Source organism: Hevea brasiliensis, chromosome 18 (assembly GCF_030052815.1).
Source record: "Hevea brasiliensis isolate MT/VB/25A 57/8 chromosome 18, ASM3005281v1, whole genome shotgun sequence".
NCBI lineage: Eukaryota > Viridiplantae > Streptophyta > Magnoliopsida > Malpighiales > Euphorbiaceae > Hevea > Hevea brasiliensis.
In genome coordinates this window covers 50794544-50936255 of record NC_079510.1, presented here as the reverse complement: position 1 = coordinate 50936255, position 141712 = coordinate 50794544, and the positions used below count along the sequence as shown (strand labels likewise).

Genomic DNA, 141712 nt, shown 5'->3' with positions numbered 1-141712 from the left:
TTCCGGATTATCCTCTTTAGATTTTTGTTTGCGGCTTCCACCACTCCATTCATCTGGGGACGGTATGGGGAGGAATTGAGATGTCGGATTTTGTATTGATCACACAATTTTTGAATCTTTGGACCATTGAGATTCTTGGCGTTGTCAGTGACGATTTCATTGGGGAGACCATGCCGGCAGATGATATTGCTTCTGAGGAATTTGAGAAACGTGTTCTATGTAATATGGGCGTATGAAGTAGCTTCGACCCATTTGGAGAAGTAATCGATTGCTACTAAGATAAATCTGTGCCCATTGGATGCTTTAGGGTTGATGGGACCAATCGCATCGATGCCCCACATTGCGAAAGGCCACGGTGAGACAAGGTTGAACAACTTGTGAGGTGGCACATTTATCGGATCCGCATAAATCTGACACTTATGGCACTTTCGGAAATACTCGATGCAATCCTTTTCCATTGTGGTCCAAAAATACCCACGTCGCATGATTTGCTTAGCCATCATGTGCCCATTGGCATGGGTTGCACAATTTCCCTCATGAGTCTCAAAAAGGATTCTCTTCGCCTCTTTTGCATCCACACATCTCAACAATTCGCTGTTGGAGCTCCTCTTGTATAGGGTTTCTCCACTGGGGAAGTATCCCAATGCTAATCTCCGAATCATCCTCTTTTCGTTTTTGCTTGCCCCCGAAGGGAATTCTGCAGTTACGATGAACCAGGATGTCATGATACCAAGGTTTACCATCAGGTTCTCCTTCAATCATGAAGCAATAAGCTGGTTCATTCCTTACCTTAATCTTCAATATCTGAGTCATCTGCCTTTCTTTGATTTGAGCCATAACAGCTAGAGTAGCTAAGGCATCAGCAAATTGATTCTTGTCTCTACTAAGATGAGTGAAAGAGATTTCTTCGAATTTCTTAATCAGCTCCAGTAAGTACTTCTGATATGGGATCAGCTTCGGATCCTTAGTTTGCCATTCTCCTTTGACTTGATAAATAATCAGGGCTGAGTCTCCATATACCTCCAACTTCCTGATTTTCATTTCGATGGCAGCCTGTAGACCCATCACACAAGCTTCGTATTCAGCGATGTTTTTGGTGCAGTCAAATCTCAACTTGACAGCTATCGGAAAGTGTTTTCCATCCGGGGATATCAATACAGCTCCAATTCCATTACCGGACAAATTGACAGCTCCGTCGAAATACATTTCCCATACATCGGCTGGCCCCTCTTCTTCGCAGTCTACTTCATTAATATGCTCATCCGGGAACTCAAAATCCAGAGCTTCATAATCTTGGATAGGGTTTTCTGCTAGGAGGTTGGCGATTACACTACCCTTCACCGCTTTCCGGGTCATATAGACTATGTCATATTGGGAGAGTATGACCTGCCATTTAGCTATCCTTCCTGGCACGAATGGGCTTTCGAATACATACTTGATAGGGTCCATCCTGGAGATGAGCCATGTCTTGCGGTTCAACATGTAGTGTTTGAGGCGATTTGCTGTCCAGGTTAGTGCGCAGCAAGTTTTCTCTAGGAAGGAGTACCTTGACTCACAATCATTGAACTTTTTGCTCAGGTAATAAATAGCCCTCTCTTTTCGGCCAGCATCATCATGTTGTCCCAAAACACATCCCATCGAGTTCGTTGGGTGCCATATCTGAGGATCGAGGCCTCCCCGCCACGAGTGGAACCAATACTGGTGGGCTTGACAGATACTGCTTGATTGTCTCGAAAGCCTCTTAACAAACTGAATCCCATTGAGTGGTGTTGTTCTTTCGGAGCAGTCTAAAAATAGGCTCGGCCTTAGCGGTGAGATTGGAAATAAACCTTGATATGTAGTTCAATTTTCCCAGGAAACTGCGCACCTCCCTTTCTGTTCTTGGGGATGGCATCTCTTGAATAGCTCGAACCTTGTCTGGATCTACCTCTATTCCCTTCTCGCTCACTATGAATCCCAACAATTTCCCTGACCTAGCTCCGAATATGCATTTGGCAGGGTTCAGTTTCAACTGATATTTCTTGAGTCTCTCAGATACCTTCCTCATCACCTGCACATGGCTCTCTTCTCCCCTAGATTTGATGATCATATCATCCACGTACACCTCCACTTCTTTATGCATCATATCGTGGAATAATGTGACCATAGCGCGTTGATAGGTAGCCCCGGCATTCTTCAACCCGAAAGGCATGACCCGATAGCAAAATACTCCCCATTGAGTGATAAAAGAGGTTTTCTCTTTGTCTTCCTCGTCCATTGGGATCTGATTGTACCCTGATACCCCATCAATACATGAACACCTGCCCAATCCCGCAGCATTGTCAACTAACACATCAATGTGAGGGAGAGGGAAATCGTCTTTCAAGCTTGCTCTATTAAGATCCCTGTAATCAACGCACACCCTAACTCTCCCGTCCTTCTTCATTACCGGGACAACGTTAGCTACCCATTGGGGATATTTGACTACTTCCAGGAACCCAGCGTCATACTGTTTCTTGACTTCATCCCGAACTTTGAGCAGTGTGTCGGGATTCATTCTTCTTAACTTCTGCTTTACTGGAATTGTCCCTGGAATAAGGGGAATCTTGTGCGCCACTATCTAGGGGTCCAAACCAACCATATCATCATAGCTCCAGGAAAATACGTCCAGGAATTCTCTAAGCAAACTGATCATATCCCCCAATTCTTCACTCTCCACTACCTTAAGTTCCCTTTTTACTTCTTCAGTGCCTAAGTTTATGGTGCGTGTTTTGTCTCCGCAAGGCACTAGGGAGGGTTCATCCTTTTCATTGCTTTCTTTTGTAAGATCTTCCTCAGATTCACTTGAAGTAATGGCAGTTACGGGAATTTCAAAATTAACCAGAGGAATTTCTGAGTCTATTGAATTATTAGGTGTTAATTGACGAATGGTCCTGAATGAAAATATAACATATTATAAGAATAGAATTCAAAAGGAAAGAAAGAGAGAATTGGATTTAAAATGCGCTATTAATTCATTAATATTTATGCCATAAGAAAAAGGTCCATTTACAGTATTACACTTGCCACCATGGATAAAATGATCAAGTGTAGATAACCAAAGGTACTTTACTCGAAATTGAGTACAGGAATGTCCTCTGCTGTCCAGTTGTCCAGTTCTTGCCCCTCAGCTATTGGCGAGACTAGAGCTTCATACAAGGAATCCAGGTGGATGACATCAATGGATGGTTCATCAGGTGATTCTTCCACATCTGCTAGATTTTCAATGACCGGTTTGGTGAAGATCTCCGCGATTCTAGGGACTACCTTCCCTTTTCCCATTTTTCTGGTCAAACCTTTGATCCCGGAGCATTTTCCTCATCCAGAATCGCCCATCCATAAGGGCATCTTCCTCATAACCCAAACCACAGCGGCCTATCTTCTGGACAGCCGGTATGGGTTCAACAATTCCTTGCAATGCGGTGCCCAAGCCTTTGCCCTCTTGATATCCATTCCTTGACATCACTTTGGCTACCATAGCCATAGCCCCCTCATTTCCGGTTTCTTGTAATTCGAGGGCCTGGAAAGAACTTTCCAACGACTCCTCGGCCGCTTCCACATAAGGGAGTGATTGTGGCTTGGTGACCAAAATGGCTTCTTCTCCTCTTACAGTGATGATTTTGCCGTCCATAATGTATTTTATCTTTTGGTGCAGAGTTGAGGGAACGACGTTCGCAGAATGGATCCAAGGCCTCCCCAACAACATAGTGTAGGCCGACTCAATATTCATCACTTGGAATGTGATGTTGAAGGTGCATGCGCCAATTTGGAGTGGTAAATCAATATCTCCCAATACTTCTCTTCTGGTACCGTCAAAGGCTCTTACCACTATAGCACTTTGACGTATATCTGATTGGTCAACTGGCAACCTAGCCAAGGTAGCACTAGGGAGCACATTGAGAGCTGATCCGTTATCAATAAGTACCTTGGCTACTATACAACCCTTACATTTCACTGTTACATGCAGAGCTTTAGTGTGTCTTAAACCCGCTAGGTCTATCTCGTCTTCCGAGAAAGTAACAAAACTGGATGCCTGGATTTGTCCCACTATCTTCTCAAACTGCCCCGGAGTGATGTCGGGGTTTACAAAGGCCTGATCCAGGATTCTCTGCAAGGCTTGTCGGTGCACTTCTGAGCTCAAGATCAGCGATAACAGTGAAATTCGGGCAGGTGTCTTTCTTAACTGCTCCACCACATCATACTCACTCTGTTTCATTATTTGGAGCAGCAGCTCCTCCTCTTCTTTATGTCCGGCAGGCTCTAGTTCCTCTGTCTTTTCAACCTCCTCTTCAGTATTCTTCAGTGACTCTCCCATCTTTACTTTCCCTTTTCTCTTTTCTTTCTCTTCGTTCCCGTAACACCTCCCACTTCGAGTTACGAACTCGACTTCTTGCTCAAGCGAGGAGGATTTTGTGGCAGCAACGGGCTGAAGATTAACCTGGGGAGTAGTACTGGTGGTAGGTCCGGCATAAGTCATTTTAAAATGCTCATGAGGAGTAAAATATGGTTTTGGTGGTGCCGGAGGTGAGGCAAGATTAGGAGCTGATGTACTGCTTGATGCTCCTTGAGTGAAAACTTGGAAATTATAGTTCCAAGGGACAGCGTGAGTACTGGTGACAGGGAGCTAAGGTGGAGTTCGGATAACCGTTACTAGCGGTGAGGCTACTGGGGGTGAGAAGGTGATTCTGGGTTTAGGGGTAGAAGCATTCTGGCTGTATCTAGTTGTGTTCACTCCCCCTTCCGTCTTCAACCTTGTTTGGCATCTTAGAGCTTTGAGGAATAACAAGTTCTGAACCTCTTGCTTGAATCCCTCACAGTCCCGCAGCTCATGATCAGCTGCCCCTCCATGGTAAGGACATCCCGTATCCTTTACTGACCCTGATACTTGAGGGCAAAGATAGCCTTCCTTCACGGCTACGGCAAAAATTTCCTCAAAGTGAGGAATCAGCTTGTCTACCTCCGGTGTCGACCTTTCTCTGTCAGACTCTATCATATTTACACCATTGCCTGCATTATGGTTGGGCAATGGGTTTGAGGTAACATTGGGGAGGGAACTATTTTCCTCAATTTTCAGCCACCCGTTCCGGATTAAAGCGTGCACTCTTCCCCTGAGTGCTCCGCAGTTGTCAGTTGAGTGCCCTTGTGCCCCTCTATGATACTCACAACGGGCAGTGGCATCATACCACCTGGGGTATGGAGGCTGAATTGGGTCTAGAGGAACTGGTACTATCTGGTTTATACCGACAAAGTATCGGTATATTTCACTGAGCGGGAGGGGAAGAGGTGGATCAGGGTTTCTTAGGGGTCTTGGATTGTTTTGTGGTGGTCTCGGTTGAGCAAGAGGAGGAGGTGGTCTAGGTTGGTAATTTGTAGGTGGGGGATACTGTGGGTGCGGGTGTGGATAATTCGGGAAAGGAGGCGGAATGTTTGCGATGGTTTGGCCATGAGGGGAAGGATATGGCCGGTAGTTATTTTGGGGAAGTGGGGAATAATTGTTTTGCCGGGTGATGGAATGCACATCACCCTCCTTTTTCTTGCCAAAATTGGCAGTTTTCTTCGCAGGATTCTCATTCACGTCCTGCAGTCGTCCCATCCTGAGGTTGGCCTCTATTCTTTTACCGGCTTGGATGATATCCGAGAAGCTATTGGAAGTATTCCCAATCATCAAATTGAAATAGGGAGCCTTCAATGTCTCAATGAACAGGGAACAAAGTTCATTGTCGGTCACTGGAGGATATACTTCTGCAGCATTTTCTCTCCATCTTTGGGCATACTCCTTGAAGCTTTCCCTGTCTCTCTGCACTAGGTTCTGAAGGTCCCTCCTTGTGGGGGCCACATCACAGTTGAATTTGTACTGCTTTAAGAAGGCGTCAGCTAAATCCTTCCAGGAGCGCAGTTTGCTCCTATCCAACTGAATGCACCATCTCAGGGCTGCTCCGGAGAGGCTTTCGTGAAAGAAATGGACGAGAAGTCTGTCATCTTCTGTCAAGGCAGACATTTTGGCAATGTAAGTTGCCAGGTGGATTCGGGGGTCTGAGTTCCCGGTGTACTTGTCGGGACTTTAAACTTATGCGGCACCACTACATCAGGCACAAGTCTAAGCGATGCCACATCGACTGAACCATACATATTTTGTCCTTCGATTGCTCTCAATCTCTCCTCTAGAGCAGATAGTTTCTCGCTTTCTTTCGTCTTATTTTCTCCTCCCACTGCATGAAATACTCCCCCAGTTGGGAGATGAGGGGCGGAGTGTACTGGTGGGATTAGGATTGAAGGGTATGGGTCGGTGTTTGAAACAGCTGAGTAATGAGAGTAAGGTAGGTCATTATTCGTGGTAGCCGGATTGACAGTGATTGTCGGGTCTGGAATAGGTGACTGAAAGGTAAAAGAAGTTGAAGCTTGGTGCGGATCATTTTTTGTAGGTGGTGGAGGAGGTAATGGCAAGTTTGGTTCTGAAGCAGGTTTATTCTGGGACATCTCCCTCATTAGTCTCATAAGTTCTGAGACCTGATCCTTCAACTCGGAGACTTGCCCTTGTAGGTTCTGTACTTGTTCCTGGTCTTCCATTATCTTTTTTGTTCGAGATCTTGTTAAGTACACTCGTTTGGGTTGAACCGTGTGCTTGGTCAGACTTGCCTTGTTTAAAGTAATGTTGATTTCCTGTAGGGAATAAAAGAAATTTTTAGCGAATCTTGATGAAAATTAAATAGGGTCCTGACGTGGACAAAGGATACGGTGGCATCTGAGAGCCAGAAATGAAATCTGCAGAAGGATAATTGCATCACTTTTATCATGGCATCATTCGATAGTCTAGCGGTAAATGACTGGACTGAACACGCCTCTATGGTACTTGTCCATATGGCGCTTTCAATTTTCCGCATAACTCTAGCAAGGGAGTCCCTACGGGAGTTACACTATTCATTCACAATTTTGCTAAACCATGGCCCAAACTGCCTCATAGGTTCAACAATGGTTTAGCATTCTGTTCTAGTCTAAGAACTTCTTCTGCTGACTGACTCGAGGATGCCATGTAAAAAATGATGCTTATCCTTTTACAGACTTTTGGTTTGATGATGCTTGCGGGAAAAACTCGTTAGCAGGATAAATTTGGATAATTTTGAATTATACTGTTGACAGGGTGACACATACACATTTATCAAAGTAGGAAAATGTGTAGGTGTTTCAGTAGAATTCAAGATTACCCTCACAAAAACGAACAAAAGAAAACTGAGGCAGAATAGGGTAAGAGTAAGCGTGCCCCTTTTGTCCTAGAATAGGGAGACTCCTGATACCGGATGGGTGCTACCTAATTGGATAGTTCTATCTTACAAGGTAGCTTACTACGGCTTCCAGCTATCGTGATAGTTTAGCTCAAGGTCTAATTTTCTAAAAGTCACAAGTTCCCAAATTGCCCCTACTGTAAACAGTAGAGCCTCATTCTATCCCCATGATACTGTCGGGAAAATTCCACGGGTATCACAGTAAATAGAACGAGTTTCAATCTGAGCAGAAGCCTTCACGGATACTAACGGGGTAAAACCCACGGGTATCGCTACATGACCCCCTCATATTTTCCTAAAAGGGTAAGAAAGCCCGGGTATAGGGCTGAAGTGTGTGAGGACTTCGTGTGAGTGTTCAGTGTGTGAAGGGACACCTTTACCTCTTCCCAGTATGGGGGAATTTTCTCTTTTTTCTTTTCTTTTCTTTTTTTTTTAAACAAAGAGCGCTGCGAGAAATAAAACAAACAAGACAAACAAAACGGTTAGCAGGAATAACAATAATTAACATATAAAATATTACCGAGTGAGCCCACCTAACTATGATTTGATCGAAAAATTAAATCTACTTTTGGACCTCTGGACCAGGGTTAAGTTGTTCGAAAATTTATCCCCAGTGGAGTTGCCAAGCTGTCGCAAGGAGTTTTGCGGTCGCCTGAACGAACCCTCACCGAAGTGGGAAAGAGTGAGGAGTCGTCACCTTAGTTTTGAGGGAAACTAAAGAAAACCATTTGTGAAAATAAATTGAAATGAAACCACTTCAAGAAAGAGATTCTAGGTTCGGGGTCCGTAAACGGGTGGGGAAAGTGTTAGGCACCCCACCTCGTCCCTCAATAAGGGTAAGTAGATTTAACTTCGCGTTCTTCATAAATTAGTTAGGAGGGCTTGAATGGAAATGTTAATCCTTTTAACAAAAAGGAATATTTGATTTTTCACTAAATTCGGATTACCCAGATACATAAGTAAATGAGACAACCTTAGTGAGTTACTGTTGTATGTTAATTTTGTCTGAAGGGGTTATTTGGTTAAAATTCAATTTGAGAATCGGATAAGAACTCTCCTCCGATCTCTTTTAGATTAAGATTCGAATTTTGGATCGAATAAGAACTCTTCTCTGATCACTTTTAAAATTTTGGATTGAGAATCGGATAAGAACTCTCCTCCGATCTCTTTTAATTAAAATTTTGGCTTGAGGATCAGATAAGAACTCTCCTCCGACCTCTTTTAAATATTTATTAAAAATTTTTAGTTTGAGAACCGGATAAGAACTCTCCTCCGATCTCCTTTTAAATATTTATTAAAATTTTTAGTTTGAGAACCGGATAAGAACTCTCCTCCGACCTCTTTTAAATATTTATTAAAAATTTTTAGTTTGAGAACCGGATAAGAACTCTCCTCCGATCTCCTTTTTAAATATTTATTAAAATTTTTAGTTTGAGAACTGGATAAGAACTCTCCTCCAATCTCTTTTATTTTAATGGGACTCGGATAAAGACTCTTTCGATCTCTTCGAAATTTGATCACAGCTATATATCATAAGAGCCTAAGTTTAAGAGTTCTAGTATTCAAAGATGCCAAGGGTCGTAATAAGGCTTCTTTTAACTCATTGGTACTTTGTGACTAAATAAGGGACGCCGGACTGAATTTTACCGACCTCCCATGTGGTCGCCTTGCCAGTATCCTATCTGTTCCATTTTTCCTATCTGAGATTTGGTTTTTATTCCGCCTTATGGCATTATGCCGGATCACCTTCTACGTCAGCCTAGTAATTCAATTTTGCTATTTCCCTGACGTGTTATTTAGACCCTCTCTTTTAAAGAGACCCTCAAAATACAGTTACCTATGTTTTATCCAACCACTTATGCGCTACTAGGGACTAGAAGACTTGCATTTAGGAATAACAAAGATTAACGAAAAGAATGGACTGATCACTAAAGAAGTAAACTCGGGAATAACATTTTTTGGTTTTTTTTAGCACAATATGAACTTGGAGAACGTTACATACATAAAAAGAACAATGGAAATGCGTAAAATAAAAACAAACTCTTAAAAAATGGCAATATGAGCACTTACCTGTAAGGAGCCAAATCTATTGAAATAACTACGAGATCACGAATAGCAATAAGATTGCGAGTTGATAGCCGGGAGGCTAAGGTTCGCCTTGGAACAAAGAGTGCTTCTCTAAATGCAATTGAGTCAGAATTGTACCCGAGTTTAAATGAGATTGAGCATGGACGATGGAAGAGAAAATGAAAATAACAAGGAAATGAAAATGTGAGCGTTACGGGATAATGAACGAGCCGAAAATGGAGAGTTTCGGTATTCAAAATCTTTTTAAGAAAACACTTCAGAAAACTGGTTCCAAAAGTTCTTCTTATGAAAGCGGAGTAACGATCTGAATTAAATTTCAGAGTTCTTCCGCTATAGTAACAACCTTCTTTTTTTTTTTCTCCCCCTTTGAACAGTTTTCATGCAGGTATTTATAGGAACCGGGTGCTCTCCATGAAGGGTCAAGATCTATTTTGAGGGAGATGGAGGGTCAGGATTTCAAAGGACATGATCGGATGCTTGAGAATTAAAGAGAATCAAAATGAACGGCCGAGATCATTCTCAGGATACTTGTCCTTTTCTTCTTCTAATCGTGATGCAAACCCGTTAACCTGGGCGATCCAAGGGCTGGGAATAAAAGGCGCTGGTCTTGTCGTCTTCTCCTTTGATCTAAAGGCTCTGGACTCGTCCTTGCAAGTGAGATCAACGGTGGAGATTGGGATGTACAGGACTGTCATGACATACTCTGGCACCTGTCAGCATTGTGGGCGATTCTCAGGCGTGCGGTAGAGATCTCGTCTGCAACGCTTTAACTACCTCGGCTCTGATTCTGGTGACAGTTATTGGGATTTGTCTTATTCTCTTTGCCTTCCGATCTCTTTTCTTCCTATCTCTATCATTCCGATCCTTTCCTTAATCAGGCCCGGTTCGGTCAAAGCATTAATTTCCCTTCGATTCCCGAAGCGTCCGCTTCGTTTTCTGCTTCGTAATAAATGCCTGATTTTCTCCCTATATATATACCCCTGACAGAAGAGACTTCCCTCATTCGATTTTCCTCTCTCCCTTCTTACTTTCCTGTTCTAGCTGCTCCGGCAGTAGTTCCGGCCACGTTTGTAGCTTTTGATCCCTTTCCGATGAACCACTTTATTCCCCGACTGAAAATTTACGATCCCGGTGATCGAATAATCGTGATAACCTTATCGGATGATGGTGAGAGAACTGGACCAATTGACCGATCTGGATCGCGGACCTCGATCGTGCCGATCTCGAGTCGTTCGACCGGTATAATCGGCGAATCGATTTCGACCGAGAAAACTGCTAATGTTCCGCCGACCCTTGGCGGTTGCTCTTCCAAGTTTATTCGGCTTCTCACCACATTGGGTGTTCCGACAGCGGCTTTCCTCCACATTGGGTGTTCCGACAGCGGCTCGGTTCTGGTCGATGACACCCTTTGGATCAGTCACAATCTAGGCTTTGACATAGGCCCTTTAGATAGGATGTTCGGCTGATCTTTAGAGATCGGCCTTTTGATGTAATCAGATCTTTAATGTAATCCGATCTTGAGGTCGCCCAAATGATGTAATCTGACTTTTTGAAAATGTAATCCGATCTATTGAGATCGCCCATGTAACACCCTAGGCAAATCCCACATCGACAAAACACGGGAGAGATGCTGGGTTCATAAGTTGATAGTTCGTAACCCCTATTGACGCGTTTTAAAACCGTGAGGGCTTTGGCCCAGAGCGGACAATATCACTAGTGGGTCGGGCCATTACATTTGTAACAAATGTAATGGCCCGACCCACTAGTGATATTTTCCGCCTGGCCAAAGCCTCACGGTTTTAAAACGCCAATAGGGTTACGAACTATCAACTTATGAACCCAAAGATCTCCCGTGTTTTGTCGATGTGGATTTGCCTAGGTGTTACAATCCACCCCTTATGGGACTCGGCGTCCTCGAGGTTTGCCCCACCATCGTTCAAGGTTGCACGCGAGCGCTCGATACCACAAATGTAATGGCCCGGCCCACTAGTGATATTGTCCGCTCTGGGCCGAAGCCCTCACGGTTTTAAAACGCGTCAATAGGGGTTACGAACTATCAACTTATGAACCCAGCATCTCTCCCGTGTTTTGTCGATGTGGGATTTGCCTAGGGTGTTACAGCCCAAATGATGTAATCCGATTTTTGGAAATAAAGATTTTATTTTTTCGATTATCATCTTATTATTATTGCATTGATTATTTTCCGATCTCTGATGTGCTTATCCGATCTGATTCCTAACTGACCAACCCTTAACTGATCCGCTCTCCCCAAACATTCACCTTAATTAACCGATCCCTAACCAGCCGATCTCTCCTTATGGAATTTTGGAATATTCGTGAGACGTGTCGGAACAGCTGGCAAGTCCCGCTAACCGATGCACTGCCTGGAACCTCGTGAGCATTAAATGCTCGGACGAGTATAAATAGGGGTGGGATTAGCCAGTTGCTCTCTTGTGTCATTTTCAGTTTTTCGCGAACGACTTCAAAATTCTCTCGTTTTCTCAAGTTCTTCCGACTACGATCAAGCTCCGGTAAGGGTTTTGATCCTTCTTTTACTTTAAATTCTTTACTTCCTTTGAAAATGAGTGGCGCCGAAGGTCAGAGAGCGGCAAGCCCCCTTTCCGTTCACGTTTCATGGTCATCGGATGAAGTAGAGGTGGTTGGGCCAAGCGTGCGACCCGAACCTCCTAGGGTCTCGGTTCCAGCTCAGGGGCAAGCATCATCATCAAGGCATGCGCCTTCTTCAGGGAGAGAGAACCTTCCTATGGACGAGCTGCCGTCAATTTTGCAAAAAACCGACCTACAATCGTTCAGCCAGGAGTACAACATCCGGCCCGATTCATATGAACTCATCCGGTGTCACGGCGATCACCGAGCCGATCACTTCTTTGAAGAGAACGATATGATCATGATATACGAGGAACAACTAAAAGCCGGACTGCGGTTCCCTCTCGATGACTTCTTCAAAGAAGTTCTAAAATTTTTCCAAGTGTGCATCGCCCAAGTTCATCCGAACTCGTGGCGGATCTTAGTAGCCTTCCGAGGCCTCTGCCGAGCTAAAGGATTCCGTACTATGCCTAAAGTGTTCGCCGAACTGCATAGATTAACCCGTCGAAAGGAGGACGAGTACTGGTTCTTCCAGGCGAAGCCACATTGCGGGCTTTTCACCGACCTGCCTTCTTCCCTGAAAATTTGGAAGAACCGCTTCTTTATCTTGAGGAGCAAAATACCGAACGGCTTTGAGGGTTTCCCTCGTAGTTGGCTACACCAAGGCCCCTTAATTCTGAAGCGTCTCATATTGAATAGGGAGGAAGGCCTGATGGTGATGGAGCTGAAAGAACAGGCGAGCAGGGAGAAGTTCTCTTGCCTGGATGCAGTGACTGCCGAACTTCATCACTGGACAATGGAGTTGATCACCGGCCAAGATCGCAAGCTTCAACTCTCTGACCTCGGCATCGGTATTTTCTACATCTTAGATCTCAGGACCTTAGCGATCTCACTGACCTCTTCTTTGTGCAGGTATGGCGAGAGACGAAGCTTCCAAGGAGAGCCAGAAGCGAAAGAGAGAGATCTCTCGGAAAGTACGGGAGATGAAGCGATCTGAACTGCTCCAGACCCCCGGTCATGAAGCTGAGGAGATGCAAGGGGGTTCATCTCAACCTTCAGTGCAGCCGATCCCTGATGTTGAAGCGATCCGATCTCCTCCTCACCAAGAAGAGCCGCCTCCACCTCCCCCAGCTGCTCCGAGAACGAAAAGGGGCCCTTCCCAATTTGGTGTGAGAAACCTTTCCAGGGGCACCCAAGTGCTGATCCATTCCTTGGAAAAGAACAGAACCGTCCGGGAGAATCCGAATTTAGCTAAGGTTCTGGGAGCTTCTATTTGTCTTCGGGAGGATCGGGATAGGCTATCCCCGGACCATCTTGATGACATCCTAACCTGGTCCATGAGTCTGAACGTGAAGTGCCTGGTGAATCAGCACATAGTGCGAGAAAAGGCTCACTGCCTGAGCAAGGAGGTCGAGCAGAAGAGTCATGAAGTGTCTTCCCTCCGATCCCAGATTTCATCCACTCAGAACTATATATTCGATATTGAGGGGCAGATGAAACTTTACGAGGATAAGCTAGCCGAGCAGACTCGTGTTCTGGCTGAGCGAACCCGTATTCTGGAAGAAGTTCAGGCGCTTCGGACCAATGAAGTTGCTCGCCTCGCTCTCCTTACTGAGGAGCTCAAGGCGAAAGAAGAAGAGATGGTGACAGGGGTGGCTGGTGCTTATGTAAATGCCCACAGAGATCTCCTGGCGGAGCTCAAGAAGCGTTATCCTGAGGAGGACTTCTCCTGGATAGCCGACCTGGCTCCCCAAGACGAAGGCGAGGATAGTGAGGAGGAGGCCGAGGGTGAGGGACAAGGCGAGCAAAATGTAGATCAGGCTGGGGGTGATCCTCCAGCCGAATGACTTGTACAATCTTTAATATGAAATGAAGTCTTCCTTTTGTCCAGTGAATGAATGTGATCGGAAAATCTCTAAATTATTAAACACTTGATTGTCTGAGTATGTTGAAATAACTGAAAGTGATTATTAACCTAAGTGTAAGAGGTCGAAAAACACAATGAGCATGAGATCGGCAGGGAACCAACGCTAAACGGGACTTGATTAAAAATAGGAAGTTTGGCTTGAACATTTAAGATCGGGATCATTATTAAACCGGATCGACACTTTAACTTGATTATTCCTAAACTTTGAAAAGGGAGGTCGGCAATAAAACTGGTGACATAAAGATCTAGTGTTGGTTCAATTTTGTTTGACAAAAGAGATCGGGAATGTAGTTGACTGGTCAGGAAATTTGACAATTGGCTCGAGAGATCGTTGAGGCTTTAACTGATATGAGGACTTAGCATTGATTCAATTCTTTGTGAAGATAGATCGGAAATGTAATCGGCTGGTACAGGGAGATTTAGTGATGGGGGTCGGTTTCGAAGTTTATTGATTCTAGGGATCGGCCAAAATATGGTGTCGACAGTTCCAATGGGTGTCTTGTAAGCTGTTCTGTACGCCCATAATGCATCATCTAGCCTCAATGACCAATCTTTCCTTAAATGATTAACAATTTTTTCCAGGATTCTCTTTAATTCCCTATTAAATACTTTAACTTGCCCACTAGTCTGGGGATGATAAGGCGTAGCTACCTTATGAGTAACCCAATATTTCTTCAAAAGATTTTTAAACTGTTTATTGCAGAAATGAGATCCACCATCACTGATTATAGCTATTGGAGCTCCAAATCTAGTGAACATAAACTTTTTCAAAAATTTCACTACTACCCTTGTATCATTTGTAGGGGAAGCAATGGCCTCAACCCATTTAGACACATAATCCACACCTAACAAAATGTACCTATTCCCAAAAGATGATGGGAATGGTCTCATAAAATCTATGCCCCAAACATCAAATAACTCAATCTCCAAAATTCCTTGTTGCGGCATTTCATTTTTCGTTGAAATATTCCCCACTCTTTGACATCTATCATATCTCAAAATAAATTCTCTCACAATTTTAAACATGTGTGGCTGATAAAATCCAGCTTGAAGTATTTTACCCACTATTTTATCCACACTAAAATGACCTCCATAGTCAGAAGAATGATAATGTTCTAAAATGTTTCCTATTTCCTCTTCAAGCACGCACCTTCTAACTAGGCCATCATTACATCTCTTGAATAATAATGGATCCTCCCATGTATAAAATTTCACATCATGCAAAAATTTCTTTTTCAGTTGATAGCTCAAATCTGGTGGAAGAACTCCACAAGACAGGTAATTGACAAAATCTGCAAACCATGGCAATGCAGCAACAATGACTAGCAATTGCTTAGTTGAGAAAAAGTCATCAATTGGCAATTCCTCTTCATTTCCATCCTTACTTTCATACTTAATTCTTGATAGATGGTTTGCCACAATATTTTTAGCTCCCTTTTTATCTTTAATTTATAAATCAAACTCCTGTAGCAATAGAACCCATCTTATCAGTCTTGGCTTTGTTTCTTTTTTATTCATCAAATATCTTATGGCTGCATGGTCTGTATAGACAATCACTTTCGATCCAACCAAATATGCTCTGAACTTTTCCACAGCAAATACCACAGCTAAAAATTCTTTCTCAGTGATGGCATAATTTACTTGAGCATCATCTAAAGTTTTGTTGGCATAATAAATTGCATAAGACCTCTTCTCTTTCTTCTGACCAAGTACAGCTCCCACAGTAAAGTCACTAGCATCACACATAATTTCAAATGGCAATGACCAATCCGGAGGTTGCATGATAGGGGCTATTGTTAGAGCTTCCTTCAACCTATTATAAGAATCAAAACAAGCGTGGTCAAAATTAAAAGGAACATCATGATTTAACAAATTAGTAAGAGGTTTAGCAATTTTTGAAAAATCCTTTATAAATCGCCGGTAGAACCCAGCATGCCCAAGAAAACTTCTAATTCCTTTCACTGAAGTTGGTAGAGGCATCTTCTCAATCACTTCTACTTTGGCCTTGTCCACTTCAATTCCTCTATGTGATACCAAATGTCTAAGCACAATGCCTTCTTACACCATAAAATGACATTTCTCCCAATTTAGCACAAAATCAGTTTCTTCACATCTTGTAAGCACTTTAGAGAGGTTAGATAGACAATTATCAAAAGAAAAACCATATACAGAAAAATCGTCCATGAAAACTTTCATAATTTCCTCAATAAAATCAGAGAAAATGGCCATCATACACCGCTGAAAAGTAGCTGTTGCATTACATAAGCCAAAGACATCCTTCTATATGCAAATATGCCATATGGACATGTGAATGTGCTTTTCTCTTGATCACTAGGATGTATTGGGATTTGGAAAAAACCAGAATACCCATCCAAATAACAAAAATATGAATATTTTGCTAACCTCTCTAACATTTGATCAATAAAAGGCAAGGGAAAATGGTCTTTCCTAGTAGCACTATTGAGCTTCCTGTAATCTATACACATCCTCCACCCTGTGACAATTCTAGTAGGTATCAATTCATTATTTTCATTTTTTACAACGGTCACACCTCCTTTCTTAGGAACCACATGAACTGGGCTTACCCAACTACTATCAGAAATATGATAAATGATCCCAGCTTCAAGCAGTTTCAAGACTTCTTTCTTCACCACCTCTTTCATATTAGGATTTAACCTTCTTTGATGTTCTACGGTAGGCTTAAAATTATCTTCTAAAAGAATCCTATGCATGCACAAGATAGGGTTTATACCTTTTATGTCATCAATGGTGTAACCAATGACTTTCCTATGTGCTCTTAACTCTCTCAGCAATTTTTCAACTTGTACATCACTCAAATTTGCATTAATAATGACAGGATAAGTTGAATTAGGTCCAAGAAAAGTATACCTTAATGTAGATGGAAGTGGTTTGAGGTCTACCTTTGGTGCGTCCTTCTCATCTAGTAAAGATGGTTGTGCAACTTCATATTTCAATTCTTCAACTTGCAAAACTTGATCTCCTACAACTTCTTGAGTAGCTTCCAAGATTTGAGCAAAAGCTTCAACTTTAGGATTTTCATCCTTTGTTGTTCTACTATGTACCAAACAATTCTCCAAAGGGTCCTCAGGATATTTTTCCTTAAATTCTGCTTCCACAATCTCATCAATAACATCCACCCTTAAACAAGGATCAACTCCATGATGTTTCTTTAAATTCTGATTCAAATTAAATTCCACCTCCTCTTCTCCAACTTTTAATGTCAATCTGTCGTTCTTTACATCAATTATAGGCCCTGCTGTGGGTAAAAATGGCCTTCCCAACATGATAGATATGTGAATATCCTCTTCCATTTCAAGAACCACAAAATCCACAGGAATAAAAAATTTTCCAACCTTCAATTGTACATTCTCCAAAATTCCCACTGGATATTTGATAGATTTATCAGCTAGTGGCAAAGAAATGGTGGTGGGCTTCAAATCTCCTACCTTTAGCTTTTCACAGATGGAGAGTGGCATCAAGCTTACACTAGCTCCAAGATCACACAATGTTTTTTCAATACTAGTATCCCCAATGTGACAAGGAATAGAGAAACTTCCTGGATCCTTCAATTTTAGTGGAAGTTTATTCTGTAAGAAAGCACTACACTCCTCTGTTAATGCCACAGTTTCATAATCTTCTAATCTCCTCTTGTTTGACAAAATTTCTTTTAGGAATTTAGTATATGAGGGCATTTGAGAAATTGCATCTGTAAATGGAATGTTGATGTATAACTTCTTCAAAACTTCCAAAAAATTTTCAAACTGCTTATCTAGCTTTGCTTTCTGAAACCTTTGAGGATATGGTAATGGTGGCTTATATGGTGTTGGAGGCACATACTTTTCCTCTTCCTCTTTTTCAATTTCCTTTTTCTTGTTTGCTTCCTCATTAACTTCATCATGATTCGAAGTGAATTCATTCTTGTCTTTATCTTCTTTCTTCTTTTCCTCTCCCACAATTTTCCCACTCCTTAGGATCACTGCCTTGCAATGTTCTCTAGGATTCTCTGGTTGACTTGGAAGTTTCTTTGTGCTTTGCTGGAGAGCTTGCTTGTTGAGTTATTTGGTTTTCCAACATCCTGTTATGAGTGGCAAGCTGATCTATTCTTGAAGTTAATTGTTGAATCATTTCTCCTTGTTTCTGTTGAGCAGTTAAGAAATTCTCCATCATAGACTTGAAAATTGAATCTTGGTCTGAAGACTGAATTGGTGGTTATGGAATAGGTGCATTTTGATTCCTTTGTGGTGTAAATCCAGGTGGTACTCTATTTTGCTGAAAATTCTGCTGTTGTTGCTGAAAATTAGGAGGTTGTTAACAATTCTATTGCTGTTCTTGTCGACCTCGCCAAGAAAAGTTAGGGTGGTTCCTCCATGCTAGATTATATGTAGCAGAAAAAGGATTACCAACTGATTTCTGATTGTAATTCCCAACAAAATCAACTTGCTCATTTCCAAACTCTTGCCCATAGGAAGGAAAACCATTGATACAATGTATATTTCCTGTACCAACATCTTCTGTATGACTAGATCCTCCAATTGATGAGTCAACCTTCATGCTTAACTTATCCATTTTTCTCGTCAAAGCATCAAATTTGGCATTGAACATACTCATGGCATCTAATTCATATACACCAACTAGTGGTTTCTTCATTTCATTTCTTTCACAGCTCCATTGATAATTGTTGTAAGCAATTTTATCCAATGCTGAATAAGCTTCATCTTCTGACTTTTCCATAAGATCACCTCCTGAAGATGCATCAATTATACTTCTAATTACTAGAGAAACACCATTGTAGAAAAGTTGAACTAGCATCCATCTAGGGATTCCATGATCTGGACATCTCCTTTGAAGATCCTTATATCTCTCTCAAGCTTCATAGAGACTCTCATCATCCCTTGGTCTAAAAGAAGTTAATTCATTTCTCAATTTTGTAGTCTTGCTAGGAGGAAAGTATTGAGTCAAGAAAGCTTGTGACAACTCATCCCAAGTAGTTATTGAACCCGGAGGTAATGAATGTAACCACTCCCTAGCACGATCCTTCAAAGAAAAAGGAAATAATCTCAGTTGGATGGCATCATCCAACACTCCATTTATCTTTAGCATGTCACTAATTTCAAGAAAATGTGCAAGGTGCACATGTGAACTCTCAGTAGGACCTCCGCCAAATTGTGATTGTTGAACCATTTGACAAAGTGAGGGCTTCAACTCAAAGTTGTTTGCTTCCACTTTAGGCCTTGTAATACTCGGTCTAAAATCTCCAAAATTAGGAAAAGCATGATCCTTAATTGATCGATTGTTGTTTGCCATAGTTTTTATCACTTGTTGCTCTTGATGTTGCTCTTGCTGTCTTTGAATTCTGAGTTCAGTTTTTCTTCTTTTAGATTCTGCTCTTAAAGCTTTAGCTGTCTTCTGAATCTCAGGATCAAAAATTAAATCAATTTCTGCACTCTTTGTTCTTTTCATATAAAAGATATGTACCTGAAAAATCAAAATAAGAAAATCTCAAAGTAAAATGATAAAAAAGAGAAATTAAAATAAAAAATAAAATGCCCAAATTAACCAAACAATCAATCGTCTAATATCAAACAAAACAAATCCCTGGCAACGGCGCCAAAAAGTTGGTTGCGTATTCCGCAAGTATACGAGTCTTTCAAGTAGTAAAGTAAAGATATCGTCCCACAGAGATTTATTGTTTAAGTACCAAACTATAAAAGTCACGATTATTTGAGCTATCGATAATTTGTGCCAAAAATAGAGTAAGAGATGCAGTAAATTAAATTGGAAAAATAAGGAAATTATAATGAATTAAGCAATTAAAATTCTAAATACTATACTAATTTACAAAAAATTGATTCCAGAGTTGAGGTTCATGAAGTAAATTTTATTGGGATTTGGATAGGCAAAGCCAAGATTAAGGGAAATATAAGTTTGAAGGAAGTTGATTCTGATTTCCTTTAATTTCTCTTTCAAGCAAACTAAAGAGTGTTTTAAATGAGACTAAACCCCATTCTCATGCGATGTTTAATTACCCAAAACCCTTTAAGCATTTTAATCAACTTGAAATTCCTCTTAACCTACTTGTTTATTTCTAACACTAGGTGATTAAGTTAATTATCTTAATTATCTATCATAGATTTTCACCTCTCGGTCCATCAATCTAAGATTAAAAATAAAACCCAAAGGGGTATCAACAATTGGTATGTAAATAAGCACATAAGATAAGAATCAAAACTTATATATACTAAAATCTGGTTAAAACTAGTCCAAATCCACAAATAAAACTTAAATCATTACACCCAACTCTGAAATCTTAAGTATCTACTCATTCATGCTTGTATTTACAAGTAGAAAATATGAAATAGAGCAAGAAAACATGAAAATAAGACTAAAAATAAAAGAACCCAGAAGAAGAAGATCCAAATCTCTGAAAATGTAAGCTGAAAAATGTCACTCTGTAGATGTTCTCCTCCAAAAATAGCGTGATTTCCTCTTTCCTCTCTCTTTTTGATTTTTCTCTCTCTTTCTCCTTATGGTAAAAATGAGAATATGATGCTTTTATATCCCCTCAAGGGTTGCCCTAAAAATAGTCTCTAAAGGGATAAGGACAAAAGATGTAAAAGGTGTGAAAAGAGAAAATTTTTCCATGTTAGCAAATCTGCCAGCACCATCCCACATGCCTCATGTTGATTGAAGTTGTTTTTTCACATGCCTCATGTTGATTCAGAGGAGGAGTCTTTAGATCTGCATGACCAGCTACACGGGGCATGTGGGAGTCCCTGAAAGTCTCGGCGTGTTTTTTCCAAAATCTCTATTTACACGACCCGTCACACGGGGCATGTGGAAGCTCATGAAACTTTCGGCGTGTTTTGTTCCAAAGTCTCTGTTTACACGACCCAGTGTGAATTTACATGCCTCATGTTGATTTATGTTGGGTAACTCTTATCTTCACATGACCTTCAACATGGGGCATGTGGAGGTCCTTGAAAGTCTCGGCTAGTCTTCTCCTTTAAGCAAATTTTCTTCACTTTTCACTCTACTTTAAGCTTCCAAATCACTTTGAATTTCTTCTATATGGACCTTTTTGCCTTTAAACCTTGTTAAAACCTATAAAAAACATTAAAATTCCGAAAATCAAATATAATGAAATTAAAATTAACAAATTAACTAAAATAAGCATTAAAAACATAAAATTACTAAACTAGAAAGGCAAAATAAATGCAAAATTATCCTAAAATATCTATATAAAATGGGTTTATCACTAATGGTTCCTCAGCACCTGTCATTGGAGAAGGGTCCTTGTCTCTCATGAATAATTTGAACTTAGACTTTGTACTAGTTGTCCCATTTTTGGATTATAATCTTTTGTCTGTTTCTCAAATCACCACTGTTTTATCTTGTGTTGTGATTTTTTTGGCCTGAATGTTGTGTGTTTAAGGACATCCAAACAAGGTGGACGATTGGTTATGGTACTAGACGAGGGAAGTTGTATTACATGGACTTGGGAATCACAAAGCTCAAATCAATTTCGTCAAGCATTATCGGTGGACAGTTCTGAGGATCAAACAAGGAAATTTGATATTTGGCTATGGCATCGACAGCTGGGACATGTGTTGGAATCTCACATTGAAATAATATGAAGTAAAAGGGTAATATATAAGTGGTTGGGTTACAATATTGACTTGGCTAGTCATTTTGATATGTAAAGCAATCTAATCACTTATATAAGCTCGAATTAAAATGAATTAAATTATAATTTTACCAGCACTCTCCCTGAATTTAACATGATATCAGAGCCCGGACTGGATTGTGAGTTTTAGCCACCCATAAGAGTGTATAATTGAGCCCGTATTGGGTTAAAAATAAAAATACAAACTAATTATCAAGTGACAACCATGTGGTTGTACTTGAGGGGGGAGTGTTGGAATTCCACTTTGAAATAATATGAAGTAAAAGGGCAATATACAAGTGGTTGATTGCAATATTGACTTGGCTAATCATTTTGATGTGTGAAGCAATCTAATCACTTATATAAACCCGAATTAAAATGAATTAAATTGTAATTTCACCAGCACTCTCTACAAATTTAATAGGTTCAACACAAGCTTATTTGTGGAAAGTTCCATCACCATTACCCCATCTTGAAAATTCATGGTGATTTGTTCGAGCACCATCGCCAATCTTAAAATCACGCACAGCAAGCGAGAGCTAGTGTCAATAGGCTCTATCTCAAACACATTTTGATGAACACCTTTCCCGAATGAGAGTGAGGACCTCAAGCCTCAAGGAAAAACATTCATTCACAGACTTACCATTTTGAGTAACCGAAGGCACCAAGCACTGGTAACGGATAGCGCCGATCAATACACATGAACCGCGAACATGTTCGACAAATGGGTTCACTGGAGTGAGATAGGAAATGAGATTGGAGGTGACGATAGAGGAATTCTGTTGGCAGAAACAGCCATTGCCAACGTGATTAGCAGAAGCCGGAGTAGGGCTTTGAAGGGAGTATCCTCGTTTCCTTTGTTTTGAACGGACAGAATCTATACAATATACAATGGCCAACAAACAACATACAAGGAGGATTGAAGAAATCAGCCTGCAGACAGTGGCGATCGAAACTTTAAATTATTTAACATAATAATAATATTAAATCATGCTTATTTAACATAATAATATTTTTATTTTCTTTTTTAATTAAAAAAACTAATAATCTTTCAAAGGAATAATATGAAATTTAAATTTAATAAATTATATAATATATATTTATATATTTAATATATTATTAAATTAAAATTTTAAATTAATTACGTGATACTTTCATATATGAGATTAATTTAATTATAATCAAAAGTAATGTATATAAATATATGTATATATATATATATTTTGATAAATTATAAAAAGTAAATTTTATATTTATGAGAATGAAAAAAATAATATTATTTTCAAATATCTAATCATTTTCAATTTTTTCCTAGTTGCTTAGAAATTTCAATTAGAGGTAGATCCCACAATTTGGAAAATTTTTGCTACGTTTAATGGTCTTCCTTCTCGACTGCCACACCCATATTTCTCTCCATTGACTTGGTCCTTTGCATTTTAATTTATTTTTTCCCTGATTTTCGAAGAATGCTGATACGATATCGTACTCAATTTTCCAACCTTCATATTTTTCTATGAGGTTTTATTAGGTGATTTAAAGAGCATTTGCTCCTTTTTTTTTATATATAAAACTCATATTTCATAATTTATGAAATAATTAAATTTTTGTAAGAGTATGATATGTTATAAATTAGTATACTGAAAATATTTTATAATTTTTTTAATATTTTAAATTTTTATGATTTGATAGATTACTCATTATTTTCTTTTTTAATAAATTATAATTTTGATATTTATTATCAAGATTTCTCACAATTCATAATGAATACGATGGTGTCTCATTATTTTTTAATAAATTATCAATCTTATTATTGATTATACATCTCATTTAATTATTTAATACCAAATAAATTAATATGTCTAAAAATTTAAATTAATTAATATGACATAAAAAATTGGCAATGAATATTTCTCGTTGATTTGTTGTTAATCATTTGTTAATATCTTTTAACAATAAGAGTTTATGCTAAAAACTAAATTTGTCGCAAAATGAATTTAATTTCTAATTAAGATTAATTAAATATTTTTATACTAAAATTGTCGCTAATTGTGATATGACATGTGAAGATTAGCGACCAATCTTTGCTGCTGATTTATTGCTAATTTGTAGCTGATATCTTTGAACAACAATAGTTTATGATATAAACCAAAATCTATGGCTTAATAAATTCATTTCGTAATCAAGATAAATTAAAAATTTTATATTATTTTAATAATAATTTTAATTACATTAAAAATTCTATTATAATTTCTAATTTTGAAATTTTATAATTTTAATAATGTAAATATTCTAAATTCATTAAAAATTATTTAGGCTATTATAATAAAATTAATAAAAAAAAAACCCTTTTTTCTGCTCAACCAATTTAATTATTTCAATGTTTATTTATAATACTAGAAATTTAATATTATTAAAAAATAAAAGATCATGTTAGTTTTTGTAATATTACTGAGTTACTGGATACAAATAAAACATCGAGAATGAAATCATATTACTATTAATGGAAGTTTTGTAAATAATAATTATTTTAATATATTAGAAATAAAAATTAAAACTATATAAAGTTTATGTGTATTATGAATTATAAATTTAATAATTTTATAAAATAACTATAAATGAAATAATTAAGAAATAAAAATAATTATACATGCTTCAAAAATTAGTCTAAAATATAAATTATAATTCTACAATTTATATCTATAATAATATATAATACATATATGAATGGAGCAAACTTTTGAAGTAATAAAAATATTGTTAATATATCATATTACTTATATAAAAAGAAAGGCCGCCATAATTTAATTTAAAAAAAAAAAGCCTTTCTCTATAAATTACGATATTTCAAAAAACTTGTACAAAACCTTATATCAATGATAATGGACGACAAAGTTCATCCATAATGAGATAGTATTTTGGATCATGAATATATTTAACCTAATAATATTTTTATTTTCTTTTTTAACCTAAAAACTAATAATCTTTCAAAAGAGTAATATGAATTTTAAATTCAATAAATTATTCCTTAACGTTATTGACCTATTCAAGCAAATTATACATTTCAAATTAAGAATAAATTTGAAATTTTATTTAATCATAATATGTATAAAAAAAAGAGTAAAAATTGTTTAAGATTATATAATGAGTCGCAAATTTGGCTAGATATTTTAATTCTCGCATTAATTTTTTTTTTCAAGAGATTTTTATGTGGATCCATTATATAAAATTTTAATTTTCTTTATACTCATATGTACTCATGTATATTTTTTAATAAATTATAAAAAAATATATTATTACTGAATTATCTAATAAAATTTCAAATTTTTTTCTAGTTGCTTAGAAATTTCAATAAGAGGGAGGTTCCCCAAGTTTGGAAAAGATTTGCTATGTTTCATTGTCCTCTTTCTATCACTCTCATATTTCTTTCCATTGATTTGGACCTTTTTGCCTGATGAATAATAAAGAAATGATGATGGGATGCCATAGTCAATTTTCCAACTTGGAAAATTACTTTCCTCAACTAGGTTGCGTGGTGGAGAGTATTAGTTCATATATATATATATATATATATATATATATATATATATATATATATATATATATGTAAAACTTTCTTCTTCTCAATCAATTCAAGTATTTCAATGTTTATTTATAATATAGAAATTTAATATTATTAAAAAAAAATCATGTTAAATTTTCTAATACTACAGAGTTAATATATACAAATAAAACATCGAGAAAATCAAAGTTTTGTAAATAATAATTATTTTATTATATTAAAAATAAAAAATATTTAAAATTATGTGTATTATAAATTATTAATTTAAGATTCTTACCAAAAAATTATAAATAAAATAATAAAAATAAAAATAACAATACATTCTTCAAAAATAGGTCTAAAATATAAATTATAACTCCATAATTTATATCTATAATAATGTATAATTAATAATATATATATAGCATCATGAATGAAGCAAACTTGTGAAAGTAATAAAAATATTTTTAAAATATCCATAAATTAATTTAAAAAGGCTTTGCTCTATAAATTATGATATTTCCAAAAATTTATATAAAACCTTATGTTAATGACAAAAAAGTTCATCTATAATGAGATAAAAAAAAAATATAATTTAATTTAGAATTTAAAATTTTGTATGGGTATATTTTCTTGACATCTTTTTAATATTTTTTAGGAAATCAAAGAATTAGTTATAATGTTTAATGTTATAGTGAAAAATTTTGAATTTTTAAAGAAAAGAAAAATATATAATATCATTATTGATATGTCTAATCAAATTATTTCATGATAAATATATTAATATGTATCGAAATTTGAATTAATATACAAATTTTAAAGATATGTAATTATCATATTTAAGGCTCTGTTTATTTCATAAAATATAATTTATATGTGAAAAATATTTTTATAAATAATATTTTTTAAGATAAAAATATTTTCTATTGTTTGACGTATGCCTAATGCTTTATGTCATTATTTACAAAATCTATCAAGTCAAGTATTGTGAAAATTAGAAGTCATTTTCCTTTATTTTTAAGTTATGTTTCTTTATTCAATAATTTATTTTCTTTCGACTAATAACTTATTTTTCTTTGATTAAATTTCTTAAACGTTCCCAAACACAAAAAAATAAGGAAACTATGTTTCTTCAAATAAAAAGAGCTTAAGAAAAAAAAAATCAACTTTCTCCTTCTCAAAAGAAAATTTTAGAATAAAATTGAAATTCTTAATCATATATATAATTAAAGCCAATAATTGATTTATTGAAAATTAAATAATAAAAAAAAGTAAAAATTGTTTAAGATTATATAAAAAATTGTTTAAGATTATATAATTTATACATGTTGCTGGTGAGCTGCTGCTGCCAGAGAGAATATGATGACTTGAAAATTAATTTAGTAAGAGAGTAGATATTTTACTTCTTGCATTAAATTTCCTTTGTATGTCCATTATATAAAATTTTAATATTTTTTACACTCATATATACACAGGTATATTTTTTAATAAATTATAAAAAATAAAATTTCTATTTATGTGAATGAAAAAAAAAATTATTTCCGAATATGTAATAATATTTCAATTTTTTCTAGTTGCTTAGAAATTTCAATTAGAAAGAGAAAAGATTTGCTATGTCATTGTATTCTTTCTCGAATCCTAACAACTATCACGCTCATATTTCTTTCCATTGATTATTCAGAGGTTACATTTTTTTTCCCGTTGATTTGGACTTTTGCCTGATGAATGAAGAGTGATGATGGGATATCTTAGTCAATTTTCCAATTTGGAAACTTTCCTCTACTAGGTTACGTGGTGTAGAATCTTAGTTATAAAATGATATGGCAACTGCAAGAAGAGAATTCATTGCAGCCCTCACTCGTAAGACGTTGGAAAACATTCATTATTGAAAGAGCAATAATAGGCGATTTGTTCACCAGAATAAATGCAATCTTTCGCATTATCCATGACTATAATTCTGCTCGTCTTGCTAAACATTATAATTAACATCGAGGCACAGATCACTTCCCTCTATCATTGGTGCCCAAACACATCCACTTTCACCAAAAGTAGCATCTACCGGTCCAATCTAGAGCAACTCCTCTCTTCTCTTTCTTCAAACGCGATCCGCAGCAATGGCTTCTATAACGCTTCTATTGGGCAGGACCCCAATGACGTCTATGGCCTCTTTCTTTGCCGAGGTGATTTAAGCTCTGACGTCTGTCAAAATTGTGTGACTTTTGCAGTTCAAGAGATCATTCAACTTTGTCCCACCAACAAAGTGGCGGTAGTATGGTACGACGAATGTTTCCTACGTTACTCAAACCAGTCCATCTTCTCTATTCTGGCTACAACACCTATTATATTCATGTGGAATTCGCAGAATACAACAGATCGTTTATACAATGATAGCCGATTGGTGGCCACTATTAGTGACACAGCTTCTAAGGCCGCATTTGCCTCGCCAAGTTCTAAACTAAAGTATGCAATCGGAGAATATCAAGCCAGTCCATCTTCTGAAATACTTTACAGTCTTTCACAATGCACACCAGATCTCTCTAGCTATGATTGTTATCAATGTCTTCAACAAGGCATCGGGCGATTGCCGGGTTTTAGCACTGGAAGGAGAGGAGCAAGAGTCCTCTTTCCAAGCTGTAATATTCGTTATGAATTTTACCAATTCTATAATAAGACGCCTGTAATTCCTTCTCCAAAAGGCAAGTATATTTGTACAACTTGGTCACGAGTCAATACAGAAAATAGGATTAGTTGTTCGATATCTTATGCCTATGTTGCTTTCTATTTTCTTATTTAATTGTTGATTCAATAAAGTTTATACTTCTAATACACAAGCCAAAGTGTATCTAAGCACTAAGAATCTCAATTGCTAGCTCACTTATATAACTCTTCCCATTTTATGCAGACCCTAGAGCTCCAAGACAGTCACCTTCACCATCCAAAGACAACAAGACAGGAGGGGCTGATGGTTAGTATCTGAATTTGACACTCAATGGCAGGGCAAGGAAATTATAAGATGCAACCGAAATACTCATTCACTTATAATTGTGGATCCATTCCTCATGATTGGTGGAAGGCTCCACATTTATGTGAATATATGAATCATTAACCGTTATTTCAGAAAGAATACTAAATTTTGAGAAATTATTTAGTGCACTACATGCATATGCACTATAACCCACAATAACATGAGTGGCACATTTTATAATTCATGGAAAAATTATTTTTTCTAGGAGTATGTGATACACCATATTTTAATACACTGGCTATATATTATAATTTGCCCCGAATTTTTCATTTTTCGATTGTAAAGAACTTGACAAAACCATAAGCTTTCATGTTTCTATGCAAATTAAAAAAAAAAAAAGACTTTTTGCATTTTTACATAAAAACAAATTCAATATTGTGTTTGAGGAGCAGGGGGAAGAAAGAAAGCAACGTTGATTAAAGTCGGGTCAAGTCTATCTGCAATTTTAGGGATATTGCTGTTCAGTTGTTGCACTTATACGCTGTGGAAAAGGAAGAGTAAGAAAAAAGGTGCATATATAATTCCTGATATTGCAACTAATCAATAATTATAATGCATGTTCTGAGGTCTGTTGAAAAATGTACTAGAGTGGAAGGAAAATATCCAAGAGCTTCAATCACTTGTCTTTGGTCGAGAAACCATTGGAGATGATGACCAGAAGGTTCAATCAAATGATTTCCATTTGATCCGCTTAGATATCTTGCATAAAGCTACAGAACATTTTTCTGAAGAAAATAAACTTGGACAAGGCGGGTATGGCCCAGTCTACAAGGTAATCATAGTTTTGAGCTTAATACCTCCAATGATGCAGAGACCATGTGATTGCTAGCTACAATAATAGGAAAATTAAACAATTCTCAAAGGATAAATAACCATTCAATACATATTTTGTTTTCTGTACTTGTATATTTCATAACTTTAGAGATACTTCCAGGGTACATTAGAAGATGGCAAAGAAATTGCAGTCAAAAGGCTCTCAAGAACTTCTGGTCAGGGACTTCAGGAATTCATGAATGAAGTTACTTTAATTGCAAAATTGCAACATAGAAATCTTGTTAGACTCGTAGGATGCTGCCTGGAAAAATGTGAGAAGTTACTCGTCTATGAGTACATGCCCAACAAAAGCCTTGATTTCTTTCTCTTTGGTAGCACTCTTAGACTCAAACTACCTACTAATTTATATTGAGGTGAGGGGGCAAAAAATGGAACTAGTTTGAACCTTTTCTTATTGATCTTTTGCAGATTCAAACAAGGATGTTCAACTTGATTGGCAAAGACGTCTTAGCACTATTAATGGAGTTGCCAGAGGCCTCTTGTATCTACACGAAGATTCTCGTCTTAGGATTATTCACAGAGACCTAAAAACCAGCAATATTTTGCTCGACTATGATATGAATCCAAAGATTTCAGACTTTGGAATGGCAAGGATTTTTGGTGAAAATCAAAGTGAAGCTAATACAAATAGAGTTGTTGGAACATAGTAAGTGTGATTACCTATCTTACTGCTGCAATCATAAACACTATTCTTTAAATATATTCCATTCTACATTACCCATTAGATGTTATCCTTCTCTCCTATCCAATGACCTCTTTTGATACAGGATGTTGGGCTTGGACTAATTATCCTCCTTATCCCATTGATGTGGGACAAGGTGTTAAATTATATCCATATGATAACACTGCCATTTTTTTATATATATAAATTTAAACAGTGGATATATGGCTCCAGAGTACGCAATGGAATGATTATTTTCTATAAAATCTGATGTTTTCAGTTTTGAAGTCATCCTATTAGAGATAATCAGTGGAAAAAAGAACAACGGCTTTCATTTTTCAGAAAAGGGTGAAAGCCTCCTAACTTTTGTACGTATTTTGTCCCTTCACTTATATGTTTTTGAAGGTAGAGTTGGAGCAAAGAATTGTCTGATTCTAATTTAGGACTTATATATCATTTCAGGCATGGAAACTTTGGTCCAAGAATCAAGGATTGGAGCTGATGGACCCATTAATTGAGGGGTCAAGTGTTGCGTCCGAGGTGCTGAAATGCATTCACATTGGATTGTTGTGTGTGCAAGAAGATCCAGCAGACAGACCCACTATGTCATCTGTTGTTGTTATGTTGGCAAGTGATCATATTACGCTTCCTCAACCCACACAACCTGCATTTTCTGTAGGTCGAATTGCGGCAAGATTAGCTTCCTCAAATCAGAAAGTTTGCTCTGTTAATCAAGTAACTCTTTCAAATATATCCCCACGATGATGGTGTGATTGTGATGTAATTCTATAGATGCTATTAAATTTTTATCCCAGTTCTGTTTCTCAGTTATCAATAATAAGAACATATAGATTTCCTTTGGTTCATGGAACACATGATCCATGATCTCTCTTCTCACAAGCAAGCAGGGGCTTGTGGACTTGAAATTTTACATGATCCATCCTAAGAGCACTTTTACAAACGAGGGGTTTCATTTGAAGTTGGATTATTCATGAACTATGCTTTGGTTGGGCTTACTGTACGGCTCATACTTTGGAGTCCTAGCGGGACGAAAAGGTCAAATTCAAAGATAGGAACGGCAATGGAGCGGATTAGGGGCGAGGATCGCTCCTTCCATCTCCGCCTCACAGGAATTCAGGATTGGGACAGGCATTTTCGGCCGGGGTGCAGTGCGAGGCGAGGTGGATTTCTAAGTGGAGAATTTTTTCTTTTTATTTTTTTGTTTTAATTTATTAGTATGTAATATAAATTTATTTATTAAAAAATAAAATATAATTAGAAATGTAAATTTTAATAATATATTTATATATTTTGTGAAAATTATAATATTTAAATATATAAAATATAAAAATAAATTATTTTTTAATAAAAAATAATAATATATCATCGTGCAGACGAGTTATGGAGTTTTGGGGCAAGGAAAAGGTCTTTCCATTCTCACTTCCCACAAATCAGTGTCAGGGTGGAATTGAAAAAAATTAATCGAATTCAATTTCGAGCTATTGAAAGACAATGATCTTTGGATCCTAATAGAAGTGTATTGACTACATATTTCTCAAATCACACATAAAACTACATCATCCTGTTTGAAATTGGACCGCTTATAGTTCAACATTAAAATCTAATCGAAATTAATTAAATTTAAAATAATTAAAATTAAATTGGAATTGGACTGCAGAAGCAAACGTTTCTTTTCTTTTCTCCTCCTAAACAACTCGAAACAGTGAAAAGAAAGTTGCACAAGGTCCAAAAAAGCGAAATTGTGATCCGTTTAACCTTGGCGCAGCAAGCAAGTGGCCTTTCTTAGAAATTCTGCAAAGCTGAACTTCAAACTTCACCATAATCGATGACTTTATGACATTATTAATTAGAAAAAGCAAAGGATTATTATCCATTTGTTTGTGTTTAACAGGAATCCTGGCAATCCACCTGCAATGTATATTGTATTGTCTAATTTTCTCCCAACACAGGTTCAGTTCTTGCAGAACTTTAAGAACTTCTTTCATTACTTCATCAGGGTTGGCTTCAGATTGAAATTTCACGCCGCATTTATTCCTATCTGGAGCCAGTAACTTTAAACCCAATCCTGGAAAATTGGTTATCCAAGAGCAAGTGGTACGCAAAGTAGCATCGTTTTCTATCTTGCTGCAAAGAGATTCAATTAGCTGATTCCGCTCGAATCCCATTATGACCACCTTATTAAGAATTTCTTCATCAATGTTTCCAGCTCCAGGCATAGTAAACGGAACGGATGCAGCTATATAACATGGGATACATGCTTGGAACCATAAGTGCTGACGAATTTCAGGAGTGGTGATTCTCTTTGTTGGATCAACCACAATTATCTTTGAGATCAGATCTCTTGGTCCAGGTGATAAATTGCTTGGAAGGACGTATTTCCCAATTTTAACTTTCCTGCGAAGATCGCCAAAGTCACCTTCAAAAGGAAGTCTGCAACAGAGAATAGCATACAATACAATACCACAGCTCTATACATCCACTTCAAGGCCATACGGTTTCCCAGAATCAACCTCAGGAGCAGCATAGCTCGGGCTACCACAACTTGTCTTTAGTAACTGACCATGTTCAGTTATATTGCTCAATCCAAAATCAGCAATCTTCACATTGCACTCAGAATCCAAAAGCAGATTGTCAGGCTTAAGTTCTCTATGAACAATGTTGTTCTGGTGACAGTACCCAACGGCAGAAATAATCTATTGAAAAAATTTACGTGCCTCGCCTTCTTCTAGCTTAACCTTCTGCACAATATGTTTAAAAAGATCCCCAGATTTTGCAAACTTCATGACAACATATATAGAAGTTGGCGTTTCCATGACCTTGTAAAGTCGTATAGTGTGAGGATGCACAAGCAATCTCATGATATTAATTACTCTTGTTACTTTTTCTTCCATACCCATTTCTTTTATCTTGTCACGCTTAAATATTTTGATGGCAACTTCTTGACGAGTCGGTACATGCTCTGCAAGTTTCACCTTGCCGAAGGACCCAATTCCAAGAGTCTTACTAATCTTGTAATTCGTAAGAAACATATCATCACTGCTATTTCCTCGCGAAGAACCATCCATTCTTTGGAGATTTTGAGTTTTACACCCCAGAGAAAGTACCCTATTTTTAAAAAACTAGAGACAAATTGATGTGCAACCAAACATGGAAGAAAATTTTACAAGGAAGCAAAACCTTTACAAAAATAGGAAAATCTTGAAGAATTGAAAGGATTGACAAGAAAATACGTGGAACTGACTGTATTTGCGAAGCAAAACAGATATGGCAAGTGGGGAAACCAGACCTACTTGAAAAAGGAAAATAAACAAAACCTGCCCAGCCTGGACCCGCATTGACCAACGGTGACCTTAACTTGGAAGCTCCCTTAGTTAACAGGCTCTCTCTTTACTTTCGATGGGCTGTTTTATGAGTCAACAAATCAAGCAGACAGGCCCACCATACCCATAAACTGTTGCACTAAGCTACGCCGATTAGTAAATGAGCCACCCGGTAGACCCTGCCATCCGCCAGATAAGAATTTTCCACCCATGAATCAAGAATTTTAAATTATTTCTCTTTTTTTTATCTGACTTGGATTGACTATTTAGCCAAAAGCTTGACTTTAACTCTCAACATTCGCTTTTTTTTTTTTTTTTTTGGTATTAATCGGATAATTTTATTCTTTATTACAAAATATTTTAAGTATTATATATTTGATTAATGAATATTTATAATGTACTACAGGTATTATAATTTTTTTTTTAAACCGAAACAGAGGTTATGTAATTGAAATAAACAAGGACAATTCCACGGTTCAAAGCTCACTACACAGAGAAAGTTTCAAAGTTTAGACCAATGCAAACCAAGGCCCAAACTAAGACAAAGTAAAGCCAAACCCAAACCACCGTGAACCCTAAGCCAACTGGGTAAAGGATTAAAAGTATATTCTGGATTCAGTGTATTTAATATAAATAATTTTAAAAATATTATTCAATAAAATCAAATCTTAATTAATACAATAAGAAAATTCTCATTCTTATCAACTCAAAGTAAATCTGTTGAATTATGACTCATCTATGCATACTTTAATATCTGATTAGTGTCATAACTTAATCTTTATTTTCTATAAAGCATGGTAGCCTGGTGGTTAATCAAGTAGGATAATCTTGTTCTAATTCTGATTTGAAGTCTTGTACTAGTATGATGACTAAATATTATCTCTGTTTAGAATTGTAATGAGAGGCGACAATGAATTGTCCTATTATTCAGCCTATTAGATATCATTTCGAACTCAATAATAAGTCTCTTCTTATAAAGTTAGATTAAATCGAGGACGATCAACCTGTAACTTTGGACCTCGAACCTAAAGAAGCTATAACCGTTATATTCGGAAGGCCCTCATTTTTTCTTGACAAAACTTAATCCTTCTTTCACGTCTTTTTCTTTTTGCCTGCCTTAATTTTCTACCCATGCTTATGGAATTATAATTTTATTTAGAAATTTTGAATACTTCATTAAAAAGGATTCAGAGGTCAGAACGGTCATCAATACAAAGACTATGCATTCTCACGACTACAACTAAATTGAAGTGGCTTCACTTGCTTTATTCAATTATTTCTAGAAAATTTCTTAAAATTTAAAAATATATAAATACAATTTTATACAATTATTATTATTCATATAATATAAATTGGCACTTTGACCCTTGGTCAAAAGAGGGATTTAAAAAAAAAAAGAAAAACTCTTTCTATTATTACCTTTGCACGAAGGAAAGCAAAATTGGAAGTATCCTTTATTTAGCTCAAGTCTTGCACGTAGCAGAGTGACGGACGTTGTTGGCGTTATTACTTCCATTCCATACGCAACAATGCCAACAATAAATTGTTGGGTGCACCTAGGGACGCTGTCAGATTAAGCGTTAATTGAAACCAAACGGACAGTTTTGATCTTAGAAGTTGGAGATTTGGGATCCAATAGAAAGGTTTTCTCGGTTCTGATCTTGATTTTAATATTGATTCAGTTTTACTTCATTTAATCAATTTTGATCAGATTTTTTTTTTTAACAAATTACTTTTAAAAAATGGAAATTTTATTTTTTGATTTGAGATCAAATCAAACCAATCAAAATCAATCCAATTTGTTCTCAATCCAATTCAAAATGATTTTGATTAAGTAAGAATTTTGATCGATTCTATTGATTCAATTTTGTTACAATTTGATTTCAAGCATTAACTATAACTATGCTTAAGAGGGTGTTCATCCTAGTATAGAAACTAATCAAATTAACATATAAATTAAAAAAAAAATTAAATTAACTTATTTATTTATAACAATTTTTAATTATACATAAAAGTTAGAAAAACCAACTTCTCATTTTAATATTTATAATTACTATAATTATAAATAAGTATATCAAACATATCAACCACTTATTAATCACTTATGTGTAAGTATTTTTATTAAATAAGTAATTTCTTTAAATATTAAATATTTATAAATTTAAATTAATTTAAACACTAAACTAATTTTAATAAGGTAAGTTAAACATCTTATAAGTACATCTACTAATAAGATTATAGTGAGGTCTTTTACAAATTATAAAGATAAATAAATTTTGTATTTATGTAAATAAAATAATATCACTTTAAGTGTATCAAATAATTTATAGTAATTAATCAATTAGTATATTCTAATTAACCAATATCTTGACCTTAAGTAAATAATGAGGAAAGTGTGAAGTTGGAATTCAATATCTTAAAAAAAAAAAAAAATGTTTATAAACTCACAATTCATCCACGATAATACCCTGATGCGTCCCAACCGCAAGTGCACGGGTCGTACAAGTAGTATAGAAAAATATCGATCCCACGAGGAGTTGTGTTAATGATTGAATTTTCGATATAAAAGTTGACTAAATTGAAGTATTTATGAGATTAAAATGATGAATTAATGGGTAATGGAGTATGAAATCTAAATGTGCAAAATTAATATTCTATTCAAAAATGTATTAATTAAACTAAAATTGCATCAAATAGAAATAAGCAAGTTCAGATATGGCAATATTTAAATTGGCAAATGATTAAATTCGATTAGAAATTAACAATGGTAAAAAGATGATTCCGGAGTTCGGGGTTTCATATTCGAGCTATTTTGGGATTTTAAATTGGTTGTCCAATCTTATGAAACTTATGAGTTTTAAGGAGATTAATTCTTAAATCCTTTGAATTCCCTTTCGAGTGAGACAAAGAGTGCCTTAATCAAACTAATCCTACTTTCGTGGAGTTAGAATTAATTAAGACCCATTAAGTTCCTTAATTAATCTGTGAATCCTCTTAATCCTTAGCCTATTTCTAGGTCTAAGTTACTTATGTTCATTTTCATGATTATCTATCACAAGGCCTTCTCCTTTCGGTGCTTCAACCATGGATTAAGAACATTACTCAATGGGATCCTACATTAAGCATGTCATTAAGCATACAAGAAATGAATAAAACTCATTAAGACCACAAAATATGGATTACCCAATCAAAATCCACAAAATATCTCAAATATTACAACCCTTACTCCAGAATCAAAAGTAAACTACTCACTATCCATAATGCTTACAAGCTATGATGAGTTTAAATGGAAATAAAGCTTTAATCTAAGCTAAGAAGTAAGAAATTAAACACTAGAAATGTGGAAAAATGTAAAGGAAGGAAGAAATCTGCAAATCTTGGTTAAAAATGGTGTGGAAGGTGAAAATGACTCCTCAAATTCTGCTTAGCCTCCTCCTTTCTTTCTTTGCTCCTTGCCTTTTTTCTAAAATGAGAAAATGGGACTATATATAGCATTTTTCTGACATGGAGCCCTAAAATAGTATGTTCTAGGAGGAATACATTAAGGGAATCTTCTGACTCATTAATGAACTCTTTATGGGATCGCATAAGTGGGTGCATAAGTTATCGATCCCTTATGCGATTTTACTGTTCTGGGTCACTTATGCGAAGCTGCATGACTTGGTGCATAGGTTATGCACAATTTCGTGAATCTGCATAAGGGAGGTGAGAATGTGCATAAGCTATGCAGTCTCCTTATGCACATTTCGGCTGGTTCTGGAACAGTGTTCTTCCTCCTTATGCAGAACTGCATAGCTTATGCGGCAAGTTATGCACAGTTTGGTCTATGCATATTTTAGCTTGAAAACTTGCTTTTGGCATCTTTTTGCTGTAGAAGACACTCCTCAATGGCAAAATTCTCTTTAGTCCTTCAAAAACACCATTTTTCCTACAAAACAAAGCAAAAATTACAAATTAATCCAAAGTTGACAATTATGGAAAACTAACTAAATAACTAATGAAATTAGCTAAAAATGACTAATAACCAAATAAAATGATTGTGAAATTAGACCTAAATGACTATGCAAAATATGTGCATCAAATACCCCCAAACTCAAGCTTTTGCTTGTCCTCAAGCAAACTTTAAAATGTGATGCAAAGTTTTTAGGGGTGCCTTATCCAAAGAGTTATGAAAATTACCAATTAAAGTAACTTAACACACCTTTAGCCATACCAACAATCCATATACCCATCCCTCAAAATGCAAAGAATCTAATGCTTATCCAAGCTTTCACCGCTTAGCCATCAAGTCAATTATCATTCAAAATCCCCAAACCAACTAATCAAAATAGAGAGTCATGCTCAAAAGGAATTCTAGAACAATCAATAGTCAAAGTGTCTCCATATGGAATGATGGAATTGAATGAATGAATGACTAATTTCCCAATCCCATAGGCAAATTCCCTACTCCTATCTCCACTAATGTGGCTAGTACCATCAAGAGATCAAAGGTCTTTTTAGGGATGTAATGGGGCCATGGGGTTCTGATATGGTGTGTCCGCAAGTGCACGGGTCACAGTAGTATAGTTTTAAAAATTGATATCGATCCCACAGGGAATTGTGCTTAAATTGAAAATAAAAGTATAAGCAAATTAGAATGACAAAAATTAAAAGATATTAAAAATAAAATCTAAAAATTAAAATTAAGACAAAAATTAAAGATGTAAAATGAAATTTGGAATTAAAATTGGTATTTGAGGAATTAAAACTAGATCAATCAATTAACTAAAATTAATTAAACTAGATTACCCAAAAATTAATTTGAAATATCTATTTATGAAATTGAGAGGAATTAAATCTAAATTCAATAAAAATAAAAATAAAGTGATTATAGAAATTGGATTTAAATTGGATTTAAATTTAAATTGCTATTTATGAGGTTTGGAGGATTTATATCTAATTTCAATGAAAAATAAATTGATTCTAGAGATTGGATTTTCAATATTGTTTGCATGTGATTTTTCCCTAATTTAGCCAAACACATGAGAATTGCAATTTTGAGGGAAATCAATTCTTAAATTTTTGAAACCTTTTTCAAGCATCTCAAAATTGGTTTTCATTAAATCAAACCCTGTTTTCACGGTATTTCAAATCTAACAAAAACCCAATTAATGCTCTAATTGATTTTTGGAAAGTTCCCCTTAATCTTCTTAGCTTATTTCTAACACCAAGAAAATAAAGTTTATTGCAAGATTATCCATCCCCAATATTCACTTTTCAGTCCATCTATTAAGGATTAAAACTTAACTTAATGAGGGCCCATTCATCAAGCAAGGAAATAAGCACACAAGCAATAAATCAAAATATAACAATCTTCATTTAAATGGCTAAATCAGTTCAAAACCACAAAACAAATCAATATTTACAAACCCATCTCTAGAATCTCAATAAACTACTCACAAATCATTGTTTAAAGACAAATCCAAATGAAGAAATGAATAAATAATGGAAATGTAAACTAAAGGGTAGAAAACCCAAGAAATCTGCAGGATCTCTGCGAGAAAAGTGCGTAAACTTGATCCTTGTCTTTGGAAGAAGATGCAGAAAGTGCTCCCTTCTCTCTTTCTAATCTTGCCAAAAATGCCTCCCTTGCTCTCTATGGAAAGAAAGTGATAAAGGGCACTGTATATAGGCAAGGGGACTGTTCTAGAATGGGTAAAAGGGGGACGGATCCAGAGAAAGTGAGGTAAAAGGTCGAGTAACGGAAATGCCACGTCAAAAATTTTCCAGTAAAAACGACATAAGCCGAGTCAGTTGTGTCGCGGGTTGTGTCGCTCTCGGCGTGAATATCTGACGATCGACACAACCTGCGACATGAGCTAATTCGGTTGTGCTGCAGGTTGTGTCGCTCTCGGCCATTTTTTTTTTTTTTTTTTCAACTTCAAAATTTTTGCAATTCGATTTTAATCTCCTCCAAATGGCTACTCTGATCAAAATACATCAAATTTCTCCAGATTTAACCTACAAAACAAATAAATTCCAAAAATTAAACTAAGAAATGTGAAAATTGTAAAATTGACTAAATATATACTAATATCTAAAATAATAGCTATGAATAAGGGTAAATTATGTGCAAAAATTACTCCTAAATGATGATATAAAATGCATGCATCAAATTCCCCCATACTCAAACTCTTGCTTGTCCTCAAGCAAAATTTCATTAAAACTCATTTGGAAGGGAATAGAATCAGTCTTTGAAAACACAAAAATCACAAATCCAAACTACCAACTTACCTCTAGCCACCAACATTCCAAATTCCCACCAGCAAAAGCACAAAGAATGAAGCAAGCACTCTCAACTATTACAGAATAGCTAAGAATTAACCAATCAACCCAAGCAACAAATACCAACCAGCTACAAGAGTCAATTGTGCCAAAACAAACCTAAATGAAATAAATAGCCAATGTGTCTCAAATAGATAGTGAGTAATGTATGGAAGATTATATTGCCAAACCCATATGCAAGCATAAAAGATCTAACTCTACTAATGTAACAAGCATTTTTCAAAGAATCATTAGGTCTTTTTAAGGGTTGTAATGGGGTCTAATAGGGTAAGATTGTGGTTAACAAAGAAAGGGAATAAGGTAAACAAAATATGAGAATAATATTAATCATGAAACTCAAAGTGCATCCATTTTTTTTTTTTTTTTTTATTTTTTATTTTTTTTATGAAGTCAAGAGGAAAGAAATTCACAATGAATCTCAAGTGCTTATCACAATGATTATACAAAGGGACTACTTTTGATGCTTATTTATTTTATTTTATTTTGATTTTGTATGTGTCCCTGTTTCATGTCACACCCAAAATTATCTTTGGGATATTTTGGTGACCTTTTCAACTTTTCACAATTACTCTAGCACTTTTCAAGATGTTTCAATCCTCCGAATTTTTTTTTTTTTTATTTTTTTTTTATTTTTTATTTTATGCACTTAATTGCTAAAATATTATTCTCATAGATAGGTGGTAGTGTTTAGGTTTTATGGCTAGGTAAATGATTTGGGTTCCAAAGAAATTAGGGAATTAAGGTTCAAGGGGGTTTGCAAGGGTTAAAATGAAATTAAGGTAGGTTAAGGCTAAATGCGAGGTTTAAAATATGAAGAAATGCCTAAATCATATTCTTATCAAATGCAAGTTAAAAATTTCGCTTTGAAAGATCTAAGATGCTTGTTCTAGGAATGGTGAGACGACAAGGACCATTTTCTTCCTTAAAGGCTTATCCAGACACTCAAAATTCAAAATAACTAATCAGAATCTGCATACCTAGATGAATGTATTAATTTTCAGCTATTAAGTAAGAGAAAGAATAATGCTTAAGACTTTGTACCCAGCTGGAACTTTCATTCCACTAACCATCTAAAGGCAAGTTGGATTGCTTGAATAAGTGGCTTATGGAATTCAAAGACTGGTTTAAAAATCCAAAAATTGTGAATGAATGAATGAAATGCATGAGTGTATAAATGTATAGTCAACCTATATGCAACTAAGTACTAAGTATATATGAAGCTATATGCAGTGTATATATGTGAATATGTACAAGTATGAAGTAATGAGTGTGTCACTATATGCAAATGAAAAAGGAAAAATAATTTTTGCAAGAAAAAATAATTTTTGCAAAAAATTTACCCTCTCCCCCATACTCAGAATGAACATTGTCCTCAATGTTAAAAGATTGCAAGGAATGAGATAATTTGGCTATATGTGCATAAAGAATTATTACCCTGTTGCATAAGCGATAGCACAACTTGTGTTGAAAGTGACACAAGCTGAGATAAGAAGTGTTACCTCATTGAAGTGCAGCCAATTTAATTAGATAAAATTTGGACAGCTGCTGCACTCATTGCAAAAGAAACAGTGCAATGGAATCCATTAAATCAATTAAACTCAAAAAGTTGAAATAGGAAGTTAAGCGCAAAAATATAGCCATCAAGTGTAAATTCCGAAGGAGCATATCAAAGCAAGTGAGCAATGTACTAAAGACATAAAAGAAAAATGTATTTTATGAGGAAAAAAAAACTGAATAAGTAAATGGTTCAAGTAAAGGAAAAACAACACAAGCAGAATATTAACTAAACAAGTTAAAAACACTAATGAATTAAGCAACTAAAATAAAGACATGAAATGTTTTTTTTTTTTTTTTTTTTTTTTTTTAATGCTCATTTGCTTGCAATGCATTGTATCCCATCTGCACAAGGAAATTAGAACAATGTTAAACTCTGAATAAGGAGTATAGAAAAAAAACTTAAAACAAATGAAAGAAAAATTGGGAGTTATGCACAAAAATGCTAAGTTTAGGTCTTTAGCTTGACCATACTTACTCAAAATTTTATGGAGAATGAGAAAGATAGCAAGTTGCTATTTTCTCAATTGGCTCACCAGCTAAATAATGCCTCAACCTTTGTCCATTTACCTTGAAATTACCAGATTTTTCACCAAAAATTTCCACAGCACCATGAGGTAAAACTTTCACAATTTTGAATGGACCTGACCACCTTGATTTTAATTTTCCTGGAAAAAATTTTAACCTTGAATTGAATAAGAGAACCAAATCTCCTTCTTTAAAGTCCTTTTTCTTGATATGCTTATCATGCCATTTTTTAGTTCTTTCTTTATAGATCCTAGCATTTTCATAAGCATCAAGTCTCAATTCTTCTAACTCATCAAGTTGCAAAAGTCTTTTATGTCCAGCAGCTTGTAAATCAAAATTGATTGCTCTAATGGCCCAATAAGCTTTGTGTTCTAACTCTACGGGCAAATGGCATGATTTCCCAAAAACTAACCTATAAGGTGTAGTTCCTATGGGGGTTTTAAATGCTGTTCTATATGCCCAAAGAGTGTCATCTAATTTAAGGGACCAATCTATTCTGGACTTATTGTGATTTTCTCCAAGATTTGCTTGATTTCTCTATTTGTGATTTCTACTTGGCCATTTGTTTGAGGGTGATATGGTGTGGCAATCCTATGCTTTACCCCATATTTTCTCATCAATTTTTCAAATTGGTGGTTACAAAAATGGCTACCACCATCACTAATTATGGCACGTGGGGCACCAAACCTGGTTAAAACAAATTTTTTTAGAAATTTCACCACAACTTTTGCATCATTGGTAGGTGTAGCAATAGCTTCTACCCATTTAGATACATAGTCCACCCCTACCAAGATATATTTATTTCCATAAGAAGATGGAAATGGCCCCATAAAATCAATTCCCCACACATCAAACAATTCAACTTCTAATATGGATTGTTGGGGCATCTCATCTCTCTTGGAAATGTTGCCTACCCTTTGGCACCTATCACACCTGCTTACAAAGTTTCTCACATGTTTAAACATATTAAGCCAATAGAAACCTGATGTCAAGACCTTTTCAACAGTTTTTGAGATACTAAAATGACCACCATATTCAGAGGAATGACAATGGTAAATAACATCATTTATTTCTTCCTCTGGTATACATCTCCTAATTATTCCATCATTACATCTCCTAAACAAAAGAGGTTCTTCCCAAGAATAAAATTTAACATCATGCAAGAATCTTTTCTTTTGCTGCCAAGACAAATCAGGTGGCAAGACACCACAAGACAAGAAATTCACAATATCAGCAAACCATGGAAGTGCAGAATTCAACATATACAACTGCTCATTCATGAAAAATTCATCAATTGGCACAATTTCATCATCTTTATTTTCAGTTTTTATCCTAGAAAGGTGATCAGCCACCACATTCTCAACACCCTTTTTATCTCTTATTTCCAAATCAAATTCTTGAAGTAACAATATCCATCTAATCAACCTAGATTTAGCTTCTTTCTTGCTCATTAAATACTTTATTGCTGCATGATCAGTGAAAACAATTACCTTTGAGTTGACCAAATAAGAACGAAATTTATTGAGTGCAAATACTACCGCAAGGAACTCCTTTTCAGTTGTGGCATAATTAACTTGGGCTTCATCAAGGGTTCGGCTTGCATAGTAAATGGCATAAGATTTTCTATCTTTTCGCCAAGGCGGCTCAACAAGAAACTCGCTTGCATCACACATGATTTCGAATGGCAAAGTCCAATCGGGGTTGCATGATAGAGCCTTGTTAATGCCGTCTTTAACCTGCAAAAAGCAACCATACAATCTTGATTAAAATCAAATTTAACATTATGATTCAAAAGATTTGTTAAGGGTTTAGCAAGTTTAGAAAAATCCTGAATAAATCGCCGGTAAAACCCGGCATGTCCAAGAAAACTCCGCACTCCTTTAACAGTAGTTGGAGGGGGCATTTTTTCAATAATTTCTATTTTGGCTCTATCCACTTCAATTCCCCTTTTTGAGATCAAATGCCCTAAAACGATTCCTTCTTGGACCATAAAGTGGCATTTCTCCCAATTCAATACCAAATCATTATCAGCACACCTCTGCAAAATTTTAGACAAATTAGTCAAGCATGAATCAAAATTAGTACCATAAACTGAAAAGTCATCCATGAAGACCTCCATAATTTCTTCAATAAAATCAGAAAAAATGGCCATCATGCACCTTTGAAATGTGCCAGGCGCATTACACAATCCGAATGGCATCCTTCGATAGGCAAAGGTGCCATAGGGACAGGTAAAGGTAGTTTTTTCTTGGTCATCAGGATGTATTGGAATTTGAAAGAAACCAGAATATCCATCTAAGTAACAAAAGAATGAATGCTTGGCTAATCTCTCTAACATTTGATCCATAAAAGGAAGGGGAAAATGGTCTTTTCTTGTGGCATTGTTCAACTTCCTATAGTCTATGCACATTCTCCAACTCGTAATGATTCTAGTGGGTATCAATTCATTATTCTCATTTTTAACAACTGTCACCCCACCTTTTTTTGGTACAACATGCACAGGACTAACCCACTCACTGTCAGAAATAGGGTAAATAATTCCAGCAGCTAGTAATTTTAGGATTTCCTTTTTCACAACATCCTTCATTGTAGGATTCAATCTTCTTTGGTGTTCAATGGAAGGTTTACTATTTGGCTCAAGAAAAATCCTATGCATACAAACTGTTGGACTAATTCCCTTTATATCATCAATTGCATAACCCAAAACTCTTCTATATTCTCTCAAAACTCTCAACAATTTGTCAATCTCAATATCAGTCAAACATGCATTAATTATAACAGGATATGTTTCATTGGGTCCAAGAAAAGCATACCTGAGGTTGGAAGGAAGAGGTTTAAGATCTACCTTTGGGGCATCCTCTACCTTTAATGATGGTGGTTTGATCTCCAAATTTTGCACTCCTTCAAGTTGAAAAATTGTGGCTTCAGGATGTGGTGGAGAGCTCTCCAAGTGTTGTGCAAAAATAGCCATGTTGTGATTATCATCATCAATGCTCCCACCATGGACTAAGCAATTTTCAAGTGGGTCTTGTGGATAGCTTTGTCTGAAATGCTCTTGAACAATCTCATCAATAATGTCTACCCGCAAACAAGACTCAACTTCTTCATGTTTCCTTTTCATGGCTGGATTGATGTTGAATATCATTTGATCATCTCCCACTCTAAGTGTCAATTGCTCACCCTTTACATCAATTAATGCACCAGCTGTTGCCAAAAAGGGTCTTCCCAATAAGATAGGAACTTTTGTGTCTTCTTCCATATCTAAAATGATAAAATCCACCGGAATGTAGAATTTCCCAACCTTGATAGGCACATTTTCAAGAATGCCTTCCGGATACTTAATTGAACGGTCAGCTAATGAAAGATACATGTTTGTGGGCTTCAATTCTCCCATATTCAACTTCTCATATATTGAAAGAGGCATTAGGCTGACGCTAGCTCCAAGGTCACATAAGGCATTTGCCACACAATTATCACCAATATGACAAGGAATGGAAAACACACCCGGATCTTTGAGTTTGGGAGGTAACTTCTTCTGGATTATAGCACTGCATTGCTCTCCCAAGTTGATGGTGTCATAATCTTCTAGCCTTCTCTTGTTGGAAAGAATCTCCTTCAAAAACTTGGCATAACTTGGCATTTGGGATAGTGCCTCAGTGAATGGCACATTGATATACAACTTCTTTAGCACTTCAAGGAATTTGCCAAATTGTTTGTCTAGTTTATGCTTGATGAATCTTTGAGGGTAGGGAAGGGTGGGTTTGTAAGGTTCAGGTGGGATGTATGATTTCTCTCCTTCATCTTGCTCACTTTTGCTTTCTTCTTCTTTTTCATTTTTCTTGCTCTCAACTGAATTTTCTTCTTTTGTGCTCTCTTTTTCTTCTCTCTTGTTTTCACTTTCTTGACCAACTTTTTTACCACTTCTCAAGGTCACCAACTTACATTGTTCATGAGGGTTTTGTGGTTGGCTAGGTAGTTTCCCATAGGAATTGCTTCCTGATGAGCTTGCTTGTTGCGCCAATTGAGTCTCCAACATGCGGTTGTGGACTTGTAATTGATCCATGGTTTGTCTCATGTGTTGCATTTCTTCCTCCAATTTGCTATTCATCTTGCTTTGTTCAGCAAAAAATTTCTCCATCATGTTCTCCAAAGATGGCTTCGGTTCATGGGATGGAAGGGATTGTTGTGCTCTTGCTTGATATCCAGGTGGTGGTTGTCTTGTGGGCTGAAATTGAGGCTGAAATTGAGGCTTGTTCTGCTGCATAAACTGCTGGTTATGAGCATGATTTGAGCTTTGGCCTTGTTGAGCAAAAGTTGCTTGTGGTCTCCATGTTGAGTTGTTCATATTAAAATAAGAATTTCCCATAGGTTTTTGTTGATAACCTCCTGCATAAGCAGCTTGCTCTTGCAAATAATCATCACCATAAGAAGAATAATCAACTCCACAACTTTGAGTTCCATTTGTGAAGGCAACTTGTTGCATAGTTGTAGGAGTTGAGGTTGTTGCCTTTGTGCAAAAATCACTAAGAAGCTGAGTCAACTGATCAAATTTTGCATTCATGTAGTTAACTGAGTCAAGTTCATAGATCCCAGCTTTCTTTGGCTCAAGTGCTCTAGGATTTCCCCATAAATGGGTATTATGAGCAATCTTCTCTAATAGATCATAGCATTCTTCACTTGTCATTCTCATGAAATCTCCTCCTGCTTGTGAATCAATTGTGTTTCTTATGGCTGGAGTAACTCTGGTGTAGAAATTTTGAACAATCATCCATTTCGGTATTTCATGATGAGGACATTGCCTTTCAAGCTCCTTAAATCTCATCCAAGATTCATACAAAGTTTCATCATCTCTTGGTTTAAAAGCTACCATCAAATTCCTCAAATGAGTAGTTTTCCCAGGTGGGAAAAATTGAGATAGAAAAGCTTGAGATAGCTGCTCCCAAGTAGCTATAATAGCTTGTGGGAGTGAGTCATACCACTCCAATCTTTGAATCAGAAGAGAAAATGGAAATAAAGTGAGTCGAATCACTTCATCAGAAACTCCAGGCTGCCTTTGTGTGCCACATATCATTAAAAATTTCTTCAAATGAGAATGAGGATTTTCAAGTGGGGTACCTCCAAATTGTGAATTCTGAACCATTTGAATAAGACCAGTTTTTAATTCAAATTGATTAGCTCCAATAATAGGTCTGTTATCTCTCACATCAGTACATCTAGGAAAAGCATAGTCTAACATGGATCTTCTTTGAGGATCATTTTGATTAACCACAGCATTTTGCCCATTTTGCTCATTTCCTCCATTATCTCCTCCAATAGCTCTATTTTGATTCTCCATATTTTCTATTGTCTCCTCTTGCTCAAATATTTGTTGTTCTTCTTTTTCTGCTTCTTTTCTTCTCTTGAATTCCTTTTTGTTGGCTCGACAGAATTTTTCAATTTCTGGGTTGAACAACAATTCAGTGTCACTTGTGCTTTTCGATCGTCTCATAAACAAGAAAAGTACCTGAAAAACACAAGGAACAATAGTGAAAATAAAAGAAAATAAAAATTCTAATTAGCTTAAAACAATTAAAATCCAACTTAAAAACAAACAATTCCCCGGCCCCGGCGCCAAAAACTTGATACGGTGTCCGCAAGTGCACGGGTCACAGTAGTATAGTTTTAAAAATTGATATCGATCCCACAGGGAATTGTGCTTAAATTGAAAATAAAAGTATAAGCAAATTAGAATGACAAAAATTAAAAGATATTAAAAATAAAATCTAAAAATTAAAATTAAGACAAAAATTAAAGATGTAAAATGAAATTTGGAATTAAAATTGGTATTTGAGGAATTAAAACTAGATCAATCAATTAACTAAAATTAATTAAACTAGATTACCCAAAAATTAATTTGAAATATCTATTTATGAAATTGAGAGGAATTAAATCTAAATTCAATAAAAATAAAAATAAAGTGATTATAGAAATTGGATTTAAATTGGATTTAAATTTAAATTGCTATTTATGAGGTTTGGAGGATTTATATCTAATTTCAATGAAAAATAAATTGATTCTAGAGATTGGATTTTCAATATTGTTTGCATGTGATTTTTCCCTAATTTAGCCAAACACATGAGAATTGCAATTTTGAGGGAAATCAATTCTTAAATTTTTGAAACCTTTTTCAAGCATCTCAAAATTGGTTTTCATTAAATCAAACCCTGTTTTCACGGTATTTCAAATCTAACAAAAACCCAATTAATGCTCTAATTGATTTTTGGAAAGTTCCCCTTAATCTTCTTAGCTTATTTCTAACACCAAGAAAATAAAGTTTATTGCAAGATTATCCATCCCCAATATTCACTTTTCAGTCCATCTATTAAGGATTAAAACTTAACTTAATGAGGGCCCATTCATCAAGCAAGGAAATAAGCACACAAGCAATAAATCAAAATATAACAATCTTCATTTAAATGGCTAAATCAGTTCAAAACCACAAAACAAATCAATATTTACAAACCCATCTCTAGAATCTCAATAAACTACTCACAAATCATTGTTTAAAGACAAATCCAAATGAAGAAATGAATAAATAATGGAAATGTAAACTAAAAGGGGTAGAAAAACCCAGCAAATCTGCAGCAGGATCTCTGCAGAAAAGTGCAGAAACTTGATCCTTGCTGCTGCTGGAAGAAGATGCAGAAAGTGCTCCCTTCTCTCTTTCTAATCTTGCCAAAAATGCCTCCCTTGCTCTCTATGGAAAGAAAGTGATAAAGGGCACTGTATATAGGCAAGGGGACTGTTCTAGAATGGGTAAAGGGGAAGGATCCGAGAAAGTGAGGTAAAAGGTGGAGTAACGGAAATGCCACGTCAAAAATTTTCCAGTAAAAACGACATAAGCCGAGTCAGTTGTGTCGCGGGTTGTGTGTCGCTCGGCGCGAATATATGACGATCGACACAACCTGCGACATGAGCTAATTCGGTTGTGCTGCAGGTTGTGTCGCTCTCGGCCTTTTTGTTTTTTTTTTTTCAACTTCAAAATTTTTGCAATTCGATTTTAATCTCCTCCAAATGGCTACTCTGATCAAAATACATCAAATTTCTCCAGATTTAACCTACAAAACAAATAAATTCCAAAAATTAAACTAAGAAATGTGAAAATTGTAAAATTGACTAAATATATACTAATATCTAAAATAATAGCTATGAATAAGGGTAAATTATGTGCAAAAATTACTCCTAAATGATGATATAAAATGCATGCATCAGGTTCAAAATGAGGCTAAGAAGAAAGATGGGTAAAAGGATTCAAAGCATGAGAATATTTTCAATTTTGAAACATAAGGTACACTTTATTATATATTTTTTTCTTTTTCTCTTTTTTTTTTATATGTGGGAGAGAAGAATACACAATGAGGATTGTCAAGTGCTAGCATAGTTTACAAAACACATAAAAAATAGAGGGACATTTTTGATACTTTAACTTGTATTTTGCATTTTCTTTTGATGATTGTCCCTAAAATTGCCACCCCCAAACTCATTTCTTTTAATACTTTGGGTGGATTTCTTTCATTTTGAATGGCAATAGTGAAAAGCACATATACTAGCACTTTTACAAGATGACAAGCATTTCTTCTCCCTTTTATTGTATATATTTTTTTCTTTTTCTTTTTCTCTTTTTTTTTATGTACCTAATATTGTAAATAATTATTCTCATGAAAAGGGTTGTAGTGTTTGGTTCATTAGCTAGGTAGCAATAAGGGATTCAAGAAAAATTAGGGATAAAAAGGCTCAAAAGGGGTTTGCAAGGGTAATTTTAATTAGGAAAAGGGCCAAAGGTTTAAAATGAGAAGGTTTAAATCAAAGAATGCCTAATCATCTCTCTTTTCAAGTACAAGCTGGTATTTCGCCTTGAAAGGTTTAGAAAATTTGTTCTAGGATTGGTGAGACATCATTTGACTACCTTATATCCAATAATTCCCTCTAACACTTCCATCTCCAAATGACTAGTTGGGTGGCTTTTTGGCTAAGAAGATATAGGCAAGGGATAGACACTTCAAAACCTTGCACCTTTTAGGAACTTTCAATCCACAAACCCAACTAAAAGGTGAGTCAAATCACTCTCATAGGCACATTTTCAATACTCAAGGGATTTGGCAAAAGATTTTAATGCATGGTGTATGATTCCTAAAATGAGTAATGCATGAACTAAATGGAGTAAGCCTATTTGTATGCAATTTGTACAATTTCTAAGTGATGTATAATGTGTGTGTAAATGTGTAATGAATATGTATGTATGGATGTATATGTAAAATATTTACAATATATGTAAATGAAATGGGATGAGATGCTCTTATACTCAAAATGTGAAAAATAAAGCTAAAAATCAAAATGTGCACCCCCAAACTCAAAATTAGACATTGTCCTCAATGTCTCAAACAGTAGATATCCAAAACTCAAAGCAAATAATATTGACCAGGAATTGTAAAAATAAGAACAAAAAGAAAGAGTTACCTGGTATGAGAATTCAAGTTAAAGGGATGCATAAAAAGCTGCACAGGTTATGCAGAGTTAAGTGCTGTCCAGAACATGTGCATAGGTAAGGTGCATAAGCCATGCGGTGCTGCATAAGAGGCAATAGATGTTGCATAGGCTATGCAGGACAGTTGCATAAGGGAAATACAACCTGTGCAGTTCTGCAGAAATAGCAGAAAGGGTTGCACAGGCTATGCAAAGGTTATGCATGAGGAAATTCATAGCTGTGCAGTGTATACAAAAGTCATTGCATGGGAATTTGCAAGGTGAAATGTACAACCAGTAAAAGTATGGAAATATAGACAGAGTATGGGCAAATATGTACAAAAAGGCAATAAGTGCAATAAAAATCAAAGAAGACTAATGTAATAGCTATTCAATAAAACTTCAAAAGAAACAGGATTTAAAAGAAACTAATTTAGAACAAATCAACAAAATCCAAAACAAACTATAAATGTTTGAACATATTTACAAAGAAAAGGTCCTACAAGATTGAACAAAAGTAAACTAAACACTAATCTATGTCTATTGTTTTTCCTTTGTCCAAGGATGTTGCTAAGGAAGTGGTGGTCTTCAATCGAAATGATGGTGCAGGAGGAGGTGATGGAGGTGGGGGTGGCATGCCCAGAAAGATCATGAGTTGCTTCACCATCTCCTTCAGTTCTTTCTGTTTGTCCCTGGTTTCCATGACAAGGTCAAATAGTTGATCATGACGATCCTTTAGTGTATCAAGACCACTGTCAAGCTTCCTATCCACAAAGTAGATATCATCACTAAGCCTGTCAAGGTAGGTGAATAAGGCTTTAGTGTTGAATGGAGGAGGTGCTGTGGATGAGGTAGGTTCAGCTGTAGGAGGAATGGGCTGAGCAGAGGTAGCTGGAGTGTCCTGAGTAGGCTGAGGGGGTGGGGTAGGTGTAGTAGGGTGCTGTGGGACTGGTGTGAAAGGTTGGGTTTCTGGTTGTGCAATAGGCTCAGTTTCTGCTGCAGGGTGGCCAGTATCAAAATATGATAAATGGAACCCTGTTTTGGTTAAGTGTGCAGCATCAAAATAGGAAGTGTCCTCAAGTGCTGGGATTGAGTGCTCTGCAGGATTAAAGCCAAAATGCTTGGCTATGACAGTAATGAGTCCACCCAAAACAATGTCACCAATGGATTTGGTGGCAATATGCAGCACATGTTCGCAAAAGAAGTAACCTGGAGACACCCTAACTTTGTGAAATGCACACCATAACATAAATAGTTGATTTGCCTGACACCAGAACTAGTCCCTCTGCCCAATATGGTGCTAGCCATCAGCCTATGAATAAACCTAAGTGCAGGGTCAAGGATTTGGGATGTTTTGGACCTACCAGCAGAGAAGGTTTGAGGTTGGTTTGTTATGATTCTCCAAAATTGGGCAGGATTCCAGATGCCCTTATTGGCTACCTCTACTCCAGTGTGTGGTACTCTAAAGAACCCATCAATTGCAAAACCAAAAATGCCATGAAATTGGTCTAATGATAGTTCTCTATTTTGCCCCAAGCATCTAAATGTCATAATTGGCTTATGGTCTACATCATGCAAGTTGAGGGTAGCAGAGAATGAAGAAATAAACTCCAAGACTAGAATCGGATAAACTACCTCTTGCTTATACACAAATTCTGTCCAACCCATACCGTCAAGAAATGCAACTACATTGTCAAATAAACCCAAAGATTGTAGAGCATCAGCAGATATATACCTAGTAGGTTGTACCCTTCTATCTTTGAGTCTTTTGAAAGCAGCTTTTTGAATAGTATCAGGGAGAGGCCAGGGTAGCTTTGATACAAATGGGGTTGCTGAAATTGGCTTTTTGCTGGAAGAAGGTGTAGAGGCTGGAGCTTTTGGCTTTTTAGGAGGTGGTTCCGAAAATGGGGTGGGTGGTTCTTTGCGTTTGGACAGAGGAGGAGCAGAGGACATGGGTCGCACGGATTTGGATCGGATTTTGCGTCTGTATGTGGTTGGTGGAGGTGTCGTTTGTGGTGTAGGATTGGAGGGGGGGTGTATCTAAGACAATTGATAGACTTCGAGAGGAGATGCGGTGCGGGAATGTGGATTGGAATCCAGGGTCGATTTGAGAAGAGATAGGGGAAATGGAAATGTAGGGGATTTAGGGTTTTCGTGATGAGAGCTGGTGGAGAAGATGGGAGAGAGGCGGCGGGAATGCCGAAAGAATGAAGGTTGAAGGCGGTCGTGGGGTTCAAGAGTCGGGAAGTGGAGATGGTGGGAATGTTCTTTCTGAAAATGAATTTGAATCGGGTTGTAGGAGCGCATAAGGGGAAAATGATTTATGCATAACCTGTGCACTCTTTTGTACATGTTTCAAAAGGATTTAAATTTCAGAGAAATGCTTATGCACAAGTGCATAGGTTATGCACTGTCCTTATGCATGTTTCGGTGACCCTGAAATGGTGAAGAGCGAAGTCATGCGGGAGTGCATAAGTTATGCACTCCCCTTATGCATCTCTCGGCAAAAATGGTTTTTTCAGAAAATTGGGTCATGCAGATGTGCATAAGCTATGCACTCTGCTTATGCACTCTGCGGCAGGTTTTGAAATTCAGAATTTTGGTTATGCAGAAGTGCATAGGCTATGCACATTGCTTATGCAGGTCTCGGCAACTTTTGGGATTTTCTGATTTCTGGTTATGCAGATGTGCATAGGTTATGCACATTGCTTATGCAGGTCTCGGCAAGGTTGTATTTTTGGAGTTCTTGGTTATGCGGAAGTGCATAACTTATGCACCTTCCTTATGCACCCCTCGGCAAGAATGATTTTTCTGGGTTTCTGGTCATGCAGAAGTGCATAGGTTATGCACTCTGCTTATGCACCCTTCGGCAGAATTGGAGTTTTGGATTTTTGGTTATGCAGAAGTGCATAAGTCATGCACTCACCTTATGCAAGTTTCGGCAGAGAGAGAAAATGAAGGATTTGAAGTTATGCAGAAGTGCATAAGTCATGCACTCACCTTATGCAAGTTTTAACAGATATGAAATTTGACAAAATGAGGTTATGCAGAGTTGCATAAGCTATGCACTCTCCTTATGCACTTGCAATAAAGGTGAAAAATGGCAAGAATTTTGGTTATGCAGGATTGCATAAGCTATGCAGTTGCTTATGCGCAATTCAACAAAATCAAGAATGCAATAGAACATGAATTGCAAGTGTGAAAAATACCCGAGAATGATGAAATATAATTCTAGGAAACACATACCATGAGAAATTTTCATCAAAAACACATCAATATATTCAAAGTTCATCAAAAGTGCATCACACAAGCATGTAAAAATGGATTTTACGTAAAAGACCTTTGAGAGCTATGCCATTTTGACTCAAATTCTGCAAATCAACATTCAGTACATAAAACTCCATAAAAAAAATCTGTATGAAGTTGCATCTAACCACACATGATGAAATGAAGTCTCCAAGATTTGCCAAGAAAAATGCAACATTTCTACCTTGAATCCTACAACCCCAAAGGAGCTCGAAACTGCAAAAAATGACTCACTTACCACCATAATATCATTTGAAGCACAAATATTAGAAAATTATTCACCCAACCTCACCAAAAACACAAGTGATCTGCTGCAGATTCTATTTTTCTGCTCTGCAGAATGTACTTAGTTTTCCTTTGCAATAACCAGATTGCAGCTTTCAGCAGTTCACCAACCTTCCTCCATTTAAATACATCCAGCCTCATCAAAAACATAAGCCATTTTGCTGCAGACACCCTTTTTGCTGCAGAATGTACATTCCTCTGCATAAACCAGACTGCAGCTCCTGCACAGGTTATGCAGCAAAAACTTATCAGTTCTTTTGAAGGACAAAATTTTTTTCAAGTTAAGAATTACTTTCCCAACAGTTCACCAGCCTTTCTTCAGTGAATTACATCTACAAGAGACAAAATTTAACAATGTCAAAAATTGAATTTGGGGAGATTTAAGATAAAAACAAAATTAATGAAAATGAAAGTAAATCAACAAAAGCAAAATAAAAGGACTTGGGATGCCTCCCAAGAGAGCTAATTTATAGTCCTTAGCTGGACTCTTCATGAATTTTACTGAAAAGAGGTGAGGGATTGGAGAGCTTGTAACAGCTTGCTCCTAGTATTGGGTCTCCAGTTATGTAATGTTTCAATCTATGCCCATTGACCTTAAAATTCCCAGATTTTTCACTCCAAATTTCTATTGCTCCATAAGGGAAAACCTTAGAAACTCTATATGGACCAGTCCACCTTGACTTGAGTTTTCCAGGGAACAATTTCAATCTTGAGTTGAACAACAAAACTGAATCACCTTCTTTGAATTCCTTTTTCCTCAGATGCTTATCATGCCAAACTTTAGTTCTTTCTTTATAAATACTGCACTTTCATAAGCATCCATCCTCAATTCCTCAAGCTCATTAAGTTGTAACAACCTTTTCTCACCAAATTGCTTAAGATCAAAATTCAAGGTTTGAATGGCCCAATATGCTCTGTGTTCTAGCTCCACGGGTAAATGACAAGACTTACCATACACCAACCTAAAGGAGTAGTTCCTATAGGGTTTTGTAGGCGATCCTATATGCCCATAAAGCATCATCTAGTTTGATAGACCAATCTTTCCTAGAATTGTTCCTTTGCTTTCTCCAAAATATGCTTGATCTCTCTGTTAGAAAATTCAACTTGTCCTGAAGTTTGAGGATGGTATGGAGTAGCTATCTTGTGCACTACACCATACTTCCTCATTAAGCTCTCAAATTGCTTATTACAAAAATGGGAACCCCCATCACTAATTATAGCCCTAGGAGCTCCAAATCTGCTCAAGACAAATTTTTTCAAAAACTTTACTACCACTCTAGCATCATTAGTTGGAGTTGCAATAGCTTCCACCCACTTTGACACATAGTCAACCCCAACTAAGATGTATCTATTACTATATGAAGGAGGGAATGGCACCATAAAATCTATTCCCAAACATCAAATAATTCCACTTCAAGAATATTATTCAGGGCATTTGATCTCTTTTGACAAATTTCCACTCCTTTGACATTTATCACAATCCAACACAAATTTCCTCACATCCTTAAAAGATTTGGCCAAAAGAAACCAGCTTGCAAAATTTTACTAGCTGTCTTAGAGATGCCAAAATGTCCTCCATAATCGAAGCATGACAATGATGCAAAATACTGGATTTCCTCTTCAGGAATACATCTTCTAATTAGACCATCACAACATCTCCTAAAGAGTAAAGGGTCATCCCATCTATAAAACTTCACCTCATGCAAGAACTTTTTCTTTTGTTGCCATGTCATACCTAGAGGTAAAACTCCACAAGATAGATAATTCACAAAGTCTGCATACCAAGGTAGTTTAGCAACAAGAGAGAAAAGTTGGTCATCCAAGAAAAACTCATCAATAGGGATTTCATCCAATTCTTCACCATCCAATTTCAACCTACTAAGATTATCAAGAATTACATTTTCAGCTCCTTCTTATCTCTAATCTCCAAATCAAACTCTTGTAGCATCGAATCCACCTAATGAGCCTCGGTTTGGCCTCCTTTTCTGAGCAAATACACGATGGCTGCATGATCTGAAAATATAACTACCTTTGAGTCAATAATGTAAGGTCGAACTTTTCCAATGCAAAGACAATTGCCAAAAATTCCTTTTCGGTTGTTGCATAATTTATTTGAGCCTCATCCGTTGTTCTACTAGCATAATAAATAGCATAAGCCTTTTGTCCTTTCTTTGACCAAGAAACGCCCCAATTGCATAGTTGCTAGCATCACACATAATTTCAAAAGGTAGGCTCCAATCGGTGGTTGCATGATTGGTGCAAGATGATGAGCTTGCTTCAACTCGCAAAAGGCATCCAAACACTCTTGGTCAAATTCAAATGGTGTGTCATTACTTAACAAATTAGACAAAGGTTTAGCTATTTTAGAAAAATCCTTAATAAAGCGTCAGAGAACCCGGCATGTCCTAGGAAACTTGAATTCCCTTGACATTGGTAGGAGGAGCCATCTTCTCTATCACTTCAACTTTGGCTTTATCAACCTCTATTCCTCTGTTAGACACCAAATGTCCAAGCACTATCCCTTCTGAACCATGAAATGACACTTTTCCCAGATTTAACACAAGGTCGATTCGCACATCATTGCAAAATTTTAGAAAGGTTAGCCAAGCATATATCAAATGAAGATCCATAAATGAAAAATCGTCCATAAAAACCTCCATTATGTCTTCAATGAAATCGAGAAGATTGCCATCATGCACCTCTGAAAAGTGGTGGTGCATTACACAACCCAAATGGCATCCTTCTATAAGCAAAGGTTCCATATGGACAAGTAAAAGTGGTTTCTCTTGATCATTTGGATGGATAGGGATTTGAAAAAAACTGAATATCCATCTAAATAGCAAAAGTAAGAATGCCTAGCTAGTCTTTCCAACATTTGATCAATGAAGGAAGTGGAAAATGATCTTTTCTAGTGGCAACATTTAATTTTCTGTAATCTATGCACATTCGCCAACTAGTCACCGTTCTAGTGGGAATTAATTCATTATTTTCATTTTTACCACCGTCATTCCACCCTTTTTGGGACAACATGTACCTGGCTCACCCAAGTCTTATGCGAGATGGGATATATGATCCTGCATCAAGCAACTTCAAAATTTCCTTTTAACAACTTCTTTCATATTTGGGTTTAACCTCCTTTGATGTTCAATAGATGGTTTACAATTTTCTTCCAAACTGATTCTATGCATGCAAAAGTGTGGGCTTATTCCTTAATGTCATCTATGGTGTATCCCAAAACTTTCCTAAATTGTCTCAACACTCTTAACAACTTATCAACTTCTAAAGTACTCAAGTTTGCATTTACAATTCTTTGGATAAGTGTTATTAGTGCCAAGAAATTCATACACAGTGAGAAGGAAGTTGCTTAAGTTCTACCTTAGGTGCATCTTCTTCCTTGAATGATGATTGCTTAATTCTGCTTTTTCCTTTTGTATGAGTTGAAAAGCTGGAGCGAGAAATGAATGGTGGACTTCCCTCTAAGTGTTGAGTATATGCGACTTCATGAGGGTTGTCATAGTCTATGCCTCCTCCATGAACCAAACAATTTTCAAGTGGATCTTACGGATATTTCTTCCTGAAGTGTTCTTCAACCAGCTTATCAATAATATCAACTCTCAAGCAAGTATCAGCTTCAGAATGATGCTTCTTCATAGAGTTATTAATATTGAAAATTAATTGCTCTTCACCAACCCTAAGAGTAAGCTTTTCTCCTTTCACATCAATCAATTCTCCTGCTGTAGCTAGAAAGGGTCTCCCTAATATAATTGGAATATTGGAATCTTCCTCCATGTCCAAGATGACAAAGTCAGCAGTATATAGAACTTTCCAACCTTGAGGGCACATTCTCCAAAATCCCTTCAGATACTTGATTGTTCTGTCATTAATCAAGAGAAATGTGGGTTGGCTTTAGATCTCCCATGTTGAGCTTCTCATAGATAGAAAGGGGCATAAGGCTAACACTGCCCCTAAATCACATAGAGCTTTTGTAGAACAAGACTCTCCAATGTGGCATGGAATTGAAAAACTCCTGGATCCTTAAGCTTTGGAGGAAGTTTCCTTTGGAGGATAGCACTACATTCTTACATCAAAGCTACGGTTTCATCATCTTCAAGTTTTCTCTTGTTTGAGAGAATTTCTTTCAAGAATTTTGCATAAGAGGGCATTTGTGAAAGAGCATCAACAAAGGCACATTTATGTAAAGCTTCTTCAAAACCTCTAAGAACTTCCCAAATTGCCTATCAAGCTTGGCTTTGTGAAATCTTTGTGGAAAGGGAAGTTGTGGCTTGTAGGGCTCGGGAGGTATATATTTCTCTTCTTTTCTTCAAATTTCTCCTTACATTTTTCTCGCACTTTCTTGTTTTTCACTCTCATCGTTCCTTTTTCATTTCTCTCTTCTCACTTGTTTCACTCTTCTCATCATTTATAACTTTACCACTTCTTAAAGTAATAGCTTGACAATGCTCTCTTGGATTTTCTGGTTGACTTGGAAGCTTTCCAAAAGATTTGGCACTTGAGGAAGATGCTTGTTGTGCAATCTGGTTTTCCAAAGATTCTGTGTGTTTGCATTTGTTCCAGCCTTGCTTTCACCTCTCTCATCTCCTCATCATGCTTATTTTGGTTGGCAAGAATCTGTTGCAATAAAGCTTGATGGTGGAATTTCGTTCTTCTTTGTTTTGGTGGAGGGTTCATATTTTTCTGTGAAAATTGGGCAATGGTTGCCTATTTTGCTGATATGGTACTTGACTCTTTGTTGTGGTTGAAAATTCGATTTTGAACTTGATTTTGCTGATTGCCCCATGAAAAGTTGGGATGATTCCTCCAATTTGGATTGTAAGTTTGAGAATAAGGATTCCCCATTTGCTTGTTTTCATAATTACCAACATATCCGCTTGTTCTCCATAATCTACTCCACGGTGGTAGTTTCCTCTGCATAAGCCACTTGTTGTGAACTTCCGGTGATGATGTTGAACTAACCAACATACTCAAATCTTCCATCTTCTTAGCAAGGACATTTGTAAGTGCATCAAACTTTGCATTAATCATGTTGAATGGATCAAGATCATACATTCCAGTGACTTGCCTTTTACGAGTTGGGTGGTCCTCTTGGACTACTCCAAAGATGAGTATTCTTTGCAATTTTCTCTAATAACTCATAAGCTTCATCTTCATGCTTTATAATAAATTCTCCTCCTATTTGAGCATCAATAATTCCTCTGATTGCAGGAGTGACATTTGTGTAGAAATTCTGATTTATCATCCATTTTGGAATGGCATGATGTGGGCATAATCTCTCTAATTCCTTCCATCTCATCCATGATTCATAGAGAGTTTCATCTTCTCTTGGTCCGAAAAGTCGTCATTTGATTCCTCGGCTCTTGAGTTTTCAGTGGAAAATATTGTGCAAGAAATGCATCAGTTAGTTGCTCCCAATTTGTAATGGAGTTGTGAGGTAAAGAATCAAGCCAATCCAATGCTCTATCTTTCAAAGAGAATGGGAATAGCTTCAATCTTGCTGCATCATCAGACACTCCAGGTTGTTTTTGCATGTCGCAAATCATAGCAAACTTCTTCAGGTGTGTGTGTGGATTTTCAGAAGGATGTCCTCCAAATTGAGAGTTTTGGATCATTTGAAGAACTCCAAAATCTATTTTGTAACTGTTCGCATCAATCCTTGGTCTTGCTATGCTCTCTCTCAAGTCATCAAAACGAGGAAAAGCATGATCCATCATACTCCCCCTAGGCACGTTTGCATTAACAACTTCTTCCCCTTGGGCTTCATTTTCATTGTTTTGACCATTTCCAGCATTACCAACACCAATTCTAATTCTTTCATCAGCCATATCTGCTTCTAATTCAGTTTCTCTCGAAGCTTCCTTCCTTCTTCTGGTTTCTTTCTTGTTGGCCTTATAAAATTTCTCAATTTCAGGATTAAACAGTAAGGTTGTGTCACTTGAGCTTCTAGCTCTTCTCATAAAAGATTAAAGTACCTGAAAAAGAACAAACAAACACAAAATGAAAAGATAGAAAAGATAAAACTAAAAACAACTAAAATAATCAAGAATTCAATCTTAAACAAACAACTCCCCGGCAACGGCGCCAAAAACTTGATGCGTCCCAACCGCAAGTGCACGGGTCGTACAAGTAGTATAGAAAAATATCGATTCCACGAGGAGTTGTGTTAATGATTGAATTTTCGATATAAAAGTTGACTAAATTGAAGTATTTATGAGATTAAAATGATGAATTAATGGGTAATGGAGTATGAAATCTAAATGTGCAAAATTAATATTCTATTCAAAAATGTATTAATTAAACTAAAATTGCATCAAATAGAAATAAGCAAGTTCAGATATGGCAATATTTAAATTGGCAAATGATTAAATTCGATTAGAAATTAACAATGGTAAAAAGATGATTAGGAGTTCGGTTTCATATTCGAGCTATTTTGGGATTTTAAATTGGTTGTCCAATCTTATGAAACTTATGAGTTTTAAGGAGATTAATTCTTAAATCCTTTGAATTCCCTTTCGAGTGAGACAAAGAGTGCCTTAATCAAACTAATCCTACTTTCGTGGAGTTAGAATTAATTAAGACCCATTAAGTTCCTTAATTAATCTGTGAATCCTCTTAATCCTTAGCCTATTTCTAGGTCTAAGTTAATTAAGTTCAATTTCTGATTATCTATCACAAGGCCTTCTCCTTTCGATTGCTTCAACCATGGATTAAGAACATTACTCAATGGGATCCTACATTAAGCATGTCATTAAGCATACAAGAAATGAATAAAACTCATTAAGACCACAAAATATGGATTACCCAATCAAAATCCACAAAATATCTCAAATATTACAACCCTTACTCCGAATCAAAAGTAAACTACTCACTATCCATAATGCTTACAAGCTATGATGAGTTTAAATGGAAATAAAGCTTTAATCTAAGCTAAGAAGTAAGAAATTAAACACTAGAAATGTGGAAAAATGTAAAGGAAGGAAGAAATGCAAATCTTGGTTAAAAATGGTGTGGAAGGTGAAAATGACTCCTCAAATTACGCTTAGCCTCCTCCTTTCTTTCTTTGCTCCTTGCCTTTTTCTAAAATGAGAAAATGGGACTATATATAGCATTTTTCGACATGGAGCCCTAAAATAGTATGTTCTAGGAGGAATACATTAAGGGAATCTTCTCACTCATTAATGAACTCTTTATGGGATTTGCATAAGTGGATCGCATAAGTTATCTGATCCCTTATGCGATTCATGATTACTGGGTCACTTATGCGGTTTGCATGACTTAGTGCATAGGTTATGCACAATTTCGTGAATCTGCATAAGGGAGGTGAGAATGTGCATAAGCTATGCGATCTCCTTATGCACATTTAATTTGGATTCTGAGCGATGTTCTTCCTCCTTATGCAGCATAGCTTATCATGCAAGTTATGCATGATTTGGTCTATGCATATTTTAGCTTGAAAACTTGCTTTTGACATCTTTTTGCTGTAGAAGACACTCCTCAATGGCAAAATTCTCTTTAGTCCTTCAAAAACACCATTTTTCCTACAAAACAAAGCAAAAATTACAAATTAATCCAAAGTTGACAATTATGGAAAACTAACTAAATAACTAATGAAATTAGCTAAAAATGACTAATAACCAAATAAAATGATTGTGAAATTAGACCTAAATGACTATGCAAAATATATGCATCATACCCCTAACACTAACTAAATCACAGTATGTATACGTCTTCACTCACAGAAGAATAATTAATTTTAAGAAAGGTTAAAAAAAAAAAAAAATTGTATCCCTTGACACGAGCTAACATAAAAGGGAGCGAGAGGAAGAGGAAACCAGTAATCAAGAAATGGATTCTTGCAATATCTTCATAAACCTTTTGTTAACCATCACACTTTGCTTCTTCACCCTCCCTGCCGGAGCACAAATTGTCTATCTGTACACGTATTGTCCAAACTCAACCACTTACCCAGTAAACAGTATCTATGATAGAAATCTCAATTCCCTGCTCTCTTCACTTTCCTCCAATTCCACGCAAAAGAATGGATTCTACAATACCACCGCTGGTCAAGACCCATCCAACACGGCCTACGGCCTCTACCTCTGTCGTGGGGATGTTGCCATGGACGTCTGCCAAGATTGTGTAGTGACTGCAAGCAAAGAGATCGTTCGAAAATGCCCCAGAAACAACGAATCCGTCATATACTATGACGAGTGTATGTTGCGTTATTCCAACAAATCTTTCTTCTCTCAAGTGCAGTATCGTCCCTGGTTACCAATTTTGAACACCCAGAATGTAAGTGAGGTAGAGAGATTCATGAGGTTGTTGGAGAAAACAATGAATGATACAGCCGCAAGGGCAGCAAATGATCAGTCCGGCTCCGGCAAGAAGTTTGCCACCGGAGAAGTGAATTTCACAAGCTTTCAGTCTCTGTACACACTTGTGCAGTGTACGCCGGATTTGTCAGCTCAGGCGTGTAATTCTTGTCTTCACGAGGCCATCGCTAGGCTTCCCAGTTGCTGTGAGGGAAAGAGAGGGGGCAGGTCTATATTCCCTAGCTGTAACGTTATATATGAACTGTACCAGTTTTATCGAGTTGAGGCGACCGCCCCAGCGCCGTCTCCGGTACCAGTGCTTCTCCCTCCAGCTCCAAGGTCTAGAGGTGCGATGAAAGTGTCTGTAATTTTTTCCCTTTTTGTTAATTTGGCTCAGATGTGGAACTCGAATCATCCCTACAACATCGGAAATAACTTCAATTCTACTTAGCTAAACTTAATATTACTAACTACTGTTGAGTTTTGGCTATGCAGGGAAAAGTCAGATTTCTACGGGAACCATAATTGCTATTGTTGTTCCAACTGTCATCTCTGTTCTGGCTTTTGCCATTGGCTGCTGTTTACTAGTAAGAAAATCACGGAAGAAATTCAATACAACTCTAGAAGATCAAAGTGGTAAAAATTTGTAACTACACAATTTTATTTGAAGGATTTGACCGCTTTATTCATTGGATATTTTATTTGGTTGTATAGTTGGGGGTGATATTTCAACTATAGAGTCCTTGCAATTTGATTTTGGTGTCATAGAAGCTGCCACAAACAAGTTTTCTTACGATAACAAGTTAGGTGAAGGTGGATTTGGAGTGGTTTACAAGGTGAGAAATTTTTTCTATGTGTGCATGACTATACAATTTTTGCTAGAAGCTCTCTTTCTGTTGAGGTAAATGATCTAATGATCTATTAATTAGATGGACTATAACAATTCGGTGGGATTCTTTTTCAGGGCATACTTCCTAATGGACAGGAAATTGCTGTGAAAAGGCTGTCTTTATACTCAGGGCAAGGTCTAGAACAATTTAAGAATGAGGTTGTATTGGTGTCCAAGCTACAACACAGAAATCTTGTGAGGCTATTGGGATTTTGCGTGGAAGGAGAAGAAAAGATACTCATCTATGAATTTGTGCCCAACAAAAGTCTTGACTACTTCCTATTCGGTCTTGCTCCATCCATACATTTCTTCTTTCTTATTTTTTATGTCAAATATGTTCTCAACTATGCCTATGTTCTAAATTTAACTTGCAATAATTTTTGTGTGCCTAGATCCTGAAAAACAAGGACTGTTAGATTGGTCAAGACGTTACAAGATTTTAGGAGGGATAGCTCGAGGAATTCTTTATCTCCATGAAGATTCTCGGCTTAGAATTATACATCGTGATCTCAAAACTAGCAATATATTGCTAGATGCAGATTTGAACTCCAAAATTTCAGATTTTGGAATGGCGAAGATTTTAGGAGTAGATCAAACTCAGGACAATACAAACAGGATTGTCGGAACATAGTAAGTTATTTACAGTTTTCATTTTCTTCTCCCACGTCTCACAGATTATTATAAGCTTCTTATGAAGCTTTACTGATATAACTATATTGGATGCTGCTTCTCTGCAGTGGTTATTTATCTCCTGAGTACGCTATGCACGGTCAATATTCTTTGAAGTCTGATATCTATAGTTTCGGTGTTATTGTTCTGGAGATTATAAGTGGCAAGAAGATTAGTTCTTTTGATCAATCAGACGATGCTGAGGATCTCTTGAGCTATGTGAGCACAACCCAAATTTGCAATCTTACTTTCACTAGCTAGTGGATTATTATTATTATTATTGAACATTGTTTCATGATTTTTGCAGGCATGGAAACACTGGAGCAAAGGAACAGCCTTGCAATTTATGGATGAGGCTTTAATGGATTCATATTCGAAAAATGAAGTGATCAGATGCTTACAACTTGGTTTATTATGTGTTCAAGAAAATCCAGCTAAGAGGCCTACAATGGGAACAATAGTTCTTATGCTGGATAGTTACTCTGTTGCTCTTCCAATGCCTCAGAAACCAGCATTTTTTCTTCACAGTGGAACAAATCAGTGGAAAGAATTGGGACCCAATCAAACCGCAAGCAAGTCAATGCCATGTTCCGTGGATGAGGCCTCCATCACTGAGGTATACCCTCGGTAGAAATGAGCAAATATAGGCTCACACAGAATTAATAAGCTTTTGAATTGTACTATTTTCTGAAAACTTTTATTTGGAAAAACCATATATGGTTTTTGTCGCAACAGAATTGGAAAATGTATGTGATATTATGCCTTTCCCATATAATGAGATGAAATGTAACGCTGTTATCTCAGGTCTTGAAAAGGGAAAAGTTCTCAATAGAGACGCAGATTAGGCACAAAATTGGGGTAAATTATATCATATGTTATTTAACTTTTGAGGTAGTTTTAAGTTGTTTAACTTCATTTTGTTGTTTAAAATCTCTTACTTTAATTTTGATTTAGAAATATCCGTCTGCCTTATAATAAAGAAAAAAATTTATTATTTTAACTCTCTTTAAAAAAAAAAAAATTTAATTTTGATGGACGAGGGCTTGTGAGTGGAGGCGGGTCTTGCTTTTTCAGCGTCCGGCGGCTAGATCAGAAAGAACTCTCAGGGTCTCAGTTCTCTCTAGATGGACAATTCTTACAAGTAAGATGGACAATTTTTTTAATGTAAATTTTCTATAATAAAATTAAAACTATGGGATTTTATTAAAAAAAATATGAAATTGAGGATAGACATCAAACTACTCCTACAGTTTAGAATGGTATATTTTAACCCACAAAAATGAGAACTTGTATATTTTAATTCGGTGTCTTGAATGAGCTATTGGTTTAGCACATTTGAGCAAGAAAATTATTATTATTATTATTATCTTTTTACATAAATTTCAGTATATTCCTGCGCGTATACAAAATCCACTGGATTTCACCAGCTTCGTTGAAATCAAGAAACCACCGTGTGGAAAACGTCACACCAGCAGCTAAGGGTGGTCACTGCCCGATTTCAATCAGAATTGAATTGAAATTAATTCAATTAAAATCAGAATGAATTTTAAATTGGATTGAAATTATCATTTTGTTGTTTGATTCAGGTTCATATTTTTTAAAGATTGTGAATTGACGGTTTCGAATGAGATTGAATTGACGATTCTAAACTGGATCAAATCGGTAAATACAAAAAAATTCAATAAATACCTCACTCCACTCCTAATTCATTTATATATATCATTAATTATTTACACAATTATTTTCTATATTCTCTTTAATTCTTAATACTCTTTTAATTTCTCTCAAATTTTCTAAATAATTATTTTTTACACTCCTTTTAATTCTTAGTACTCTTATAATTCTCCTACTTTATTAATTTATATAATTAATGAAATTTTTAATACTATCTCAATTACTCTATTATTATTTTATATCTTTAATAAAATTTTCAATATCATCTATTTTAATTTTTTTCTCTTTTACACTGTTTTAATTATCAATTATCATAAAATTTTTAAAAACATGGCAACGAAAAATTTTGATTCCTCTAAATTTTAAAGGAATACATAGATAAAATTAAATTTAAGCACTTATTTTTAATTTTTTTAAAAAAATTAATTTTATTTTCAATTTTTATATAAATTCAAGTCTTTACTTATTAAATTTTTCTTAAAAATAAGTTATTTTTATTTTTTTCTCCTCTTATTTTAATTAAAAAATTTCTAAAACAAATTAAAATAATTTTATAAATATAACTTAAATTTTAAATCAATAAAATTTTTTTATCTAAATCACTCTTAAACCATTCTTAAATCACTTTTATCCTCAAAATCATATCAAACCATCTTTTTTTTTAATTTTCTTTCAAATTATTTTAAATCAGTACTTGAATTGAAATTGATAATTCACGGGTCGTCTTTCAACTCATCCTATAATTATTTGATTTAAATTTATAATTTTATTAAACTTGAATTGACGATTCAAAAGTCATAGAGGACAGTTCCGTGGCCAACCCGACCAGCAGCTAACCTTTCTCAAGGAGCAATAGTCAAGATTTTTGGCCCCACAAACAATTTTCTTGATGAAATATCTGGCACTATGGCTTGGCTTGAGATTTGGGTTCTTAATCGACCAATCGGAAGATTCCTTTTATCAAGGTTGTGTATCTCGTCAACCTCCATGATTGCAACAGCATAGCAAGGTTTCACTTTATAGCGTGGGCCGCACCCTCCACTTGCGTCGAGAAAATTCAAACCGCACCCTCCACTTGCCTCCAGAAGATTCAAAACGTCGTAGAAACTATCACCTTCAACGTCAGGTCAGGTCAGGTCACAGGTCAAGACAATTTGGGTTCCACTTGCAAGTTTGCTTCAGTCCTTTCCTGATCCCTTCCCTCTCTCTCTCTCTCTCACCGCAAAATACAAAAATAGGGAACCATGAATTAAGGAATTAGAACAAAGAAAAAACTGGATTTACATTACTTCTGAAAGAAAATTGACATTAATCAATAATCATCCGAAATGCTTCGCTTGCTCTTCACGATCCTTGTGTTGATTTTCATGCTTTACTTGCTTTGCCCAACCAGTGCAGCAGCCCCTACTTACAGCGTCCACTATTGCACAAATACAACTATTTTCACCCCCAATAGCACTTACCAGGCCAATCTCAACTCCGTTCTCTCCGCTCTTGCCTCCAACGCCACAAGCAGCAATGGATTCTACAACTTTTCTGCTGGCAGAGAACCCCCTGATGTTGTGTACGGTCTCTTTCTCTGCCGTGGCGACCTCTCTCCAGTTGCCTGTAAAGAATGCGTGGACACAGCAGCCAAAGAGATAATCCGCCGCTGCCCCAAAGAAAAGGAATCTTATATTTGGTATGAAGAATGTTTATTACGTTATAATAACCAGTCTATCTTCTCCATCATCAGAGAAGTGCCTGGCTTTGATTTGCCTGATCCACAGAATGTTACGGAACCAGAGCGCTTCAATCAGTTGTTAGCCAGTACAATGAACAGTTTAGCTTCAAAAGCAGCATCTGAACAATCCGTTAAAAAGTTTGCAACTGATGAAGAAAAGTTTACGAGTTCTGAAACACTTTACAGTCTAGTGCAGTGCACGCCAGATCTCTCTGAGTACCTTTGCAATAGATGTTTTCAATCTGCAATAGCTGGTCTTCCCATGTGCTGCATTGGGAAACGAGGTGGAAAGATTCTGCTTCCAAGCTGTGTTATTAGGTACGAACTGTTTCCGTTCTACCGAGTCAATACCACTGTTCCAGTACCCTCACCTTCAACAACAAAAGGTAAAGGTACTTCTTTTTCTTCAAGTTTTTTCCCTTTTTGTTAAAAATATGAGAACCATTATCTGGTTCTTGAAGACTTCTGGATTAGATTAGGAAGCCCACCTAAAACAAATAAGAATTGAAGGAACAATTAGGTCGTTTGAATTGGCTTTAGTAAAACAAATATTGTTTCAAAATGGGTAATTTTCAATCTTTCTTTTATACTGTATGCAGGAAAAAGACAGATCTCAGTACAGATAGTTGCTGCCATTATTATTCCCGTAGTTATATCCTTGGTGCTACTGGCCCTGGGCATTTGTTTTCTAAGGAGGAGAGCAATGAAGAAATACAATGCCTTAAGAGAACAAAATGGTAATTTCAGTTTAGTACCAATCTTAGAATCTTTCAGATTTTTTTCATGTTCGTGGATGTCTGAGAGGACTGAGCTGTTCAACTCTTTATTTGGTTGTATAGTTGGGGATGAAATTACAGATGTTAACTCCTTGCAATTTGATTTGGCCATAATCCAGTCTGCCACAAACAACTTCTCTGCTGACAACAAGATAGGTGAAGGTGGATTTGGTACAGTGTACAAGGTAAGATATTGCTTCTTTTTTCTTTTATGTAGCACAATTTGCTATAATATGTAAAATGATCAGTTTGAATACTCAGAATTCTTGAATTGGCACTCCTATTTTCTAAGCAATATAATGACTAATCAATAATCATGGAATGATTTCAGGGTAAACTGTATAATGGGCAAGAAATAGCCGTGAAGAGGCTATCAAGGGACTCTGGGCAAGGTCTAACAGAGTTTAAGAATGAGGTGATGTTGGTCGCTAAGCTTCAGCACAAAAATCTGGTGCGGCTACAGGGATTTTGCGCAGATAGAAAAGAAAAGATACTTGTATACGAATATGTGCCTAATGGAAGCCTTGACCGCTTTCTATTTGGTTTGGATCTTCTAAACACATCTAATTCTTAAATTTTCTTCAGTTTCTTGGCTAGTGGATCTTCTTCCTTATTTTCACTTGAATTGGTTGGTTTTGATGATTGTTTAGACACTGAAAAACAAGGAAAGCTGAATTGGCCAAGACGCTACAAGATTATTGAAGGAATTGCTCGGGGTTTGTTTTACCTTCAAGAAGACTCGAGGGTGAGAATTATCCATCGTGATCTCAAAACTAGTAATATTTTATTAGATGAGGATACAAATGCGAAAATTTCAGATTTTGGCATGGCAAGAATTTTTGGGGTGGATCAAACGCAAGCAAATACAAGAAGAATTGTTGGTACCTTGTAAGTTCACATTTCTACATGCAAAATTCGATTCAATTAGTTCTTTAAACTTTTACCGATGGCTAAAGGATTGATAATTTGGAGTAATGCTCCTGAGTATTGTTGCTGTTTTGTAGTGGGTATATGGCTCCAGAGTATGCAATGCTTGGACATTACTCTGTGAAGTCAGATGTATATAGTTTTGGAGTCTTAATTCTTGAGATAATAAGCGGCAAAAAGAACAGTTCTTTTTGTCAATCAGATGGAGCTGAGGACCTCTTGAGCTATGTGAGTATTAACCATACATATACTTTTTTATTTTTATAAATTATGGAACTTTATTAATAAAATCTAGAAAAAAAACTCATCTTAGAGATGTTGAAACTAAACCTAGATTATTAGACCATCCTATTACACCCAAAACTAAGTACCGCAAGTTAAAAAAACCTGGTAGAATTACTAATAACCTTCCAAAAGTCACACCAATTCCAAAATCAAGCCAACCGTTCTACAATCTATCACTATTCTTTAACCTTCTGCAACTTTCCTACGTGAGTGTTAACCAGTTACTCTTAGCTTTTCTATATATGCATAATCATTAACATTGCTTAACAATGTGTTGCAGGCATGGAAACATTGGTGCAATGAGACACCACTGCAATTTATGGATCCAGTTCTCAGAGATTCTTATAAAAGAAATGAGATCATTAGATGCATGCATCTTGGTTTGTTGTGTGTTCAGGAAAATCCAGGTGATAGGCCTACCATGAAATCAATAATTATCATGCTTAGCAGTTCCTCCATTGCTTTGCCACTGCCAGAACAACCTGGATTTTTCCTTCACGGTGGAACAGACATGAATACCCAATCAAAGGAGCTGGAATCTAATCAATCTGCTAGTAGGTCTATACAATTATCTGTCAATGAAATGTCAGTTACTGAATTATACCCTCGTTAGAGCAAGTAATTAGCCGATAATAAGGTTTCTGTAAAAGCTTGTTGATCGAGAATATTGGTTTACAACATTTTTTTATCACATTGATTATGAAAGTGTTTGGTTTGATTTATAAATTGATTAAATCTATTTATAAGTAGAAAGTTAAAGTAAATTAGTGTTTGGTTTTGATTTATAAGTTAAAAAAATTATTTAAAATAAGTGAAAAATCAGAAATTAAAATATTTTACTTATAACTTATTCTAAAATTATTTTTTAATGAAATAAAAAACTATATTACTCTAATAATTTAAAAAAAAATATGAACATTATGCTAATTTTAACAATTATAATTTCTAATTTCATATCCTTATTGGTAATTTTAGTAAATAAAATTATTTTAAGTATATTTTAATCAAATCTTTAAATTATTTAAAAATTATTTTTAAATAATTTTATTAAATAATTAATTATTTATTTTTAATTTAATTTATAAATTAAAAAATATATTTAAATAAAAAATTAGAAATAAGCAGACAAATCTAAATAATAATTTACTGTTTACATCACTTGATTCTGTGTCTAAACTGTCAAATCTATCATAATTTATACGACTTTACATTTCCATAAACCTTGGCTTTCTATTAGTCTATGGAAAAGGACGCAGAACAGAAGAAATATCCAAGTCCACCCATTTGGTCAACAAACCTTTGTACCTCATACACGCCGTGTAGGCCGGGCCATTTTTTGTTTGAAATCAATTTGGAATCTCTGACTTTGGTGCATCCGGACCATAAATCTGAATGGACATTTGAAGTGTTCCCACAATTTTTGTTTTCATTTAATTTGATTTTATTTGGTTTTATCCAATTTAACGGTCCATTTCTCTAATTTTTTTTGTTTTTTTAATAAAAAAAATTTAATTTTCGCTCGAAATTAAATTTGTCTATTTTGGGCTTGTTTAGTCACAGTTCAAATTAATTATGGAATTGACCGATTGTGATATATTTTAACTTATTCGATTCTAATCCGACCTCTAATCAGGTCTAAATCTGTGGAATTTTAATAGAGATCACTTACCTGAAGGACCACCAAATTGACTCAGGTCTGCTCCTTCAAGTTTTAAATCTTATCTCCAGAATTTAATTATTATTATCATTTCTGCAATGAACATTTCCAAAACCTTTGTGTTTTCCTTTGTGCTTAGCTTGCTTAGCGTCACCGGCGAAGCAGCAGTAACGTTCTTGTATTACAACTGTCCGAACACAACTACTTTCACTCCGAATGGGACTTACCACCATAATCTCAATTCCCTCCTTTCTTCTTTCTCTTCTAATGCTACCCGCGACAATGGATTTTACAACCTCACCGTTGGTGATCATGGCTCTACAGAGATCGTGTACGGCCTCTTCCTCTGCCGTGGTGATGACACCAAGGACATCTGTCAAGAATGCGTCACAACCGCTGCTAAAGAGATAGTTCAACGTTGCCCACGAGAGAACGTCGCTTTAATCACTTACGATGAGTGTATGCTGCGTTACTCGAACCAATATTTCTTTTCTTCGGTGCAAAGAGAGCCCGATTTACAGCTGTTGAATACGCAGCAAGTTTCAGAGCCCGGGCGATTCATGGACTTGCTGGGGAAAACGATGGATAATGTTACTGCACAAGCCGCGAATGATCCCTCTGGAAAGAGGTTTGCTACAGCGGAAGCTAATTTCTCAAGTTTCCAAAAGCTGTACACCCTTGCACAGTGCACGCAGGATTTATCTGTGGGTAGTTGCACTGAATGTCTTCAGGCGGCCGTGGATTACCTTCCGGGTTGCTGCAACGGGAAGCAAGGAGGAAGGGTTATATTTCCAAGCTGTAATGTTAGGTACGAGCTATACCCATTTTACAGGGCTGTAGCTCCACCGCCATCGATGCTTCTGCCATCCCCTTCACCAGGGCGGAAGGGTAAGTTAGAACCATTGAACTTAACTCCAAACATAGAAAAAGACTAAACGTATACGCAATATTTCAGAGGCTATTCCCATCTTGAATTATTATACTGTTCATTTTCTAATGAAGTTTTCCCCTTTCCTTTCTCTGTAGGCAAAAGGCAAGTCTCAACTGTAATTATTATTGCCATCGTTCTTCCAATCGTAGTCTCTGTGATGCTTTTTGCCATAGGCATCTGTTATCTAACTAGAACCAGAAAGGGAAGCCTCAAGTATGCTGGAGTGCCAGATAAAAGCGGTAAACAAAATTGAAATTACTTGAAAATTGTAAGCAATCTTTGTGTTCTTATGAGTAAAATAAACGATTTTAATATATAAAATATATTTCTTGGTTGTGTAGGTGGGAATGAAATTACAACCTCACAGCCCCTGCAATTGGACTTGGCCACCATTGAAACTGCAACAAACAACTTCTGTGCTGATAACAAGTTAGGTGAAGGTGGATATGGAAAGGTTTATAAGGTAATCAAGAAACTAGTATAATTGTTTGATTGTTGTGGATGTATATGTCAAACCAGGATTGATTGAAATATTTGGAATTTTGTGCCATTTGGGAATTTTGATAGTTCTGTTGTAATTCAAACTATAATTTAAAGGACATTCACAGGGTATACTGCCCAATGGACAAGAGATCGCTGTGAAGAGATTATCAATAACAAGCTCCGGACAGGGTGCAAAGGAATTTAAGAATGAGGCTGCTACTTTAGCTAAGCTTCAACACAGAAATCTAGTAAGGCTATTAGGATTTTGCTTTGAAGGGGAAGAGAAGATACTCATTTATGAATTTTTCCCCAACAAGAGCCTTGACTACTTTATATTTGGTATGGCCTCTCTTGGCAAACATAGTGCTATTGATTACAAAAAATGAACGCCTTCAATATTAATTACCAAAAGAGAAGTGAAAAAAAGACTGTTAGGTCAGTAATTTTGATATATATTTGACATTCCAAGCCTAACTTGATTGTTATATGGTGCACGCACAGACTCTGAAAAACAAAGAAAGTTGGATTGGTTAAGACGTTACAAGATAATTGAAGGAATAGCTCGAGGGATTCAATATCTTCATGAGGATTCTAGACTTAAAGTCATACACCGTGATCTCAAAGCTAATAATGTTCTGCTAGATGAGGAAATGAACCCCAAAATATCAGATTTTGGCATGGCAAGGATTTTTGGTGTTGATCAAAGCCAAGACAAAACAGATAGAGTCATTGGGACATTGTAAGTTTCGTACTTATCTCTGTATTGCATAAACTGTATTTAAAAAATGAAGAAAAGCAAATGCACACGTGCTAATTTTGGCCAACTTGGCGACCGTCTGGTTCGAAACTGGAACCGGATTGAAGCTCCACAGGTCCAAATCGATATGGTTCAAATTAATGTTTTTACAAAATTTAAGTTGTTAGATTGACTCAAACCGTATTGAACCCAAACTGAAACTAGAAGGAACCCTGCTGTCCTGTCTCTAACCCTCCGTTCTACGGACCAGAATCTGCCCTTGGACTGGGCTAATTATTAGAAAATAATAAGTTTGCAGTTTTCATATTTGATCTGATTACTAATTGTTGGGACAAGTACAAGTAGAATTAACTAATTGTTGAACCAAAATATAGAAATGAAAAGAAAGAAAGGATCATACCCACGCTTGTGTTTTCATACTTCAATCTAGAGAATTCAAGGTTAGCTTCTACAGATCATAAACGTGTGCTTTAATTTTATGTGTTATCAGAGATGCTCTGTTTACTGTGACATTAAGGAAAACTGCTGAGTTTGGATAGTTCTTGCAAGGTTAATTAAAGAAATTTTGTTGTGTATTTGTTACTGGTTTCCCTTCCAGTGGATATATGGCTCCCGAATATGCAATGCATGGACAGTTCTCGGTCAAGTCTGATATGTACAGCTTCGGTGTCTTGGTTCTAGAAATTATAAGTGGAAGGAAGAATAGTTCTTTCTGTCAAACAGATGGTGCTGAAGACCTTGTGAGCTATGTAAGTGTAGAGTTTTCCTCTCATAACTTGTATCCAATGTCTCCTCATCATCAACAGGAGATGCATAATCCTAATTATAGCTGAAACTACATGGAACATAATTACTTGGAACTTTTGCAGGTTTGGAATCATTGGAGAAATGAGACACCTTCGGAAGTGTTAGATCCAACTTTGAAAGGTTCATGTTCAACAAATGAATTCTTGAGATGCACACAAATAGGGTTGTTATGTGTTCAGGAAGATCCAGCTGATAGACCAACAATGGCAACAGTAGTTCTCATGCTCAGCACTTATTCTGTTACTCTACAAGCACCTCAAAAACCTGCATTTTGTTCCTGGACTAGATCAGGGCAGAACAACACATTGAAAGGGTTAGAGTCAGATCAATCTGCTAGCAAGTCAGCGCAATTGTCTGTCGATGAAGCATCAATTACTGGAGTATATCCTCGGTAGTCACAAAATGAGATTTCTCCAGAAAAATAAGCTATATGATGTGTTAATAATTGGTGTTACCCGTAAACACCCATCAACTTGGAAACTTTGCTATGTCAAGGCATGTACTAAGATTTCTGGAATAAAGGATCTCCAAAATCTTTTTCAGAATTTTAGAATTTTGATGAAAAAAAAGAGAAAGAAACAAATAAATGGAAATCTGTGCATCCAATGTTGTGAAAGGAACGTAAGACGGCTCCCTAGAACTCACAAATGCTGCAAAATAAAGTAATCACAGCAAGTAATAAAGTGAGGACAGCAAAGAGATAACTAGTTCTCAAAGAGAAATTTCATCAAATATATGGTGGGCACAAATCTGCAGAAAGCTTTGACATACAAATACATTTTATTCATGAACTAAAGTGGCCTTTAAATAGGCTTGACACAATAACTGAAAACAATAAAATAACAGAATTAATTGGCACTAAATCAAAAATGCTCCCACTACTAACAAACAACCAGAATTTTAGGAAGAAAAACAAAACGCGCCTAAGACAAAGTCAGAAAATAAAACAACTGTCACTTTGAATCAATCTCTAATACTCCCCCTTAATTCAAAGTTGCAAACTCCAAGCTGATTTCTAAAGTAGACATGCTTGTCCCGTGGAAGTGATTTTGTGAAGATATCAGCAACTTGTTCATTTGTGCTACAATACTGTAATTTGATTTCTCCATCTGCCACAAGATCTCTAATAAAATGAACACGAATGTCCACATGCTTTGTTCTTCCATGGTACACTGGATTTTTTGTCATGGCAATTGCTGCTTGATTGTCACAAAAAATTTCAGTTGCTCTAGATTGTTCTTGACAGAGATCAGCAAGAATTCTCCTTAGCCATACTCCTTGACATGCTGACGATGTTGCCGCTGCGTATTCCGCTTCTGATGAAGACAAGGCTGTCGTGCTCTGTTTCTTTGAACTCCAAGAAATAGCACCAGACCCAAATCCTGAAGTGCTCCTTCTATCTTCCAAGCATCCAGCCCAATCGCTGTCAGTGAACCCACTTAACTTGAAAAATGATACTTTTTCATACCACAGCCCATAATCAATGGTTCCAATACATAATGCGTAATTCTTTTCTTTGCTCCAAGATGATGCTTTGAAGGATTATGCATGAACACGGAAAGTACACCAACCGAAAATGCAATGTCCGCCGTGAGTGTTAAGTAAATCAAGCCACCAACCAAGCTTCTAAAGTGACTTGCATTGGCTTGTTCACCCCATCATCAACTGTAACTTATCATTTAAGTTCATAGGAGTGGTGCAACTTTGCAGTTTAACATGCTGAATCTTTTAAGTAAATTAGTTGCATATTTCCTTTGTGACACAAAAATACCATCTTCAACTTGCTTAACCTCTAACCCAAGAAAATAATGCAACACACCCAAATCTGACATCTCAAACTTCTTTTTCATGCAGACTTTGAATTCATCAATAAGAGAAGGAGAAGAGCCCATATAAATCATATCATCAACAAAAAGTCAAATAATTAGAAGATCATTTTTACCTTGCCTTTTTGTATAGAGAGTGGGCTCATTCTTACTTCTCTCAAAGCCATCGATGGAAATAAGAGTCGATTTTTTGTACCATGCCGTGGAGCCTGCTTCAATCCGTAAAGTGCCTTTCGCGACTTGTAGACTTGGTCTTCTTTTCCACGAACAACAAAACCTTCAGGTGAGAAACATACACCTCTTCTTCTAATTCCCCATTTAGGAAGCATGATTTAACATCAAATTGGTAGATGGGCCAATTTAATTGAGCAACCAAGGCTATTACAATTCTCACCGTTTCAAACCGTGCAACCGGAGAGAAGGTGTCGTCATAATCTACACCTTGTTGTTGTGAATAGCCTTTCACTACGAGTCGTGCCTTGTATTTTTGAATGCTGCCATCTGCATGAAACTTTGTTCTAAAGACCCATTTAACTCCAATGGCTTTCTTATCTTGAGGAAGATCTACCAATTCCCATGTTTCATTCTTCTGGATTGCTTCAAGCTCATCTAACATTGCATTGCGCCATTCTTCTTTTTCTGCTGCTTCTTCAAATGTTGTTGGATCAGCTACAAACAAGGCTTGTGTGCCTTCATAAATTTCAGCCAATGATCTGAATTTTCTTGGAGGAGTTTCACCTTCAGATGCACTACTGTTGCTGGAACTTGAAGAAGTAGTGCTTGGTGAGGTTGATGAGAATGGACTAGGAGTGTTTGGAGGGGTTGCTTGCTGTCTAATGGTTGGTGATCCTTCATTTTCTGCTGGAATCTTGAACTGAATGTCATCTGATTTCTCCTGCCAACACCAGCTTGCCTCTTCATCAAACACAACATTCCTGCTAACAATCACCTTGCCACTCACAGGATTGTAAAGCCTATATGCTTTGGATTGAGTACAATAACCAACAAAAACACATTTCACAGATTTTTCATCAAGTTTGCTGCGATTATGTGAATCTACCAATGAATAGGCAATACAACCAAATATTTTTAAGTGGCTTACCCAAGGCCTTCTTCCACTCCATGCTTCATACGGTGTTTGGTTTTGGACAGCCTTTGTTGGTGACAAATTCAACAAATATACAGCAACTGCAACACCTTCAGCCCAAAAATGATCAGGCATTCCCTTAGCCTTTAACAAACTTCTTGCCATTTCAACAACAGTGCGATTTTTGCGCTCAGCCACTCCGTTTTGCTCCGGTGTATATGGTGCTGTTAGTTCTCTGTGCAGGCCTTGTTCATCACAAAATTGATTGAATTCTTGAGACACAAACTCTCCTCCTCTATCGGTGCGAAGGACCTTTATGCTTTTTCCACTTTGCTTCTCAACAAGTGCCTTGAACTTCTTGAAAGTGTCAAAAGTTTCTGATTTGAATTGCAAGAAGTAAACCAAGCTCATGCGACTATAGTCATCTGTGAACAATAGAAAATAACGACTCCCACCCAACGATTGTGTTTTCATGGGGCCGCATAAATCAGCATGTACAAGCTCAAGACATTCAGATGCTCTTCTAGACTTTCCTATAGGAAATGGTTTTTTACATTGTTTCCCATATACACACCCTTCACACAAATCTAATGACTCAATTCTAGGTAACCCAAAAACCATTTCCTTTTGACTCAATAATTTCAGACCCTTTACATTCAAATGCCCATACCGTAAATGCCATAATCTAGACTCTCTATTTTCATTGATAATAAGAGCATGTTTTTCAACACTAGAAATTTCAAATGGAAAAAGCTTATTTGGTGCCATGTGAACATCTACAATAATCTATTCTGATTTTTTATCTCTAATCACACATGAGCCATCATCAAACATAATTGAATATCCACTCGACACAAGTTGTCCGACACTTAACAAATTTTGTGATAGACAAGGAATAAAATAAACATTGTAAAGGAGCTTCACATTACCGTGGCCTTTGCTTATTGCCACCGTGCCTTTGCCTTCAACTTGCACTTGTTTGTCATCACCAAGTCTCACTTTCAGTTTGTATGACTCGTCAAGCTCCTTAAATAAAGATTTTATTCCAGTCATATGATTGGAACACCCGCTGTCCAGAAACCAGATGTCACTTGAGGCTTTGTTGTCATCTTGAGAGGCCATAAATAGCTTGAGCTCTTCCTCATCTTCTGCAAAATTTGCTTGCTTTTCTTTCCTCCAGCATTCTGCCTTCACATGCCCATACTGCTTGCAATTATAGCACTGGATATTGCTCTTGTAATTTTTCTACCTCTCTGTTATTGGCCCTTGCTCATCTTGTCCACCAATTTTGCCTCTACCTCTACCACCTCTGCCACCACCTCTGCCGCGATATCCTCCTCTACCACGTCCTCTGGTTAATGCCTTCCTTGAGTCATCTTGTTGTTTAAATGACTCCCCCATCACTTGAAAAGCCTTTTCATCATTCTTTTCATTTGCCCTGTTCAACCTTGCCTCATGGGATTGTAAAGATCCCATTAGTTCATCAAACGAGTAAGTAGCCAAGTCTTTCGACTCCTCAATAGCTGCCACTACATGATCAAACTTTGGAGTTAAACTGCGCAACACTTTTGCAACAACAGTCACATCAGTAACTACTTCTCCATAAGACCTCATTTGATTAACTATTACAGATACTCTAGACAGAAAATCCTGCACTGATTCTCTGCTTTTCATTTGCAAGGTTTCAAAATCACGGCGAAGTGATTGGAGTTTTACTGTGATTACCTTTGAGGAACCTTGGAACGCCGTCTGCAAGGTCATCCATGCTTCTTTGGCGGTATTTCTTTGCGCTATTTTTGAAAAAATTGACTCATCCACTTCTTTGGATGAAGAACAGTGCTTTGGAGTCCCTTTTCTTGTTTTCTTTAAGTCTAGCCTCTTCATCTCGTTCAGGATACCCGTTCTCAACCAAGTCCCACAAATCTTGAGACTTGAACAATGTCTTCATTTTGATGCTCCAGAATTCATAGCATTCACCTTTGAAGATTGGAATTGATGGTTGAGAAATATTCATTGCATTGCCGTTAGATGCCATGAGTCGTACGCCCGGTTACAATCGAACGATGCTCTGATACCACTTCTGTTGTGAAAGGAACGTAAGACGGCTCCCTAGAACTCACAAATGCTGCAAAATAAAGTAATCACAGCAAGCAATAAAGTGAGGACAGCAAAGAGATAACTAGTTCTCAAAGAGAAATTTCATCAAACATATGGTGGGCACAAATCTGCAGAAAGCTTTGACATACAAAGACATTTTATTCATGAACCAAAGTGGCCTTTAAATAGGCTTGACACAATAACTGAAAACAATAAAATAGCAGAATTAATTGGCACTAAATAAAAAATGCTCCCACTACTAACAAACAACCAGAATTTTAGGAAGAAAAACAAAACGTGCCTAAGATAAAGTCAGAAAATAAAACAACTGTCACTTTGAATCAATCTCTAATATCCAATTCGTGCCAATATATATAACATTTATATTTTTGAGATTCGATTAGGCCTGATTTAATTATATGATGCATGTACAGACTTTAAAAACAAAGAAAATTGATTGGTCAAATATGTTACAAGATAAAAACAAAGGGGGAAAAAAAAAAAACTCTTGCAATGACTTCACAAAACGTTCATAAAAATTTGTATGGTTATGTGAACTGTTGATACTTTATCTTTTCCCTTTTAAACAGGAATTATAAAGTGTACTTGGTGTATAAGTGTACTTGGTGTATATGTATCTTATTTCATAATCATATGAGATTCATCATTCATATAATGGGGAGTATCTATATTTTTATAAGAAATTAAAAACAAAATTTATGCAGTCTGGAAGAATTATGGAATTTTACCCTTTTTAACTTGCTAATATTATTGGTGTTGACGTTTAAGTGGTTCCTAAACCCTGTAAAGTCTGACGTTTAATTGGCTCCATTGGTGGTGCCTTTTAGAGGCATGGCAGTTTATTGATTTAAAGAGACCAGACTCGACCCAGATATAAAGTAATTAATAAAAAATTCTTAAGTAAATCCGTTTTACTTATAATGAATTAATTTTAATTATTGATTGTGGTGAATTTCATATTATTATAATTAATGATTATAATGATTGTATATACATAAATCAGTTTCAAGCCAAGGACAGAAAAATGCTGAAATTCACCAAAAATTCAGTGTTATGATGAAATTAAAAATCAAAACATGATTATATGTTACGATCTTTATCATCTTCAAGTATCATCGGGGAACTTGTTCGCTAAGTGAAACCTCGTTTCTTGATTTATCTACCGCATTCATTTCTGGATTAGGTGGTGATGCTTGTGGCTCTTCCTCAACGATACTGTGCATAAAATATGCAGGTCTTGAGGGTAGTGGGAGGGAGACAGAGTGACTGCTAAGCATGAGAATAACCGAATCCATAGCAGGTCTCCTTGTCACATCTTCTTGAACACATAGTAACCCAACATGGATACATCTTATCATTTCATTTCTTGAGCCAACACTTAATGGAATAGCATCTATCAGATTTAATGGCGTTCCTTCATTCCAACTTCTCCACGCCTGCAAAAATTAGATTCAAAATTTGTAAGCTAGCTACACCATATGGGATAAGAAGATACAAATAGCTATAAAAAGTTGCAAGATTAATACTACTCACATAGGTAAAGAGGTTTTCATCCACTTCTCCATTTCTGAAACAGCTAACCTTTTGACCGCTCATTATTTCCAAAACAAGCACACCAAAGCTAAATACATCAGATTTCATAGAGAATCGCCCATGCATTGCATACTCTGGAGGCATATACCCACTAAATATATACAATCAATAGTTAATATAAGCAATAATTAAGCTCATGATTATGCCTACGATTATATTTGAGCTAAATACTTGAGCTCCAGCTAGTTTAATTCTTATATACTTACTAGGTCCCCATAATTCTACGTGTAGCATCTTGAGATTGATCCAATGGAAGCAATCTTGCTATTCCAAAATCAGAAATTTTAGGATTCATTTGTTCATCTAATAGAATATTACTAGCTTTGAGATCACGATGAATAATCCGTGTTCGAGAATCTTGATGAAGGTAAAGAATTCCTCGAGCTATGCCTTCTATGATTTTATATCTCTTGTTCCAATCCAGTAGCAATCGCCTAATTGAATCTGTAGATTCACAAAATTTTAGAGTTTAATTAACCAAGAGTACTAATTAATTAGAAATAGAAATATAAAAATGTGTAGTGTACATATATTTGTGCATCTGACATTTTGGATTTTCATTGGAATAAATAAGACTAGTATGGTTGAAGCAGATATCAGGAATTAATACCAAATATGTAATGGTCAAGGCTTAAATTGGGAACAAACTCATAGATGAGAAGCTTTTCTCTTTCCTGCAAGCAGAAACCTAGGAGCCTAACCAAGTTCCTGTGTTGAAGCATGGCCACTAATAGGACCTCATTTTTAAATTCAACTTCTCCTTGTGAAGAATTTCTTGACCACCTCTTCACAGCGATAGCTGGTCCATCAGGAAGTCTACCCTGAAAAGAAGAAAATAGTAAGTAATTATATTGTATTATAATAAGTGGTATTGAAAGAATTAGAAATTTTTGGTTCAACTTTTAAGAAATAATGAGGTAATATTTTTGGATTTACTTATATTTAATTACCTTATAAACAGTGCCAAATCCACCTTCTCCAAGCTTATTATCACCAGAGAAATTATTTGTTGCTACCCTTATAGCCTCAATGTCGAATTGCAAGGATTCAGCAGTACTTTCATCATTTCCCTCACAAACATCTTCATAAAGGAACAAGTTAATGCATGTGGAAATTAATGCCTCTCTGCTGGTAAAAACAACCAAAGGTTAAAATAATAAATGCTAACTTACTTTCCCTCCGCTGCCTTGGTTTCCTTCTCCTGAAAAGGATGTACATGAATGTAACAAGCAACAGAAAGCTGACCGCAGGAACAACGGTAATCACGACAGTACCAGACTGAATACCTCTTTTACCTGGTCAAGTCAAAAGCTTCTTCAGTTAATATATAGTTTCCACAAAATATTCCTCAAAATTTTATAGCTACTACAAAATGCATCCAGTGCAGTACTCAATTCTTCCATTCAAATGGGAGAAAGACCTATGATACTTTTATTATTATTATTATTATTATTATTATTATTATTATTATTTAGCTCCAACTATGACTCAAATTCGAAATTTTATAGTTGTAGAGATGACTTGTGTACCGCTATAAGCCAAAAGTTACTGTTACCTATGGATTAATTTTTAAGGATGAACATATCACGAAAATGCAAGAGAAATAATTTCATCAAGATATTACCTTTTGCAACTGTTGTTGTCGGTGGAGGTGGAAGAGATGCCTGTGGAGCATCAGCAGCAGTGGATTCGTAGAAGGGGTATAGATCCCACCGGAACCAGCAGCTTGGTTTGAGAACATAACCTCCTCTCTTTCCAAGGCAACAAGCTCTATAGTCACCCACAGCTTGCTGCAGGCAATAACTACAATAACTCTGGGAGAGATCAGGTGTACACTGCATCATTACATATATGGTTTGAAGTGTTGTGTAATTGGCTTCTCCAGTTGCGAACTTTATCTTTGATGAGCCCATGGAAGCTTTTGTTCCAACTCGTTCCATCAAACTGCTCCAGATTTCATCAAACTGTCCAATATTCGATGGCAGGTTGTCGACGTTGTATCCAGAATTGGAAGGATCTAGCTCCAATCTTCCAACAATATAGCGATTAGCATACCGAATAATACAGGGAGGAACATCAGTGCCCCCTCCCCATGAAATTGCTTCTTTCTGGTTAGGACAGTTTGATATGAGATTTTGAATCCCATAATTGACACAGTTGGAACAAGCTTCTGAAGAAGAGTCTACCCTGCAAAGCACAAGACCGTATACAGTATCGCTGCCTTGGCCAACTGAGGTAGTGTAGAAACTAATATTTTCTGTGATATTTGAAGCAAGAGCAGAGAGGAGGCGGCCACGATTCTGGGCATAGGTGCTGTTGGTTGTGAAGTTTCCTGTTTCGTAGCAAAACAGCTGCTGAGCACTGGCAAGAGTGATGAATAATATAAGAATGTAAAGAATAAGGGCAATGAAGTTTATAGAATCCATTGCATGATAGTGAAGAAGAACTGGCAGTTGAATTTTGGAAAAGAAACAAAGCTTCCTCTTATGGTTTCCTTGAAAGGCTTATTACTTTCCCATGGCAACACCCATTTTATATTTGAGAAATTCTTAGGTTTACTAAGGTCTACCACATTATTTATATAATTAATCAATAAAATTCTTTCACTTATCATATTTTACAAATAAAATTTTCTTAGTTAAACTTAATTTAGCACATCATTTTTAAATCATTACAATAAATTTAAGCATTAATAATATTTAATATAATTTTTTACATTATGTTAAAGTACTAAATAATTAGTAAAAAATATTATTAATTATGAGATCTATATATATCATTGAATATTTATTGATAATTTATATTAATAATATGTTTTAAGTATTTAACCCGCGTGAGATATGCTATTAAAGTTTAAATTTACTATAATAAATTAAACTAATAAAATTATTTTATGATAATACAATAACAGATAAAATTTTTCAATTATCCTTTTACATGTTTTGTTTGATCAGAAGATGTAATACGTCTTTTTTTATTCTAGAGGCTGCTGCTTAGTAAGAGGTAGACATACTGCCTGCTATTGATTATATTAATATATATCCTCGGGTGGTTCTTTTTTTTTATTTATTTTATTTATTGTAGTCCTAATTAATTAACTCGTTATAATAGAAACTAAGCAATGCGTAGAACCTGCTTCGCATGAACCATTTTCAATGAAAGAAAGAGCATTATTGGATTCTGTAACCCAATATTTTTTTCCATTAACAAAAATAATTAATGGTCTCTTGCTGCGTTTTGTATATTTTTTAGGATAAAACTGCATCTTTATGATAAACAATAATCAATTAACCAGTTGCTCTTTTACTGTTTTTTGGAAAAATATTAAATATATTAATGTTAATGAACAATGAAATTTATTTTTAAGTTTGTAGCGAAGAAAAAAGTTTCTTGTAAGTGATGTGAGTCTGTACCCACTTGCTTACATCAATTCAATCTCCAAATGTGGCATTAATTTCTTTCTTATTCATATAGTTTGGGAATCAAATGTAAGATTTTATGATATTAAAAATTATTATGATATTAATAAATTAAAGCTTACCAACACCGTTATTTAATGAATAGATAGATGCTTAATTATTTGCATTTGCTCGTATAAATTTTCCAAATCAACTAGTATGACATTGGCATTATTGGTATTCCCTGTTCGATTATATAATCCCTAAAATGGCCATTTGACATTTTTTTTTTCGAAAAATGGGTATTTGACATTCAATGGCTATTTGGGATCAAAGCGTAAGCTTGAATAATTTGCATTAACAAAAGCTTAGTCAACACAGTGGAATTATTTATAAGTCTGATCCTTTTAATGATCTTGTTAGAAACTTTAGACGTTACTCTTTTTGTATTTTTAATTTTAATGCTGTTCTGACTTATACTACTAATATAAATATTTAATTTATTTTCAATATTAATCTATTATCCACTCAAAATATTTTCTTTCTTAATTCTCATTATTGGTACAAATTTTATTAAATGTCGGTAATAGATAATACTGGAATTGAACAATATAATTTTATTAACTTTCCATTGGCCTTTATTGTCACCATTGAAGTTATAGTGACAATATCTATACATAGATTCGACTAAATAATTGGACACAGTACAAACACAACAGTATTAACTTAGTACAGTACAACAGTATAGATTATATTATAAATTTAAGTAGGTAAAATTTTAGTATTTTATATTTTATAAGTATGTCAATGAGATATGAAATAAATATAAAGTTTTAATTATTAAAATAATTTATATTTATGATTTTAAATTAAATATTTTGATGCTTCAAAAAAGATTAAATCTTTTTTCCTAAAAAAATTAAATATTTTGAATTTAATAAGTTATTTGAACAAATTGCACTGAATATTACAATTAAATTCTTAGATTAATTCATACACGTTAATTAAAAAAAAAAAAGAAAAACTTAGTAATCATATTAAAGCCAATCTAATTATATGAACGTTTGAGTTTAGGTGAGATTTTTTCTCCACTATTGGAGGAAGGAGACTATTATTAGGGGTGAGCATTTGGTTAATCAAACTCAATTGAATTAAATTTTTAATTAATTAAATTATTAATTAATTTTAAAAATATTAATCAAATTGAATTGAAATTGAAAAAAAATTAAAATTAATCGAAATTAAAAATATTCGGTTGATTATAATTAAAAAATAAAAAATATATTTCATATTATTAATTATTTAATAAAATATTAATAAAAATATATTTATAATTTTTTATTATAAATAATATAATATTAAAAAAATTATAATTAATAAATTAATTAATAAAAATTTAATTATTTTGATTTGTTCGGTTACCAAATCAAAGATAATTGATTCAAAAATCAAAAATTTTTAATATTATTAACAGAAAATTAAATTAAACAGAACTTTTTCTTATCAAAATATTTGAATTTCATTGATTTAATTATTCATTTATAACTAAATAATGCATACCCCTTAAATCAATATTATTGATGAAACTGAAACTTAATGCATATTCCTAAATAAGGCCAATTTCTTATTAATTAGATTATGATATCATATTTATAAAAAAATTTTATCAAAATTCGATTTATTAGAATTAAAGATACATAAATCACTTATTTAATAGATACATCTCATAATATATTTTTGTATTGAAGTCATAATAAATAAGAATTATATAAAAAAAAAATCCTAACATTCACATTATAAAAAGCAAAATTGCGCACAAACATTGGTTCCATTAGCCATCCATTGAAAATTCTAAATAGGTTTTGGACCAAGATGGCCTAATATTTTTTTAAAACATAGCCCAGCCACGAGAAGGCTCGTGACCGGCGATTCCCGGTCCTTGTCTTCCCATAACGCGGTTTAGATCCTTGAATAACTGTTGATCAATTCCCCATTTTGATTAAATTGACGGCTGGATCTGGTAAATGGTCGATCGCTTGTCCTTGATTACCTCTACCTCTACCCGAGTCCTTGCCTTCTCTGGAAAGCTTTGACAAGTTCTCAAAGGCCATATTAATACTTGTTAGGCATAATATATTGCCGAATTTTTTGAACGCCATTTTCAATGTTTTGATGTTAATTAATTCATGCAAGTAAATGTAAATCGGATGAAAGTTTACCCCATCTTCAAACTTTAACGTCAATTCCTTTTATTGACTGCCGCAATTTTTTTTTTTTTTTCTCCACTATCCTTGAGGACCATGACACATTCAACGCTGAAATTTTCCATTACTTGAGCTTGTAAAAACTCCATGAATAAAAACAAATGAAGGAAACCCATTTGAGGGAGGAAATTAAGGGTGAGTTTGCAAAGCCTCAATGGGTTCTCCAAGATTGCTGTTTCTCTTTTCTTATGTTGTTCCACAACTAGTTTCCCCAACCATTTCTCAGCCTGATTTTATGCACCAGTTCTGTTACAACGACAGAGGTAACTACACAGAAAACAGCACCTATCAGAGAAACCTCGACAGCGTCCTTTCTTCCCTTGCCTCCAACACTGAAATTGACTACGGATTTTACAATCTTTCCATTGGCCAAGCCCCCAACCAAGTAAATGCTATTGCACTTTGTAGAGGAGATGTTGGGTTGGATGACTGCAGAGGTTGCATCAGTAACTCTACTCGCAAAATCTTACAGGTTTGTCCTAACCAGAAGGATGCAGTTGGAGTGTATGATTTCTGTACACTGCGATACTCCAACAGATCAATATTTGGTGCGTTAGAAGGAATACCCACTTTCTATGTATGGAACTTGAACAACGCCTCGGATGTGAACCAGTACACTCAAGCACTGCAAACTTTGTTGGGTAGACTTCGAAGCACGACTGCATCAGGGGATTCGATTCGAAAGTTCGCGACAGGAGAAGAAAGTGCAGGATTTGAAAGGGTATTTGCACTTACCCAATGCACTCCTGACTTATCTACTCAGCAGTGCGATGAGTGCTTGGCTGGGGCTATTCAGGAAATTCCAAATTGTTGTGCGGGGAGGATAGGAGCCAGCATTATAAAACCCAGCTGTGAAGTCAGGTTTGACAACAGGCTCTTTTATGTACTTGCATCCAACGCCCCACCTCCATCACCGCCAATATCTCCTCCTCCTCCACTTATAAAAGGTAGGCTGTAAATTAGTTTCACAAATTCGAGGCGCACGTAACTAAACATGCTTTTTTTCATTTTTCTTTTAAGGTTCGTTTAGCTTGGTTGGAACTCAGTCTTGAGATATTTCTAGTACCATTAAACTTAAATATGCTTTAATTAGTGTAATATTCTGCAGGAAAGAAGAGCAACAAAGCACGAACGATCATTATAATAGTAGTTCCAATTGTTAGCGTTGCGATATTAGTCATCTGCTTTTGTGTTTTCTTGAGGATGCGAAAGCCAAAGGAAAAAGTTGAAAGTAAGTGTAAATTGGCAAGCTATTAAATGTGTAACTAATATTTATTAAGAAGTGTATTATGTTCCATTGGCATATTTTGCTAAACTGTTCCTTAATGTTGCGAAGCCGTAGATGAAATAGAAAGTGCAGATTCTTTGCAATTAGATTTTGGAACTGTTAGAGTTGCAACAAATAACTTTTCAGAGGAAAATAAGCTTGGACAAGGTGGATTTGGTGCTGTTTACAAGGTAATAACTGAATGTTACATCAATTACCAATTGGTAAAAATCTATTAGCTAGAAACTAAGAATATCATCAATTTCTAAATTACTTAAATGTTAATTGATTTTGCAGGGTACACTATATAATGGACAAAAAATAGCTGTCAAAAGGCTTTCTAAGGATTCAGGACAAGGAGATCTAGAATTTAAAAATGAAGTCTTATTGGTGGCCAAACTTCAACATCGAAATTTAGTTAGGCTTCTTGGTTTTTGCTTGGAAGGCTATGAAAGGCTTCTTATCTATGAGTTTGTGCCTAACACTAGCCTTGACCATTTCATATTTGGTAAGCTTTGCATATTTCTGCAAGTTGTTCAACGCTTTACACATGTTATATTTATTTGGCTAGGCAATTAATGCAGAAAATGAAAACATCTAAATGCAAATAATGCATATTCGATGTCTTTAACTATGTATGAATGATGATGATTGATTACAACATGTAGATCCAACAAATCGTGAAGAATTAGATTGGGATACACGTTACAAGATTATCTGTGGCATAGCTCGAGGGCTTCTCTATCTTCATGAAGATTCTCGGCTTCGAATCATTCATCGTGACCTCAAAGCTAGTAATATTTTATTAGATGCTGATATGAACCCTAAAATCTCAGATTTTGGCATGGCAAGATTGTTTGTAATGGATCAAACTCAAGGCAATACAAGTAGAATTGTGGGAACCTAGTGAGTATTGAACAAGTTGTAGCACCTTTTTTCCCTGAATCATCTTTTCTTTAATGGCTTATATATGCCCTTTGCTGGTATGCAGTGGCTATATGGCTCCAGAATATGCAATGCATGGACAATTTTCGGTTAAATCAGATGTATTTAGTTTTGGTGTGCTACTTTTGGAGATTGTGAGTGGTCAAAAAAACAATAGTTTCCGCAATGAAGAGAGCATAGAGGACCTATTGAGCTATGTAAGTATAACTATTTGAGCCATTTAATAAAAAGAACTAAAACGATTTACCCTTTAATATCTTCAATACACGTCTGTAAATTTTGCAGGCTTGGAGAAATTGGAAGGCAGGGACATCCATAAATCTTAGAGACCCTAGTTTGAGGAATGGTTCAAGTTCAGAAATGATGAGATGCATCCACATTGGGTTGCTATGTGTGCAAGAGAATGTGGTTGATAGGCCAACCATGGCTTCAGTTGTTCTCATGCTAAATAGCTACTCTCTTACTCTACCAGTGCCCTCAGAACCAGCATTTTTTATGCACAGCAACAGTGTATCAGATATGACATCTTCAGTTAGTCATAACTCTAGGATCACACAATCCTCCCAGTCGAAAATTGAAACTCTCCCATTGTCTAGAAATGGATTGTCGATTACAGATTTATACCCTCGATAAAGATTAAGGGAAAAAAGAATAGTATAGACCATCTCTACTAGACTATTTTTCCATAGAACTGAGGAATAATATGAGTGAATAGAAAATTTTGGTGCGAGGGAGACAATGGTACCATTCTATCACTCAAAGTTCAACTACGTGATTTTCTTTTTGATTTACATTGACTTGTAATTTTCTATTTTGGTACATAGTGAGTTATTTAGATTCAAACAAGTTTCTGTGTTCTATTTGTTTTATTTCTTTTTACTTATTCATTATTTGAAATAATATGTAAAATCTTATGTGTGTATATCTAATACTCCAACTCTAACTGGCCAAATAAAGTAAGTCCAAATAAATCTTTGATTGACTATGATATTGCACTTCTATCAGAGCCCTTCTTGTTACTAGGAGTTAGTGTTGGATTAATTTGTAATAGAGTTTTCCCAGAGTGGCTTATCACAATTTTGTTTGTTGTTTTTCTTGTTTGGACCACTGTCAAGACTTGTAAGAATGGGTTCTGCACTGGAGGATGGACTCAGAAGAGGTGAGGAGAAATGGTTATGAAGATTTGGAAAGTTTGTTGGTTAAGGATGGATTTAGTATTACAAGTGAAGTGGTGGAGAGTAACAAAGAGACTCTTTTGTGTATGGAACTGGAAAACAAATTGAGTTTTCCATGGCAGAAATTGGGGGTCTCACTGTTGATCTGGTTCTCTCTCTTTTCTTTATCTCCTTCATGGCAATCGTTACGGAGAGGTGTGAGCTTCTTGCTTGTATAATTGTTCTCCTTATTAAATGATTTTTCTCTTTTATGCTAAACAAGTTGAGATTAGTGGTTTAGATTGTTATGCCTCCTTCAGATTTATGGCAGAACTGATGTTCATGAAATTCTTTTAACCCTTTGGTTAATACTACAAATTCTAGTGATAAACCTGTCACATTCTCATACCAGAAGAAGACCTCAAGACTAAAAAAGCTTAAGCACCAGGGTATTAGAGTTTTAGTGGAATAGAGTTGTAGTGGAATTCTTACCCTGTAGCCAGGGGATAACTACTAGCTATGATCCTTCTTTATCCATTGTGGACCACCGGTAGCAGTGGCACCGTCCAAGAAAGAATTGTGGGTTAAAAAAATGCTATAGCATATGGCAAATGACCACAATCTTTAACCACTATCTAAAGATTCTGGCTTTTGAGAAAGTTGAGAGAATTTTGCATATACCTCTCGTCCCTTTTGATGTCAGAATCATGTAAGGAATCAATTTTTTGTGTTCATTTGACTCCAATTGAAACTTGAACTTGAGAACTCATAGGTTTATTTGTAAGAAATCAATCTTTTGCTATGGATGGAAGTGAGGACTAGGGGCCTTGATGCTGGTGCCAGGATAAGTCCAGGCAACATCAAAGTAACAAATGTCCCTTTCTTTATGTGGAATTGGAATAAATGAAAGGTACTTGGATTTGGATTTCTCAAAGGTATAGGTGAAGTACAATTATAGTTCTTTCAGAAATGCTGGCTACTTCTTTAGCAATTGAAAGTGTCAATCATAACAGACAAATAATATTGGTCTCATCGATTCATTTTATTACTGTCATTTTCATTCACAATAGTTAGCAATATAACAAAAAAAAAATGTATATATATCAGGTTCTATAAAGCAAAAAACAAATGAAGAAATAGAACTTACCTGGTGATTTTCATTCACATCTCAAAATATACGCGGAGCATTGCACCAATGAAGCCATGTGGAGTAGAATATGGTTCTCTCTTCACTTCAACTTCCTCTTGCAATAATTTTCACAGCATGGATTCTACTGAGAAAACAGAACTGCCAAAATCAAACTGAAAAGCAGGTGCTCAACTTAACCAAGAAGAAAATTAGCCACTTCTGGTTACCATTTCAATCTTAGATAGATGTATATGTATTGTGTTCAATGGATACTAAATAAGAGTTTCTCAAACTTCAGAATTCCTGCTTGAAGGACATGGAAGATTCAACAAGATGCAGAATGCCAAACAGGTTCATTTCCCGATAATGGCACTATTAGCAGGAATACTGGGTGGAGTTTTTGGTATTGGAGGTGGAATGCTCATCAGTCCACTTCTTCTTCATGTAGGAATACCACCGGAGTTAAGTTATGTTTATATCCGTACTACTTCTTAATTAAGATTGTTTAGTAATTAGCAACCATAATAGTCCTAAAAATTTTACTTTATCTCACTTTCCAGGTAACTGCAGCAACTTGTTCCTTCATGATCTTCTTTTCATCTACCATGTCTGCATTTCAATGCTTACTTTCCAGCATGGAGCAAGCAGACACCGTCCTTATCTTTGCAGCGATATGCTTTGTTGCTTCGCTTCTCGGATTGATGGTAGTAAAAAGAACTATAAAAGAATATGGCAGGGCTTCTATGATTGTGTTCTTAGTTGGTATTGTGATGGCATTGCGTACGGTTCTCATAACCAGCTTTGAATCCATTGACGTGTGGAGAGAGTATAAATCGGGCAAAAACATAGGCTTTAAATTTCCCTGTTGAAAATAAACAGGAACTTGGTTTCTCGAGTGGCTAGCTCCATATGAAAACGAGCAGAACTGCCTCTCATATATATGTGAAGCAGCATTTCACATACTAATTATCCTGTTGGGGGGGGTGGTTCATAAGGCTGGAAGATAATAGCCAAAGCTGACATTTTGTCGCGGGAGCTTCCCTCATTCCCTTTATCAAGTATAATGATGTGAATTAGCTATAATTTAGGTTATAATATGCGATGTCCTTATTTTGCCACAGATCCATTGGAGCATGGAAAATAGTCAAGGTAAATGCCCTAAATATTATTATTACTACTATTATACAAGCAGGTGTAGTATATATATAATTTCAAGCATGCAGAGATATCATAACTGATTTTTTTACGGTGTTTTCCAAGTTTTGCACTTCAGTGAACGTAAATATTGAACAAATAATTATGTAAAATTCATTTTACTTGAATGGGCAAATGGCAATCTAAAATTCGTACAATTTTTAAAAAAATAAGAAAAAATGAACCACCACAAAACATGACAACTAATAGGGTTTAAAAAAATATAAACAAAGGCCAAAAAGTCTTCCGCCTGTTGAAGGGAAGAAGAATCAAAACTCATGCCCGCCAACTTACGCAGCTGGAGAGCGTAGAACAGAATCCTGTGAGGTATCAACGGTTGCGGGAGGCATAAGCCGCCACATGGGAACTCCGGGATAGCCAACAAAAGGTACCAGCTTGCCACCAACAACCTGGCTGGGGGAAGGAAATGGGACTGGGATAGCCGGAGGATGAGGCAGGAATCCTGCTCCAGCACTCAAGGTTTTTACTTGCTGCTCAAGGTTCTCTTTCTCTGTCTTTAGTCTTTGCTTTTCATAGCGGAGCTCACTCTTTTCAACCTACACATACGAAGCTCACTCAACATTATCTGACAAGCACTTTTGCCCAATTCCTCAAAATAACCAGCAAAACTCACCATCATAATATTTAATGCAATTCTTCAGATTTTTTTTTTAACATAATTTTAATATCAGGGATACCTTTAATTCATTGATCTTATCCTGCAGACTCTCATTTGAATCCTTCAGCTTCTGAGCTTCATCCTTTAGCTGATTCAACATTTTCAAAGCATCAGCCAATATGACAGATTTGTCCATTTTAGGAGGCCTCCCCGGATCCAGAAGAGCACCCAATTCCATAAATCTGGAGACAAATGTCAAAATCAATAATGGGAGAGAGTCATAGACACACAGAAAGAAAAAGAATTAAAGCACTTGAGCATGCCTATCATTTAGCCTATCTCTCCGCATTTTCTCTCTACATGCCTTGGAACCAAGACCATTGCACGATCTAGGCCTCACCCTGTTAAACAAAATTAGTGTGACAAGAAAATTAGGAGAAAGGAAACAAAAACCTAGTGAATTACCAACAAAGAATTAGCAGACACAATTATAATTTGAAGAAACCATTCTATCAATGCTTAGCAGAGAAATGTAATTCCTACACCCTGGAAAACATGACTATGAAGAAATAAATAAAAGCTATTTTTCATTCACCAACTGTAAAAAGGGTAAAAGTAGCTAGTACCGTTTTCGAGATCCACTATCTTTTAGACCATCAGAATTCGCATACGAGCCATCAAAATCCATTCTAAAAAAAAATAAACAAAATCAGTATTTATGTTGAACAATGAAATTGATTTATTTACACCATACAGACATGCCAGATTGTTAATTAGATAATTTGAAAGATTTGTGTAAATAGAACATGAGCAAAACTTGACAGATATAGCACCGTTGATATAATCACCATCCTAATTCCCATTCTCTCATGAATAACTTGACAGAAATCCTCCAATGTTTCTAATATAATGCTAGAAAGAAAATTAAAAACTTCCCTCACATTGTGGAATTAGGTGATGATATTGCCACAATCCCAAAGAAAAGATGACCCACATAGCTGGGGGGCAAGCTAGCTAGATATTTCAATGGGTTCCTTTTTTCAGTCACAAAAATAACTAGACACCATTATAGGGGATTGAATTAGCATCTCCCAGTTCAAGAAGGAACAACTGAGTGAACCATTTGACTATAGACTATAGGCGTAGTCAGTGTACCTAACCAACATTCTAGAGTCAATAAATAGCATACCATTTTAGATTCGACAAACAGAGGGGAAAAATTAAAATAAATATGGTAAAAAAACTGCATGGTAACGATTGCTACAACCAATAATGAAACAAATTGCGTATAACCCATCATATAATATCAATGAAATTTCACAAAATGCACTGCATTACACCAAATACAACTCCCACCAATGCTTTAGAAATGAATATTGCCAATTAAAGGACATGAAGAAAAGAAATACGGAAGCACCTTAGAGAAGCATTATTAGTGAAGGAAGGAGAAGACCAGAGTGCTCCAGGGGGATCAAGAGAAGGGAGGTCACCTCCAGGGACAGTAATATCCTCTATTAGGCCATAATCAAATACCCAATTGGCATTATCATTTGGTGACCCCATCTCCTACGTTTGTTCGTCGCAATTTCAAGATTCCCAAATTGTTCCTCGCGCCAGGTGCAACGCCGTGGCTACGGAAAAAAAGATAGCGACGCGAGTGAATTAGGTTTGGTTGGTTAAGATATGAATGGGAAAAGTGCAGAGAGAGAGAGAGAAGGGTGAAGGGATTGAAAACAAATAGGAGTCCCACCGCATTCCTCCACCACCACAAGCAAGAAAAAGAATAACAAAACAGAAAGCAACATTAGAGAAACTATCATTTGTCATTTGGGCTTGTAGGCCTTCACATCAAGCTTTGGACTTTCCATCCATCTTCTACTGATTTGGGCCATTCAAGATCAGCTTGAGCTCTGCACAACAGAATATTGAAGCCCTTTTATTTAAACTAATGAATAACTCAACAGTGAGTGTTTGCTTTCTGATCCACAATGTCATCAGTAAATCAAAGATCTCATATGGATTGTTAAAAAAAAAATCCAATATGGATGAAAGAAAAAAATTATTATTTAGTAAATATATTTTAATAAAATTAATTATTTATTTTTTTTATTTTAAAAATTATATTATTTAGTCTTTTTATATTTTATTTCATGAATTGTTTAGTCCTTATAATTATTTTAAAGTAAAATTTCTTTTCAACTCAACTATTCAATCATAGTAATTTAAATAATATAATTATTTGGTCTTCGTAATCTTAAAAACATTAGTAATTTCAAATAATACAATTATTATTTCTCTTTTAATTAACTTGATTAACAGAAAAATTATTTAAAAATACAATATGAATTAAATAATTCACATACTAAAAAAAAGAGACTAAATAATATATTTTTTTTAAATAAATAAGCTAATTAATTAATTTTACTAAAATATAAGACTAAATAATAATTTTTCCAATTTAAAATACAACATTTTATTGTGATCAATAATTAATTCCTACCATAATCAATTATCAAAACATAGACAACAATTTTACCACATAAATTCTCCAAACATGGGATTCAAAAGACAATTGAAATCAATTTAGGGAAGTACAAGTGAAGTCCTGCAGAAAATGGTTACACCAAAAAGTAAAACAACTTCTAATTACATGATTTGAGATTGAAATCACACTAAAAAACCACAATCACATCACCAACATCATATCTGTTTAAAATGCTGGTCCAGCATAACCACAAAGTTTACATGTTCAGAAATGTATAAGATCTCATATACATACACTAGGCTACATATGCACGAATGGACTGAACAAACTCATCAATCCGTTTCCTTATCTCCTCAGGATTGGCTCCCACCAACCTGTCAACTTGTGCACCATCCTTCATCAACACAAATGTAGGCATGGCCTTTACTTCCAGTTTAGAAGCCACCTCCTAGCCAAACCCCACATATAAAAATGCATTCATGAGCATATCATAATACAACCAAACTTTAGCAGGAGAAACATCAGACAAATATCAATCTGCAAGCCTTGTCTTGATCAGCTTATTATTATGACAACTTACTGAAACAGGCTTTTTAAATTTACTTGTCAATTTTGGTAGCGAGAAGATTTATCTTGACTAGTGGCATTTAAAGACCTTTCAATTTGTTTGTTGTAACTCACTTGCTAGGCAGTGAGCAGATCACAGGTTCCCTATCTGATTCTGATGTAAGCTTATCAACTTCAAAGCTCTAAATCAAAGCCAGACCAGGAAGGACTGGAATTCCATAGCAGCTGGGGCCAAGGCCTAGCTATTAAATAAACATTAACCTTGCAGTTGTTTAGCACAAGATTCAACATATAAATTGGAAAAGCAACATAAATTCCAATTATGAAGCAGCTTGTACCAAATGCAATTGATTTGAAAATTTAATAAATTACCTTAACTTCATCCACATCAACAGCCAGAAACAGGACATCTGGATAAGCTGAGGCTAATTCCTCAAAGAAAGGGTTCATGGCCACCGAGGGAATACACCATGAAGCAGTAAAGTGCACAACAATCTACAATATGTAAAACAAAAATTCAATATCAATGAACTGGATATTTGCACAAAAGAGAGATTTCTGTAATACAAATCCTCCAAGTTGTCACCGAAATCAATCAACCAAACCTTTTAATTGGTTACCAATTACTGTGACTGGAAGACCAATATTAGATTGCAACTCCATGAAATCAAAGGGGGTGATCTGAGGCTGTAGGCATATAGGAATAGACAATTACATGGCCATCGAAACTCTGAATGTATCGTGTGATTACAAGTTTATTTTTCTCTACGAATACAACACAGAATTCCCAGTATGAAAATGAAAATTGCGAAGCATATAAAAACACAGAAAAAGAACTTACAGGGCAGGCTTGATTGTTGGCTTGGGTAACATAGAAGTCCCATGACTCTACCGAGTCCACCTTTACAACTCTTGATTTAGTTTGCTGGTCTTGAGTCTCTATCTCTTCCCCTTTCTTCTTCATCTTGTGGTGGTTTCTTTTCTCCTTCCCTAGAGAAGTTTGTAATTCTTGTTCTAGATTATAGACACTAGTATATCTTTCTTGCTTCTTTGGTCTACCAGAAGACCAGATTAACCCAAAATATGAATGGCTTCCTATTCGACCAACTTGTGTCCCCGGACCTATCTAAGCCTAGCTGGAAAGAGTAGAGACAATATGTCCATTGTCAGGGTAAAAGCACATGAGAACTATTGGTTTCAAACTAATTATGGAATCAATGACCGATGCTCATCCTGACACTGTGTCGTCCGGTCGGTGAAGCTTCTCTATGCCATAGACCATTTAAAAGCCGTGGAAAGTTGTGATGAACGCAGAGGGAAAAATTATTGGGTGCACATATATTATTTCTCATAATCACGTGTGATTCATTCTTTATATTATATTATGGAAAGGATCTATTCTTCTTTAAAAGAGATATTAATATTTTTTTATTACTCTCAATGCATCTAATAATTAATCCAATGTTAAAAATTAAAAATTAAAAATTTCTTTTATTGCAATAAGATTGGATTGGTCAGCATGTTAAGCAAATCTGCACGTTCTGGAGCTCATATGGTCCCACTCAGAAATAATAATAATAATAATTATTATTATTATTAGTATTATTATTATTATTATAATGATAAAATTCTATTACTGTCTTTTGTGCCAATTATTGGTACGCATTTTATCATATTATCACAATAATTAAGAATTTGAATAGAATACACTGACACTTTAAATGATCGAAGAGAAAGGAATTTGAAGTGAGATGTTACTGTTCAACACAGACACAAGTATGACACGTGTCCTTGCTTCTTAAGAATTTACGCCGGATTAAAAACACAAATATCATATCACTTCCAATGCTGTGGCTTCAAATGGTAGAATGCAAATCTCATCTATAATCAATTCTTAATGTGAAAATACATCTTCAATTTATAAATAATTAAATATTCAATTTCATCCATATACAAAGATTTTTTTTTGCCGGAATTTAATCTACTATAAACTTAAGACTCATCCATTAAATCAATGAACAACTTATATATATGTTTTGAGTTTATAATAGATTGAGTTTAATGTTTAATTTAATTTATTTTTAATTCTATATCTAAATTAATTTAAATTTTTCAATTTAAACTGAATTTAACTTAAAAAAATTTATAAGCTAATTTTTTTTTATTTAATTTAAAATTCAAAAAACTTAACTTCTTAATTTTTAAATTAAATTTTTCAATTTAGTCTAAAAACTGAAAAACTTAATTTTTTAAAAATTTTATATTAAATTGAAATTTCTAAACTAATTTAGATAAAAAGTTAAAAATAAAATGGCATTCTAAATATGGAATATAATTGAGTATTAAGCCATTTATAAAGTTAAGCTAATAGAACAATACAACTCTTTTTTATCACCTGTGTTCACCAATTGATGAACATTTTTAACATTTCAGGGGTCACATAGCTAAGCCAACAATGTGAACTCTCCCCCAACAAGGAGCTAAAAAAACAAGAACCTAATCTAAGCATTTAAGAATGCAAATTAGTTGCTCAAATGGCACAACATCTACAATCAACTTGAACTCACTTGTTCATTAAACAATGACCCTCCTTATGGATAACAGTTACTCTGAAACAAACTACATGTGCCAAGACGCACAACAAAAATCAGAATCAGCCATAGCTCAAGCGTGGATCAACATGCCGTACATTAGTCTGACGCCTAGGAATTCCAATTTCACAAGCATTAACTCTAGCGGCAAATCGAAGAGAGCACAGCGATTCACCAACTGAAGTGGGCTCCGGTGAAATATTGACAAACGTCAATGTTTTTGAATCCCCACCTAGACAAGGCTGTTAACAGAAGGAATCAAAATCAAAAAATCTAATAATCTAAAACAACTAGCCTAGTTAAAAGGAGCAATGACACTGTTCGTGTTTTGTTTTCCCTGATAATTCTTGTTGAAGGAATATAGTTACAAGAAGGTTGCAAATGTTAAAGAAATGGCTTTACCTGGAGAAAGTATGTCAATTTTGAATTCCTGAAAGGAACGTGATCCTCCTTCTTTGCCAGGGCAAATATTACGTCACTTAAACATGACGCTAGGACAACAACATCACGGAAAAAAGTGCAAAAATAAAAAGAAAAAAAACTAAACTAAACTTGCAAATAAAGAAGTTCAAAAGCAAATACCTGAGTTTCCTTCAACCTATTCCCAGTTGCCCCACTCCTTGAGAGTCGCTCGCTTCCAGCGAGGTCAATGAGATTCAACACACCTTGTACTTGTTGTTCAGTGTTCTAGCATTATAAGAATAAAAACAAACAAATACATAGAGAAATCATAGAAAAAATCACAACTCACAAGTAACATTACGAAATCACAAACCTCATTCACCCCAGATATTTGTAATGTGAACACAAAATGGCTTCCTGATGACTGCTCATTCATTCGTGTCTTACCTACAGACCTGAAAAATGAAAACAGTAAATAAAACTTAAATTCATCTAATTAAATTCATCTAATTATATAAACAGTTGTAACGTTCACAACGTTATGTATATTAAACATACTTTATAAATGCAACAACATTGACATTTTCATCTCAGATTTTTACTATATAAACAAAAATTAACAATAAAATATAATTATAATGTAAATCTATAAAATGCAACACAAACGATGAACAATACATTTTGGTATTACCTGCTTTGTGCAGCTTGCCGTAGAAGAGAGGAAATCTCTTGGATGCTACAAACATCAACAATGGTGAGATCAGTGACATGGGTATTGCCATTTGCATCATGTTTTATAGTATACTGCTTCCCAGTATTTTCTATAGTACTTGATCTATTCGTAGACAATAAATCATGAATATTTTCATTGTATATCTCCAACATTGAAACCTATCATCATTTGAAAATAATAATAATAATAATAATAATAATAATAATAATAATAATAATCAGAATTGTCAGTCAAGATAACATGTGAAAAATTCAAATGTTCTTTGGATTACCTGCATTTTATGCTTCCAACCCTGTGCTAAAAGGGACTGGCTACCTTGAAATATTTGTTCTAGAGATCGAGGTATCAACCCTTTTTGATCTGGAGAGCCGGTCTTACCCATCATTGTATAAGTTTTACCAGAACCAGTTTGACCGTAAGCAAAAATACACACCTGCAAAAGGCAGCACAATAGCACCCCTCAATGCACAAAGCTATTAGTGCCAAACAATACATAATAAGCACCATCCACATACACTTTTTTGACAGGAGGCTAAGAGACCATTACACTTAAAGCACAAAACAACTGAACAAGGCTAATATTTTGACATGTGCATTTAACTATTGATAATAATATGACTAATTTCCACATCATTGCATTTTCTGATAGAAGTAATAACTATACAACACTTCGTGGCGCTTTTTCCTAAGAGAACTCATATTCAGCCGCTAGATTTGACGAGGTTCAAGTTTTGTAATGCATAATCAATTAACAAGGAAATGCCAATTCATATATATAGAGAGTCAAATCAACCAAACAGAAAGCCTAAGTTGCACACTTCATAGACTCACCTTGTAACCATCAAGGGCACTCTGTATCAGTTGAGATATTTCTATAAAAACATCTTGCTGAGAAACGCTGTGACTAAACACCTTGTCAAATGTGAAAGAATATTTCTGCCCTGTGTACAAATAAAAAAGCATTAGATTAGCAAAGGATAAACTATTGCTGCCAGTTTGCAAAACATAGATCCACCGATGCAGTTAATAACTGATTTGGATTAGCCACAGAAAAACAACTGTGCATACCATTTTGCATCAAGTCAATTCCCCAACCAAGAGTTTCTACTGATGTAGGATAAGAAATAACCGATGCTTCTGTTCCAACACTATCATCTGGTAACAAAGGTCGCACTCTACAGAACACACGAATATTCCCTTTTAATTCCTGTGATACAAGCATGGTTTTAAATCGCGGTCGCAGGTAATAGAAACGGGCCTGTAAGGCCGTAACCTAATAGTAACAGTCTTGCGCAACGCAAATTTTTTTGAAAAATTTGCAAAGTTCATAAAATGAGTAGATATTGGTAGAAATAAATAAAATTAAGATATACAACTATATACTAAGCATTTATATATCAAATTTAGACGTTATCATCTATAGGAGGCTATAACTACTGTCTTTTATTTTCAAGTAAGAGACAATGAATAATGAAGGTGCAGACTAGAGAATGGAGCATTATTTGGAAATAAAAAAAGTAAGTTTGAACTGAATTATTACTTTGAATTATTCTATGACATTTTGGACTGAAATTAGGTAATTTTTGGACTGTTTTGAACTGCTAAAATCATGTTATTTCTACACTCTACCAACCTACAAATTCTGTCACATTGGTAACAGCCGTTACCGTTATTTAACAATGGTAACGGCCGTTATTCTGCAAATCAAAATAGGTCCGTAAATAATAACCTAACGGGTAACAGGCTCCTCTAAAACATGTAAAAAACGTCCGTTATGTTACGTGACGGCCGTTATTTGATTCCATGGATACAAGACATTTCGTTACCATTTACAGCCTAATTTATAACCATCTAGAGCATTATATGAAGTTCATAAATAATAGGGGAAAAGAAGTGTTACCAAGATAGTGTTATGCAACTTTTTCCTTAAATTTTCTCCTTCAATTAATTGATTTTCTGCTTCTCTACAGCGCTCTTGCAATGCTTCTGCGGTTCTTCTTTGTTCTTCAAATTCTGTCCTTGTTTCTGCTGCAGATAAATCAACCATCTAAAGAAAACAAATAATCAATAATAATTTATTAGCAACACTTGGAAACTTAACTGCACAATTCAAAAATCTTTGGATGCTGCACTTTGAGGCAGTGATGCGAGAAGAAAATTCAATACATCTTCGACTTCAACAATTAAATTAAAATATTACCTTTAACTTTGCATTGGACGCAATTACGTGATGCTCTAATGAATTTATACGGTCTCTTTGTTTATAACACGTCTCCTGCAACGCAAAACCTAGTCTCAGAAAACTGGTGTATATATATATATATATATATAGTAAGTGGTCAAACCTCCTATGATTTTGCTTTTGCCGTCAAATTATCTATCTCAGCAAAGGATTTGCCAGTACTTTCTTTAGGGGTGTTTGGTTTACTTGGGTGCTAGCTGATAGGCACCTAAACAGGTAAATTGTGGTGTTTGATAAGTTTAAAAAAATAGAGCTAATAGCGGATGGACAATTGATATGATACCCATCAACTGCGCTGATCTGGTTTTATTTTTTATTTTGACAATATTATCTTTTTTTATTTAACTTGAAAATTAATATTATTAATATTTTTATTTTTTTATTTGTAATTTTAATATTTTAATCAATGTATTTCAACTTTTGTTAAAATATTTTTTATTAATAACATAAAATATAAAATATTTATTTATATCCAAAAACTTAAAATTAATTATAAATTTTTCTATTAACAATAATAATTATTTTATTATTTTATCTATATTTTTAAAATTATTTAATTAACTTAAAAAATAATTATTTTCTTATTTCAATAATAAAATAAATAATATAATATAAAAGATTAATAATTATATATTTATTTAAATAATATAATATATTAATTTAATAATTATATATTTAATTTAATAATAAAATAAATAATATAATGTAATAAATTTATAATTTTATATTTATTTAAATAATAAAATAAATTTTATGATATATACCCTTATTAGTCATTTCACATATTAACAGCAACAGCTAAAAATAAATTTACCAAATACTTAATATAAAACAGCTATCATCATCTATCAATTATCAGTTATCAGCTAACAGTAACAGCTTTCAGTTGTATTCAACAATTAATCCAAACAGGCCCTTTATACTTCAATACTTCAGCCGTTAAAGACTGCACCTGTGCTGTTTGACCATCACGATCATCCCTGACTTGCTGCAATTCCCCTCTAAGGCATTTAACTTCATTATATAATGATTCTTTCTGATTCATAGCCTCATCTTGGGAAGCCTGGACAGCAATATGAGGAGATAGACACCAGTTAAGATGTTGCAGTAAATTGCCTCAAGGGCAAACAAGCATAAATTGCAGGCTACTAGCTGAACAACACGTCAAAGAAACGTACTCTGGACGAAGGTAACTGGTCTTGTAATGAATTACAGTGACCCCTTAAAGTACTAAGGTTCTTCACTATAGTAGCTTTCTCTTTTTCCACTCGTTTGAGAGAATTACAGACTGTTTCAAGTTCACATTGCAGTTTGCTATTGTACTGTTGCAGACTTAGGTTGTACTCTTGCAATCGGTTGTACATATCATCCCATGAACTAGCCTGCAGATTTTGACAAATCTATGGGTGATAAAGTGGAGAAACTTGCAAAGTACAATATAATACACCTAAAGGGAAAATAAGTTCATCAAGCTGGTCGCTTGGAATCCACCAAATTCGGAGGAAGCATTCGCCCAATTAAATAATAGTGGCAACTCAAACTCAAGATGCAAGAAGCAAATTAGATATTACCCTCTGATTGGCTGCTAATATATCTTGCTGAGCCTTTTCAAGCTCTTTTGAGAAAGAAGCCTGCAAGGTTTCTGCAGCAATCCGAGCTTCTTTTTCTCTTTTATGACAATCAATTGCATCCTACTTGTCAAATCACAAAAACAGAATTAAAAAGAAGGAGCAATAACAGAAGAATCATATTTGATAACACAAAGCAATGAATGCATTCTTACCAATTTTTCTGATTCCTCCTTAATGAGTTTCTCCTGCAATGAAGTATTTTCCTTCCTTAACTCTGAAATAACTTCATTAAAGTTCTCTTCTTTGTTTTTCATCTCCACCTCTAAAAGCGCACATATGAACATACTTAATACTTTAGTTCAAAAAAAAGTCTACATTAATACTGTTTATTCATTTTTACAAGATTTCTATCTCAGGCAAATAATAAACTATATAGCAATCCAAATGGAGGCAAATCATAAGAATGTAATGGCGAAGGGGAAAAAAAATTAAATTTCTTTAAACAGAACCTCTGCAAGAAAAAAGGGCAATATCAACTATGAATCATTGTGTTAGTCTTGTTGGGATTCTGTTTCTAATAAGTTACGCATCTCTCGTTATGTTACCTTTTGGGACAATACTATGTTCTCTTCTCTTTTCAAATTTCATCACTCTGTCAATACTGACTCTCTATTTTTCACTGACTCCTCCAAAGAGCTGTTTCCAAGTCCTGATCCAGGTGATTGTGATGTGCTCAATATTAGCCCAACTACACCTGCCCCTGTTGAATCTGCACCAGTTGTTGATCCAGTACATGCGCCTGCATCTCCTCCTAGCACTACTCTTCGTCGTTCTACCCGTGTAAGAGAAACTCTTCATTATCTTTCTGATTTTCACTGTTACTCTACTATTGCAACCCTTTATGAGCCTCGTTCTTATCGTGAGGCAAGTACTGACCCTCTTTGGCAGCAAGTTATGACTGACGAAATTCAGGCTTTAGGGAAAACTTATACCTGGGATTTAGTTGATCTTCCACCAACCCTTTCTGATGGAACTATTGAACGTTACAAAGCTCACTTAGTAGCCAAACGGTACACTCAAGAGTATGGTATCGACTATAAAGAAACTTTTGCTCCAGTGGCCCGATTAACATATATTCGCAGTCTCTTAGCTATTGCTGCAGTTCGTAAATGGAAACTTTTCCAGATGGATGTCAAAAATGCTTTTCATCTTGGTGATTTAACAGAAGAGATTTATATGCATCATCCTCCTGGTTATCATTCTCCTCATAAGGTTTGCAAGTTTCGACGAGCCTTATATGGATTAAAACAAGCTCCCAGGGCCTGGTTTGCCAAATTTAGTTTCACTCTTACTCAACTTGGTTTTCTCTCTAGTCCACATGATTCTGCATTATTCACTCGCTGAACTGACAGTGGTATTGTTCTTCTGTTGCTTTATGTTGATGATATGATAATAACAGGAGATGATTCATCTGGTATTTCAGAGTTACAATATTATCTCAATCAGCATTTTGAAATGAAAGACCTGGGTTCTCTCAGCTATTTTTTGAGTCTTGAAGTTTCTCAAAATTCTGATAGCTATTATCTATCTCAAGCCAAGTATGCATCCGACTTACTTTCTCGAGCAGGCATCACTGATAGCAAAACAGTATCAACCCCATTGGAGCTCAATTGCAAACTTAAACCTCTTGATGGCACTCCTCTTGATGATCCTACTTTATATCGACAACTTGTCGGGAGTCTTGTTTATCTCATTGTTACACAACCTGATATTTCATATGCTCTTCATCTGGTCAGCCAGTTTATGTCTGCTCCTCGCTCAACTCATTTCTCTGCAGTACTTCGAATCCTTTGTTATATCAAAGGCACTCTTTTTCATGGTTTGCACTTTTCCGCTACCTCCTCCCTAGTATTATCTGGCTACTCTGATGCTGATTGGGCTGGTGATCTGACAGATCGTCGCTCTACAATCGATTATTGTTTCTTCTTGGATAATTCTCTTATCTCTTGGCGTAGCAAAAAGCAAACTGTTGTTGCACGTTCTAGCACAGAATCTAAATATCGTGCTCTTACTGATGCTATATCTGAATTACTTTGGTTACGGTGGTTATTAACTGATTTGGGTGTCACTTATTCTTCTGCAACAATGCTTCATTGCGATAATAGAAGTGCCATACAAATTTCTCATAATGATGTATTTCATGAGTGTACCAAACACATCGAAATTGATTGTCATTTTGTATATCATCATGTTGCTCATGGCACCATATGTTTGATTCCTGTCTCCTCTGTCAGCCAAACCGCTGATATATTCACCAAAACGCATCCTCCTGCTCACTTTCAGGATCTCTTAAGCAAACTCAAGTTGGCACCTGTGCTACCACATTGAGTTTGAGGGGGGAAGTGTTAGCATAATTACTGCAATTAGCATGATTATAGCAATTAGCATGATTATAGGAGATTTGTGTAGCATAATTACAGCAATTAGCATGATTATAGGAGATTTGTGTAGCATAATTACAACAATTATTATTCTTGTCTAAATTAGCTCATATTCTCATGTATAAATAGATGTAATATCTATGTAAATAAGACACAGATAAATACACAATCCTTTCCTTCATTACTTGTATTCTTTCTTCTAACACCTTTAGTGCTCCCTACATCACTAGATGAAGTAACATCCTGCCTTTTGTTAACTGAACCAAACGGCTTACTGTTAGTACTGGTTGGTCCCCCGATTCTTCCTGCCCCAATTCTCCTACGCTTGTCTAATGGAACACCACCACCACCAACAACACCAACACCATCCTTCTACCCAAAAAAAAAAAAAAAATCATTCCAGAACACCAAAAACTTTTCAGTTCCAAAGCCTTATTCTAAGTTTATTTTCTTTTCTCGGCAACCAAACAACTCTGCAAACGAAAGAAATAAGCAAATAAAATAAAATAAAATTAGGTCTTACAGCTGAAGGGCTGCGAGGAGGTCTATTCTGCTTCCGAGAAGCCATAATCTGAAATGTGAAAACACTAAGCTGAACTCAAAGCTGGAGGTATCTACAGATTCCTGCACGGTGCATTCGGAGTCTTCTAGATAAAATAGGAGCCATTGATTCCCCTGATGAGAGAGAGAGAGAGAGAGAGAGAGAGAGAGAGAGAGGAGAGGGGAAATGACCATGCAAGTGCATTTTAACAAATAAATTATTGAAAAGTGTGCAATTTCAGTTATTTATCAAAATGGTGTAAAAATGAGTGACGTGAAAAGGGGGCATACAAATGTTGGTATTAGTAGCGTCCAGAGGGTGATTTCAGGGGTTGATCAACGGCCACAAGAAAATGCAAGTATGAATGGCGTTCTCGCACATAAAATGCTAGTATAAATAGCATTCAAGCCCAAGACGCTACTATTAGTAACATTTTAGAGGCCGTTCTCGCAAATAAAATGCTAGTATAAATAGTGTTCAAGCCCAAGACGCTACTATTAGTAACATCCCAGGTCCACGCACATTGCCAGGACGCCTCTAATAATGGTGTCTAAGCCCAGGACGCTACTATTAGTAACGGCCCAGGCCGCCACCCTTCATTTATATTTTAAAATATTTTTTATTTTATTTTTGTAAAATATTATATTTTTTATTTTATTTTTGTGAAATATTGTATTTTTTATTTTATTTTTGTGAAATGTTGTATACATTATAAAAAAAATTATAGATAAAAAAAATTAGATTAATTGCTTAGTATTGTAAAATATATGTATTTGAATTTAAATTAAATTATAGATAATTTAAATTAAATTATAGATAATTTAAATTAAATTATAGATAAAAAAAATAGATGTAATTGCTTAGTAATATAACATCTGTAATAATTATGATTATATATTGTTAAAAAAAATAGATTTACAGATAAAAAAATATTGTGTTAGAAAGATTAATGGCTTATTAACATATTGAAAAATTTTTAAATATTATGTAAAATATGTTGCCTTTATTGAATAAAAATATAAATATATAACATTTAAATCAGTATATTTTTTACGAAAAATATTTTTTATTTTAAAATTTTTATATTTTAGTATGATAAATGAAAATTTTAATATTTAAATTTTTATAACCAAATTAGGTATATTGCACAATATGTTCTACACGTGACTTTTAGTAGCGTTCCCATAAAACATTTGTATAAGTTGGAAATATTAAATTATAATATTTTCATCATGATATTGTACGAGTAAGAAGCAAATATTGTAGATATAAAAAGAAAATTGAAGATATAAATTAAGAGAAATTTATAAAATAGCAGAACATTTAAAACACGTAATATAATAAAATAAAAATAAAAGTAACAACATATTTAATATATTAAATAAGACAAGTATAAAAATAAGTCATATGTCACAGCCAAGTCTCCTTATATGTCGCCTCGGTTGAAGAACTCGATGTTGTCCCCCTTCTTCCTGATCTGATGGATCACCTTGTGCATTTTGGGATTGGTCAGGTTCTCCTTGTTCTCGTCTTGATGATTCCTCTCCTGTACAAGAATGCAAACCACTTTGTTCATAGTTTCCAAATAATCTCGTACCAAAAGGAATATAGCTTAAGGAATCAGAGTGATATGGTGCCAAGTATTTTTTTGAACCATATGCACCAAATGGATGGGAAATATAATGTGATGGGCCAATACTAGATGGTCTGCCAAATGGAGCAAATAAGTCACTAGATGGTGTTTGCGGCTGTTGACTCTCAATGAAGTCAAATGTGGTTCTGCTGTGCATGTGAGATTGGTATGACATCCATGTAGCTGTTGGGCCAGGGACTGATGGGCCAGACACCCAACCACTGTATTGTGTTGCGATACTTTCTGAATATGGTTGGAAAATGGTGGACGGACCAGGATCAGAAGATGCAAGTGGCATGGGAACAGGATCAAAAGGATCAGGGCAATAAGGGTGGAATCCAACAGGTGGGGGTAAAACATCACGAGGCGGCGATTGTGGATGAACTGGCTGTTGTTGACGTTGAGCAGGACATGATTGACGTCGCCTATGTGAAGGCTCAGGCTGCCCAACTGGTTGCTCCTCTTCTAATTCATCGATGAAAGTTACTGCTTGAGGGGCAGGCTGAGGAGGAGGCATCTGACAAAGGCGACTTTCTTGCTCTAGAGCATTCATCATATTCCTCAGTGTACGCCTAACTTCCTCCACATTTTCAATTGATGGGTTCTGTAATTTTACCAAACAATCCTCAATTTCATCCTCCTGTTAAAAAAAAAAAATATGTAATAAATAAAATTTTATTGCACCAAATTATTTAATGAATAATAGTAATATGTTTTCGAAATTATTACCACAGAACCAATAGCAGCTCCACTAATTGAGATCCAATGTCTAGCAACTCGGCGATACCACTCCATATATTCAGAATGATAGTGGAGTGGTTGTATCATTTGTTGCCCCTAAACAATAAATTATTGTCGCCTATTCCAACGATTAATGTAGGTGGCATGGTGGTACTCCCAATTACTCTCACTCAATTGGAGAGTAATCTCGTGCAACTCGTCTGTTTGCATCGGTGGCCGTGGAATAAGTTGAACCAATCCAAACTGGCAAAGCACCCTATCAGGCTGGTGCCATTCAACAATATGAAAACAAATTAATGGCACCATTACCTTCCAGATGGGATGGCCTTGAACACAAAATGTCTGGAAGGTCATCCAACAATTCATCAGTATATGGTTCCCATGTAATCTACAAGTTAATGGTCACAACACATTAAGTAAGGATAAATGTAAAGAAAAATATAAATGAATGTTTTAACTATAATTATGGAAGTGTAGTTTACATCTTGAGGGCACATCCGGTCAAGGTTGTACTGGATTTGTGGTAGTACATGGATTGTAACTTCAGTAATTTGTCTAGCCCAACTCCACCTATTAGTTGAAAAGAAAAATTGAGATGTAATGCAATAAAAATGAAATGAAACCTTTCTTAATTGTTATTAATATAAAAGTATAGGGACATACCTTGCACCTAGTGGTGCATCATCAGGTACTGTTGGATCTCTTAATGATGGAGATATTATTTTAAATCTCTCACAGGCTCAGATCTGCAGTAGAAAAAGTGCCCCTGAAATCTCCTTTGTTTCAGTGACTGCAACACGACATAGCTCCCAGTAAAGAAAGGCTAAGCATGCTTCCCCCCAACTGTATGTTGTAACTTCCCTCAAGTCTTCTAAAAGAGGAAGGAACATCAAGTTCACACGTGAATTTATTTTATGAGGAAAAATGGAACCGATGAGTCGTAATATATAGGCTCGTGCATGGCGTAAGACAGTTAAGTCATCTGCAAACAGTGGAATATCTCCAAACTCATCAGCTAACCATGATAATTTTAGTGTATGCCCTCTAATCATAGCCTGGGGTGGTCTAACACCCAAAAGCATCTCACAAACTGCTGGCCAGTCGACCCTTGACCTCCCAGTAACTAGAGAACCATCAACCGGCAAACCAGAAATAATGCCTACATCTTGCAGAGTGATTATACACTCATCAATTGGCATCATGAATGTATGGGTCTCTTGTCGCCATCACTCTACAAAGGCACTAATTAGGTGCCAGTCAAGAGTAAAGAATCCTAATTGAGCAATTCCAATAAATCCAGAATAGGTTAGATGGGGAACTATTCTGTCGTCAATGTTAGCATGTAAGATATTCCCTTGCCTCCTACAAGTAAGCACTTTATACTCAAGTTTACCATTCCAAATTGCTCTAAAATGGTGCTGTGACTGGAGACGAAGAAGTTGTGGATCAATGGACCTGGCATTATGTAATCTCTCATTTGTTGTTCCCTTGCCATACCTATTCATTGTGGCAAATATACATTTAAAATAATAGAATTTCACAACTATATTAATGCATATATTTCTATTGCACAGTGTTTCAAACATTTAACAAAGGAATTTTATAAACAAACATTTTACTTCATACCTTAATTATAACAATTCAATACATAGGTAATACAAACATAGATGCAAAATATAGTTTCATACATAAAGAAAATATGTACATATTGTTCATGATATTACAACTAACTAGGTCAGCCTAACTATTTTCTTCACTGGACATGATTTAATTAGTTCATCTTAAAGGTATTTGTCTAATTTATAATCGATTTTAGGTAACATAGGCTTCACTAGACTATATCTGTTACTATAATGCATCTTTATACCAGTGGACCGACACATAGTTCTGTTGGCAATCCAAGTAGTATACTCTTTCACAAAGTGTTTAAGTAGTAGTAAATATGATGGGGTACGGTTTGCTTCCAATTTTCGCCATACGCGATCAAGTATACCCTTATCTTGAACAGAACTAAATGCTGACCTTAAAGCCAAATATCTAGATTTATCTGTTAATAGTTCTTCTTCCCATATAATTTGTTGAATTAGCCTGTTCACCCTTATCTTATGCATCACAAAGGCAAAGTAGGTAATCCCCTATGGTTGAGATTGTTATTTCCATAGGTAGATCAACCAAATTCTTAATCATAACATGCACCCTTGCCCGTTGTGCTCGACTGACTATCCTTTTAGGAGTTTGCATTATACGAGCCATTAGTTAATGTAACACAACTGCAACACGTAAATAAAAATAAATAAATTACTAATAGTCAATCAAAAATAAATACAACAAAAGTAAATAAATAATAATTAAAAATCCCTTACATTTATGTCACAATATGAAATTATAAAGATTAAGTTCACATTGAATTGTACTATATCTAGCAACAAGGGGGTAAGCAACGAGGGAGATAATGTACAAAATCACTATCGTTATCGTCACTGAAATTAGAAATATCATCATCCTCAATGTTTAAGATAGCTTCACCTATGCTATTAAATTCATCCATATTTATGAATATCATTCGTTGTTTGTGAAACACTTTCAATAGATTATTCATTATCTCATTCTCAACACATAATTGTGCTTTAACTTTCTAGATACCATCGGTTGAATTTCTTTCTATCTCAGTTGATCGAACCTTTGAGATGGGTAAATCATGAAATGTACAATATGCTTCCAATTCACAACATGTCTCCCATAATCTATCCCATTCATGTTTTTCAGCAATTCTAACTTTTCCAAAATCTGAAATATTCCTTGAATGCTTACCTATAAAACTTTTCCAAAATCTGAAATATTCGTTGAATGCTTACCTATAAATATATGATTTGCGAATCCTTATTGTAGACATGCATAATACTTTTGGTTGACAAAAGCTCTTTTATGACCATACCATGTGCATCCATTAGGGTCTGTATATTTGTCCACAATGTTTTCGTATGATTTGTATTTGAAGTGTTTGGATGTCTCTCATGTGATGATACACAATTCATCTTCCTTTGCATTAATTCTGTTTCATTTACACACATACAAAGAAAACATAACAATAAACAATTTGTGACAAAATAATATGGAAATTACAAATAATGAGATGATTTGTTCAATATAAAGTATTTTTAAAACTATATAAAATTAATTATTGGTGGTTTGTCCCACAGAACAACTCTTTTTTGTGCCCTTGTTGAAGACAGAGCGAACATGTGATTGTAGACATCTCTCCAACTTTTCCACTAACCGTCCAATCCATTTCATTCTTCCTTCTTGATGACTTCGGTCTTCCTCTCGGCCTTTTATGTGCTGGATCAGGTACTAGAATTAGATTATTGTCTATCCGCCAATCATCATGATATCCAAGTGCATGAAATTTCCACTCATAGGACTTAAGCATTCGTTCCAATGTATAATAATTTGAAACGTATTGTTCATAATCAATAGACATTGATTGGCATGCTGCAATCACATGGCCACATGGAATTCGATACTCTTGAAACTTTTCACATGTGCATGTCCTTTCATCAAGTTTCACTACATATTTCTTTCCAGGTCCACCATTCCAAACTTCAAATTCACCACAATCGCGGTTAAATAACCGAACATGAAGTGAGTTTGCTACATTTAAATTTTTAATTAAAACTTGATGACATGCTAGTGTAAATTTAAAGCCAATTTGCAGTTGCTCGCGGAACGCCATGCGGCGTGTGTCAAAATATTCGACACACTGAAAAAATATTTTCTCAACCATATTAGTTATTGGTAATGCACGAATCCCTTTTAGCATTCCATTTACCGACTCGACGGTGTTAGTTGTCATCGAGCCATACCGTTTTCCCCCATCATGAGAACGTGTCCATTTTTCCAAAGGTATCTTTAAGGCCCATTCATATGTGTCTGAATGCTCGCTCTTAATTGCCTCCATGGCCTCATAAAATTTCTTTTTTTGAATTTGAAGGGCTGTGTAAAAAAACAATGTCAATTGTTTATAGTACATAACATTGATAATTCAATGTCAGTGAAAAGAAGTAATAATCTTACACAACTAACCTGCCTTTCGGAGAGCTTCTTTCATGTAAGTATTTTTAAACTTCATGTTATAATTACTGAGAATATGTCTTAAGCAGTATCGATGATGTCCATCAGGAGGCTGCCACCAATTTTGCTGCATTGCCTTTTTTATAGCAATATGCCTATCTGATATAATACAAATACCTTTCTGATCTGTCACAAAAACCCTCAAACAAGACATAAACTAATCCCAATTTCTTATGTTTTCACAATCAACTATTGCCCATGCAATTGGGAAAAATATGATTATTGCCATCTAGTGCCGTTGCACAAAATAAACACCCTTTGTACTTTCCATATAAAACTATCGAGTCTATGAAAATAACCGGTCTACATTGCTTGAATCCTTCAATTGTTTGTTTATATGCTCAAAACATTCTATCAAAAATTTGATATTTGGGATTTAACTTATTATTAACAAAAAAAGGGTCATCTTCAATCAGAAACTAGCACTCAGGGTTATGTTTGCACAAGGCATTCATGAATTGCCGCAATCTTCCATAAGATTCCTCCCAACCACCAAAGATCTTAACAACTGCATCGTGTCTAGCCTTCCACGTCTTCCGATTACTCGGCATATATCCGACCTTATCTTTAATTTTCGCTTGTAACGCAGCTATTTTGACACTTGGTTGTTCGCATACTATAGCTTGGATGAACTCAGATATAAATCTACTATCCAATTGCACATGATCTTGTGATAGTGATAGATTAACACATGTATGGGGTCCATCATATCTGGTAATTTTCTATATGTCGCATCCTTCCCGTCGTGATGCACGCAATCTCCACTTACAATTGCTCCTTGTATCTTTGCACCTGATGGCATATGTTTTACCCTTTTGTCTCATCTGTACAAAACTCATGTTGTTTCCGTAAATGATATTCTTTGGCAGCTTTTTGGACAGTATCTCTAAAAGGGAATATCATTCCAACTTTAAACTCCTTTGATGGATCCCACATTGATGTACATTGCGATTTTGACCATGGATCAACAGTCAGTAGTGAAAAATCTATTTCAGAGTAAGGTGGAGGAGGGACAACAGGCATTATTGGGTTCGCAATATGAGTGTTGTGGTACAAAGGCAAATCAAATACCATGTCAATTTCATTAACAACATCATCAATTACGTTCGTGTTGTCACTGTCAATCCAATCCCCATCAGAATCATCTTCGGTCTCATCATCATTTGGACAATAATAAGTGTGAGTACATTTTGAATCGTTCTCCAATTGACTTTGATAATTGTATGCATCACTGGAACTAGCATTTGATGGTCCCGCTTCATCACCATTGCATGCGGATGCATTCGGTTGAAAAATGTCAACATATAATTCAATCGATGACATTCCTCCAATTTGATCAATAAAATTAAACATAATGTTGACATCATCATCGTTAGCCAAACCCATGCAGTCCCACTTGACAGAACCATCCCCTACAATGGGTTGTCTGAAACATATACTCAATATAAATTCACGTCCAGCTTTAAGGCCAATTCCCCTGACTATTTTCATACCTAAATTACCAAAATCCATGTGTCTACAAATAGTAATGACTGTTGATAAACCCCCACAATAGTCATAACCTTCATCATCCATAATAATAGCTCCATCCCAATATGCAGTAGCAAAAGCTGGAATTGACATTTTCTTATTAAAGAACAAGCTCAATTACTTAAATGGCCTTCCAAAAAAATTATCATTAATAGTATTCACTAAACATCTAAAAAAACAAAAAGGATAGAAATTAAGATCTAGTTTTGTTTAACATTATATTTGTTGCAACAAAAAATTTTACATTAATCGATCCAGTTCGATCCGGTTTGATGCGATTCGATTTTAGATTAAAACTCAAAATTTTCATAGAAGGTTTGAATCGCTACAACTACCAAATCAACAATTGGCTTCACGAAAAGCATTCAATTATTTTTGTTGGAAAACTAAATATCCAGTTCGATTTCAGATCACAACTCTAAATTTTCAAATATTTTTATTTAACTAACTAAAATATTATATCATCCTTAGAATTTAATTAATATACAACTTATTTTTTGCCATAATTTAATAACTTTTTTATGACAAAATATTACATTTTAATTAATATATCTATTACTATTTTTCAAAGCGTTATTAATTACTATATATATATATATATATATATATATATATATATATATATATATATATTTCTGTAACTAATTATTTTTATTTAACTTATTAAATTATTATGTGAAACTTAGAATTTAATTAATTAATATATATAAGGGTTATTTTTTACCTTAAATTATTTACTTTTTTATGACAAATATTCCATTTTAATTAATATAAATTTTATTTTTGAACATTTATTTATAATTTTTTAATTTTAATTTATTGTAATTTCGCTCCTTAACCTTTTACTAATTTTTTGAAAATTAAATATTATTTTACATTAAACTAACTTTTTTTTATTAAACTTATATTACTAATTTTGATTAAATTTATTGTCGTTGGTCCATAACTTTTATGAAATCATTTTATAATTTCTCAAAATTGTTTACTATTATATATTTTAGATTTTTCATAACTTTTACTAATTATCAAACTATTTACTATATTTCTTTTATATATATACATATTTCTATTTTTTTATATTATTAACATTACTTTTTATCATTTTTTATTTTTCAGCTAACCTATAAATTATATTTCTTTTTTACTCCTTGGCATATAAAAATTACCTATAGTCTAAATTATACATAAAAAAATTACATGCTAAAACAGATAAATATTTAAACAAATTAACATATCTAAAATACTAAAATACAAGACACTAAATATAACACACTAAAACATAACAAAAACATATAAAATATAACACACTAAAACATTTAAAAATTTTTTTATCAACTTCATTAAAAAATATTAGCATATTTCAATAAATAATATACGATGTACCTTTTTGTAGTAATGCACAAAGTTTTTTTTATTCTCCTTTTGGTTGTTGGTCTACCACGGTTCCCTTCTGGTGACTGGTCCACCACTTGGTTTCAACGAGCAACACTCCAGACACGACAATGGAGAGGGACAATACAATGGAGAAGAGAGGGGTGAGAGGAATGAGAGAATCATAGGGTTCAGAAGGTAAGTGAGAGAGACAATGAAGGTGAAGGCAGCAGGGAAATATAAAGTGCCTTAGGACGCGATTATGAATAGCGTCCCAGGAGCAATGGTCGTCCCGAGCTCGGCACGCTAGTATGAGAAGCGTTCGGATGTACAGTGTTCTTCACGTCAGCTCCCTCACTCCCTTTCGGTAAATTAGCTGCTGATCACCTATTCTAATATTTTTTTCTTCTGTTTAACACTAGTATGGTAAAAATCCCGAGAGGAGCGTTGCTTTCAGCGGAGAGTGAATTTTGAATGGATTTGAAAGGAGTAGATCGGGCGCCAATACTTTCTAATTGGGCCCTCAAATTAACCTAACTGGATCGGATTATGAGTTGGAACTTTTAAGTTTTAACCAAGTTGGCTCAGTCCTATGGGCCGAGAGCACTGGTGTGAAATCCTTATTACTTTCTAGCGTGCATGGTTCCCTCACCAATCTTCGCACAGGTCCACGTGTCATGTTATAAGATGCCATGAAAGAGAAGAAGCGAGCATGTCAAATGGAAGACACGTGTTAAACAAAGATTGATGAAGATCATATCCAGCTTATCCAGGGGGAACATGGCAGATAAGGTGCTTTCCCAGACCCAGACCAATCTACATAACAAAAAATATAGCTCCACAAAATCTCCTTCATTCCACCATTTGAAACTCTTAAAAGAAATCTGAAACTTGGGGGAGGAAAAAAATGGCACAAACAATGGCCGTTCTTGAAGGCAGTCTTCTATTCAATGGCTCAACTTGATTGAACGTGCCTAGCAACATCACAAGGATAGCTATTTCCAGGCCTGGTCTCATTATTAGAGCCCACCAGCAACAACAGGTGCCTTGTGCGGCGGAGGCTGAAACTAGCCGCTGGGCACTACTGGGTCTTGTTGCCGATGGTTTTTCTTCTGGGTCTTTTGTTCAAGCTGTGCTCGCTGAAGCCGTACCTATTAAGGTTGGCCCACCCCCCCCTCCCTCCGGTGGACTGCGTAAGTTCATCACTATTTCCAGTTCTTGCTGCGTGTAGACAAGTTGTTTATACCTATATAGATATTGGACGAAATTTCCTGCTATAATGGCTAAAATTTGTGCATTGGCAGCTGGGACTTTAAATTCTGATCAGCCAAGAGACTTGGAGCTGTCATTGAAGGAGAGGTTTTTCCTGCAGCCAATTGAACCTGCTAAGGCAGCAGCAACGGCCAAGGAATCAGCTAAGGACATAGTGCAAGGGCCAAGGAATCAGCTAAGGACATAGTGAATGTGAAGCCTCTCATAGACAAGAAGGCTTGGCCCAATGTGATGAACTGAGTATCTCCGTTTTGACCTGAATACTGTTCTCTCTGCTAAACCCAAAGGGGAGAAGAAAGCCCTCAAGGAACTCACTGGAAAGCTCTTTCAATCCATCAGCGAAATAAGCTACAAAACTGTTTTTCTTGGGTTTGGGTTAAATGTTACTTCGGTAGCGTCATGCATGTGTTCTTGATGGAATTTGGCTTTTTTTTTTTTTTTTTCTCCTTTCAGCTGGACCATGCAGCCAACAAAAGGAGCACCCCAGAGGCAGAGAAGTACTATGCTCAGACTCTATCTAACTTGAATGATGTTCCTGCTAAGCTTGGCTAAAAGAATTCTTGTATTTTATTGTAAGCTTTGTCAATCACTTTCTTTCGGTTGCTATTTGAAAGGTGTAAAGTTGGAGGAGAATATAATTGACATGCATCTTGCTGTTGTTTCTATGGAGCAGAAATTTGTGTATATATTTAATTACCAAATGAAGCAAAACACAAGAAGTAATTTGGGTATATTTAATTGCCAAACGATGCATTCTTACTCCATAACAATCTTTCATGAAGTAATTTAATTTTCAACAACAATATGTAGCGAAAAATCCCCACATAATCACAATTCTGAGAGAAGAATTACAATGAACATTCCTGGTCGCATACTGCTAACATTCATTAAGCTGGTTAGAATCATATAACAACGCTAGCTCTGTTGGTTGCAGGGGAATGGTATCTCGTAGGTGATATTGCTAAAACACTTCTCTCTGCAAAGAGAACTTCAACTTATCAGATTCAGCACGATGTAATATAAGATGATGTCTCTATTTGGATTTCTCGACACGTTTGAGTATATCACACATGTAAATAAAATAATTATTTATTTAGCATAATTATTGTACATATAATGAATATATTATATTTTTATATAATAAATATATAATAATTATATTTAAGAAGTTATTTGGCATTGTGATTTAAAATTTTTTTTTTGAAAAAAAAAAAGCAATATTTCAAGTAATTCAAATGTGAAGCCTACTGGGCTTTACATAGGGCTGGGAAAGTACATTGGGCTGTGAAAATCGAAAAGCTAGATGATCCTAATTGTATTTCTTGTGCAAGTCTTGCATGTTCAGTATCCGGCGGTCATATAATATCAGCCCACGCATTGATTACACGACCGGAGAGTGCTAACCCCGCCCCCCCTCTTTTCCGCCCTCTCAGTTGGGCCTGTTTTAAACCCTTTGGTATTCCTCTCTCTCTCTCTCTCTCTCTCTCTCTCTCTCTCAGCATCGTGACATCTCCCCTTTCCGAACCGTTCGAACTTCGAACTGTTTTTTGCCTGAAATCCCTATCTTTCTCTATCTCCGTCTCCGTTCAAATCAATGGCCCCAAAACGTTCAACTCCCTTCGAAGATCCACCGGCTGCTTCTTCTTCTGAAGAAGAGGAAAGCTCCAGTGGAGAAGAAGAAGAAGAAGAAGAAGAAGAAGAAGAAGACGGAGAAGAGGCAGAGGGATCTTCATCTGAAGATGACGAAACAGAGGGGAAACCACAAAAACCCTCTTCTCTACCACCACAGACCCAACCGGCAAAGCCAGTTCCCAAGCAGCCCGATTCTACAACCCAGAAAGCTGGGCCCGAGTCTGAGTCTGATGGGTCTGATTCTGAGTCCGATTCCGATGATGACCGAGCTAATCATGCCGGTGACGCCAGTGTCAAGCCCATCGCTTCTAAGCTTATGGAGGAGACTCCCCTTAAAACAACGAAGCCTAGATCCAAACCATCGGCATCAACTCAGGTTGCGGGGAAATCAACGGCGGCGGTGAAGAGGGGCAGTGAAACGGATGGCGACCCAAAGGACTCAAAGCGGGCCAAGAAGAAGAATTCGGAATCAGATGGAGCTGTTGAAAAGCCTGAGGATATGAAGAAACAACTTTTTCAACGGCTCTGGAGCGAGGATGATGAGATTGCGGTACTAAAGGGCATCATTGATTTTAGTGAAAAGAAAGGAGTCGACCCTGCCAAGGATATGAGCTCGTTTTATGATTTCATTAAGAAATCGCTTCACTTTGATGTCTCTTTAAACCAGTTGAAAGATAAGGTTTCGAGATTAAAGAAGAAGTTTGAGAACCATGTGAGCAAAGGGAAAATGGGTGAAGATAAGACATTTTCTAAAGCTCATGATCAAAAGTCTTTTGATTTGTCAAAAAAGATATGGGGTAGTGAAGCAACTATCAGGGGAGGAGTGGATTTGGTTGTTAAATCGAATGGCAAAGCTAAGAAGAGTGGCAGTAATAATCAGAGAGGTAAGAGTGTGACTGCAATGAAGGCAGAGCTGGATGCGGATGTGGAGAAGGAGACTGAGAAGGTTGACAAGATGGAGGTTGAGATGGATAGCCATTCTGTTCTGAAACACATTGTACGGTTTGATAAGAGTGTAAGTGTTGCAGGAATGGAGGAGTATGTGGTAAAGCGGGGACTGGATATGTTGGAGGGAGCTAAAAAGGCTGAGATGGAAGAGAAATGGAGGAAGTTGCATGTTGGTGAGTTGGAGCTGTTTCTGAAGCGAAATGAGTTGATAAGGGAGCAGGCAAAGCTGATGTTGGCTTCCTACAAAACTGAGCAGGGTTAGGCTTTGGGAAGGTATAAATTGTGGCTGTCTTGGTTGGGTTTATCTTGTGGTAAAACTAGGTTATTATTTGTTTCTGTGTTTATGATTTGTTGACTCTGAAACTTTTAGTATTAGCTGATTCTATATATTTTTCTATGTTTCATTTTCTTTCTGTTTATGGAAATTTTAAGTTATTTATATGGCCCAGATACAATAAACTTTGTTTCTTGTCAATCTTGCTTCAAGTGTATGGCTGAATTAAGAACTCATGTTTTTATATTATTTGTTTATGTTAATTTATCGAATGAAAATCATATTATATCCTAGCTATTTTCATGTATACGTAAGAATTTGCTGCCATATCTTTACCATATGGTATGGAACTTATTTTTGTATTGGGTTGCTAACCTGATCAGCAGACAAGGCGGGTACATGTTAATATGTTATGCACTCTTGAGTCATACAAAGTTATTTACTTTCTCTCTCTCTCCTTTCTCAATGTTTGCATGACGCCACGCTTGGATGCTTTACATTATAGTTTCGAGGAATATGTTGTAATCCTTTTTTTTTTTTTATTACCTTTATGTTCTTTCCAGACGTGTCTGAATTTCTTTTCTTCCTAATATCTATTTTCTTTTTAGACTTTGGCATTTTTGTCATTAATTGTCTATCAAACTGTTTGACGTAGCAACGTGCTTGGCCAAAGATTAACTCTAGGTGGTGAATATTTTGTTTGATTGTTTTGAGCCATAATTCTTTGTTGTGATTTGATTGTTTGTGTTGATTGTGTTATAATGCTTTGTGATTCACTATATTATATAAGAAAGGGGTGTTCAGAGATGTCATTTCATTATGTGCTAGAGAATTTTTTTTTTTCTTGTTTGGGGATCTCTGAATGCAAGAATTTCATGCTAGAATCTGTCCTAATGTTACCTTATTCAAGAGGAGGTGTTTCTAATTGCAAGATGAGTCACAAAAAGTGAATCACTTGCTGTGGGTAATTTGACACATTCTTTTTACCTGCTGTTATGTTTGGTCTCTTGGTCTACTGAAATAGTTCCATCATTTTTTTTAAGATAACACTAGTTTTTAGTAGTTATATTGGCGGATATCAAGTAGAGGGTCTTGGTGAATGCATAGGCCTCTTATGCAATGCTAATTAATTGACACTGTTAAGTTTTTAAACCAGAGCAGCTGGGGCTTTAACTAGTTAATGATAGAGAGATATCAACCAGGTTAAAGTGACACTATATTTGATGAATTGAGGGTTGTTTTGTGATGGAATAGGAGAATGGTTCATTTGGAGTCGTTGTGCCAAGGCGTGTTCAGCTGGCAATGAGGAACAACGAGGAGCCCAAACTTCTTGGTTCTGTTACCATTGCTGATGGTGTTGTGTTGCCTAACATCCACATGTCACTGCCTAATAGAACTGGTTCTGGCCCGAAGGTCCTGCTGATGTTGACCGCCACAGATTTTCATGTAATCTTTCCGCCCTTTAAAAGAATATTCTCATACGTTTTGGCAATAGTGGGCAAGCAAAACCATTGCCTGACTTGATGTACTTTGACAATTTTGAGAAAAAAGAATAGGATCTCATTCACATTTGCTTTTTTTTTTTTTTTGACAAAATGGTTTCTTTCATCCCGAGGCTTACAGTGGAAAAAGGCACATGCTGAATTCTGACATGCAAGGGAGCATGGGTGGGGAGTTCAGAAAGCTTCAAAGCTTGGGTCTCTCTACAGTCTGGACTCAAAAATCGACGCCCTTGAATGCTTCACCTGTTCATCAAAAAACCAACATCATAAGTCGATGCAAAGCTAGAGCAGTACGTTATCTTAATTCAATTCTCAACTTGCATTGTTCCGGGCTATTATAAATCTTTCTCTTCGAGATAAAATTTAATTATGATTTTTTTTACATATAAATATTATTAAAAAATTATTTGAAATCAAATAATGATTTTATTTATTTGGAATGCTATCTGAATACTTTTTTAATAATATTAGTCGAAATAATATTAAAATAACAATAGATGAAATTTCATATGTTAAAATGGCAAAAAATCTATCTATTTTTAGTAAGATATAATTTTCTACAATTAAAAAATGTTAATTTATATTTTGTTTCTAGAAATGGCCTAGAAATAATAATCGAGATTTTTGGGTTCTAAGATTAGAATTCTATAAGGAAAAATAAATGAAATAAGAAAAAAAAATGGATGTTATTAGACCGTCATAATTAAAATAAAATAAAATAAATACATGGAATGGAAATTGGACCAGCCCACGTAACCAACGCTCCCTGCGCATGACACGTAAGACGAGTAATATTCTTCCTCTCTTCTATAAGCATTATCCGGAAACAGTAATAAAGATCACACTAATTCCATTTAACAAAGGATCAAGGGAAAAAGGACGTCGTGGTATTGTCGATGGAAGACCTTCGACGACTACGACGATGAAGATAAACCAGAGAAACCTTGCCGATAAGGAGTCACCAAGATGCGATGTCCCCAGTATAATCTCTTGAGCCAGAACATGCTTCAGCCTTCAGGTATGTTATTTATCATTTTATCGTATTGCTAATTAATTCCAACTGATGTACTAATCTGTTGAAATGCTATGTGATTTCGTGCAATTTGTAATGTTATAACAATTTGCTTTTCTAGTGCCATTGCAACTGTAGTAAGTTCAAATTCTGTGATCTTTGAATGGGTAGTTAAAATTTGTGCATTTTAAAAGCATCCCAACTAGAATTTTAGTAATAGGGTCAATGATGAGGAAAATGAGGAAAAATTGTGTTTAGGAACTTGAAAAGTGGAAGCTGGGCATCTGGAGAAATTCTACCAGCCCATGATGACTTTATCATCGTTACCCACAACGAATTTTAAATATGTTCAGTAGCTAAATGGAAAGTATTGATGAATCTCATATTTCCATGCACAAATTTATACGAATCTGAATTTTTCTTTGTATGTTCATGAGGTCTAGCTGAATTTGCACTTGAAGTATGTAATAATACTCCTCCATCCTGGATTGGGATTTTGATGCAGATAATAAGAACTTCATCAATTTGTTTGCTATAATTTGGTCAGAGAGCAGTTTTATGTAGCCATGGTAATTAACTGAAGCAGAATCTATATACAACTAAAGGAAGATGATTCATCTTGATCTTCTTTACTATGTGTGCCTACTATTATAATATTTGGCAGGATATTTTAGAGTCCATGGGGCAGTTTGTTGACGGCTGAAGTTCTCTGGAGGTTCCCACAGTCTTATGCCAAGGTCTTTTATCAAAGAGGTGATTTACATGCTCCACCAACATGATGTATTGTCAATACATATGACTGGGCTGAACACTTGCTTCATAAAGGTCCATCCGCTTTCAAAGAATATGTTGAGGTATGGCATGTGAGAGAGATTATGTATTATAGTTTTATCATGTCTTGTACAGATTGTATTTTAGTTTTTAATCTAATGATACCTGTTGGGAATGTAAAGGCATGGGGGATCAAGCTCAATGTGGGGTCGCTCGGAGTTCCAGAAGAGTCCCTTTTGAGATACGTGTCCCTTTTGAGATACGTGCACTTGATTAAGAGTGGCGGCTTGAAAGCAAAGCCTAATTTTGCAGCCATAATAAGTCTGATACTTCCACGGGTGGTGATAGAGCATTGGGGGCTTATGTGCCAGGAATCAGAATTAGAGCCTAATTAGGATATAGTTATTTACAAAATTATTCCTGCTGAGATATTTGCTGTCTAGCATCTATGTTTCCTTAGAAGGAAATACGAGCCAAGCACAATGGCTGATTAGTATGATGATGCATCCCTTTCTATGGAGTACATAGGGCATGATTATTCTGGATAATTCCACAGATTTTTAGGTGTTTGCTTGAGAATATATTTTGAAATTGGCCTTTCTACTAGCTCAATTAAAAACTTCATGCAATGCTTCCTTGAACTTTGATATAACAATTATCAACCATGAAATTGTTGTGTAGTTCAAAATGTGCTGAGACTATTATTTTACTCAATTGACAATTTCAAATGCAGTAACCTTCTGAAATTAAATTTGCAATGCCACATTTGGAATCCTGCATTCGTTATTGTGATATTGTCACTTATGGATTGCCTTCACTTTGCAAACTACTGATAAATTCGTAGGCCTGAATTTCAAAAGTTGACTTATACCTTATTTTAAGTTAGATCACTAAGGAATTGATGGAAATGGTGGGGAAGCACAATTCAAAAAGTTCTTTTTCCCTTTAAATTTTTGATGGGTGTTAACTCCCTTATTTGCTGAGTCATACGTATTATACAAGCTTTATTGAAGAAATCCTGCATTCGTTTATTGTGATATTGTCACTTATGGATTGTCCTCACTTTGCAAACTACTGATAAATTTGTAAGCCTGAATTTCAAAAGATGAGTTGTACCTTATTTTAAGTTAGAACACCAAGTTCTTTTTCCCCTTAAATTTTTGTTGGGTGTTAACTCCCTTATTTGCTCAGTGACACTTATTATACAAGCGTTATGATCTTCAATAATGAGAAAATAAATCATGAAAAAACATCATTAGTTTGCATGGTAGTATTTAATATTTTCCAAACCTTGAGGACATTGAATGGATAACCACAGTAAAGTTGATGAAACTCCTTTTCTATCATTCAAAGGCCTCTTTTTACTGCTATAATCATTTAGTTTTTCCAACTTAAAGTGCATTTCAGTATGAAATTTGGACTTTGGCCTGATCCTTGCAAATGAACTATAACCACCACAAGTCAAAATATATTATAATCCAACCCTGTTTTGTAGAAAGGCTAGCAGATACGCTGGTAAATAGGTGGCTACGAACTTCATTAGAACAGTCTTTTAAGGTTTAACCATAGTTGACAGCTTATCACTGCTTAATAGTGACATAATTGAGGGAGGAGAATTGCATCTGTCCTTATAACAAGGAGCTTTTTCACAGAACTCATTGAAGTAGATCTCTTGATTAGAAGGGCTGAGAGATTCTTGGAGTCTGGATGTCTGCAAAGATACTGAGTCTCTGAGGGCAGACGGAATTGCAAAGATGATTGGAAGACTTGGTCTCGAGAAAACCATGTTTGAAGCATCCAGCGCTGCAGAGTGATTTATCAAACGCTGTGGTCCCAGGATATAAATACTCTTCCATTACTGTACTTGCCTTGTGCATTCATGACATCATTGTTAATGGCCTGTTTTCTCAAGCGAACCTCTTCGTGGATCACTCTCAAGTAGTTGGTCTAGAGTGCCTCTGGGGTCACAACTTGAGTAAAAGAAATGCTTCTTTCGTTGCTTCACAATATTTTTTTCTGTACTGAATTGTCGTTCTGTGGTGAGTGCTGACTATACCTCGTTGGAAGTCAACCGGTTATGCTACTGCTGTAGTTTTGTGATGTTTGAACTAATAACGCTTAAAGTACCTGATATTCTCTGTTCTGCAATGTTGATTTGTAGTGATACTTATTCCTTGTTGGAAGTCAACTGGCTGTGAGGCCATTGTAATTTTGTGACTTTTATACTGAGAATTCTAACGAGTGTGTTTAGGCACCGGTTAAGGAGTAATTAAACTATTTTAATTTTTAACCTGTTATATAATATATGTAAACACATTCTCAAAGTCATGATCATGTGCATGATCCCTATCGGAACATGATCAGGTGGGTGTTGCTGGAATTCATTGGGTGTATAATGATGAACTTCTGCTGCAGGTTGGCTTATAGTAGTGTCATGGAATATGGAAATTATGGACATGTCTGTGAACGTGACTTAAATTAAAGGTTAAAGGAGTAAGTCATGTCTTAACTAGTGCCGCCTGTCACGCTTTGGCAAAGAACTAAATCTAATTTCTCTGCATAAGACAACAAGAAGTGAAAAGGTGAAAAATTAACTGATGAGCTAATTCAATGATAACATATCTTCCTGGACTTGCCACTGTTACTATGGTTGGTTCAACAAAGGAAACAAGGTGCAAAAATAGGGCGTAGAGCACTAAAAGAGAAACAACTTGTCCAGGAGAATAGAAATGGTTGCCTTCCCTTGATTTTGACTTGGAAGTTTGAGTGCTCCATGCAGAGCCTTTCGAGTATTATATAAAGATCAGAAGCAAAAGGGAGCCGAAAGAGAATAAAGAATAGAAATAATGCCTGCTTTTTGGTTTTCTCTGAAGAGATCATTGCATTGCAAATCACAGCCATCTGATGTGCACGATCCAAAGGCCAGGAGCTATCTGAACAACGTTCAGACAAGAAAGTCATGCGGATTTGGCTGCTCGAGATCCGAGTCAAATTTAAGAGACGTAATTCATGGAAGCAAGAGACACATAGAGAAGCCACCAAGTTGCAGTCCAAGATCTCTGGAGAGCAGTGATTTCATTAACCACATAACCCACGAGGTAGTCCTTAGCAAGTCCACATGTGAACTAAAGATTACTGGGTTCGGTGGCAATAGCGGTGGCAAGGGTTCTCTTCTACTTTCGTGGGTACCGTTAACCCAGGAACACCTGTCCCTGGAGGCCATGAAATGGCTTCCCATTATAACACCAGAAGGTAAAATAGCCTTTCAAGAAAGATACATGGTGATTCTCCTTTTTTTGGCTGTGGCACTAGCATTGGTACGTCTTCCAAGCACAAGAGTTCTGTTGATAAAAAATTTTCCGCTTCCTCAGCTCTAATTTGCAAAAAATGTTGCGAGAGGTTAAAGACATTGGAGATTGTTGAAACACATCGTCTCTCCTAACATGCTGGTAAAATTCCTAAATCCAATATTTTGTTGTGCATAGCCAAGAATTAGTCTGTTTTCAGATTCTTTACATGTAACGAATGTTCTTGAAAGCCATGGGCTTTAACTCCTGCATTTGCGTTCTGTATGAAGAAATCCATGATCTAGATAATTGAATGAGAAAATTTAGAAAAAACGAGTAAATAATTGATTAGTAAGAGTCATTATGATAATTAATGTATGAAATAAATAGTCTTTATTGTCTTCTAGTACTTTGTTGAATTCTCGAGATTAAACAAACTGGCTTTTAGTGATATTCAGCTATTTGAAGCCAAAAAAGATTCTGTTTTATGAATTGTCACTGCATTGTTATTATTCAGTTTATTGTCGTTTCCCTTAATATATTTTTCTTTTTATTTGATTTCATAGTCTAAATTGGTCAAAGGAAACTCAAATGTCATTCTCCTTGCACAGTTACTGAACTTGTAGAAGGCGACTTATCTAGAAAGATAGCAGAAATAATCTGCAGAGCAAGATGGCTAAAATGTGAGGTCAACTCTATCCATATAGAAAGGGTTCTCAAGGTCCACAGCATGCAAATCACCGTTGCTCAATTTGAAGAACGTAGAGAAATGGTGAAGATCAAAGCTTGTAAGCTGCCCACAAGACACCCACGCTGTCTTGCTGATGGAAATGAGCTCTTAAGGTTCCATGGAATAGCCATTGCTTGTTCTCTTGGCCTGAATGGCTCTTCTAGCCTCTTTACATTGGAGAAATGTGGTGTTTGCCAAATTTTGAGACATGGGTTCTCCGAGAAAGACCTTCAAGGTTGTGTTGGTATTTTACTGCTTCCACCAGTGGAAGAGCCATGGAGTGTTTTGAACTTAGCCAAGACAATCATTCGGCTGCAAGAAAGGCTTTGTTGGTATGCAGAGTTATTGCTGGGAGGGTTCATAAACCTCTGGAGAAATTTCAAGAAATGGCAGGCCAACCAGGCTTTGACTCATTGGCTGGGAAAGTTGGTCAATATTCTAATATTGAGGAACTGTATCTACTAAATCCCAAAGCCCTCCTCCCTGGCTTTGTAGTAATTTGCTAACCCTGAAATGAATGTTAGTAAGGCCAGTTTTTACTTTTTGTCATATCTTATTTAGTATATTTACTAGGCCAGTAATTCTGTCTTATATCTTATCTTTGTTCATGTCAATATGTGCACACTTTTATATCTACATCCCTCATTGGATAATAGTACCTGATCTTATATAGTCTCAACTTGAACACTTCTTGCACTATAATTAAACATGATGACTCAAGATCTCTTATCTTTCTGCAGAATGCGGTCACTTCCAAAAATCTTTTTAATGGAGTATTTTTTAACTGCACATGGGATTTGGACATTCGCAGATTATCTGATTTGTAAATTTCTTGTCTCATGATGCACCAATAACAAAATGTATATTGGTTGGTTCACCATGGACTCAATCCATGAACTTCAGTGGTAATTACTACTCCTTTTGCGACACAGAAAATTCTCCAACATATATTTTCCTTATATGAACTATTTTTCAATGGCGTAAACAGGCAGAACAAGAGAGAGAGGATATATGCTGCTTCATCGATAGTATGTCATATGCGAGAAATCAATGTTTCAGAGGACTTAGCTATGGACACATGATAATCAAGTCATGGAAGAAAATAAATGAAACAATGCTTCGCCAAATCACCTGAGCTGCCATTATATTTTATAACAATGATATTTAAATTATATAAAATCTTAAAGTTATCTCATTTTATATTGCACTTATTATAGTTAATTACTATTATAATTAATCTAATTTTTTTTATTTAAATTTAGATTATAAAGTATTTTAAACATAATATAATTTATTCACGATATATTTTTCAATTTTAGTTTTGTAATATTACTTGATAATTTAATTATACTTTCAGCTTTAATTTTTTATATCGCACTAAAGTTGTTCTATCTCTTCAATTTTCAATTTTGCCAACAATATTTAGAATTTATTTTACATTTTCACAATTTCTTTTATTATTTATTTATGTATATAGGTATTCTGAGCCAAGTTTTTGAGTTCTAAAATCAAAGAAGATAATAAATAAAATAAAATAAAAAAAAAACATAAGTTTTAAGCTTTGACACAAGTTTAATTTTATCAATTTAATAAGATATATTTTTCTCCATAATAAATATATTTCAAATTATTAATTATTATTAAATGATATTAATGTGACGGCACATAATAAATATGAAATTTATCATGTCAATTTTATATATTTATCATATTAATATTATTTTTTAAACTTTTTCTTAAAATAAATTTAAAAAATTATGTTGAATAATCTGATTGGATTAGAAAGAATCATACAACAATTAAAACATTGTAATTTCATGCCTAAAAATTATAATCACAGCAATTAAAATTTTATTATTTTATGTCTAAAAATTATATTTATAATAATTAAAATTCTGAAATTTATAAAATAAATTTAACTTTTTTATTTTATAATATGAAATTATCACGTATTAAATTGATAAATAGACATGAGAAATTTTTATATAATATTTTTTAAATTTAGAAATTTTATAGTAATAAAATAAAAATAGAGACAAATATAATAAACTCTAAAATTAATTAGGGGCACTATCGCAATCGCAAAAGCCCTACAGGGCGATACCTTACGGTAGAGAAGCAGTAGAAAGTACGCGAACAAGAGGACAAACTTCAAAGGCTTGTGCTTTTCTCAGCTCTCTCGAGATATCGCTGTTCTCTTCTTCTCTCTCTCTCTCTCTCTCTCTCTCTCTCCCTTTCTCTCTGTGCGCACAGATGTCTAATCAGATTTTGCGTTAACGTGTTTGAATCTCTGCGTACGCGCATATACTCATACAGGGGAGGGAGAGATATACATAGAAACACAGAGAGAATGTCGAAGAAGAAGGCTTTCAGTGGCAATACTATGACTCTCAAGGACTTTCATGGCGGTTCTATCCCAACTGATCTCCCTCTTCCTTCTGCTCCTGGTGTGTAAGTCCCAATTCTTGCCCTTGTTTCAATTTATCACCTTTTTTTTTTTATTCACGTTTTTCTCTTTTAATTCGATTTTTTCATTATTTGATAACGTTTCGAGTAATTCCAGATCTGGGCTTTAGTTATATGATTAAAATATGCTCAATTTGCTTCAAATTCTATTAATCATGACCAACTGTGAACATTAGATCTGTAAGTTGCAAAAATCAAATTAATTTTCGTGGTTTTTGTTTAGAATTGTTAGGTCTTCGGAGTGCTCTGGTTACGACCGTCCAAATTCATGGGGAGGGTCAATGGGTCGTCCCGATCACCGTGCCAGGCCTAATTCGTCCCCTGCCACTAGGCATTTCGATGATAAAACCCCTTTTCTCAGTCATACAACACAGATAGGCCGTCATTTCGATGAGGACGAACGCAAGCCTTTAGATGGTGTTTCGGCTGCACGCCGGACAGTGGGTGATGAGAGCTTTCGTGTTCCACCCAGTAAGATAGAGCTCAAGCCGGAGCCTGTGTTGAGTGGGAGGGTGTCAGTTTCAGCTTCAGCTTCAGGGGTGCAGTTTGCAAGTTCGTACTCAGGGAGGGTTAGCGATGGGGCTTATGTGGGGGCGAGTCTGCAGAATGTAGGGGGTAATACTGGGCACAGCGTTGGAGGGTCACACCCAAATGTATGGGCAGCCAGGAAGGAGGTGGTGGTGGGTGTTAATGAGCCAGTGCAATCCGCGTGGTCAGGTGCAAGTGCTGTCTCAAAGTTAGCCCTTGCAAGTGCTCTTGAAAAGGTGTCTTCAGGCAGATGGCAGACAAAGCATTCTATTCACCATCAGACAGATGATGAGGTCATTGAGCATTTGGAAACAGAAAAGAGTGTAGCCTCCATAGGCCATGATGGGTATGCATACAATAGGATGGATGCAGTGGGTGGGAGTGAATATCCTGATGTGACATTGGCAAGGCATGTAGAAAGGGGTATGGCTCTTCAGGATGGGGTTCAAAACGGCAAAAGGGAGTACGTTGATCATGAAAAGACCAGGGTTGGTTCATATTCAGAATTGAGAGACAGGAACCTGTCAATGCATGGTGAAAGGGTTCAACCACCATATACTGATGTCAGATTTAGTAGGACTGAATTGTTATCCCCGGTGCAGTCTGAATCATCTGAACGGCCTAAGGTGAAGTTGCTTCCAAGAACAAAGCCATTGGAAAATTTGGAACCACCTACTGTTGATCACAAGCAGGTTGACATTGTGAATATCCTAAAGGATTCTCTTTTAAGTCCGTTTTGGCATAATTACACTTAATCCTATTATTTGGTTGAATGCAGGGATACCAACAGCTGAGTAACTCTGCCAATGGTCATGTTGAAACTAGCGAATTGCATGGAAGTGTCAATGCTGCAAATTCTGGTTTAGCTAATTTGGAGAGTGAGTATCAGGTGATAGAGCGTCCAAAATTGAATTTGAAGTCACGGTCGCAACCTGTTGAACAATCTGAAGGGAACACAGAAATGGGAAGGTTGGAATTTCATTTGGAACTTTTGAATTATTTCTACTTTTTGATGGTTTATGCAATTTTTACTTATTTTAATAAAATATGAATGCATTTAAAGGATTAGTGGCATAAAATTGTTAGATATTAGTGGAACTTCTGAATTATTGCTACCATTTCCTTCTCATACAAGTAAAATATCACAATATATCAGGCGACACCCTTTCTAATATATTATAATCTGTACAAAGCTGCTTGTTTAATTATCTTTTATTCAAGTTATGTTTCTTGTTCGTAGCTTCTTATGCAAAATGACTTGGTTTATGTTTTAGGGAAAGTTTGTGTTGATTGAAATCCATTCCAAGTTAATTTATTTTTGTATCCACTTTAAGCTCAAATACTGTTCTTTGGCAGATGAAAGGTTTGATTGTAATTGAAATGGCCTGAAATTCTTACCAAATTTCTAAAAGTAAGCAATGCTGAAATAGTAAAAAATTGTGCTGTATTTTGTATATCTTGCATTAATTGGTGATAAAGCGAAAATATTTGTGAGAGAGAATTGAGGGACTGGGGGAGTTTGACACCATGAGGCTCTCATGCAAAGCCCTCCTCCTGGAAACTGAAGATAATTCCATTCTTCTGGTGGGATGTAGAAACTGTTAATTTTAGAGTGATATTGGTTCTTATGGCCTATGTCTGTATCTGACCATATCAATTGGAAATTGTGTAATTAGTTTCCCATGGTTTTGTTCTACTGGATAACATGGCTTCTGATTCCTTCTTGTAGATAATAATTTGAGTATCTGTTGACTGCTTAATCTTGTGAGGATCTGTTGACTGCTTAATCTTGTGTCTATCTTCTAAAATGAAAACAAAGTTTTTTTGTTGTGCTTCATGTCCATGACTGCACATGAACAACTTTTCATGAGCAGCTGTTTGTATAAAACTGGCTTTTCCTTTTTCTTCAGTCCTAAAAATTCAAGACCAAAGTGAAAATGTTCAACAAGTTGGTGGCTGCTCAAAACACGGGTGAACTTTGCAACAACGACACTGATCTTAGGGACAGTGTTAAGTTGTGAAGGAAATATTTTTCAAGCTTTTCAATTTTTCAAATTTTCAAACTTCAAATCAATACCTTATTTGATGACTTTATAAAGTTGAATCCTATTTATACAAAAGTCAGTGACACGTTCAAACAAGGCAATGTGGTCAGTAATCTGCAAAAGCGTGTCAGCTCATAAAACCAATAATACAGATGAGCCATCTCTCCAATGAAAACAGAGGAGATGCCAATTGTGTGCCTTGTTTAGCAACTTAATTTTTCTTAAGCTGTCATTTGAGCCAAAATTAAGTAGCTTCTATTTAGCTTAACTCAAACTTGATCCAAGATTGGCAAATGCATTAATATGACCAAGCTAAATGCTACTCAGTATGGACTATGAATGGCTTAGGCCATTTTGCCTCCCTGTTCATCTTCCATAAGTGACATATTGGCTTGAAGTTTTGTTTTCTTTAGTTTTACTTTGTTGCATTTAATGCCTGTCATTGGTATGTATGAGCAATTGCTCATCATCTTTGGTTGATGCAGGTTTGCATTATTTGGTGGTGCTCGGCCTCGTGAAGTGGTAAGCAGATTTGTTTTATCTATATTTCGGAGCTCATGGGCAAATTGTGAGATAGATTTTCAGACTATCAATAAAGATTTGTCACTTCTCGTTGACCATTTAAATGGATTTTTTTTTTAGCGCAAACCTCTACCCCTTGCAAGAGGGAGGGAGGGAGGGAGTAGGAGGAGCAGAGGGGGTTGGGTTTGGGGTGGGTTGGGGGGGGGGGGGGGTGGTGGTGGTGGTGGGTCGGTAGTTGTTAACCCTATTTTATGTTTCTTCCTCTTTCTCCAAGATTTATGTCGGTTGTGATCCCACTTCTTAGGTTCTGAAGGAGCGAGGAATTGACAATGCTGCTATTAGAAACCATGGCATGGGTCAGCATCCAGATAGGTAGTGGTTGTCTATTTAACTTTGTTATATTTTTACTTAGGTTGCTTCCTTTCATTGGATGATTGAAATTTGAATTTTTTTTCCCTGTCAATTGCCATGATACATGAAGGGTCAAGCATAATCTTTCCAGGACTGAAAGAGTTCCTGAGCATGCAGTTCCTATTCAACATGGTGAAAGGACTGACAATATTCCTCCAGATCAAAGGACTGGAAAGAAAATTGAGAGGAAAGATCAGCAAGTCGACATTGAGAGAGTTGATAAACAGAGGAGGAATTGGCGAAATGAGAACTGGAGGAACAGCAGGGAGACTGAGAGGCAGCAGCAGCCGCAATTGCAGCAGGGGAGGCCTCCTTCACCTGAGACCTGGCGTAAGCCAGTTGAGCAACCAAAACCAGCCTCACCTGATGCTACTGGTTTGCGCTATGGAAAAACAGCTTCAGCCTTGGAGCTTGCCCAAGCATTCTCAAAATCTTTCTCGGATCCAAAAACAGCTGATCGATATTCTGGCCAAAGGGGCCTCCATGGCAAGACCCAGGTGCCTTTTTCACGGCTAATGGGCCCAACACCAAGGCCTCAGATAAATGGCTACTAAATTCTGAGTGGTGTTGTGGCCAATAAGGCATCTGGTGGTAAGAGGATTGTGCCTCTGATACTGAAGCTTTGGTTAAAAGCAAGCTGTTGAGCAAATGAGTGTGCCCTCAGTTATCTTCAGCTAATAGATGGCCATTTGAAATCGAGTAGAATGCTTCAGCTGATTACATATTTACTTTGTAAACCCATATGCCCTTTTTGTTAATCTCTCTTGATAACTGTATTCCTCATTTTTTTAGTAGAGAGAGAGTGGTCTGTGTTGCCTATTTATAAATTGAAAATTGAGTCATTTGTAGCACTACTTTATGGTGCAAGGAAGTCTATTTTATGGTGGTTTCTTAATGACGACTCGTGTTCATGAGCGTTAAGCCGTTATCTTTGCCTTTTAAAAATGTTAACGATTCGAACTGAGCCATCGTGTTAAACTCGATTTTAGTTCTGATTCAGTTCATATTTAATAGGGGAAGAATCATAATCGGCCTCCTTTCTATTTCCAGCTCGATTTCAGCCTAATCGAGCCCAGACAAGCCCGTGGCCATCCGTAGTTTTAGTGGGATCCAGCATTCCATTCCACCAAGGCCTATTGCTTCTTGGGGTCAAGCCACTACAAAAATTGGCGGCAGAAGTAACGGAAAAGGCAAAGAAAAGCCATCAGGTCAAGTAAAATTATCACATGCTTTTTAAAAAAAAAAAAATAATAATAATAAAATAAGGAAAGTCAGAATCAGAGAAATAATCCGGTTCTGAGCTTCTCCAATCTACGATGCCACTGGCAAAAATGTTTGTGCAGCAACAAAGGCCAAAAAAAAGAAAGAGAAATGTCCCAAGAATCGTTCATTACAGCTCCCATCGTTTTTCAGTTTGCATTTAATGAGAGTCTTTACACAGCTTTTTCTTTCAAACATTATTTTATGTATTTGACTGTTGAAAAAGCTTTTCCCATGACTGTCTTAGTTCTATATTTCAGTTCCCATTTCCTTGAAATTGTCTGCTATCTCCTTTTGATGAAGTATTTAAAAACACTGCCTCTTCTCTCTGTGCACGTTGACCAAGCAACAGCAGATTTAAAGGTACCACTTTCTGCCTTTTCTCTTATTACCCTTCATATTTTCGATTACCCCTTTTGGATCAAAACTGAAAAGTTCTTCTCTTTCAGGCAAAAGAAACTTTTCAGTTGCATGAACTTTGGATTTGAACAAATGGAAGTTGGCTGTGAGCTTGAAGTAGAGGTCAATGGCGATGAGATTTTCGTGGTGGACAAGGTAGTGCTACTCTTACACTGCCTTCCCTGCCACTTACCTCACTTCTGTTTTGCCTGCTTCGTACCATTTCCCTTATATTATTATGCTCAATAAATGCCGACTCTGCCTCTAATTTAATTGGGCACCTTCTGTTGAAGCTCAATAAATGCCTACTCTGCCTCCCATTTAATTTGAACCTATTGTACTATGGAGTGGTCCTTGTCTTGATGTTTCCTGTTCACAAAAACTATTCTTCTCACCCCTCTTTTTCTCCTTCCAAGCACCTCCGGAAATTTATTGTTGACAGCAACTTCTTGCCAAATTTTCTATTTGAGTGCAAGATTCTCCAATTTTCTTCAATGGAATTTTATATTTATGTTTGATGCATTTAAAGCATTTATTATTTGAACTGGGTATTTTGCTATTCAATGCTTTTTTTTTTCTTCTTCATTTTGATCATTGATGTTATTCCTTTCAATGTTTATTTATTAAATTAATTTGTTGAGTATTTTCTTTCAACTTCTTGCAGAAAGTCCTCGCATGTTTCTCAGGAAGATTCAGGAAATTATTCGGTAAATTGACGGATCGCGCAAGACTACTAAAAGTGGTATTTCAAGACTTTCCTGGAGGTGCCAGTGGTTTTGAGCTCGTGGCAAGGTTTTGCTACAATAATGGCGCAATTGAGATAACTCCCTCAAATACAGTCCTACTGAACTGTGCTGCTTATTTCATGGAAATGGGCAGTAATAGCTCTGCAACAACCAACTTAGTAGACCAAACAGAAAAATCTCTTAGGGGGATTAATCATTGGACTTGGTCTGAGCTCCTAGTGGCTCTAAAACAATGCCAAGATTTATTTCCTGCAGCAAATTCTTCATTTGTCCTTGATAAATTATTGGATTCCCTTATAGGAAGGGTTGCTTTGCCTACTGTTGCAAGCCCATTCAGATGTTCCTCAGAGAATTTCAGTTGTCAGTTTTCCTCTGACATAAGCAGCACTTGTAGTACGAGAAACAACTGCTCCCCAGCAAGTTGGTGGTTTGAAGGTCTCTTGTTCTTGAATATCATTTTGCTCGACAAAGTGATAAGGATGATGGCATCCCAGAAATTAGACCACGCTAGCATTTTTAAGTTCCTCATTTTTTACCTGAAAGCAAGACTTCTCAGCACTGGACTGGCTGAGAAGCGCCAAATCATGGAGAAGGTAATCAGTCTCCTTTTGTTACTTGATAGGAGCTGTCTTTCTTGCAAGGGCTTATTTGATGTTCTTCGAATCGTCTCAAGTTTGAAAAGAATAAGCAAATGCTACAAAATCAAGTTGGAGAGACTGATAAGTTCACAGTTAGATCAAGCAACTTTGGATCATCTGCTTGTTCCATCTCCACCTAGGAAGCACTATATGTATGACGTGAATTTGGTTTTGAGGCTTGCAGAAGCATATCTCCGTCAAGGTTGGATGACCCCAAGTCAATTGAAAAAGGTTGGTAGCTTGATGGATTCGTACCTTGTGGAAGTAGCACCAGATTTTCTTCTGAAGCCTTCCGCATTTGGAGCATTAGTATCGGTGCTTCCAGATTCTGCAAGAGAATCTGGTGACAGACTCTACCAAGCCGTTGACCTATATCTTGAGGTATGCTGGTTCGTTTCATATAAAGCTTTTCTCTTTGCAGTAGCATCTGCATGTGCTTGTTAATTTGAGACGAAACCATTGATGCTAGCTAGTTCTCCACAGGTTCACACTCAATTATGTGAAGAGGAAAAGATGAGGTTATGTTGTGGACTGAATCATGAGAAACTCTCAGCCGAAACTTTACAACACCTAGCTCAAAACTCCAAGTTTCCATCAAGTACATCATCAGAAGTTTTCATAGGTCAGCAATCCAAGCACAGTAGCTCAATTAGCAATTACTTGTACTCCCTCAAAAGGGTAGATGAAATTCGATTTTGCAGCTCTACTAATAAAAATATGAGCTGTGGAGAAGACACTAAAGAGCCAGTCCTTCCTTTTGAAAGAAAGCATGAACATTCAAGAGAAACTGGAATGCACTTGCAACGAAGGCAGCGTAGAGTAGCAGAACTGGAGAAGCTTTGCCCAGTGATGCAGCCCCAGATGCCAAATGTAACTAAACGAAGATTATGTAATTCAGGCAAAGTTAGATCCTTGCCAAAACTCTGTTCATGATACCAAATGGATCAATGTAAATATGTAATTGCAAATTGAATGGAAATGGGAGATAACTTTTTCTTTGGCTGAAGATGATGAAAATTGTCCCCTTATTTTTTCATTAGACTCTCACTGATAATTGATGTCACAATTTTTGAATACGACTCTAATACTATTGAATTAAAGGGAATTTAACTTAAAGCATCCGCTCTTTCCGGTTATTTATTTTTCCAAGTGTATCCCACTTGATGCACGCAAGAGAAATTAATGTAGCAAAGAAGGAATACGACAGACTTTAAGAAAATGAATAGATGTTTCTAAAGAATATTCGTACCGGTCTCTGAGCCTACTCACCGGCGACTGCACCGGGCGACCTTTGCGGCGAAGAGCACGCACATTGCGGGGCTCATTACTGTAGCAATAAGTTGAGAACCCCGAGAAGAAATTTCTAAACTCTAATCAATGGAGTTCCCGAAACCAAAGCTTCACTATTTTTTTCCTTTTTAACCAGAAGAGTGTCCTTGTAATAACAAGACAAATATAAAAACAAAACTGCCCCATGCTACAGTGGTGAAAGCACCATAACATTAGTGTCACTTGCTCAGATTGATTATTTCAATGCATTATTGGCCATGCCTTTCAACTTTTTATATTTTCCATTTCCTGGTAAGGAAAATGAAAATGCTAACCAGTCATGAATGATGTGATTGATGCGGGAAAATTTTTTTTATAAAAAAAATATTTAAAATATAAATATATAAAATTTATATATTTAATAAATAAATTTTATTATATATTTTATTTATAAAATCATTCAATCTAAATAAAAAAAATCCAAAAATCTATTGAATTAAATGATGAAACGTACACGAGTTAATGGTACAGATGCTTTAGTCTCGTAGCACTCTTCTAAAAACAATGATGTGATGATAAGAGTAGGCAAAATTGCAGAGTTAAGAAGTCAAGGTTTGGGGAAAAACCAATGTATGTTTTCTTTCTTAGAAGAGTGTGACCATTAATTGCCATGGAGTTTAGTAAGGTTTAAATGCTGGTTAGCGCAAGAAGATTCAATTTTAGCATTTAAAACATGGCTAGACCAACATTCTTGAAATCACCATTGCATCTTTCTAACAAAAACATCTTTGATGAGAGTGAATTTTTCCAGGTTTTCAATTTTTTGGAAGCAGGGAGCTTTTATGAGTGACAATGTCAAGAAAGCCTTTATCTTGGTCTTCTTGGCCCTGAGGAGTCTGGGTCTCTAAAGCCTCTATCGTCATTATCACATTAATGTCATGTTAATGGCAGCTTGTTAAAAAAATTTTAAAAAATATCATGTAATTTTATATTTTCATATTTTAAGGTTTATAGTTCATATTTTTTTTTATAAAAATAGTATTTTGTGGTTGAAAGTTAGTAGATGTTTTTTAATATCATTATTTTGTTAATGTTTCAGTATAAGCATAAATGAAGTGAAAATATTACATTTTCAACATAATTTGAACTAAAAAAATTAACCCAAATATATATATATATTTGATTAGCATTTTTATTAAGAATTTTAAATTTATCTTTAGTGAGGATAGAAAATTAAGAATTTAAAGTTGAATCAGTATTGAGGAAGATTTCAACTAATATATTATTAAATAAATATTAATTATATAATAAATTAAAAATACTTAAAATTAATAATAATTTATTATTAGAATTAAAAAATTTGATTTTCTGTAATCAATTAAATTTTAATATGTAATATTTTAAAATTTAATTGTAATTTTAAATAATAATACTTTATAATAAAAGTATTTAGAATAAAATTAAAAAAAATTTATATCAATAGAAAATAAATTTTGATATATTAAAATTTATAGAACAATAAACATAGAAATTTTTATATACTTTTTACTTTATAAAAATTATAAAATTGAAAATAATTTAATAAAGTTAACATATTAATAAAATAAATTATTTACCATTAATTATTTAAGTCATAATATATATATATATATAAAATAGAGTGGTGTTCCCCTGGTGCTGACACATTGAATTTCAAAGCCTTTATATTTATGTCACATGACAACATTTAAAGCAGTTAAATTTTCTTTTGGACTGACACATAAGATTATAAAACTATTACATTTATGTCAAATGACAATATATATGACTTCAAAGTCTTTATATTTATGCCACATGACAATATATATATATTGTAATAGTTTTATATATATATATTATAATAGTTTTATATTTATGCCACATGCCACATGACTTCAAAGTCTTCAAAGTCTTTATATATATGACAATATATATATTGTCATTTGACATAAATGTAATAGTTTTATAATCTTATGTGGCAGTCCAAAAGAAAATTTAACTGCTTTAAATGTTGTCATGTGGCATAAATATAAAAGCTTTGAAATCCAATGTGGCAGCACTAAGGGAACACCACTCTATTATATATATATATATATAGCCGTAAAAATTATAGTAAAAATATTTAAAAGAAAAGTATTACATGTCATTTCTACTTTATATATATATATATATAAAATAGAGTGGTGTTCCCCTGTCACATTGAATTTTAAAGCCTTTATATTTATGCCACATGACAACATTTAAAGCAATTAAATTTTCTTTTGGACTGCCACATAAGATTATAAAACTATTACATTTATGTCAAATATATATCATTTGACATAAATGTAATAGTTTATAATCTTATGTGGCAGTCCAAAAAAAAAATTTATATATATATATATATTGTCATTTGATATAAATGTAATAGTTTTATAATCTTATGTGGCAGTCCAAAAGAAAATTTAACTGTTTTAAATATTGTCATGTGGCATAAATATAAAGGCTTTGAAATCCAATGTGGCGGCACCAGGGGAACACCACTCTATTATATATATATATATATATATATAGCCGTAAAAATTATAATAAAAGTATTTAAAAGAAAAGTATTACATGTCATTTCTACTTTTTTTTTATATATATATATATATATATATATATATAAAATAGAGTGGTGTTCCCCTGGTGCTGCCACATTAAATTTTAAAGCCTTTATATTTATGTCACATGACAACATTTAAAACAATTAAATTTTCTTTTGGACTGCCACATAAGATTATAAAACTATTACATTTATGTCAAATATATATCATTTGACATAAATGTAATAGTTTTATAATCTTATGTGACAGTCTAAAAAAATATATATATATATATATATATATATATATATATATATATATATATATTGTCATTTGACATAAATGTAATAGTTTTATAATCTTATGTGGCAGTCCAAAAGAAAATTTAACTGCTTTAAATGTTGTCATGTGACATAAATATAAAGGCTTTGAAATCCAATGTGGCAGCACCAGGGAACACCACTTTATTATATATATATATATAAAGTAGAAATGTATGCACAAGAAAATGACATGTAACACTTTTCTTTTAAATATTTTTACTATAATTTTTACGGCTAACTAATTAAAAATAGCAAATATATTTCAAAAATTTATAATTTTTTCATTTAATAATTTTTAAATTTTTTATTGTTTCATTTAATTATAAAAATTTAAAAATTATATATCTTAAAATTAATAAAATAATTTAGAATTATAGCATAAAAATTATCACATGGAATTAAATATTTTGTCCTCTTATCACATGGAGCTAAATAATTTGTCCTCTTGCTCTTGTTTATATATTTAATAAATTTTAATTTATCTTGATTTTATTTTATTTTAACACGTATTTAATAAAAATATATTTTTAATTATATATATATATATAATGAATAATGAAATAAAATTTTATTTTCATAGTAATGAAAAATAAGAAATTTATATTAATATTTAATTTTTATTATTTTTTTATATTTTTTATAGTATAATTAATAAATAACTAATATTAGTATTAATCATATTATATTATTTTATTATTATTTAGAAAAATTATATATATATATATGAAGTTTTATTTTTTATTAATTAATTATAAATTTTTTTAAATTATAATTAAGTTATTAATTTTTTTATATTTATTGAAAGTTATAATATATAATTATTATATAATTTAATTTTCTAAATACAATCCTTATTTATATATATATATAGTAGGAATGTATTCACACATAAATGATATGTAACACTTTTCTTAAAAAAATTTTCACTTTTGATAAATACTTTCTTATATATTAATTATTATTTAATTTTAAAAATTATCTTTTGATTATCATTATTATTTTAAATATTAACTTAAAAATTATGATTTAAATTATTATTATTTTTAATTTAATTTTTAAAAATTAATACATTTTATAATTAAATGTAATATTTATAAATTATTTATATTATTATGTAAATATTAATTATTATTTAATTTTTTATTCTTCTTTTAATTATTATTATTATTATTTATAATACTACTCTAACATTTATGAGTTAAAATATTATTTTTTTTAAATTTTAATTTTTAAAAAATTAATACATTTTTTGATTAAATATAATACTTAAAAATTATTTATATTATTTTTTTATAAATTTATTTATATAAAATATTATTTATCACGTGTTACCTTTGATGGTAATAATAATAATAATAATAATAATAATAATAATAATAATAATAATAATAATAATAATAATAATAATAATAAAAATAAAAGATAATTGATGACCATTAATTTCAGGAATATTAACTATTAATTTATGATTTCATAATAAATAATAAATATTTTTCTTTATATTAATTATTATTTAATTTTTTATTTCTCTTTTAATTATCATTATTATTTATAATATTATCTTAATATTTATGATTCAAATTACTATTTTTTTAAAAATTAAGGTATTTAGTAATTAAATATACTATTCAAAAATTATTTATATTATTTTATAAATGCTAATTATTATTAGTTTATTTATTTTATAATAATAATAATAATTATTATTATTATTATTATTATTATTTAAAATATTATTTTAATATTTATGATTTAAATTATTTTTTTTTTAATTTTGAGTTTTAAAAAATGAAGACATTTTATGATTAAATGTAAAATTTTAATTTATTTATATTATTTTTTTTATAAATTTATTTTTAAAAAAATATTATTTACCAAATATTACTATCCATAATAATAATAATAATAATAATAATAATAATAATAATAATAATAATAATAAGTAATTAATGGTCATTAATTTAAAGAAAATTAATCATTAATTTTTGATCTAATAATCAATTATCATATAATTTAATCAATCTTAAATTATTTTATATATTTAATAAATATTTTTATTGTATTATTATATTTTTTTATTATAAAATATTTGTTAAAAAATTTGAGAGATAAAAA

General features: G+C 35.1%; 14 protein-coding genes, 1 long non-coding RNA gene, 3 other non-coding genes and 4 pseudogenes across 20 annotated transcripts in view; 15 read left to right on the top strand and 7 right to left on the bottom strand.

The window, feature by feature from the left end:
- The window catches only part of LOC131175919 (uncharacterized), an 18891-nt gene extending 4141 nt beyond the window's left edge, over positions 1 to 14750 (top strand). The window contains exons 3-5 of the mRNA XM_058140616.1: positions 13001 to 13249; positions 13364 to 13660; positions 14724 to 14750. Coding sequence (XP_057996599.1) covers positions 13001 to 13249; positions 13364 to 13660; positions 14724 to 14750 — 573 coding nt within the window. The remainder of the gene's footprint in view (positions 1 to 13000; positions 13250 to 13363; positions 13661 to 14723) is intronic.
- A 619-nt stretch (positions 14751 to 15369) lies between these two features.
- Positions 15370 to 18588, bottom strand: LOC131175918 (uncharacterized). Its single transcript, XM_058140615.1, has 3 exons — positions 18342 to 18588; positions 16324 to 17887; positions 15370 to 15943 (listed from the first exon to the last, which is right to left on the bottom strand). The coding sequence occupies exons 1-3, from the start codon at positions 18586 to 18588 to the stop codon at positions 15370 to 15372; spliced, it is 2385 nt and encodes a 794-aa protein (XP_057996598.1).
- Positions 18589 to 18760: 172 nt separating this feature from the next.
- Positions 18761 to 18867, top strand: LOC131176267 (small nucleolar RNA R71). The gene has a single exon (XR_009146390.1). It is a non-coding gene; the product is annotated as a small nucleolar RNA R71 (small nucleolar RNA).
- Positions 18868 to 26943: 8076 nt separating this feature from the next.
- On the top strand, positions 26944 to 30533 carry LOC110650707 (cysteine-rich receptor-like protein kinase 44). The gene is given in 8 exon segments (XM_058140829.1): positions 26944 to 27838; positions 28045 to 28107; positions 28560 to 28676; positions 28755 to 28939; positions 29102 to 29312; positions 29410 to 29647; positions 29880 to 30030; positions 30125 to 30533. Coding segments are annotated over 8 exon segments (2040 nt in total). The 5' UTR covers positions 26944 to 27066; the 3' UTR covers positions 30428 to 30533.
- An 835-nt stretch (positions 30534 to 31368) lies between these two features.
- LOC110649886 (SNF1-related protein kinase catalytic subunit alpha KIN10-like) lies at positions 31369 to 32748 on the bottom strand (annotated as a pseudogene).
- Positions 32749 to 46187: 13439 nt separating this feature from the next.
- LOC131176158 (small nucleolar RNA R71) lies at positions 46188 to 46294 on the top strand. Its single transcript, XR_009146283.1, has one exon. It is a non-coding gene; the product is annotated as a small nucleolar RNA R71 (small nucleolar RNA).
- Positions 46295 to 58769: 12475 nt separating this feature from the next.
- LOC131176210 (small nucleolar RNA R71) lies at positions 58770 to 58878 on the top strand. The gene has a single exon (XR_009146335.1). It is a non-coding gene; the product is annotated as a small nucleolar RNA R71 (small nucleolar RNA).
- Positions 58879 to 61288: 2410 nt separating this feature from the next.
- On the top strand, positions 61289 to 64185 carry LOC110649887 (cysteine-rich receptor-like protein kinase 10). Its single transcript, XM_058140337.1, has 7 exons — positions 61289 to 62176; positions 62325 to 62465; positions 62544 to 62665; positions 62794 to 63004; positions 63111 to 63348; positions 63456 to 63606; positions 63695 to 64185. The coding sequence occupies exons 1-7, from the start codon at positions 61363 to 61365 to the stop codon at positions 64016 to 64018; spliced, it is 2001 nt and encodes a 666-aa protein (XP_057996320.1). The 5' UTR covers positions 61289 to 61362; the 3' UTR covers positions 64019 to 64185.
- A 2010-nt stretch (positions 64186 to 66195) lies between these two features.
- On the top strand, positions 66196 to 69498 carry LOC110649891 (cysteine-rich receptor-like protein kinase 25). Of its 2 annotated transcripts, none has more exons than XM_058140338.1 (7): positions 66196 to 67176; positions 67384 to 67521; positions 67624 to 67745; positions 67892 to 68102; positions 68211 to 68448; positions 68565 to 68715; positions 69053 to 69498. In XM_058140338.1, exons 1-7 carry the CDS (start codon positions 66390 to 66392, stop codon positions 69383 to 69385), a joined length of 1980 nt encoding a protein of 659 aa, XP_057996321.1. In that variant the 5' UTR covers positions 66196 to 66389; the 3' UTR covers positions 69386 to 69498. The 2 variants fall into 2 exon arrangements, with proteins under 2 accessions (XP_057996321.1, XP_057996322.1); XM_058140339.1 differs by having other exon boundaries at positions 66235 to 67170.
- Positions 69499 to 70453: 955 nt separating this feature from the next.
- LOC110649889 (cysteine-rich receptor-like protein kinase 25) lies at positions 70454 to 73952 on the top strand. Its single transcript, XM_021804632.2, has 7 exons — positions 70454 to 71317; positions 71456 to 71599; positions 71702 to 71823; positions 71969 to 72182; positions 72345 to 72582; positions 73199 to 73349; positions 73470 to 73952. The coding sequence occupies exons 1-7, from the start codon at positions 70528 to 70530 to the stop codon at positions 73800 to 73802; spliced, it is 1992 nt and encodes a 663-aa protein (XP_021660324.2). The 5' UTR covers positions 70454 to 70527; the 3' UTR covers positions 73803 to 73952.
- A 5439-nt stretch (positions 73953 to 79391) lies between these two features.
- On the bottom strand, positions 79392 to 82562 carry LOC110649895 (cysteine-rich receptor-like protein kinase 44). The gene is made up of 7 exons (XM_058140407.1): positions 81656 to 82562; positions 81204 to 81326; positions 80982 to 81112; positions 80642 to 80852; positions 80238 to 80475; positions 79972 to 80122; positions 79392 to 79874 (listed from the first exon to the last, which is right to left on the bottom strand). Exons 1-7 carry the CDS (start codon positions 82455 to 82457, stop codon positions 79551 to 79553), a joined length of 1980 nt encoding a protein of 659 aa, XP_057996390.1. The 5' UTR covers positions 82458 to 82562; the 3' UTR covers positions 79392 to 79550.
- Positions 82563 to 85745: 3183 nt separating this feature from the next.
- Positions 85746 to 89359, top strand: LOC110654955 (cysteine-rich receptor-like protein kinase 44). Its single transcript, XM_058140406.1, has 7 exons — positions 85746 to 86640; positions 86802 to 86924; positions 87030 to 87151; positions 87258 to 87468; positions 87629 to 87866; positions 87952 to 88102; positions 88191 to 89359. Exons 1-7 carry the CDS (start codon positions 85848 to 85850, stop codon positions 88536 to 88538), a joined length of 1986 nt encoding a protein of 661 aa, XP_057996389.1. The 5' UTR covers positions 85746 to 85847; the 3' UTR covers positions 88539 to 89359.
- A 1195-nt stretch (positions 89360 to 90554) lies between these two features.
- Positions 90555 to 91057, top strand: LOC110654897 (sulfite exporter TauE/SafE family protein 2). The gene is made up of 2 exons (XM_021811021.2): positions 90555 to 90632; positions 90749 to 91057. Exons 1-2 carry the CDS (start codon positions 90555 to 90557, stop codon positions 91055 to 91057), a joined length of 387 nt encoding a protein of 128 aa, XP_021666713.2.
- Positions 91058 to 91485: 428 nt separating this feature from the next.
- Positions 91486 to 93839, bottom strand: LOC110654956 (transcription factor ILR3). The gene is made up of 5 exons (XM_021811105.2): positions 93419 to 93839; positions 92628 to 92690; positions 92325 to 92402; positions 92081 to 92243; positions 91486 to 91939 (listed from the first exon to the last, which is right to left on the bottom strand). The coding sequence occupies exons 1-5, from the start codon at positions 93562 to 93564 to the stop codon at positions 91673 to 91675; spliced, it is 717 nt and encodes a 238-aa protein (XP_021666797.2). The 5' UTR covers positions 93565 to 93839; the 3' UTR covers positions 91486 to 91672.
- Positions 93840 to 94632: 793 nt separating this feature from the next.
- LOC110654954 (thioredoxin-like protein CXXS1) lies at positions 94633 to 96328 on the bottom strand. The gene is made up of 3 exons (XM_021811102.2): positions 95895 to 96328; positions 95426 to 95548; positions 94633 to 94934 (listed from the first exon to the last, which is right to left on the bottom strand). The coding sequence occupies exons 1-3, from the start codon at positions 96015 to 96017 to the stop codon at positions 94782 to 94784; spliced, it is 399 nt and encodes a 132-aa protein (XP_021666794.1). The 5' UTR covers positions 96018 to 96328; the 3' UTR covers positions 94633 to 94781.
- A 1077-nt stretch (positions 96329 to 97405) lies between these two features.
- On the bottom strand, positions 97406 to 102406 carry LOC110654895 (kinesin-like protein KIN-14C; annotated as a pseudogene).
- A 57-nt stretch (positions 102407 to 102463) lies between these two features.
- On the bottom strand, positions 102464 to 115463 carry LOC131168998 (uncharacterized). Its single transcript, XR_009145996.1, has 3 exons — positions 114993 to 115463; positions 102805 to 102914; positions 102464 to 102712 (listed from the first exon to the last, which is right to left on the bottom strand). It is a non-coding gene; the product is annotated as an uncharacterized LOC131168998 (long non-coding RNA).
- Positions 115464 to 115748: 285 nt separating this feature from the next.
- Positions 115749 to 116917, top strand: LOC110654953 (oxygen-evolving enhancer protein 3-2, chloroplastic-like; annotated as a pseudogene).
- A 690-nt stretch (positions 116918 to 117607) lies between these two features.
- Positions 117608 to 120673, top strand: LOC110654950 (probable transcription factor At1g11510). The gene is made up of 2 exons (XM_021811101.2): positions 117608 to 119105; positions 120361 to 120673. The coding sequence occupies exon 1, from the start codon at positions 117847 to 117849 to the stop codon at positions 119092 to 119094; it is 1248 nt and encodes a 415-aa protein (XP_021666793.2). The 5' UTR covers positions 117608 to 117846; the 3' UTR covers positions 119095 to 119105; positions 120361 to 120673.
- A 2093-nt stretch (positions 120674 to 122766) lies between these two features.
- On the top strand, positions 122767 to 127147 carry LOC110654949 (uncharacterized; annotated as a pseudogene).
- Positions 127148 to 128488: 1341 nt separating this feature from the next.
- LOC110654893 (uncharacterized) lies at positions 128489 to 133275 on the top strand. Its single transcript, XM_058141256.1, has 6 exons — positions 128489 to 128859; positions 129098 to 130094; positions 130181 to 130371; positions 131933 to 131969; positions 132274 to 132341; positions 132451 to 133275. Exons 1-6 carry the CDS (start codon positions 128759 to 128761, stop codon positions 132932 to 132934), a joined length of 1878 nt encoding a protein of 625 aa, XP_057997239.1. The 5' UTR covers positions 128489 to 128758; the 3' UTR covers positions 132935 to 133275.
- Positions 133276 to 133421: 146 nt separating this feature from the next.
- LOC110654948 (BTB/POZ domain-containing protein At3g22104) lies at positions 133422 to 136429 on the top strand. 2 transcript variants are annotated; one of them, XM_021811098.2, is made up of 4 exons: positions 133422 to 134003; positions 134090 to 134195; positions 134704 to 135804; positions 135907 to 136429. In XM_021811098.2, exons 2-4 carry the CDS (start codon positions 134112 to 134114, stop codon positions 136354 to 136356), a joined length of 1635 nt encoding a protein of 544 aa, XP_021666790.2. In that variant the 5' UTR covers positions 133422 to 134003; positions 134090 to 134111; the 3' UTR covers positions 136357 to 136429. The 2 variants fall into 2 exon arrangements, with proteins under 2 accessions (XP_021666790.2, XP_021666791.2); XM_021811099.2 differs by lacking the exons at positions 133422 to 134003; positions 134090 to 134195 and adding an exon at positions 134276 to 134587.
- Positions 136430 to 141712: the final 5283 nt, after the last annotated feature.

Excerpts from the sequence above, each read along its gene's own strand:
- LOC131175918 (XM_058140615.1), bottom strand. The coding sequence starts at position 18,588 with ATGAAGAAACCACTAGTTGGTGTATATGAATTAGATGCCATGAGTATG. Across the intron at positions 17,888-18,341 it reads TTACAATCAGAAATCAGTTG|AGGAAAAGAAGAAAGAAGAT; the intron begins GTAATCCTTTTT and ends AAATTGTGGGAG. Across the intron at positions 15,944-16,323 it reads ATTGATCAAATGTTAGAGAG|AGGAATTGAAGTGGACAAGG; the intron begins GTTAGCAAAATA and ends GGTATCACATAG.
- LOC110649887 (XM_058140337.1), top strand. The coding sequence starts at position 61,363 with ATGGATTCTTGCAATATCTTCATAAACCTTTTGTTAACCATCACACTT. Across the intron at positions 62,177-62,324 it reads TCCAGCTCCAAGGTCTAGAG|GGAAAAGTCAGATTTCTACG; the intron begins GTGCGATGAAAG and ends TTGGCTATGCAG. Across the intron at positions 62,666-62,793 it reads GATTTGGAGTGGTTTACAAG|GGCATACTTCCTAATGGACA; the intron begins GTGAGAAATTTT and ends ATTCTTTTTCAG.
- LOC110649891 (XM_058140338.1), top strand. The coding sequence starts at position 66,390 with ATGCTTCGCTTGCTCTTCACGATCCTTGTGTTGATTTTCATGCTTTAC. Across the intron at positions 67,177-67,383 it reads TTCAACAACAAAAGGTAAAG|GAAAAAGACAGATCTCAGTA; the intron begins GTACTTCTTTTT and ends TACTGTATGCAG. Across the intron at positions 68,103-68,210 it reads CCTTGACCGCTTTCTATTTG|ACACTGAAAAACAAGGAAAG; the intron begins GTTTGGATCTTC and ends ATGATTGTTTAG.
- LOC110649889 (XM_021804632.2), top strand. The coding sequence starts at position 70,528 with ATGAACATTTCCAAAACCTTTGTGTTTTCCTTTGTGCTTAGCTTGCTT. Across the intron at positions 72,183-72,344 it reads CCTTGACTACTTTATATTTG|ACTCTGAAAAACAAAGAAAG; the intron begins GTATGGCCTCTC and ends GTGCACGCACAG. Across the intron at positions 73,350-73,469 it reads CTGAAGACCTTGTGAGCTAT|GTTTGGAATCATTGGAGAAA; the intron begins GTAAGTGTAGAG and ends GAACTTTTGCAG.
- LOC110649895 (XM_058140407.1), bottom strand. The coding sequence starts at position 82,457 with ATGGATTCTATAAACTTCATTGCCCTTATTCTTTACATTCTTATATTA. Across the intron at positions 80,476-80,641 it reads CCTTGACCATTACATATTTG|ATTCAATTAGGCGATTGCTA; the intron begins GTATTAATTCCT and ends GTGAATCTACAG. Across the intron at positions 79,875-79,971 it reads ATGAAAACCTCTTTACCTAT|GCGTGGAGAAGTTGGAATGA; the intron begins GTGAGTAGTATT and ends TAATTTTTGCAG.
- LOC110654955 (XM_058140406.1), top strand. The coding sequence starts at position 85,848 with ATGGGTTCTCCAAGATTGCTGTTTCTCTTTTCTTATGTTGTTCCACAA. Across the intron at positions 86,641-86,801 it reads TCCTCCTCCACTTATAAAAG|GAAAGAAGAGCAACAAAGCA; the intron begins GTAGGCTGTAAA and ends AATATTCTGCAG. Across the intron at positions 87,469-87,628 it reads CCTTGACCATTTCATATTTG|ATCCAACAAATCGTGAAGAA; the intron begins GTAAGCTTTGCA and ends TACAACATGTAG.
- LOC110654897 (XM_021811021.2), top strand. The coding sequence starts at position 90,555 with ATGGCACTATTAGCAGGAATACTGGGTGGAGTTTTTGGTATTGGAGGT. Across the intron at positions 90,633-90,748 it reads TCAGTCCACTTCTTCTTCAT|GTAACTGCAGCAACTTGTTC; the intron begins GTAGGAATACCA and ends CTCACTTTCCAG.
- LOC110654956 (XM_021811105.2), bottom strand. The coding sequence starts at position 93,564 with ATGGGGTCACCAAATGATAATGCCAATTGGGTATTTGATTATGGCCTA. Across the intron at positions 92,691-93,418 it reads ACTAATAATGCTTCTCTAAG|AATGGATTTTGATGGCTCGT; the intron begins GTGCTTCCGTAT and ends ATTTTTTTTTAG. Across the intron at positions 91,940-92,080 it reads ATAAGATCAATGAATTAAAG|GTTGAAAAGAGTGAGCTCCG; the intron begins GTATCCCTGATA and ends TCGTATGTGTAG.
- LOC110654954 (XM_021811102.2), bottom strand. The coding sequence starts at position 96,017 with ATGAAGAAGAAAGGGGAAGAGATAGAGACTCAAGACCAGCAAACTAAA. Across the intron at positions 95,549-95,894 it reads CCAACAATCAAGCCTGCCCT|ATTGTTGTGCACTTTACTGC; the intron begins GTAAGTTCTTTT and ends TACATATTGTAG. Across the intron at positions 94,935-95,425 it reads TTGATGTGGATGAAGTTAAG|GAGGTGGCTTCTAAACTGGA; the intron begins GTAATTTATTAA and ends GGGTTTGGCTAG.
- LOC110654950 (XM_021811101.2), top strand. The coding sequence starts at position 117,847 with ATGGCCCCAAAACGTTCAACTCCCTTCGAAGATCCACCGGCTGCTTCT.
- LOC110654893 (XM_058141256.1), top strand. The coding sequence starts at position 128,759 with ATGTCGAAGAAGAAGGCTTTCAGTGGCAATACTATGACTCTCAAGGAC. Across the intron at positions 128,860-129,097 it reads CTTCCTTCTGCTCCTGGTGT|AATTGTTAGGTCTTCGGAGT; the intron begins GTAAGTCCCAAT and ends GTTTTTGTTTAG. Across the intron at positions 131,970-132,273 it reads GTGCTCGGCCTCGTGAAGTG|GTTCTGAAGGAGCGAGGAAT; the intron begins GTAAGCAGATTT and ends CCCACTTCTTAG.
- LOC110654948 (XM_021811098.2), top strand. The coding sequence starts at position 134,112 with ATGAACTTTGGATTTGAACAAATGGAAGTTGGCTGTGAGCTTGAAGTA. Across the intron at positions 134,196-134,703 it reads AGATTTTCGTGGTGGACAAG|AAAGTCCTCGCATGTTTCTC; the intron begins GTAGTGCTACTC and ends AACTTCTTGCAG. Across the intron at positions 135,805-135,906 it reads CCGTTGACCTATATCTTGAG|GTTCACACTCAATTATGTGA; the intron begins GTATGCTGGTTC and ends AGTTCTCCACAG.